Source organism: Stylophora pistillata, chromosome 2 (assembly GCF_964205215.1).
Source record: "Stylophora pistillata chromosome 2, jaStyPist1.2, whole genome shotgun sequence".
Lineage (NCBI taxonomy): Eukaryota > Metazoa > Cnidaria > Anthozoa > Scleractinia > Pocilloporidae > Stylophora > Stylophora pistillata.
In genome coordinates this window covers 11973231-12117409 of record NC_142520.1, presented here as the reverse complement: position 1 = coordinate 12117409, position 144179 = coordinate 11973231, and the positions used below count along the sequence as shown (strand labels likewise).

Here is a 144179-nt window from a genome sequence, read left to right as displayed (position 1 = left end):
CCACAACGAAACTGGACCGGATATATCAAGGAGCTGAAGCTTCGAGAGGAGTAGCCTGTGTGGAACCTTATCAAATGCCTTTGACAGGTCAAAATGGATTACGTCCACTTCATGGCCATTGGCTAGTTTGTCTAAAATATCGTGATACACCTCAAGTAGTTGCGTTTCTGTGGATTTTCCTGGCTGGAAGCCATGCTGGAGTTGGTAAACAAAAGACGATAAATGAGGGTAGCAGTGATTAGACAAGCATCGTTCCATAGCTTTGGAGACAATGCATAAAAGAGAAATTGGCGTGTAATTCTCCGTTAGGGTAGGATCGCCCTTTTTAAAGACGGGTGCAATGTTCGCGCGCTTCCAATTTGCTGGAAAAGAGCCCGTAGACAGCGACATATTAAAGAGCCTGTAGAATGAAGGGGAAATTTCAGCAGCAGTATGTTTTAGAAGTGAACCGGGGATGTCATCTGGTCCACCGGCCTTACTTGGATCAATATTCGACAAAGCCTCCATCACTTCAGCAACTGTAAGCGTAACATATTTTGGAATGTCGTTTAGAAAAAGAACTAAACGCGAATTTGGCTGTAGATTTTCATGATGACGCGTTTGTAAAGAACTGTTCATTTATGACACCTTTTATTGATAACTTACCAACGTTTTACGACACCGGAAGTATTTCCAAACCGGAAGTCAGCTCTGTCGCTAGCCAGTTTTACTTGCGAATAGAAGTTAAAAGACTTACATAAATGTATTTTTGGGATTATGAAAAATTTTATTCGTTTCGTGCCTCGTGACCAAAAGCCAAATATTTTCCCTTCCAGCCCGACCAAACTTGATTAACAAGCATCTTATCATACGACCACTTCGAAAATTTGGTTTCAACGTAAATAGGACGCGGTGCAAGAGCGCACGCTGAACAATCACAATAAAAATACTAGAGGAAAAACTTTCCCTTTGTTTTTTCGTGTCAGAACAAGAAATTCACCGTTCTTTAACTCGTCCGACCTTACACACGTCAGCTTTCACTTTGACGGTTTTTAATGGGATTACGCGCGTGGGGCCGTACGGGTCAAACTATCATCAGGCATGAACCTGCAATTTAGCATTAGGTAACGCGTTAAATCAACTCATAGTATCTTGGACAGGGGAGGTAAGACAAAACAGTTTATACAACTAGGTATTACAGGTGCTATATACAAATATTTGTTGAGGCGTGAGTAGTCCAGTGGTCAGTGCGCTGGACTCTAGGTCAGATGGCCCGGGTTCAAGTCCTGGCTGGGGCTTGACGTTGTGTCCTTAAGCAAGACGCTTCACTCACATTGCTTCGTCTTCTCGGATAGGACGTAAAGCCGGAGGTCCCGTCTCCTGCACCTATCAATTAATTAATTTCGGCAAGGGACGTTAAAGAACCCACATCACGAGATTACTGTGATGTGGTCTGGCCTGTTTACTGGGAAGGGGGGGAGGGGGCATCTGTAAAAATTTCTCCTTTATTAATTGTAAACTGCCGCCGGCAGTCTGGAAAAGTCCCCCGCACAGTGTTGTAAAGCGCATTAGAGCATTTACATGGAAATGCGCTATAGAAATTGATCTATATTATTATTATATTATTTATTAAACCTCATGGATAGCGGCTCAATTAAAATGCATTACCTAAGGTCTGGCCGAACTGATATTGGTTTACTGAAGCGTTTTACAATGCTAGTAAAAAATTCCAAAAATCGAATGGGTTAGCATCCCATTTAAATATAATTTCGCTTCTGTTTACGAAAATCTTAAAATATATTCATTGTATTTCAGGTGGTGGTGGTGGCGGGTTTTACTCCAGTGGAAGAAGTGGAACGAATTTTAATGGGAGCAAAGGATGGGGTGGAGAAGGTGGTAAGGGATTTAATCAGGGAGGGGTGGGTGGAAGAGCCAGGTATAACGATGTCGATGGTGGGTTTGGTGGAGGTGGTGGAGCTTATGGAGGAAAAAGAGTAGGAAATAAAGAAGTAGGAGGAGGAGGAGGAGGAGGAGGAGGAGGAGGAGGAGGAGGAGGATACTCTGGAGGAAGCAGTGGTAAAGGGATTCCTGATTCCTGTGGGGGTGGGGGAGGCTCTTACAACAATGGAAACAACCAGGACAATGAATGTTGTTTCAACAACGCTGGTCATGGTCAAGTAACTATTACGTTCCTGGAGTAAAAAAAACGTTTATCTAATATGATAATGGCACTTAGAATTTAGCTTTTATTGATGGGCATTCTAATTGACTGACAGCACTCAGTTGAAATGCCAAATAAAGTGTAACTATTTAAGTTTTTAACTTTTTCTGTAACACAAAAGTTACCCATTTTATTCTTCATTTGGTTTACGTTTAGCCATCATTTCTTTCGGTCATCTATTACATTAACTGGGCTCAGCGCTTTTTTGTAGTTGAAAAGTCAAATAGGGTTCTAAAACTTGAGATAATTAAGAAATTTTTTTTCAGAAATCGAGTCTCACTCCCTATACTTTTTCACCAGGGTCTTAAGGAAAGATCAGAATATCGCACAGACCAATCAACACATTGTGCAACCTAAAACGATGAGAGACAATTCCATATGATTATATCTTCTGGAAGCTTAGGATTGAGTTTTTCCTGTTATTTCATATCAATCCTTTGATGCGAATCTTCACTGACCTTCTTTTACTGATGTTCAGTGAGATCAGTGAAGATTTTGAGATTAATTAGTAAAGACGCCTGTTACACTGTAACCTTCTGAAATCAGTATGGCTTTTCCAACGTAACACTAATCTTAACATTGAGAAAGTATTGTTAAACGACGAAGACTAACACGAGGGGATAATGACACGCACGGTTTTGTCAAAGTTAAGATCCCTCCCGGGCTCTTTGACGAAGGAAGTCATTTGCAAATTGTTATAACAACCGGATAACCAAGTGAAGTTGTCACGGCAGCTTTGTAAATTTACGTGTGAAATTGTAAACTATGGACCAGATTAAATAGGAACTATTCTAGAGTAATTCATTTAACGAAAGCTAGTAAAAAGTATTGCTAGTCTTGCAAAAATTGGTCCTTCTTCATCTACAAGTAATACAAATGAATAAAGGCTAATAGTTTCGAAAGAAACTGTTTGGGGCTGCGTCGGGGGGAGTAACGAAATAATTTGGATATATCAACATAGTTGTAAATGGTAAATTGGCCACCGTAACGATTGCAAAAGCTGACGTTTCGCTCCAACGAAGGGCTAACGCTCGAAACGTCAGCTTTTGTATTCGTTACGGTGGCCAATTTACCATTTCAACTTTGTTGATATATCCAAATTATATAAGTTATACATATTGCTTAAGCATTTGAATAACAAGACATTATTACACGACTCGGGCAGTCAGAGGGTCAATAACTAACATCAACCAATCAAAATGCTCTATTGCCGGTTCTCTCAGTATTGGACCGGGCAATGTCCCGAATGGTCCCGAATGATACCGCACTTGTGTCCCTTTGAACTTCAGTCGTATAATAAGTCTCTCATTAACCAAGCTTGCTCGGGACCGTACGGGAAGAATATCGGCCATCGGTCTTTTTTGTACGGACCGAACTTTCGCTCGGTCCGTACTGTCAAGACCTCGGGCCGATATTCTCCCAGTGCGACCCTCGCGCTTGGTTAATAAGATATAAATATATATAATATATATAATAATATAATATATATTTAATATATAATATATATATATAATATATATAAGATATATATATAATTATACCTCAAGAATTAGGTTACTTGAACTTTTACTGCAACTCTGAGTTTCATGCCTCTTGTGAAGCAATCGTCAGGCAACTGCCAGAAATAACCGTTATTTCTGGCAGTTGCCTGACGATTGCTTCACAAGAGGCATGAAACTCAGAGTTGCAGTAAAAGTTCAAGTAACCTAATTCTTGAAGTATAATTATCCATAGCTCTAGCCCTGCTATTGAGCACTTTTTAGTAGATGATGATCTCATTCCGCTATTTTGGTTAAGATATATATATATATATATATATACATATAACTAACTGCAGACAGTACTGTTTCGGCCTTCTGGGCCTCATCAGTGCAGTGCTAATGCTAGGATGGGGGAGAACCGAGACGGTCACCCCAAACGACCCAACCTTTGTGGTATCGTCTAAGCCATGCCAGAGTGCTCAAACTAGAGTAAACCAGCGAGCATGCGCAATTGCAACGGCAATGACTCATCCTAGATAGAGTGCTCAATTTGGACATGAAAGCAAAGCTTTGCTCTGAGTAAAGCTTTGTATGCCAAAGAGCTATATCTAAATAAGCCATGCCAGAGTGCTCAAACTAGAGTAAACCAGCGAGCATGCGCAATTGCAACGGCAATGACTCATCCTAGATAGAGTGCTCAATTTGGACATGAAAGCAAAGCTTTATATGCCAAAGAGCTATATGTTAGTTATATATATAACTAACATATGTTATAACTGTTAGTTATATATATATATATATATATAACTAACTGCAGACAGTACTGTTTCGGCCTTCTGGGCCTCATCAGTGCAGTGTATATATATATGTATATATGTATATATGTACATATATGTACATATATGTATATATGCCAAAGAGCTATATCTAACTGCAGACAGTACTGTTTCGGCCTTCTGGGCCTCATCAGTGCAGTGCTAATGCTAGGATGGAGGAGAACCAATATGGTCACCCCAAACGATCCAACCTTTGCGGTATCGTCTAAGCCATGCCAGAGTGCTCAAACTAGAGTACACTAGCGAGCATGCGCAATTGCAGAGCAATGACTCATCCTAGTTAGAGTGCTCAATTTGGACATGAAAGCAAAGCTTTGTATGCCAAAGAGCTATATATATATATATTCCTTTTATTTCTTATCTAAAAAAACACGCTATGTATTTGGTAGAAATAGTTGTGATAAACAGAAATATGTCGTTGCCATCGGCGAAAAAGGTATCTGTTCGACCTATGATCTTTCCGTTGAATTCTAAATTGTCTTAGTCACCGATCAAGCAATTTTAAAAAGACCACGGGCTCTTACAATGAAATAGTAGCATTTGGAATAGAAACATTTTCTTATAAAGATCTTGAAATGGACCATAAGTATAACAGGGGCTTTATGAAGTGGCAGCAAAATCGATCTATGGTGGGACATCACTTACATTCATTATTAAGAAATATGTTTTAAATACACAAACATGAGGTTATTACGGCCTATTACCAAGCAAACTTTCATTCAAAGCTGTTGCTAGTAGTAGTTAATACTGGAAACATGATGCAAAGCTATCAATAAAAAAGTTCTCCAGCATATTGTTTGTGAATTTCATGATCTCGTAATGGAATATTTCAAATTTCCTTACAAGTGCGGGCAAATAGTGTGACGTTTTAGATTAAAAAACACGGTAAGGGAAGAAAAATAGCAAAGGAACAAACGAAGAAAGAAACCTTGACGAAATGACAGACTTAATTGCATGGAGAGGGGAGGGTGGGGGCGAAGAGGGTTCCCTATATTTGGAGACACCTCGCTAAGTTTCAACTCATCTCCTCCCTCCTACCACCCAGCCTTGTCTGTGAGAAAAGGTGGGGGAAGGGGTAGGGGGGAGGGTTTATAGAATTAAACATACATTTGTGATGACAACAACGATGTGGAAAATGACTTGCACATGAGCGAGACAGACACTTTGCCCTGTGGAAATCTAAAATAACTAAGAACTGTAATGCTTCACAGATGTTATATCAGGAATAAATTTCAAATATTGAAATCTTAGTATGGAGTTCCAAATCAGGAAAAGTAAGTTACCATGACGGTAAGCTTTCATAGCCTATGGCTGGCCCATTTATCGGAAGCATTAAATCCAAGTTGGGCATACCATCAATTGCCGAGGATAGTGTGTCACGGAGTTTTTCTCACCTCTAATTACAGAACCAGAACGCACAAAATGATCCTTAAATTAAAAAGCCAGAAATCGAGTAAAAACGAAGGTTACATAAAGAAGATTTTTTTTTCGCCAACCTACGCGAGACGTTTTTGAGGCCTAACAAAAACTTTTCTCTAACGTCTGATTCATAGATAGCTGTCGGCGTCTAAAGTTCTTGCAACAGAAAGATGGATATGGATTAGCGCCAGCAGGTTGTCCTGCGGTGTTTGTTTAGTTTTATGCGCGCGCTCATGCGAGTGACACCTGACTGTTTTCTCTCCATTGTGTGTCATCCATCTTGTTTCGCCGTGTATAAATAAAGCGTACTCGTTGTGTAGTTCGCGTTACTTACTGGCGTGGTGGCAGCGGTTCAAAAACCCACCTACACTTTGAACACTAAGTCATCGAACTACTGGCAAAGGTCCAACAACGAGCCGGCCTTCGCTACGACCGGAAAAAGAGCTAAGTACAGTGTTCTCCTTCGAGATAATCATACATAGCCTGCAAGAATGGCAACTACACGTGCACCAAAGCAATGGTCTCTCACGAAATCAGAAACAATTACTTCATTTGAAGCCTGGCGACAGAATCTTCAATATATCCTGTCCCTCGACGCTAATTTTGCTTCCTTCTTAAGCGATGGTGTCTCTTGCCAAAAGAAAACTTCTGCAAACCCCACAAGAGGTCTACAAAACGACGGCGAAAATGTTCCTCTAGCACGACGACGAACAGCATACCAAAAGGCTGCCCATCTCGACCTGATGCTAGGCCAAATAGCCAACTATTGTCCTGTTATATCAAGAAACTCTATCGTGAAATCTGCGACTTCGGTGAACGGAATATGGCAAATGATTAGGATGCATTATGGCTTTCAGTCCACTGGCGCCCACTTTATCGACTTCAACAACATAAAACTCGAACCCAATGAACGACCTGAAGATTTGTTTCAGCGACTCATGTCTTTTGTAGAGGATAACCTCCTAGTCGCCAATGGCCCCATCACCCATTATGGTGAAACCGTGACCTCCGACGAAGAGTTGTCCCCATCCCTTGAAAACCTAGTGATCCTAACCTGGCTTCGCCTCGTTCATTCCGACCTACCAATCCTCGTGAAACAACGTTATAGTACGGAACTGCGCTCCAGGACTCTAGCATCACTGAAACCGGAGATATCACAGGCTCTGGACTCACTCCTAGAAGAGATCCGGTCCGCCGCTGACTCCAAAATATTACGGGCTTCCACATCAACATCTACATCTAGTCCAAGACCCCTTCAACGGCCACCCTATCGTCTACCCAGCCCACGTAACTCAGTGGTCACTAGACGTCCCATGGTTTGTCCGCTATGCAAAGAAGCTCGTCGTCATAACACCCATCACTATCTTAGCACATGCCCATATCTTCCACGCGAAGACTGCCTCTTCATGTCCAAATCACGCGCCACCTTCAACGCCGAAGATGAAGAGCCACCTTACGACCTCGCTGTCGACGCCCTTGAGCTCGATGACGACGAATGTGAACATCCCCCGTCAGCACGGGCCGTCTCCCGTAGGGTCAGTTCCAACTATTCACCCTCACTCGGTGCTTTCTACATGCAGCACCCCGTGCGTCTGACCCTTGACACTGGCGCTGAGACAAGCATGATTAAGGCAAGCCTCGCACGCAAGCTCAACCTCAACATCGTCAAGTCCAACCAAAAGCCCTATTGGCCGATGGGACGACCCCCTTGAATGTTATCGGTGAAGTCCACATTACACCGTCACGCACCAAGATAAAGTTAACACTCGAAGCGCTCGTCGTAGAGGATCTAGATGTCGACATCCTAGCAGGTATTCCGTTCCTCATTGCCAATGACATCACCATACGTCCCGCAACTCAAGAAGTAACAATCCATGGGCAGGAAACAACCAAGTACCTCTCCGAAGCTCCAGTCAAGAGCCACCGATCCTATTCCGTGAGACAAACATCCTCCTACGTCCTTCGGTCATCGGCCCCCGCCACCGTCTTCTGGCCCGGTGATTTCGTCAAAGTCACAGTACCTCCAGAGCTACGAGCCGAATCCACAATTGCCGTAGAGCCTACCCCCACCTCCTGGCTCCAACCACAACTAGTAGTCACCATAGACGGTAAAGCCCGCATAACGAACGACACCGATGAACCACAGGCCATTAGACGCCACGAACACATCTGCTTCGCCCGCCACACTACTCAAGATGTTCCAGTTATCAATCCTTCCCAAGTCCCTTCTCTCCCCTCGCAGCCAAAGGTCAACACTCCATACTCCCACGGCGTTCAGCTAGACCCCAACAACATTCTTGAAGACACAATTCGTGATCAGTTCCAACAAGCCTTGCTCAAGCATGACCGTGTATTTGGTCCGGACCTACCTGGCTACAATGGCGCCGCAGGTTCCATCGAAGCCCACGTGAACATGGGCCCCGTGGAACCCCCTCAACGCAAAGGTCGTCTCCCTTTGTACCCCCGCGATAAGTTGATCGAGCTACAGGAAAAGTTCGACGAGCTTGAAAAAGATCACGTTTTCTCCAAACCCGAGGAGGTCGACGTCCACGTAGAGTACTTGAATCCCTCATTTCTGGTTAAGAAGCCCTCCGGTGGCCATCGCCTCGTTACCGCCTTTGCCGACGTCGGTCGGTACAGCAAACCCCAACCTTCATTGATGCCAGACGTAGACTCTACCCTGCGTACTATTGCTCCTTGGAAGTTCATAATCAAAACCGACCTTAGCCGAGCATTCTATCAGATTCCACTGGCTAAAGAATCTCGCAAATACTGCGGCGTCGCTACCCCTTTCCGGGGTATACGTGTCTATTGCCAATAAGCTATGGGTATGCCTGGCTCTGAAACCGCACTGGAGGAGATGATGTGCCGCGTCCTCGTCGACTTCATACAGGAGGGACACGTCGCTAAAATAGCCGACGACCTATATTGTGGCTCCTCTTCACCCGAAGAGCTCTTACTTATCTGGACCCGCGTCCTCGACCAACTCGACAGATGTAATTTGCGGCTCTCCCCCTCAAAGACCGTCATTTGCCCTAACTCAACGACAGTCCTCGGATGGGTATGGTCACAAGGAACCCTATCTGCCAGTCCTCATCGTATCTCTGTCCTGTCTTCATGCCCTCTGCCTACAACTGTTAAGGACATGCGTTCATTCATTGGTTCCTACAAGGTCCTCGGGCGAGTTCTACCTGACTGTGCCTCAATAATCGACCCTCTGGAAAGCGCGATCTCGGGAATGCAATCGCCAGACTCCCTTAGCTTGGACGAAAACCTGACCAAGGTCTTTCGTTCTGCACAACAAGCTTTGTCAGGGTCAAGACCCATCACACTCCCGCGCCCCACTGATACATTGTGGATTGTCACGGACGGTTCCGTCAAATAACGTGGTCTCGGTGCTACATTATACATCACTCGCGACAATGGCCTACACCTTGCAGGTTTCTTCAGCGCCAAACTTCGCAAAAATCAGATTCAATGGTTACCGTGCGAAGTCGAGGCATTAAGCATTGCAGCAGCTGTCAAGCACTTCAGCCCCTACATCACCCAATCTAGAAACCGCGCACACGTACACGACAGCAAACCGTGTATTCAAGCCGTGGAAAAACTCTGCAGAGGGGAGTTTTCCGCCAGCCCAAGAGTAACATCGTTCTTTACTACAGTTAGCCGCTTTCAAGTCCCCCTGCAACACCTAGCAGGTTCTGCAAACCTCCCGTCAGACTTTGCCAGTCGAAACGCCCCAGATTGCTCGGAAACAAACTGTCAAATATGCTCTTTCATCAGTACGACCCAAGACTCTGTTGTCCGTGATGTGACCGTGCAAGACATAATTGATAACAACAAGCCTCTCCCCTACACTACCCGCTCCACATGGCAGGAAGTCCAAAATGGCTTCCCCGACCTACGACGCGTGCATGCACACTTAAAACAAGGCACCCGACCCTCCAAAAAACTCACCAACCTCAAAGACGTCAAGAGGTACGTGAATGTCGCCTCCATTTATCGGGACGGCCTCCTCGTCGTGAAACGTGAGCATCCCTTTGCCGCCACTTCCGAGGCCATAGTCGTCCCCAGATCCGTTTTCGACGGCCTGCTAACCGCCCTTCATGTGCGTCTCAACCACCCATCTCGAAACCAACTTCAAATGGTCGTGCAACGCCACTTTTACGCCCTAGACATGGGCCCTGCCTTGACATGTGTTTCATCACCCTGCCACACGTGCGCCTCACTACAGAAGTTTCCAAGTACTCTCTTCGGCCAGACCTCAGAGGATCCCCCAGATGTTATCGGGATTGTTTTCGCTGCCGACGTCATCAAACGTGAGCGTCAGTTAATCCTCGTTCTTAGAGAGTGTGCCACGTCTTACACCGCTGCTTGCCTCATCGCAGACGAGAAATACGAGACATTGCGGAACGCCCTAACGTGTCTAGTTGTAGATTTGCACCCCATCGATGGCCCACGTGCCGTTATCCGTGTCGACCCCGCCCCTGCCTTCGTCTCGTTAAGCAACAATGACGGCCTCAAACACCTAAACGTTTGGCTTGACATTCGCCGCATCAAAAACAAGAACAAGAACCCTGTTGCAGAAAGGGCAGTACAAGAGCTCGAGGACGAACTACTAAAGCAGGAACCTGGTGGTGGTCCTATCGACCAAGTGAGCCTTGCTATTGCTGTTGCTTGCCTCAACGCTCGTCTACGTCGTCAGGGACTTTCTTCACGCGAGCTGTGGACTCAAAGAAGCCAATTCACCGGTAACCAGCTTCCCGTAGCATATTACAACACTATACTTGCTAAGTACCAACAGTGTCTGAACAACCACTCATCCAGTGAGCATGCCAAGAATCCCAGAGGCCTCGCACCACCCGAACCCCAGATCAAAGTTGGCGATCTGGTCTATCTAGTGTCAGATCGGAACAAGCTCCACGCCCGAAACCGCTACCTCGTTACAGAGATAAACGACCCATGGTGTTTTGTCAAGAAGTTCTCCGGCTGTCAGTTGAGAGCTTGTTCTTACAAGGTCAAGCTGTCCGAATGCTACGTCGTCCCACACAAGTCAACTCCCCCTCTTCTTGCGTAAATCAAGCAGATGATGAAGTCCACGATGAACAAGCGTCCGTTCCCGACCCCCCTCAACCACCGTTGGACATCACTCATCCGTTCGATGCCAACCCTGAATCCCTGGACACCTCCATCCCACTCCCTCAAGGCGACGGTGGAGAAACCCTGTCCGATCCTAAGGAACCTGAAGTTCCCAGAGCCCCGGTCGAACCCGACGTGCCCTACTCTAACCCTAACGAAAGCCGTGCGCAACCAGCCCCTCCAAAGCCCCAGCGGTCCCGTAAACCGCCATCGTACTTGAAAGACTATGTCATGTATTAGGGTCCTACCACTTTCAGCATTTATACTTTTGCAGAATTCCTGAGCCGTTGTTATTATAGTTTGTTCTCGTTAAGGAACGAAAAAGACGTTGCGCCAGCAGGTTGTCCTGCGGTGTTTGTTTAGTTTTATGCGCGCGCTCATACGAGTGACGCCTGACTGTTTTCTCTCCATTGTGTGTCATCCATCTTGTTTCGCCGTGTATAAATAAAGCGTATTCGTTGTGTAGTTCGCGTTATTTACTGGCGTAGTGGGCCACATCTTTAAAAACATTTTATTACCAGTCGGGATGCATATGTATAGTCACTGCAGAAATTGGAGTACTATGGAAGACAGATGTAAATCGATCAAGGGACTCGCAGGAGAAAAAGATAAAGTTTTGAGTCAATTGAGTGACTCGGACCACTTACAACACCTAAATGATTTGAAACCGATGGCAGGTTTTGTGTATAGGGGCATGGAGGTAAGACTTTTGTTTTTGTTTTGTTTTGTTTTGTTTTTTTGTTTATGAGTTTGCTGCTAAGACCACACGAGTAAGCCTCGTGTACCGTTTAATAGAGTTTCCTTGGTCTTCCGTGAGTCTTCAGCAACTCAGATGAGGAAGTTTTATCTCAAAACCTTTTTGAGTGAGGCCTGAGAACACCTGAATCGGCTAAAAATGAAAAAAAGATGAATGAATTTTAAAAATAAAGTTCCTGTATAACCCGCGTTCTGTTTGGTTGAGACAGCATGTCTTATCAGAGTATCAAGAAGTTTCTCCCCCTTCACTTCTTTTGTTCTCTAGCCGCTTACGTCGTCCTTTACAACAGAACAGAGCAAAGTCGAGGCTTTTTTTTATTTGTTACACAAAAAGTGAAAGACTCCAGGCATGCCCCTTATGGATAGAAAGTATAAATCGCTCGCATGAATAGCATCTCCGTTATTTTATGAAAAAATAAGGCTCAATATTTTTCCCCATTAGAACAAGTGTAGTTTCAACATGTGCTACAACAATGCAACTTGCTTAGTTGGATTTACTGACAAGGGATACAAGTGTGTGTGTCCACCTGGTTACACGGGAGACCAGTGTGAAAAAGGCAAGAGTTACTTTGCACGTGCATTCTAATAATCATGTTAGCTACTACATTATGCTTCTTTTTTGCATCCATTTTAGCATGGTCTCGTATGCTTCGACATGTGTTCTGATTACTTACGAGTCATTTATTATCCAACTGTGCTTCTTAGAATACAAATAACGCTCAAGACAGGTTTTCTTGCATTTCGCAAGCGACTACTTGGATTGAGGTTACAAACAAAAATGGTGAAAAACTCAAATTATCCTTCTAACGATAAAGAGTTGGAATGGATGTCGAATATTGATCCATTCTTATTAAATAAAGCAAAGGAAGAAAAGGAGTTAGACGACATTGAAATTTCATCATCTATTGAAGAAATACAGAGCTTATAAAGAGGATTTTGGTCGGTATTTCAGGAAGGGTGATTAAGTTTTATCGAGTTGCTGGTGTGCAGTCGGTTGTTATGAATGAATTTTCGCGCGCTTGTTTTCTCTTGTCATGGAAGACTACACGAATATTTTTTTGCGATGTAGCTCAATAAAAGAACTTCTGTTCTTCCAATGTATCAATGTTATGTTATAAAACAAATGGTGAATGCCATAGCGTGCGCTATTGAGTTATGGATACACTTGGGATGTTTGCTAAGCACTTAGGAAGATAGAGTCGCACGAGGCGACAGCCGAGTGCGACTCTTACGCTTCTTTCGTGCTTAGCAACCTCCCGCGTGCATCCATAACTCAACAGTACACGCTATGGCGTTCACCATTTGTTAAATAAATAATTTAATGCTCAAATTAGTGTATAAGTAACTTTAAGGATCAATTTACTTGTTAATCAATTTTCAACATCTCTTTTTGTAAATGCAATGTACCGCCAATAAAAGGTTACGTTTATGTTTATATTGATAGAGATAGCTTAACTATTCCCTTTCAGTATTCAATGCCGTTTTTACAAATCTCAACGCCAGAGGAAGATTTGGTCCGACAACGTTACGCAGTCACTACACAGGTCAGGATCATGACGGACAAGTTACACTGTCCAGCGGTATTCAACAGTGGACTGTGCCGTACACTGGCGAATACAGAATAGAAGCAATAGGAGCAGCAGGAGGGTACGATAAACTCAACAACAGTGCTCAGTATCGAGGAAGAGGAGCACGAATGATTGGAAAATTCAGTTTAAACAAGAGTGAATTCATTCAGATACTTATTCGTCAAGAAGGAGGAATAAACAAGGTTAATTATTCTTTTGGCGGTGGTGGAGGTACATTTGTAGTGAGAGGAGCCAACAAATCTTTGATCATAGCTGGGGGCGGAGGAGGTATACAGAAATTAAAGTCAAGGCATTCAGGATGTGATGTTAGTTCTAATTCATCGGGAAATCTTGGGTACAAATCATGGTCAGCGGGGAGCAATCGACATGGTGCACAGATCGCTGACACTGTCGGTTCCGGTAAGTCGGTTGTTTTGATATGTCACCATCTGTTTTCGAAACAAAAACCCCATGTCTCTTATCCACATATCAATTAGTTGTCAGGAAAACGTAAAAGGTACAAGTTATTGAAATCAAAATGAATGAATTTGACGTGGGACTGCAAGGCAGAAAGGTTAGGTATTTATCATCGCTAAATTCTTAAAAACGTTTTCGTTTTTCTTTTGTTTGTTTTGTTTTGTTTTGTTTTTTTTTTTTTTGTACCTTGAGAATTGAACTCTTCTAAAGAGAATCTAAAACAGGACGATTTCTTGGATTCTTCTAGCTCTCCTTGAAAATGTGTTTTATCTTAAAATCATTTACATTTTAATTTCTTCTTTTAATTTTCGCCCGTGGGAATCGCTATTTTTCAAATTCTTACCCCATTTTTCCTTTAAATAAACACTGATTCAGTTGTTACGACATTAGTCTTAAATTGACCTTTCTTTAATAAATGAGTAACTACCGTATCATCGATCTCCGTTAATCTCTATCGCACGAAAGGAACTTCTAGTCTCATCAGTAGTAGAATGAAGTATTTCACTTATTTCTAAACCTAAATGTAAAGATTACAAATCGACTGTATACAACTACTTATTGTCATTATCACCGATAGGTGGCGGCGGAGGAGGTTTCTACTCCAGCGGCAGAAGCTCAGTGAAGTTTGGTGGTACCATAGGAAGTGGTGGTGAGGGCGGTAAAGGATTTCTTCAGGGAGGAGTGGGAGATAGAGCTCTGTTTAACAATATTGTGGGTGGATTTGGCGGAGGTGGAGGAGCTTTTGGAAAGGGGCAGGCGGTGGAGGAGGAAGGGGGTACTCTGGAGGAGGCAGTGGAGATAATAGAGCTGATTCCTGTGGAGGCGGCGGAGGATCTTACTATGCTGGTAAAAGTCAACATAATGAATGTTGCTATCGATCATTTGGCCATGGTCAGGTGATCATAACCAAAATTTAAAAACAAAACAAAAATTTTATGGAGATCGAAAAACTCTCAGCGCTTACTGATTAAATAGGTCGAACAGTAGTGTTTGCAATTATTATCGAATCCAATAAAAATATTGGACATACTGTCATAAAGCGGTTTTGAATGTAAACATTAGTGTTAGTGTCTTTTGAGCATACGCACTTTTATGTCTTTAAAAGGTTGATCCCGAGGGAAACTGTCTTTTTTCCAGGTTGGACCCAAGGGGAAAAATCTTGTTTCTTGAATAAAGAGCCGTTGAGTGATTTGCTGTATAGCACAACCAGGAAAGGCAAGGTTATATTGTAAAAAAAAAATAAATAAAATAAAATAACAAACAAACAAACAATAGAAACTCGAGGTTGATTTATATGTAACCTCATAGGAGAGCAAAATACTGTCAGATTAATCTCGTGCTATTCTTATGTCACCCGAAATCACGATATGTTCACGTGCAAAGGTAGGTTTAGGTCAACATTCACGGATAAAATTGGACTGTTAGTCTTAAATCGTCATGGATTTTCACAATAATGCCCGCTCGAAAACTTTTGACGGAAAACATTTTATATTAGATGTCATGTGACATCAAAACTAACCAATGAGAGCGCGCACCAGTAAAGATAGAATGCAGCCCTATGACAATTTATCTCATTTTAATCTATTGCATTTTCTTAAGGGTAGGGTAAGGGTTAATGAGGCTGCATTTAAGTTTTTTTAAATTTTTTCCTCAAAAATTTCGGTCAATTTTTGAGATAAGATAACAATACAGTGCAAGTGTTCGCCACCCAATGATCTTATAAAATTTAAAATATTGTAGAGATCGTGGGGCCAAATTGAAATTACTTTGCCTTGTTGATATTTTTACTTAATCGCGTTTTATTTCAAGAGTTTTTTCGTTCAACAGTTCGTATGATATTTTGGATATATCAACAAAGTTGAAATGGTAAATTGGCCACCGTAGCGTATGATATTTGTTGTGAAGATGATCCGAACTCTTTTCAACATGGGCGCACCGCTTATAGCGGGCCAAGCGAGAAACTTTGAGGAATTAAAAGAAAAACATTTAAAGCTTAGAAGTGGTGTTTATTATGATTCGTAAATTTGTATGGCGGATCTTTGCATAGCCCTTAAAATAAGTCGTGACAACCATTGAACGGTTTGCATTGCATTTTTGTCATTTTAACGCGAACTCTCTTCAAGCTGGACGCGCTGCTTAAAGCGGGCAAAGGTGGAGAATTGGAGGAATTTAAATACAAGGATACAGCTTTAAGGTGGTGTTTATCATGATTTGGAAATAAATATGACAGACCTCTTCATGAGCCTCTGAGGTTGACCTTTATTTTACCTCTGCGAAAAAGACGTGAAATACTATAGTTCAACGGGTCTCTATTCAAGCTTATACGTAACTACATAACAAGAAATTTCTATGTTCAAAGAGATTAATACGGTGCCCATAGAGGACAAACCACATTTTTTTATCTAGCGATAAAATCAAAACTAGTGAGCAGCACTTGCGCGGACAGTAATTGTAAAACTTCTTCATTCTCCGACGCTTTTCTACAAAACAAGGAAAATAAAAAAATGCACCAAACTGTATGATTATTCAAGTCACTATTTCTGATGAAGTAAGTGACTACACAGCAATTTAGGCGGGTGCTGTGACATGATTTCAAAAACAGTGGAGGGTCTAAAATCTCCTTCTTTTGATTAAAATAAATCAAATATGAGATATATCATTACAGGCTTGTTTTCAGGCTAGGCCAAATGAAGCTGAAGAAGCAATGAATGTTTTCATTTCGAATCCATCACGTAACTACTGCTTTTTGGTCCTCTACAGTTTTTTGTGCGTCCCTCCAATTTCTTGATGAAATTTTTCAAAGGAGAACGGAATATTTTCTTCGAGGTGTGAAAATGAACCTGACTTAGATTATTAAGCGCAGGTAGCATTACTGTTGATAATTGTAATAGCTAGGCACCACGGGGAATGAATGATAACAAAATCAAATCTCAGAGAAACACTCTTTACATTTAGAATGAAAATGGCATAAAAAAGAGAGAGTGTGGTTATAGAATTATTTAAGTTCTGAAGGTATGTTAAAATAGCTGCCTTTGCATCACCTGAATTCTCAAAATTATTCATTTAGTCTGTTTTCAAGGACACTGCAAAATATTTCACCTAGTGAGGTCTGATAGAATGGTAATGAATAATATACGTCCAAGTGGGAATGTTATTGGAATCGAAATTAAAGGATAGCGACAGACCAGGGGGTAAAGTGGGGAGGGGGCAGAGGGGGGAGCGAGGTAGAGGGGGGAGGGGCCCAAATGTGTTTTTCAATTGTCCGATGCAAGCTAGATTAGAAGTTTTAGTCGCAATCAAGTAAAAAAGCGACTAAAAGCTCTAGAAACGGTTACAGAACAGGGCGCTTAAGATAGAAACATTGATGGTTCATGACCCCAAAACGTAAATATAAAGGACAACGACGGTAGGTAGAACTTCTGTGCATCAAAAATGAAATACTGCTGTGGAAATGAAAGGGTACATACAAATGTTGTTCCGCACAGCACTTTGAACACAAATAATGGAACAGAGAATTAGCTCTGAGGCGTAAAATAAAGTGCTAAGTGAAACCCATGAAAAACTCACTGGACGTTTTCCCTAGTAAAGGGTATAAGGGAACCACAAGAGGTAAAGAAAAATTTAAATTCTTATGATCTCGGTGGGAATCGATCCCACGACCTCCGGATTAGATTGACCGTTGCTCCACCGACTAAGCTACCAGGTCGGAAAAAGAAAGTCGGGGTCGATTAAGGTGGTGAATCGCGGCGAAGAGAAAGTAAGGGTACATATAAATGTTGTGCCGCGTAGCACTATAAACACAGATGGTGGAACAGAGGATTAACTCTGAAGCGTAAATTAAAGTGCTTTAATTTACGCTTCAGAGTTAATTCCGTGTTCCACCTTACAGTGGAAATGCTTTGCGTGAGGTGACAAAGTGGAAGTGTATCTGAGAGCACATATGAATTGATGTACAGCCAGAGAGGAAGTTTTCAAATGGAGATAGCAGAAGTTCTTTCCATTCTTGCTTGAGAAACATTCTGAAGCGCTTCAGCTGACTCGTACATAACTTATTACTTTCGACATTGGAAAGCTCCTAAACAATTCAATATTCATTTCAATGATATCAATTTCTATAGCGCATTTCCATGCAATGTTCTAATGTGCTTTCCATACAGTGCGGGGGACTTTTTCCAGACTGCCAGCGGCAGTTTGCAATTAATAAAGAAGAAATTTTACAGAGCTCCCTCCCCCCAATTCCTAATAAACAAATATATCTGGTACATGATTATCTGTTCCTAATGAACAAATATATCTGGTACATGATTTCTTTCGAACTTCCAAGGATTGACTGTTTAGTCATTCCACACTAGATGCTAATGAAATGATAGTTGTGACTCCCAAATACCAAGTGTGGGCACGAAAAACAAAACATGTTACTCATTTAATGCTTTTTTATCAATTCGGTTTATAAAAAATATGGAACTGTTTAGACTTAAGCCTAGAATGCAAAAGAGTCAACTTATACGAAATGAGCCTATGTCGAGAGTTAAGCCAAAAAGAGAAGCCAATTAGTGAACAGTTCCATGCCTAAAGGGCGTGGGAGGCACTCTGTAAACAGGAAGATTGACTGGAATTCCTTTTAATAATTAACCATGAGAAGAAATATTTGAATAATGGTGAAACTTCCTTTTCCACAAGCCTCTGAAGATGAGGCGTCGTCGTTGCGCGATGCTTTCTTTCCTATTTCTTTTTCTTTTGTTCGGAGGCTGGTTTTATGCCTTTACATTTGCAAACCATGGTAAGTTTACTTTAACATTTTACAGTGTTAGTTAGATGAAGGATTTTAGTAGTTCTTCATGGCAGTTTTAATCTAACATGGTTAAAAGTTTCTTGGTTGCCTCTTTGGTTTCTTTTGGCGGGAGATGCGGCTGCACTTTGGTAATTTTTTTCGATTTCAGATCTAAAGCTCAGCCTTTCTCTATCCAAGATTTAAAATGGGCGCTGGTACGATCAATCTGAACTCAGTTGGTTCTTGTGTTATGATTTTTATTCATACATCTACAGAAAAGTTGAAGACTTTCCGCTTTCAAATCAGTTCTTAAGGACAACTCGTTTCACGCAGTATCTGAAGATGCCCCAATCGGCCAATGAGGAAAGGTCATTCAACATTTTAAATATCACATTTCAGCTCATCAGTAGAGCTTAGAATTAAACTCTACGTGAACATTTAACGCGAACTTAACTAGGACGAAATTTGATTTTTTTTCGGCCAGTCAAAATTGAAATTTGAAATAAAGCGAACCCTATTCTTAGAAGAAGTTTACTCGTTTTGAAACTTTCTAGACGAGTTATAATAAAAACAGGCAGGGCCACCATCATGCAGCAGTTCAAATTTCTTAGATCAATTAATCAATATCAACTCCATCATGAAACATCCGCAAACATTGATTTCCAGATAAAGTTTGTGCTACTAAATTTGGTTTTGAAACACAGCCTAAAAACAATTTGTTATCTAGTAACCCTTCAGAAAAAGTAACTCAAGAAGTTAAAACGAGAGCTAGTTGCAGTTAAAAATAACGTTAATGAAAGTGACTCTCCTTCGTCAATATCAGAATTCTTCAACAAAATTTGTTCTTTTGTGAAACGTTGAGAAAAGTGTTCAGTTTTTCTATAAATATACTTTCGCCTTTTCTTTGCAAATTCCTTGAATTTAGACATTTCTCCGCTAAATTTCATAACAGAAACCGAAGGAATTCGATGAATAAAAGTCGCATTTGATCCCCTTGTGTCAAGCTGGAAAGAGTTTCATTGACAATTTGTGATATGCATCTTGATATGCTTCAATGTGCATCTTGATATGCTTCAGTGTGACAGCGTGATGCTGTTAGTGAGTTTCACAGGCGCTTGCCAATACTAATACTAATAGCACGGAAAGCCGTAAAAATCTTGAATAAAAGCTCATCTTTCATACCAGCAGTCTAAATCCCACAGGGATGAACGAACGCTTTTCATTCCACCAATTTATTCTTGTTTTTCTCGTTGCCATGTTCCCACCAATAACGTAGCTCCATTTTCTGCCTTTAAAAGCACACACAACCCACAATTGCGCTATTCGCTCCGACGAAGGGCTAACGCTCGAAACATCGGCTTTTGTAATCGTTGCGGTGTCTAATTTACCATTCAACTTTGTTGATATATCCAAATTACTAGATTTTGATAGACAGATGGTTAAACAGCCTGCAGAGCGAGCTTAATTTTGGCGAGTGAGTGCTCAGTATTTTCTCAGCGAAAACTGACCACCATCTCAGACTTTAATGGCAGCGGAAGGCTGGGGTGAGAAAGTAATTTGGATTAAAGGTGCAGGTGACAGTCAAAAATAAAGAGAGGGGCTGGGGTGGGGAAGTGAGTATTATGCCTGTCCGAACTCATCTTTGTTTTGCAATTTTGCTAATCGGTGCAATTTTGCTCTATCTGTCAATCACAAGCCAAATAAGTCATTCCGACATTTCGCTCTCGCAGTAAAGAGAGGACATGATCATAGACTCTACAGATGACGTTGTAATTTTCGATTCTGCTCTCAAGGAAGCATTTAATCTTTCGGAAATTAGCATGTAGTGCGCATTAAGATCGGAATGAGAAGCAATTTATACACTGGTATCCTGAAAGGACCTAGGGGCCGTGTTGTCAACTGCCGTTGGGAAAAGCTTGATATTTGAGGTCTTGGTTTGCATTAAGGTACATGAAAACTATTGAAATGGGTATCAGTTATTTCGTGTTAAAACTTATATGTTCATATTGCTTCCCTTTGAGTTTTCTAGATATAGACGAGTGTATCAGTGACACACACCGTTGTCACAAAAGACAAATTTGCAATAACACTGATGGCTCCTACTCGTTCGAATGCAAAAGCGAGTTCAACTGCAGTAAGTGCGAAAAATGTTACACCTTTAAATTGGAGGAAGCCCTATCCATCATTGAGTTATTTAAAAATAAATAAATAAATAAATAACTTTATGCCAGCGAAAAAAATGGTATGCCACTCGTACCAATCAGACTGCGGCATTTCTCATGTATCACAAGCCAATCATATTGCTGCAATATCGTAGATATTGCGTACCAATCAGATTACCCTATTTTTCATTTATCACAAACCAATCAGATTGCCGCATCAGGTATGTATCACGTACCAATCAAATCACAGCATCGGGGTACGCTTGCACCAATCAGAATGCTGCCCCTAATGCTAATCAGGGCCGTAAGTTAGGGTACCACGATACGTTGCGATTGAATCAACCCAACATTGACACACACCAAGAACGACACAAACAAGAATATTTTTTCTCAGTTCGTGAGCGGGCGGTATTCTACAACAGGGGCGTAGCCAGGATTTTTCAAAGGCGGGGTCACAGAGTCTACTTACCATTTACACTGCTGCTCTCTCGCGTGTATCAGCGGGCTCAGTCATATTATCGCGCCGTGAAGGCCCACATTAACTAAATACAAGAGCCGTTGAGGAAAATACTTTGCAAAAACAACAAATTTTAAAAAAGTGGGCTTTTCAACAATGGCTTTTGCGGCCAAGATATTGTCATGGCGTCTTCGTTACCTGAATATTGTAGGTTGTTTGCTATAAAGAAAACCCACCGAGAAGGGGTCACGGGCACCCTAGGATCCCCCGTGGCTACGCCCTTGTACAAATCCTGCAATCTGATTAGTTCCGAGAGCGGGCAGTATTCTCGCCATCCGGCCCGCTCACAGCGGGCGGTATCCGTTTCGTTGGAGTCACTTTGCAGAACATCTCAAGCTTCGTTACAGGTTTTCACATATATATCTCATTCTGCCGGCCGGTCAGAATTTTTGAGCAAAGACTTCGGTCACGACCTTTTGGCGATGAATAATATTCATTCTTTCTTCTCTCTCGCTCTCAAATCACAATGGTTTTTCTGCAGAAATTGATTTCGAAATAAATTTGGTAGTATTAACTTGTCTTTAAAACGATTGAAACGCGGCCTAAAAACAATATTTTTGTTTAATAATCCTTCACTAACAAAAGTAACTCAGAAAGTTACAACGAGAGGTGGTTGCAGCTAACAACTACGTTAATCAATGCGACTCTCATTCGTTAAGATCTCAATTCTTCAACACAATTTGTTCGTTTGTGAAACGTTGAGCGAAGTATTTGACTTGTTCTCTAAATACAATTTCGCCTATTCTTGCAAATCCTTTGGGGGGAGTTTGGACATTTCTACCGTAAATTTCTCATCAGAAACCGGAGGAATTTGATGAATAACAGTCGCATTAAATCCCATATGTCTAGCTGGAAAGAGTCTCACTGACTTTAGCTTTTTAGTCGAAGAAAGACAGATTTAAACACACCCTTGCAGATCAAAGGCTCTGTGAGCCAAATCGTGAATTGGATAAGCCAGTGTAGTTTGTGTCGTCAATAGAAATGGGTGTTTGATTTCAATACTAGGGTATGAATCGTTAGACTTGTAAATGAGCATTATGAGGAATATGATGTGAAACTAAATTAGGCCTCAAAGACAGGAAATATGGCCTGATTAGGATTTAGTGCAAGACCATCACTGTTCCAGATTTTACTGTAAAGGTTTGTGGAATGAAAGTTCCGAAAGGGTGCTGTTTTGCTTATCATAAAACTATTGTTCCAATATTGAGCTCAGTATTTACTTGCGATGCAAGCATAGGGATAGGCATGTAAAAGCTTATGCGCTGGATGGAAAGCACGGACATATGGATAAGCATATATGCATAAGATTATCAAAACGTTGCCTTCTTTTTATGCTTATACTGTCTAGTCAAGACTTATGTTCGGAAGCGAAACGGGAAATCCAAACAAACACTTTAATTCCAACACGGTAAACTGTAGACTATGCCTATCCTTATGCTACAACTTAAACTGTAAACTACAAATTAAAATTGCTACTCGATAAACTAAAAAATTTTCAACACGTCATAAACTGAAAAATCGCACACGTCAAAATTAAAGGGTCCGCGTGATTTGCTTACGACATTATTAGCCTACGTAGTCCCAAAGCACGCGCACGCGAATCGCACGCGCACGCGAATCGCACGCGCACAAGTTCATTAACGTCTTCTAAACAACTTGGTTGGCATAAGCGTAAGGATTAACATAAGTGAAAGACTATCAGGCAATCAGCAAGCACTATACTGCTTATACCAACCATATCCCTATTTAACATAACATCGACTGAGCGCTTGTGCTCATCTTTATGTTGCAGCTGTGCCCACCTGCACATTAGCTTGTTATGTTTATGCCTATGCTTGTGTTGCAATTGAGTACCGCACTGGAAGCCTGAGATAATTATTAGCACGAGGATGAAAACAACTGCAAGGATATTCACACCACTATAAAGTTTATGTTTTTCGGAATTCTTATTTTAAGTCAATGGTTACCCAAAACAAGGGTTTTTTCCTTAATTTGAGAGTCAATTCCTTGAAAAGTAAGGATCAAGACTTCTGCTTTTAAGAATTTTATCCTCTCAAATGAAAGTTCGTCAGTTTAAGAATAGCACCATTAAAAATAAGATTTACGTTCCTTGTTTTAAGAATTATGACTTTAAATTCTCATTTTAAGGGTATTTCCACTAGTGAATAAATATATCAAATCCTTGCCTTTAGGAAGTATTCATTCTATGTAGAAAGGTTCTTCTTCCACATAGACTTATGATAAATGCTTGCCAAAATTATAGAGATATCTTTGGAATTGTGCTTGTCAAACTCCCAAGGAAATATAACAAATAGCGCTCTCTACTGCGAGGATCGTGCATCATACGTATCTAGAACCGCAGTTCAAAATATATGAACTTCATATATTCATTGCATCTGATTTATCATCACGGATTTATTACGAATCAACTTAACGGCCTGCTCCCAGTTGTTAGCCTGGTAGAGCGTTGCACTAGTATCGCAGAGATCAGCGGGTCGAATCCGGTACAGGCCTGGATTATTTTCAGGTCTGATTTTCACTATTGCATAAATAGCGCTCTCGTCTGCGAGGATCGCGCATCATACGTAACTCGTGTGTTTTTGTCACACCAGTACTGTTGTTTATTCAAAAGCATACCCCTTTTTTTATTCTTCAATTGACAGGTGTCACATGGTGACAGTTACTTGTCAAAAAATGTTTCAAAGTTTGCTCTTAAGCCTTTTCAGTTACAGTTACAAATTTAAAATATTTCGGTGAAAGCTTTGTCTTCAATTTGAATAACTTCTGTATTCTTTCTCATTCACTCACTAACAAGTTGATAAGATTATGGAGGATTTTCCGTAATTAAACTCGTAATTGTAGCCCTAAATCATTCGGGTTCTTTTGGCAATCATTTTGTTATGTGTTAGAAAAAAACAAAACTGTTGCTCACCCGCATAGGTCGGTCCGTATTGGGAAAAACTGTGCCCTCTATCTTGAGTACCTTTAAAAGCACACACAACCCATAATTTCTCTATTCGCTCCGACGAGGGGCTAACGCTCGAAACGTCAGCATTTGTAATCATTAGGGTGGCCAATTTACCATTTCAACTTTGTTGATATATCCTAAAAATTATATAGAATGATAAAGTCTTATTCTATGAGCAGATTTCACAGTCCACACAGGTGTCTTTTAACAATTCGGTCAGGTTTCCTTTCTTTATGCTTTGTATAAAATCGTTTAAAGATGTTTTCTCCCAATCACTGACGCTGAACTTCCTCCATAAGTACGGTCCGAGGTAACGAAGTGAGTGTTTACCGTAACGGGACGTTCTGACCCTCGGGATATTAAAATCAGCGTTCCTGAGCTCATAGCCTTTCTAGGCAGACTGAAATAATTGTGTAATATACAGTGGCATTAATCCGTTTTTAACTTTAAACATGAGTTTAGCAATGCTTTGTAATCTCCTTTCATATAGAGTTAATAGGAAGGTTCTGTTTAATAAAGCACTGTACGTGTCCACCTTAGATTTAAAAATTGCTCTCAGTGCTCGTTCTTGAATACGTTCGAGCTCACGTCTATCGGCCGTTTTGCAGAAATGCCACACAATGTCACAGTACGTCAGGTGCAGTAAAATAGCAGATTTGTAGAGTTGAAGTTTGGCTGAGTAGGGTATAGTTTTGCGTAGCCTCATTAGCACTCCTACTTTTTGGCTTGTTTTCTTACAGATGGCACTTATGTGCTCGCATGCTGAATGACAGATTTTTATCAGTGGTCACTCCGAGGATTGATACACGATCTGAAGATGTTACTACAACTTGTTTTTCAATTTCTAGCGCTATTTTCTCTGCTGGCTCTTTTGCTGAGGACTTTGAATCGATGACAAGTATCTGGTATTTACTGGGGTTCGCCCTGAGAAGGTTATCTATGTACCACTGTGTCACTTTTTCCGTTTCGCTCTTGAGTTTTTGTAAAGCTATCTGGACCGAGTCCACACAGGTATATATTTGGTGGTCATCTGCATACATGAAGAGATTCTCTGTTCCTGTGTGTAACGGAAGGTCGTCCTGAAACAAGTTCCATAGTAGAGGTCCAAAGGGCGAACCCTGTAGATATCCTCTTGTTTGGTCTCTCCATACACTAAACTGGTCTTGTAATTTTACTCTGTTTTTTCGTGAGCCAAAGAAAGATTGCATAAGATTTAGGGATGTTCCTGAGAAACCATACGCCTTGAGCTTCTGAACCATTAGTGCAGGGTGCAAGGAGTCAAACGTTTTACTCATATCGGTGGATAAGGCAGTTAAACACTTCCTCTTATTGGCAGCCATTCTCCAATCCTCTGTTAACCTTAATAGAGTTGTCTCGTAGCTATGTTGTGTTCTATATGCCGCCATTTTTCCGTGCAGGTGTGAATCCATGGCTGCAGTTATTTGTTGGCAAAGCAATGACTCGAACAACTTGTCTATTGAGTTTAAGACAGTTATCGGTCGATAATTAGAACGGACTGTTCTTTCTCCTTTTTTGAACAATCGTGTCCATTGTCCCATCTTCCATGTGCTCGGCCACTCTCCTTTTCTTATTATTGTGTTGAAGAGTCTAGTCAGTGATGGTGCTATCCCTTTGGCTGACAGCCTTAAGATCTTGGGAGCAATTCCATCCCATCGAGTGGCCTTAGAGCTGTTAATCTTTTGAAGTTCTATTTATACTGCACCGACCTTAATTTCGTTAAAGCAGAATGCATGTTTTGATAGGTTTGCCGGATCCTGGCAACACTAGGATGTCTCTCAAAGTCTTTCCCCAATTGATCACTCCCGATTTTATTTGCAATTGTTTAAAAATAGTCGCACAGCTCGTCCGCCGCTGCGATCTGATTTGTGACTGTTTTCCCGTTAATCTCAATGGGTATTTTCTCAAACTCTTTACTCTTCTTACTTAGGAACGGTTGGAAGGTTTTTTCCGACTCCTTTGGCTTTTGTGTAAAGTCGTCAGATTTCCTGCTCCGGTATGCCTTGATGGCTCGTCGCCTCTCTTTTGTGGCACGGTTCCTCCAATTTCTTTTGAGCTCCCAGTTTTCAGGTGTGCGATTACGAGCAAACTTTGCGCATACTTTCTCCTTTGTTTTATCGCCCTTTTCCATTCTTCGCTTATATACGGTATGTCCTTTTCTCTAATTCTCATCTTCTTTTTCGGCATGTGTTGATCTATTACACCTTCGAAAGCTGCATTCCACTTGTCGTACTGATCATCAGCAGACTTACAAATCTCTAAAACATTCCAAGGAGCTCGAAGTAGGTCCTCGTTTAATCGGTCGCCATCAACGTTTTGAGGATTTTTTTGCTACAATCTCTCCGGATTAGAAAGGTCGTCATGGAAAATTGTCAACCCTTTGCAAGTATCCCTCATTTAATTACGACGTACACAATGTCAGCTGAAGGCCTAATACGAATTTATCACTAGCGCTCTTTATTTGGGTAGGACCACTTCTTGCGGCTCAGGTAAAACTTATGCAAAGTATATGCATAAAAAATATTTAATTATCTTGTTTTTGCCTTGTGGTTACTCATTTTGCAAAGGTTGAAAACACCACCAAGTTATATTCACCTTCTGTGTAGACTCAAAAATGTGTTTGCCTGACTACTGCCCCTGTCACTTTTGAATGGGATGAAAAAAATCCGGACCGCCTGTGATTGTGACGCGCCTATAAGCTATCCCTGACGAGTACGACGAAGGAAGCAATTAAACATTTAGCTAACTACTAGTTTATTATCGCTTTTTAGAAAATCACTATTGCTAAAACAATAAAAGTGCACTCTAATCGAGATATCAATGCTAATTATATCACTTTTTCATGTGTTACAAAATTGTTCTCTTCTACTGCACTTTGCCTTCCGTTTCATGGAAAAGTGGGGGGAGGGGGGTAGTAGGAGGGGAGGAAGAAATTAAATAATTCTTGTTGGGTAAGTGCCGCTGGCCTCTTAAAATTCTCACCTTTTTAGAGTCTATTTTGTGACCAACTATGGACCCCATCACTTTTACTCATACGTGCAAAAATTTAAAATTTAAACTGCACATTTTCCAATTTTTTAATCCCAATTATCACAAGTTTCGTAAACCCAATGTCCCAAGAATGTTTCTCTTATTAATGGAAGCTAATAGCTGCTGTCAAACAAACACAACAAAAAAGTATTGTTCCTTTGATGAGTAACATACGCACTTGCATCGTACATAACCTCTTCCACGAGGAAAGAAAAGGTGTACAGCTAGCTGTTTACAAAAAGGTTGTCGGAAAAACCGCAAGCCATGTTAAAGTATCCGTTTCTTTGCCTCTAAAAGTTCTTCATTGATTAATTATTTATGTTTAAACGGTACTTTGCCGCTACAATTTGGTGTTTACTTTTTACTCACAACTATGGACTAGACTTTCTTAGATGAAATGCCGTTAACAAAGTAAATTTTATGACAATCCTACCTCAATAAAGAAAAAAATTTCGCAAGGAACGTTATGCTTCTGTTGGTCAATTTTCTATGCAATTCTCGCGTGCTTGGACGTTTTTTTACAAATAAATTTCGCTTTTTGCTACCTTAGACTTCACCTTATCACGTGTCAATTCCTTTCAAATAACCTGCATTTTATCATGTATTTCACACGCTCAGGGAAAAGGCCAGATAGGCAACAACCAAATAAGGAGCCTACGTTGTTACGCCTTGAAACATGATAGTTGTCTCTTCATTCAATCTATTTTCACCTGTTTGAAGAAGGGAGACCGAAAAGTATCTTTGTTCAGTGATTGTTAGAGATGAAATAGAGTCTTTGGTTTGCTTTCCTTTGTAAAATTACTTTGAAAATACTTTTTGGGGCAACTAGCTGTAACTGAGTAATTAAGACTGTCTCTGATGGAGAGGAACAGCAGTAAGGATCGTCGTAGCCTATGAGCAATCGTTGTTTAGTCTTGTCACGCAACGTGGGAGAGAGGGCGTTGCGTGACGAGACCAAATTAGGGCTGTGGAGGAGACTGCAGGAGGCGTGGTACCTATCCAAGTTATTTTTGCCAACAATGCTTATGTTTTATACCTAGAGGGGAAAATAAGATCAAGTTTGTAAAATGCCCACACCGAGTGAAACTCATTGTACACGGTACAAGATAAGGATAAGTTACGTCATAATAATCCTTATATTGTGAGGACGTCGACAATTAAACTTTAAGTCTCAAGTTCCTTTCATAGCATAAAACAAAATATCAATCAAACACAAAAACAAAAAATAAACACGCAGTCAATTTTCAATCAACTGTGCTAGATAACTACCGTGAGGATTCGATTTAGTGCCCTCCTTAAAGTAAGCGCCCCCTCTCTCAGAAGCGCCCCGTCACATTAGACTTTTTTAATGAGCGCTCCTATTCTAATAAGCGCTCGTATTGAAAAGGCACTCGCGTTCCATTAAGCCCCCCACACAAATAAGCGCCCCTATTCTGAATCACTAATAGGATTGTTTACATTGAGATCAACCGTGGTCCAACTTCCATTAATTGCTCACGTAAAGCCTCAAAACAAAATCAATGGTCTATATGTCCGTCTTTCAACTGTTATTTACAGTCCATTCATCGCGTGACGATTGCAGCTCAGCTGATCGTTCTAGCCAGGACCAGTCCATGGAAATAATCCGTCATTTTTTAGTCTTTTTAATCCTTCTGAAATAGATAGGTTAGTCTCGCGCATTTTACTGTTTCTCAAGATGGATATAAGCGCTGTGTACCCATCCCCAGGTTTCACTCTCCCACCATCATCAAAAAAACTTTCAAAACAAATAAAGGCAAGAATCAAAGGGATAAAACAAGATGAATATTCGAGCACTCTCGCCAAGATTCAGGTCTGTGCAATGTTTTGTGCGGGCAGTATTCGAAAAAAGGTTTCTGCTGTACAAAACCTGTAGTCGTCTTCTGAGGGCTCATAAACATCTAAATGACTACAAATTCTCACACAAGGACTGTTCAGATTGCGAAATCTCAACAGATAAGTGAAGGTATCGATTCCATAGCTAGTGCCAAGGGACAGTCCCCCTAAGTCTATGGTGGAAGACCTAAGACCTATAACCCCAACTGGCCAGCTATCTAAAGTCATGGAAGGTTTCACAAGAGACTCATTACTTAACCAGGTTAGGAATAGGCTTGACTGTAAACAATTTTCTATTGCTGGAAAATCAACAATCCATGCATTAGTCTATTTTTTGCACTTAATACTGATGTTTCTTGATTGTCCTGGAAATTGTATTGGACTTTTTATTTGCAGACTTAAGTAAAGGATTTTATCCTGTTGATCATAGTAAGTTACAACTTGAGCTTAAACATCTGGGTATGAGCAATGTCTTAATTAGTCAAATGGATTTATGCTTTCCTTACCAGCAGATTTCAGATTGTTAGAATCAAAGGGGCCTTATCTGCCCCCGTCTATCCTCATGGCCGGGTATCCCCCAAGGGATAAAGCTAGCCCCTATCCTTTTTGTTGCCTTGGTTGACAAGCTGGCTGACAATTGGCATCTGCGCACTAAGTATGTGGATGACACAACTGTGATTGAGTGAATTTCCAGATTTAGCCCAAGGTATCTCTTGTTTGTTGTTCAGGACATTGTGGTTATGCTACTAGCCGAGGTATACAATTAAATCCCAAGAAATGCAAAGGAATGGTTGTCAACTTTCTTGAATACCAAGCTATGGTTCCAGATACCCTTAAGATACTAGGTAATGACATACGGAAAGATTCTCAAGCTCCAAGGGACATATATATCTAATGACCTAAAGTGGAATTAGCATGCTGAGTATATTGTTTGAAGTGCTAATAAGAGGGCGCATGCCTCAAGATTACTTAAGAAGTCAGAGCCCCATTATACTGACCTAGTGTAGATACATTGTTCATTAATCAGATCTCTTGTTGAATACGCATCACCTGGGTGGGCCGCTCTGCCTCACTATCTCTCGGATGTTATCGAAGCCGTTCAGAGGAGGGCATTTAAGATTATCTTTCCAGATAATGGTTATGAGGAATCATTTGTTTTGTCTGCCCTCCCAACCCTAAGTAAGCGCAGGGATCTTGCCTGCATCAGGTTTTTTAAGGACCTTCCTAATACTGAACCTTAAGGGTCTCTCTATATGGTGGAAGTAGTTCCTCATGGTAACAATCTTCGGTCAGGGGATTGCCTCCTTGTAGAGAGACCCAGAGTTAGGACAGATAGATTTGCAGCTTTCTGTACCATTGAAGTTTTTCCCCATAAGAGGTAACCCTTGAGGGCATATATATGATAACTTTTTTAATGTAATGAGATTTTCGTGCATGCTGTTGAAATATGATTTATTAAGGGTTATTTATTACATCGCACGCAGTGTCCGTGGGTAAGAGGAGGCAAATCCTGTGTTCTGATTGGCTACCCGAGAAGGCAAGATGGGCTATCTTGCCCACTCAAGATTGTCCGCATTGATCCCGCAAATGAAAAAATAGAACAAGAACTACATTCATAATTATTGGAAAATTTCGGCGACGGAAAGGCAAAATGCGGCAGAAGATATTCAAAACAAAGAAAATAGAAACGACTCTCGTGAGTTTGTTGTGCAACAAACACAGTTGGCTTTCTTTCCCAGCTCTCACAGGAAAAAAGTCGTTCTCAACTCTTAATATAGGGCTGTGTCTCAGGAGGACTGGGAACTACCGAACTACCGCCTCCCGGTTAGCTCAATGGATAGAGCGCTGGACTGTAGTGCGGGAGGTTGAGGGTTCGAGCCCCGGCCGGACCAACACTCAAGGTCTTAAAATAATTGAGAAGGATTTGGTACCTTTCTATAACATCAAGAAATGGTTAGATATTCTTGTCTTCTCGGATAGGGACGAATAAATGGAGGTCCCGTCACCTGCAGGGTTGGGGCAGGAGACGTTAATTTCCCACACACGAGATTACTTTGTTATGGATGTCCTCCCCTGGGGTGGGATGGGTGGGTTAGGACAGCAGGTCCACATCAGCTATTACAGCTGCCAAATTAATCAATCTGCTAAAACAAATAAATGAACATAATTCATAAATTTGATTGGCTGAAATCAATATTGAAAGCGGTCTATATTATCCCATCTAGACCGGCAACTAGACCGGTCTAGAAAATAAAAAAAGTACACAGAATATAAAAAAACTGCCATATAAGACACAGCCATATAATAAACCTCTTATTAACCGAGCTAGGTCGGTCTGCATGGGAGAATCTTGACCTCGATCGCCGGTACAGACCTCACTGCGTTCTGTCTGTACTGGCAACCTCGGTCAAGATTCTCCCATACAGACCTCCCGCTCGGTTAATAAGAGCTAATTAATTAAGCGAAATCTTTTTCAATATAGTAAATCTTTTATCAACCAAGCTTGTTCGGTCAAAATGGTTGAATATTAGTCTCGATCTCTGCCGATAAAAGAGTTGATTAAACGTATCTATCTATCTATCTATCTATCTATTTATGTGAGGAGGTAGCCGATACTGTTGAATAGTGCTCAATACACATGTGAAGAGCTCAATACAGTAGGTAGCGATTAAACAAGACGACACATGGTTTCTGTTACTCAGAGTTTCGTGCTTACGCACTCATCAGACTATCTATCTATCTATCTATCTATCTTTCATTCCACTAATTTATTCGCGTTATTCTCGTTGCCATGTTCCCATCAATAACGTAGCTCCATTTTCTGCCTTTAAAAGCACGCACAACCCACAATTCCTCTATTCGCTCCGACCAAGGGCTAGCGCTCGAAACGTCAGGTTTTGTAATCGTTACGGTGGCCAATTTACGATTTCAACTTTGTTGATATATCCAAGTTATATCTATCTATCTCTCTATCTATCTGTCTATCTGTCTATCTTTTCTTCAAACTACCTGCTAGTATGTTAATATCGTGTCAAGAAAAACCCGATCAAGCTGAAAATTTGTAAAAAGATAAGAATTCAACTGTTCTATTAAGTCTCATATAGATTGATAATTCCTTATTTCTAAATTTGATGACGTCACGTGAAAACCAAGAATTAAATCCCCTGGTTCAAAAAAGTGCCCTCCCTTGATGTGTCGAAAGTATACTAGCGCCCCGGACGCTAAATCAAAATTTTCCGGTTTGCTCAATTCTCGACTTTTGTCACGCAGAATGGCTGGACATCATCAGTTATTCGTCTATAACTCAAACTTAAGAAGGGAAAGTTCAAAGAAGTATAAAGACTTCCGTAACCTTTAAAAATGACGAAAAAAACGAACAGTTTTAGTTAACGGCCTATTTCAAAAGCGATCTGTTTTCACATCGAACTTAAGGGACCCACACAATAATTTAACCACAGTCATATGTGATGCTTGATATTCTTTCGGGAAAAAATATTTCGTGACGAGTGGGTACACGTCCATTGAGAGACAATGAATTGAATAAAAAAAATTAATATTAAATAACTTAATAATTGCATTAATGGTGAGTAATTTTAAGGATCAATCTACAAGATTTTAACTTTTCCATGTCCTTTTTGTAGATGCAAATTTACCTCCAATGAAAGGAAAAAATTATAACAATTATGGTTATAGCAATGTAGATAACTTAACTCTTCCCTTTCAGCTTTCAAAGCCGTTTTTACAAACCTGATAGGCAGTGGAAGAATTGGTCCAACAAGGCTGGGCAGTCACTACACAGGACAGGATCATGACGGACAAGTTACGCTGTCCAGCGGTGTTCAACAGTGGACTGTACCGTACACTGGTGATTACAGAATAAAAGCAATAGCAGCTGCAGGAGGGTACGACCAACGCACTAACAGTGCTCGGTACCGAGGAAGAGGAGCAAAAATGATTGGAACATTCCGCTTAAAGAAGGGTGAAGTCATTCAGATACTCGTTGGTCAAGAAGGAGGAATAAAGACGAAACAATATTCTTCTGGAGGTGGTGGAGGAACCTTTGTGGTAAGAGGAGCCAACACACCTTTGATAATAGCTGGGGGCGGAGGAGGGGTTGATAGAGCTTGGTCAAGACATAAAGGATGCGACGCCAGAAAAAATAGAGCAGGGAATCCTGGATACAAATCATGGTCAGGGGGTAGCAATGGACATGGTGCACACACTGCTGATGATGGATTGTCAGGTAAGGGTATATCGTGATGATTCCTTACATCTCAGCTGTTCCTTTAATGTTATATCATAATCAAATGATAACGTGCGCTCTAATTGGCTTATAATTTAATGGATGGCTGATAGAGATGGCTCAGACTGACCTCATTGTTGGCGAAAATTTCCCATCGAGTTTACCCGCGAAGTTTCAAAACTTTCAAGATTGTTTTCCCTTTAACCTTTTGGAGCTCTATTTGAAAAGGAGATATGCTAAAATGATAATCGTTTCTAAGAACATTTAGCATCATGTAACTCTTCAAAGCGACGGAATTAGTTTTGGAGTCGACGATACCTTATATGCCAAACGCGATGCGTGAATGTGGCTGAAAACAAAACTGAGCTTTTTTACTTCGACTGAGGCTTCGCGACGCTGGGGTGAATGTTATTCCGAAGAGCTGCTGCATGTATGTCCCAAAAGTGTTGTTTATTAAATGATTTTCCTTTGAAATCGTACATTTTTTTAAATTTTCAACACAATGCGACGTCATTTCTGATCGTCAATTCTAGTAACCAACAATTCAAGGAGGTAAATCTATCCCACGGGACTCGTAAATTTAGGAAATTTCCTCTTAGTTTTCTGAACAGTCGGTATTATATTTAGTGTTGTATTGATAACTCCGAACGCTCCCGGCTGCACTTCGAGCAACTCCTCTCTTGTGCTCTCCAAACTTTTCGCGTGCACCATAGCTCGAAATATGCATCGGCGTCACATAAATCTTTAATAAATCTCGGATAAAATATGAATATCCAGAGATAAATAAAAACATGTGCGGTTTGCTGAAATATACATAGGTGAAAGTAGAACTTGCTGCGTATTTATAAAAGATCATGTCTAAAAATTAAACTATGTAGTTTTAATCTATAAACAATCAACAACATCTAGGTTACTTCTCACATAAACAGCAATTCCGCCTTTTTCCCTCAAAACCACTCTTGACCAGCTCCTGTCCTGTCTGAATATGTTTTAGATCTGTATGCTGACAATAGATTCAGGTGTATCTGGCTCAAGGTGTATTTCGGAGACGACGCAAACATCAATATCGTTCTTCTTTAAATGATCTTGAGTGTACAGCCGCTCTAAACCGGTTCTTTGTTTTAGTTGGGCTACAAATGTTCGTAAATAAAAGTTTTGAAATAGCAAACTTGCATTTCGGGCTTTGCTGACTTGTCGATGAGGTCGATTATCTGGTGTTTAAAATAAGGCAGCGGTCTCGCTGTAAATGCTTAGCCGGGGTGTTTGGATGTCTCTGAGTGATGACAACTGGTATCCGACAAGCTTTTGTGCTTTAAGAAATTAATGTGTCGTTATCCTCCTCAGTTTCTCGAGATCTTAAGAATGCCGTGTAGTTTCAGAAAATATAACGTGTCGTAATTTGGTCGGCAAGCTCGAGCTCGTGATCGAGAGTCGTCTGGGAGAGTCTTAATAGGGGGGGGGGGGGGAGAGGGTGATGTTGACGGTTGACGGTTAAATTTTAAGTCATTTGACGGTTGATGATTAATTTTTTGGAATGTTGTTTATCAAACGAACTAAACAAACGAATTTGGCTGTAAATTTTCATAATGACCCGTTTGTAAAGAACTGTTAATTCATGGCACCTTTTATTGATAAATGACTAACATTTTACGACACCGGAAGTGTTTCCAAACCGGGCGGAGTATAAAGCGTGAGCTTTTCTGTATAAAACCGCTTCACTAAGGCTTTAAAGTTATGTAAAGAGCTCGCTTGCTTAATGTTGCTCGGTAAATCGTTCCATAGTTTAATTGTGCGAGGAAAGAAAGAGTTTGTAAAATACCGCTGAGTATGAGTAAATAAAGGGCGGATGTTTGCAGGATGATAACGTCGGGTTGCGTATATATGGTTGGCAGGAAGCAGAAGATTGTCAAAACTAGCGTTCATAAGAGCTGACCTAATTTTGCATAAAATGCTAAGATCATGGACTTCTCTTCTGAATTCGAGCGGCAGTAGGCTAAGAGTTCTCAGTCTCGCAGTGTAGCTGGTTTTCCTATCTGGGTGGTTAAGTATGAATTTAGTAGCCCGTCGTTGTATATTTTCGATTAGCCTAGATGCTTTGCTGTGTAAGGAGACCATACAGAGGATACGTACTCGACGATTGGGCGAACTAACGCAGTGTACATCATTTTCATAGTTGATACGTTAACACTGTCTCTACCGCAGACACGCTATACAAGACCAAGAACTTTGTTACACTTGACTCATATCTCTTCGATGTGCGTCGTCCATGATAGTAGAGTAGTGACAATCACGCCTAACTCCTTGGTGTCAGGAGGCGAGTCCAAGGTCTGGCCGTCTAAATGGTATATATGCTTCTCTCTTTGGCGCGAGGAACTCATTGACATGTGTAGAACTTTAAATTTTTTGTGCTGAAAGACATGCCGTTGTCGTCACACCAAGTTTTGGAGTTATCCAAGTTAGCTTGCAGCAGGGACACACATCCATTGGAAACAATAGGGTGATAGAGCTTGCTATCGTCCGCAAAGAGGCCAAGTTTACTTCCGTAAGTAATGGGGCACGACGTGTCATTAATGAAGACCAGAAATAAAAGCGGACCCAGGATGGAGCCCTGGGGTACTCCTGATGTGACTGGGAGCCAGTCTGAGGATATGCCGTCAACAGCAACTCGTTGGTATCTGTCAGAAAGATAACTTGAGAACCACAACAAAACTGGACCGGATATACCACAGAGCTGAGGCTTCGAGAGGTGTAGCCTGTGTGGAACCTTATCAAATGCCTTTCACAGGTCAAAATGGATTACATCCACTTCATGGCCATTGGCTAGTTTGTCTAAAATATCGTGATACACCTCAAGTAGTTGCATTTCTGTGGATTTTCGTGGCTGGAAGCCATGCTGGAGTTGGTGAAGAAAAGACGATAAATGAGTGTAGCAGTGATTAAACACGCATCGTTCCATAACTTTGGAGACAATGCATAAAAGAAAAATTGGCATGTAATTCTCCGTTAGGGTAGGATCGCCCTTTTTAAAGACGGGTGCAATGTTCGCGCGCTTCCAATTTGCTGGAAAAGAGCCCGTAGACAGCGACATATTAAAGAGCCTGTATCATGAAGGAGCAATTTCAGCAGCAGTATGTTTTAGGAGTGAACCGGGCATGTCATCTGGTCCACCGGCCTTACTTGGATCAATATTCGACAAAGCCTCTATCACTTCAGCAACTGTAAGCACAGCATTTTTTGGAATGTCGTTTAGAAAAAAGAACTAAACGCGAATTTGGCTGTAGATTTTCATGATGACGCGTTTGTAAAGAACTGTTTATTTATGACACCTTTTATTGATAACTTATCAACGTTTTACGACACCGGAAGTGTTTCCAAACTGGAAGTCAGCTCTGTCGCTAGCCAGTTTTACTTGCGAATAGAAGTTAAAGGACTTATATGAATGTATTTTTAGGATTATCAAAAATTTTATTCATAAAAAATGGAACTTGATCCTAATTAAGGCAATCGTGATAATGATTCTTATTTAAGGATATCTGAGACATTTTACGGCTAATATTGGCTTGCTTATTTGACGCTTGACGGGAAAATATTGCAATTTTGACAGTTGACGGTTAATATTTTTGCCATTTGACGGTTGACGGTTAACCCAACTGAGATCCTCGTATAGGTATTATCTACTGTAAAGACGAGTCAAGGTAGCGATACCGATGTTGGCGGGAGAACAGAAATTATTTGGCTCGAGGTCGTGACGTACGACCTAAACGACCTAATGTAGCACGTTCCATGCCTCGTGACCGAGAGCCAAATATTTTCCCGTCCAGCCCGATCAAACTTGATTAACAAGCATCTTATCATATAACCACTTCGAAAATTTGGTTTCAACGCCAAATAGGATTTGGTTTCAAATACGACGTAGTGCAAGAGCGCACGCTCAACAATCACAATAAAGATCCTATAGGAATTAATTTCCTTTGTTTTTTCGTGTCAGAACAAGAAACTCGCCGTTCATTAACTCTGCAATTTAGCAGTTTGGTAACGCGGTAAATCAACTCATAGTATCTTGGACAGGGGAAGTAAGACAAAACAGTTTATACATCTAATTATTACAGGTGCTATATACAAATATTAAACCTCATGGATAGCGGCTCAATTAAAATGCATTATGTAAGGTTTGGCCGAACTGATATGGGTTTACTGAAGCGTTTTACAATACTAGTAAAAAATTCCAAAATTCGAATGGGTTAGCATCCCATTTAAATTTAGTTTCGCTTCTGTTTACGAAAATCGTAAAATGTATTCATTGTATTTCAGGTGGTGGTGGTGGCGGGTTTTACTCCAATGGAAGAAGTGGAAAGAATTTTAATGGAACCAAAGGACGGGGTGGAGAAGGTGGTAAGGGATTTATTCAGGGAGGGGTGGGTGGAAGAGCCAGGTATAACGATGTCGATGGTGGGTTTGGTGGAGGTGGTGGAGCTTATGGATGGGGAAAAGGAGGAGGAGGAGGATACTCTGGGGGAAGCAGTGGAAATAATGGTGGTAACACCTGTGGTGGTGGGGGAGGCTCTTACAACAATGGAAACAACCAGAACAATGAATGTTGTTACAACAACGCTGGTCATGGTCAAGTAACTATTACGTTCCTGGAGTAAAAAAAACCTTTATCTAATATGATAATGGCACTTAGAATTGAGCTTTCAGTGTTTGGCATTCTAATGGACTGATAGCACTCAGTTAAAGTGCCAAATAAAGTGTAACTGTTAAATTTTTTAACCTTCTGTGAAACCCAAAAGTCACGCATCTTATTTTTCGTTTAGTTTACTTTTAGCCATCATTTCTTTCGGTCATCTGTTACATTAACTGAGCTCGGTGCTTTTTTATGATTGAAAAGTACAAATAGGGTTTTAAAACTTGAGATAATGAAGAAATATTTTTTTCAGAAGTCGAATCTCATTCGTTATACTTTTTCACCAGGGTCTTAAGGAAAGGTCACAACATCGCACAAACCAATTATCACACTGTACAACCAAAAACGATGAGAAATAATTCCAGATGATTATATCTCCTGGAAGTCAAGGATTAAGTTTTTCCTGTACTTTCAAATCAATCCTTTGATACGAATTTTCACTGACCTTCTTTTACCGATGTTCAGTGAGATCAGTGAAGATTTTAAGATCAACCAGTAAAGACGCGTATTACAATGTAACAGTCTGGAATCAGTATGGCTTTTCAAACGTAGCACTAATCTTAACATTGAAAACGTGTTGTCAAATGATGAAGACTAGCATGAAGGGATAATGACACGCACGATTTTGTCAAAGTTCAGATCTCTCCCGGGCCCTTTGAGGAATGAAATTATTTGCAAATTGGTATAACAACCGGAAAACCCAATGAGTTGCTACGGCAACTTTGTAAATTTGCGTGTAAAATTGTAAATTATGGACCAGAATTAAGTAGGAAGTATTCACAAGTACTTCATTTAACGACAGTTGTTTAAAAGTATTGCTAGTTTCGTAAAAAAAAGTTCTTTTAATGTGTGAGGTATACATAATTTTTTCAACAACGGAATAATATTCCCTATCTCTCTGCAATAATAATTTATATCATACGCTTTGACACTCTGTTCTGAATTTAAGAAAAACATACAATGTCTTTCGTAGAAGTACTTGTTACAAACAGAAATATGTCGTTGTCATCGGCGAAAAAGGTATCTGTTTGACCTATAACTTTTCCGTTGAATACTGAACTGTTTTAGCCAACTATCAAGCAATTGCAAAAAAGGCCATGAGCTCTTACAGGGAGCTAGCAACATTTGGAAAAGAAACATTTTCTTATAAAAATGTTGAAATAGAAGATAAGTGTCAAAAGGGTTTTATGAAATGGCAGCAGTGTCTGTGGTGGCCGGGGACATTACCTGCATTTACTATTAAGAAATATGTTGTTAAATAAACAAACGCGAGGTTAAAACTTTCATTCAAAGCTGTTGCTAATAGTTAATACTGGAAACTTAGTGCAAAGCTATTAATAAAAAAAAAGTTCTCTAGTATATCGTTTGTGAACTTTATGATCTTGTAATGGAAATATTTCAAATTTCCTTACAACTGCGGGCAATTAACGTGACATTTTAGATTTAAAAACACGAATAAAGAAGAATAATAGCAAAGGGACAAACGAAGAGTCAAGGGTAAAGATGACATCCTCACAGGTTGTCGAAAAGTAAATCACCACCACCGACAACAGTCCTTCTCAGGACTACACTCACCCGGACGATCACATGATACTTTCACTTGTTACCCCCGAGCTCAAGCCATTTACTGAAGAAACAAACCTTGACAAAATGACAGACTTAAGGGGATGGGGGGAGGGGTGGGAGAAGGGAGGTACCCTATATTTCGAGACACTTCGCTAAGTTACAACTCATCCCTTCCTTCCTACCACCAAACCTTGTCTGTGAGAAAAAAGGATGGGGGAGGAGGGAGGGCGTCTAGAACAAAAACATACAATTGTGATGACAATGTCGAAAAGGAATATGACTTGTACGTGTGCGAGACAGACACTTTACCCTGTGGGAATCTAAGCCAATGACAATATAACTAATATTTGTAACTAATATTTGTAATGTAATATTTGTAATGTAATATTTGTAATGTAATATTTGTAATGTAATATTTGTAATGTAATATTTGTAATGTAATATTTGTAATGTAATATTTGTAATGCAATATTTGTAATGTAATATTTGTAATGTTGATGTTATATCAAGGAAAAAAAAAATTATGCAAGTCTGATTATGGAGTTCCAGATCATGAAAGTGAGTTACCATGAAAGTAAGCTTTCATAGTTTAGGGCTGACTCATTTATCGGAAGCGTTAAATCAAAGTTCGGCATACCATCAATTCCCGAGGATAGCCGGCTGCTATGAAGATATAAGAAAAGGAGGGGAATTGGAATGTAAAAATACGACCCCTTATGATCTTCTGAAAAATATGCTGAAAAATTTGGGTAATATTTCTAATTGTAATACAGGTTGGATACATCGAGCGCTATCATTGGTCAAAAGAGCGTGCTTTATCAGAGTTTATAGTTCAGCACTAAATTTTCTCCGATTCTTATTGGTTTAAATTGATCACGTGACGCGATACTATCCATCCGTGGAGAGACACTATAAGCCCTTATAGTTCACCACTAAATTTTCTCCGGTTCTTACTGGTTTAAATCGATCACGTGACGCGATAGTGTTCATCCATGGTGAGACCCTATCAGCTCATAGTGCCCGCCCGCGGAAAATACCCGGATGGATAGTGCTCGTCCGCGGAAAATACCTGGATTGGTAGTACTCATCCGTGGAAAGTTTTGAATAGTTTGACGGCCGCGAAGTTTGGCAGATCGGAAAAACAGTAGCTTTTCAATTCTGACAAGTATAACGTATTACTTAGCCAATGTGCGGTTGCGAGTTATTGAAATTTTTGACAGGCTGTAAACATGAGAAAATGTTTGATTGACCTGCATTTAGTGGGTTTTGACTGTTTTTCAACTGGTGCGCGGAAACATATAGAAAATAGAGTGTTTATGTCCCGAAAGTATCGGACTGATAGTTGCCCCATGGAAATTTGATGTCCTTAAAACTAGCATATTTGCCCTCGAAGTTTGGCATCTCTGGCAATCATTTGTTTTAAGAACATCACATTTTCGCGAGGCAACTACCACCCAATAGTTTCTCGACAGAAATACTCTATTGTGCCTCGCGTTTGTTCGTTAATTAATTAAGAGTGAAATTTTGGAATAAGTGAGCGGGCAGAAGAACCAATCAAAGGTTTGTAGGCACGCCAAGTGCCGGGATTTGCAATATTAGTAGTATTGGGGGCCTGTATGGCACATCCCGCGCGGCTTGGGTCCGACTGCCTCGGTCGAGGTTATTATATTCATGTGGCGTAGGTGTACGAGGGGTTTAAATAGGGTTAAATATTCCGTAGGCGTATAAATGGGGTTAGGGTCAGGGTTTGGTGTAGGTGTACGAGGAGTTATTAGGGTTAGGGTTAATTTTCGTATAGGTTCATGAGTAGGGTTTTTAAAAAGTAACGGTACAAAAAAGTACAAAGATAACAAAAGAATCCAAGATGGCGGTGTGATGAACTATGTTTATTTGTTCACTCTGCACGATATTTGAGATGTAAATAGGTAACATAAGCAAGAAAAGCTGTCATCATGTCTTTGTATAATTGATGAAATGTAGAATGTTCTCCCACTTGTGCATCATAGGTTTCAATCTCGTCAATGTATTTAGTCACTTGTCTGCGTATTTCACAAAGATCTTGCGTGGTAGCTTTTTCTTTTACAATGGCAAATAATTCGTCTAGCATGCTTCGGGCCCATTGAGGGTTCTGTTCAATCTCTTCGTCCAAACAGTTGTTTTTCAGATGACATGGTGTATGAAATGAATGTTGAAATGTAGGAAGAGGTTACACATTAACGTAAAAAAATGTCACTCTGTTTGACAAGCTGTCATCATGTCTCTGTACAATTGATGGAAAGTAGATTGTTCTCCCACGTTGGAATCATAGGTTTATGGCAACTTCCGCGCGGTCTGGATCCGAGTGATTCGGCCGAGTGGGTTCTAATTAAATATTCATACGGCGTAGGTGCCGAAGAGGGGGTTTTAGGGTTTATTCATGTGTCTAGCATTTGTTCGTTAATGAATTAAAGTGAAATTTCGGAATAAGCGAGCAGGCAGGTAGTAAAAGAAGAACCAACCAAAGGTTTGCAGGCATGCTAAGCGCCGTAATTTGCAATATCATAACACGTGCAAGGACGAAAATCTTAAAAGAGAAAAGGAATGGACCATTTGAGTTCCGAAGGCTGTTCTTGGTGAATTAACCACATGTGGCGAAGCCCCGCCGGCTGTTGAGCGCAAGCGGGTGAAGCCAGAACCGAAGGAAAATTTCCAAAACTAGCGAACCAAATACGTGTGCTAATCAGTGATGTTATCATGTACAACTCAGCGCTAGCCTGTTTATTCATAGAGCCTGTTTTCATTGTGTCGTCGTTATGCCCACGGATTTACACCACACATTTTAACAACAAAATAACCCTCTTATGTCGTTAACGTTTATTCTACAAGTTCTTATCATTAGCGTGAATCAGAATTGGGATATTGCGTCGCAAAAAAGGGCTAAATCTTAGTTTTTTATTGTTTGCATTAATAACATCTGATGTTGGATTAAATGTTATTACTTTTGTTTTTGCCATGCGTTGAAAAATGAAAATTGTCTCGAGATTACATTGATTATTTACAAGAAGTGCCTCAAACTGTCTGACAAAATAATATAGCCGGAATGGGATCGTATTTTATAACACTAGTGGCATTACGGGATTTTACAGCTGTCAAACTCTTCTCTTCTAAAATTTTTTTTTCCGTCGTTTTCCATCCCCAGAAACGGATAGTGATCCATCCCCTGATTCGAGATGAAGTAATTTAGAAAAGAAACGTTTGTGAACTTAAGTTGATGGCCTTCTGGCATGTAAGGTTGTTCTTTCTTCGCTTAGCCAATGGTTTATTCGTCCACAAAACTTGCAAACTTGCGTAAGAACTTAATAGAAAACTATGAATTAAAAGGCAACAGCATATGGCAAGTGGAAACTTCGTGCGAAAGAGTCGTTTCAAGCAGCAAAAAAAAACACGCTTTTTTGATGAGTTTGTGTACACTTCATTATGATAATAATCGTGACGAATATTCTAAAAGCTTGGCTGACATGACAGTAATTTGTTTTTTAACTGTTACGCACCCCTATCGTTTAAACAGACTTATTTTCGCCTGTTAAAATCAATATAACTTTTTTTTCTTTATTGGCGATAAAAAAAAGCTTGGAAAAAGATCCAAAAAGAACGCTTTTGGGACCTAATTTACATTGCGTGACGTGCAGAACTTTTTCTTTATTGAATGTTTAAATAATCATTCTACCCCCAAACGCCAAGTCATTGAATGGAAAAACACCAAATCCGGTAGTCGCTTATGTGTTTTTATTTAAGGAGTTTTTTTAATTGTGGAATTGTTTTGACATAGAATACAAAAGACTTACATTAGTCAAAATGGCTCCAATGGCTAAGAATATACGTACCCCATGTAAAGTTAATGAATAACATTAGAAATGATCATCCTCAGTTAGTATCTGGATTTTTCTCTTCTTTTTGTTTACTTTTTCCGTCATTCTTTCATTTCGTTTTGATCAATGTTTCAGAGAAATTACTCTTTTAAAATTCCACAAAACAAGAGGCTTGTAATGGGCACATTTCATGCACAAATGATGTTTGAAGAAGATAGTAAACATGAAACGGTTATGAATCTTATTATCCCGCCTAATTTTGATTAATAATAAATGACGGTAAGAATAAAACTTCGCTGTTCAAGAACCTAGCAGTGCCAGAGATGGGCAACTGATGGTTGCTACATTTTACTCACTTTATTAAAAATATTTTTAAAAAGCAAACTACCGTGATAGTGGGTTAAGAAGGTTTTTTTTTTCTTTTTTTTTTTTTTTAACAATACTCTGAAGATGGTCCGCCGTCGCTGCCCGATGCTCGCTTTCATATTTCTTCTTTTTTTTTGTTTGGAGGTTGGTTCTACACCTTAAGAGTTGCAAACCATGGTGAGTTAAGTTTGACATTCTTTTGTGTGGGTTGGATAAAAATGTATACTTTGGCTACTCCGAAGCCTGCAAATCTGGAGTTGCAGGAAAGCAAGGGCCCGAAGCTTAAGTGAAAAAAAATTTGCTATTGTCAATAAGAGTAACTAATTAGAAATGATGAAGAGGGAAACCACGGTTTTACGAGGCGTTGAAAAATTTAGAAACTTTCAAAACGAGTCGGAACAAACTCGATCGTGTGCGGGAACTTCATTTGGGGTATTTTGGTTGAAACTTTTCCGCGACGTTTCCTAAGTTTTGAATTGTTACAATATTTATTCAGATCAATTTCATCATTAAACAATCAGAAATACGCGAATTTCCTTCATTTACGTTAGAGTCTTCAACTTTCAAGAGAACTAAGCCATACATACATACATACATACATATATTTTATTTAATCTTGAATTTGGAGTAGCTAAAGGATAAGCTAGTATCTTCGAGTTACAAGTATAAGTCTAAATACTACTAAAATGTAAAATGTAAAATTGTAACAGTCTAAAATTTAACAATGAGAAAGAGTCATACTGTAGAATCTTGCGCTTGAAATCAGAAAAGTCAGACGTTCGAAAAGAGTCCGGAAGAGAGTTGCATAGTTTTGAAGCCATATATGAAAAGGAGTGAAGACCATAAGTAGTAGTTTTTGTAGACGGTAGAGACAAAATATAATTTCCACGTGGATTAAAGGATACAGACCGGAAACTAAACATATTCTTTAGATAGCCTGGATAGCAGTTAAAAAACAAGCTCTTGTACAATATAATTAGGAAAGTCTGAAGACGTCTTTTAGACAGAGATTTGGAGTTAACTTTGCTAAGTAGAGAGTCATAGGGAGAATTATAATCCTGCAAGATAACTCTAAGAATTCGCTTGTTTAAAGTATCTATCTTCTCAGTACTACGCGCACCACAAAAGTGCCATACAGACGAACATCATCAAGCTAGTATGAGAATTATTTATTTCCGTTATCGTTTCCTTCATTTGAGAAATACCCTATACCTAAGCAATAACTTTGCTTTTCGAAACTCCAGGAAGCTGTTTCAAACAGATTACTTTGAAAATTTTGAAAATGGGTTTTAGTCTACGGCGAATAACTATTTAGCAAACAAAAACTTCATCAGTTATATTGTAGAGACGTTTGTCTCAGTATCATGCCCCCTGGGCAGTATTACGAAAACTTAGACGCAATTTATTGATATGCCATTATATACTCAGCCTGTGTAAGGAAATAAAAGAACTCCTGAAGGGTAAGGTAGGTCCGTGAGAGCACCTTTAGAAGCAAAAAATTGCCTGAACTAACTCACACAGGACGAAATCCCACGTTTCCGCATCGCCATTTTTACGATGAGAGATGTGTGGCCTACCATCTTACGGAAGGTATTTGCGCTAGCTGGGTGCGTTGCGAGCTGTGTTGCAAAGAATACACGCCTTCTGACGACCCGCATGAATGTTATACCGGGCGATGTCGCGCATGCAGAGAAGATGTAGGTTTGACATCGCATCAGTGTTACATCCAACGCGTGGAAGCAGAGGAAGACGAGCCCGTGAAAAAAACCCAAAGACCTGTACAAAAAACAGAAGCGACAAAATCCCGATGTCAGCCCTTACATAGACCCACCCACTTTTGTCTACGCCGATTTTGAAGCGATGATCGAGTCTGACGGTACCCATGTCTCCATCTTGGTGCGCGCCGAAACGGGGGACTCGGACGAGTGCCACACCTTTTACGGTCCAGAATGCACTGGGGAATTTTTGGAATTTTTAGATACCCTGATCTACAGCACGGACACCCACCCGATTCCTAAAGAAGATAGCCGTGACGTCATATGCATATTTCACAACCTCAAAGGATACGATAGTGTTTTTTTTTTACAAGTACAACTCTTAAAAGAACACCGGAGATTTGAATTCATGATCCCTAACGGAACGACACAGTTGTCTCTATCATATGGAAGAGTGCAATTTAAAGATTCTTTCTGTTTCATTCCACCTTCGCTCGCCTAATTTTCCAGCACGTTCGGAATCTAAGAATTAAAGAAAGGGTTTTTCCCACACGCTTTTCACACTCCCGACAGTGCGGAATATCTTGGTGCCTTACCGGAACGCATTTATTTCGACCCGCGTCCATGTCAGAGAAAAAAATGACCGAGTTTGAGGAGTGGTACAGAGAAGAATCTGCCCGTTGTCAACCGTCTGCCGTGTACGATCTAAAACGTGAGTTGATCGAATATTGCGGTTCGGATGTTAAATTATTGAAAGCCGGATGTCAAAAATTTGTGGCCGAATTTCGCGCGGTCGCTGGCTTTAACCCGCTCGAAAAATGCGTGACCATCGCTCAAGCGTGCAATCACTACTGGCGCAAACGAGTCATGGAGGAAGATAGCATCGCCTTAGAACCGTGTAGTGGTTGGCATGGGGCTCGTCCACCGCATTCTTTGAAATCTTTAGAGTGGTTGTTGTGGGAAGAGAGGCGGCGTGGAATTCGCATACGTCACGCAATAAATGGCGGTGAAGTAGGCTTACATTTGGCTGGTCAAACCTATCAGGTGGACGGATATCACAAAGAATGGCGCACCTTTTTCGAGTTTCAAGGGTGTTTGTATCACGGATGCCGTACCTGCTTTCCCGATAGAAAACAAGTCTCCCGCTGTACCATGGATTTAAACGTGGAAGCGTTAAGGCGTCAGACGGTTTAAAAAGTGAAAGCGTTGCGTGACGCCGGGTACACGGTCGTGGAAATGTGGGAATGCGAGTTTTCCGATCTCAAAAGGCAAGTTGGGGAGTGCCGTGACTTTGACGCAGATTTACATCTGGTGGAACCGTTAGAACCGCGCGAGGCATTTTTTGGTTGGCGTACTGGTGCCGTTTCGCTCTATCATCGGGTCACAGGCGATGACCAGATACGATACGCCGACTTGACAAGCGAATACCCGTGGGTATACAAGAATGGCGTGTACCCTGTAGGGCACCCCGTCATCCTGTACTAGCCCGAAAATCAAGATCCCTCAGCCTATGTTGGTCCATTGAAAGTGGAGGTGTCACGTCCCGCTCAGTTGTTTCACACCGTGTTACCGCAGAGACACAATATGGGCTCTGGTTCGTACAAGCTGACGTTTTCCTTATGCACCAGGTGCGTTGAAGAAGAGAGTGGTAAACCGCTGCTGGAAAAATCTTACGAGTGCGCTCACACGGACGCCGAACGCACCTTGCGAGGTACTTGGTGTTCGCCAGAACTGGAAAAAGCTGTGTCTCTGGGGTATCGCGTGCTTCGCATTCACGAAGTGTGGCACTTTAAAGAATCTCAGGAAGGATTGTTTGCGCCGTACGTCGACACTTGGCTCAAAATAAAACAAGAGAGCGCCGGTTACCCTTCCTGGTGCCGAGACGAAAATGATCGCATGTGATATGTGAGTCAATACAAGAGAAAAGAGGGAGTTTGTTTAGACGCGGCCAAGATCACGAAAAGCCCAAGGCGTAAAGCAGTCGCCAAACTGATGTTAAATTCGTTTTGGTGAAAATTCGGAAAGGAGACCAACAAGTCGCGAACCTGCCAAATGACCGAAGCCTGCGGACGGCTTGACATGTTGGACGACCCGTTAGAGCACGTACAAGAAGTAAGAATTTTATCGCCTCAAATTGTAAAAGTAGTGCATCAGCGAGATTCAAAGGATCCTCTCAAAGGTATGACAACAAATATTTTCATCGCAGCGTTCACCACGGCGTTAGCGCATTTAAAACTATTCGAATCGCTATAAAGAGTACAACAGCAAGAGTACAACAGCAAGTTGGAAACCCGGTTTGGCCGAAATTCCGCTAGGCGATCATTTAGGCGATATGACAAATGAATTGGACGAGGGGGACTGGATCGAGGAATTTGTGAGTGCAGGTGGCAAAAATCACGGGTATCGCACGCGACTCGGACATGTGTGTACCAAAGTGAAAGGGTTTTCATTAAATATGATGGGTAGGCAACAACTTAATTTTCAAGTTCTAAACGACAACGTGTTGCAAGAGCTCATAGATCATCATCACGCAGTCACCCACGTGTACAACCCGGTGCGTTATGCAAGAGATCCCGTAGAAAAGAAAATTCGCACGGAACCGCAAATAAAAACTTACCAACTAGTATTCGATAAAAGGGTGACGGAGCCTGGAAGTTACGTGAGTTTTCCTTACGGATACCAAAGAATAGTGTAAACCATTTTTAGATATATTAGAGCGGAAAGTGACGCAAGTTTTCCTTACGGATACCAAAGAATAGTGTAAAGTATTTGTAGATATATTAGAGCGGAAATTGCCATGCGGATACCAAAGAAACGTGTAAACCATACATATTAAACAACTTTTATTTTAAAACCTGCCCATTTCTTGTTTTTTTACAAGTATCGCCACGGACATTTTGATGGCTTCCAATGTCGCCTCGGTTTCTCGAAGTTTTTCGACCAAAAACTTGACGATGCGAATCTTGGCTTCTTCCTCTTCCGCTTGTTGTTTGGCTGGCTGCTTTCGTCAACACCTTGTAGACGTGTGCTTCAAATTCCCCCATTGGACATGTCTTCATAGATTTTCACTTTTTCGTCAATTTCCCTTCTTCTTTGCCTCTCCTTTTGCTGCTCCTCTCCCGGTTCCTGTTCCGGTTAACTGCATCGTTGTAGGAGTACATGTTCCAAAAACTCCCATTTTGTAGCAGGCATCATTAGTACTGCTATTATTATTATTATTATTATAATCGTGAACGTTTTGCCATTTAAGCCGTTAAAAGGGCGATGGTGTCACTAGGTAAAGGAGCAAATGAGATATTTTATATTCTTCCTGTCTAATTTCTTTTTTCGTTTTTCATTATGATGATGATGATTATTATTATTATCATTATAATTGAATTTATTTTGTTATCCTCCAAGATTTTGACGAGTGCTGAGCTTCTATTGGCATGTGCAGCAATATCAATGCCGAATGCCGCTCTCGTCGCTGTTCCTGTAAAACTGGTTTTATTGGAAATGGAAACACATGCACAATTAAAAGTCATAAAACCCTGTTGTTATCGTAGACTGGATTTGCATCTCATGACAGAACTGGCACACTTGATCTCTTTACAAACGCACACGATTTCTTATCGTGATTCTGAAACTACAGAATAAAATGCTGATGGAAAAATAGCTACACTCGTATCCAAGAAATATTGACGAGAACCAAGTATTTAACATGTCATATATTTGCTTTCAACAAACATTACACCTGGAGCACTTTGACGGGGCGATAAAAAGAATCAGCATATCAAAAATTGTGCCAGGCGTCCTATTACACCAGAAATTTCGATGACGAAATACCTTTTGTCACTGTTTATCATAATTTTCAACAACCTACCCATTTGTACGGACAGATATTGAAGAGTACGCCAGCCGTAATCATGATAATCTCTTTCACAATTAAGCCTACTGCGTCGATACTCTCAAAACGTCTTTAGGGCATGGATGGCCCTTGCGTGGTCGATTTAATGTCGAGATGATGCTTTTGGGAAAAGAGAAAAATATGCGCTTAGATAGCGGAGGGAGAGGGGAATGGGGGGAGGGGGCTTAGATCCAACCCAAACATGGTGCTAGATACTACAAATAAATTTTAACTGAAAGAGCCCAGTCTAGCAAACTGCTGAATTAACTGCTGACGATTCTTGAGAAGTTGAGGAAGGGTACTCCACAATACATTGTTACGCAAGTCTTTGCTATTCTAAGTGTTATTTTAAGGTGATAGAAGGTCGCGTAGGAGAGATGTCCTTTTGAAGTTATCAAATTAGTTGGGAAGGAAGCAAGAAAAATCGCTTTTCTTTGAGGAATGAGCCCTGATCAGAAGTTCTTAGAAGAGTCTGAGAAAAAATCGGTTAAAGAAATTTTCTTTTTCACCGATATCGACGAGTGCACCGCTTCTCCATCCGTATGTGACACTAAAGCTCATTGTCAGAACACCGTAGGCTCTTATCGCTGTGCCTGCAAAACTGGATTTTTCGGAAATGGAAAAACTTATGAACGTAAGAGTCTTTGGATTCTAAGGGAGACCACATCTCTCTGGAAAAAAGGAAAAACAAAAAAAAAAATCCAGACGGACAGGTAGATAAGCAAAAGGACTAAGCCGCAGACTGAAGTTAATCCACATTTCCATTGGCTTTTGTCACTTATATTAGCAGATTAAAGTCCCTTTTATTTTTTTTATAGCTGGATTTGGGGTTGGTGCATATAGAGGACGCTCTGCACTATACAAAAGTTTACTGTTCCTATTGCACCAACTTAACTGGTTGTCACTGAGCCAGACACTTCACCTTAGAGATAAAGTTATGGCCCATAAGTGTGCCAATAATTTAGCACCCGACTACTTAGGTAACAAGTTACAAAAACGCACCACCATACATGATCGAGCCACGCAGCATAGCAACAAACTTCACATCCCTTCGCAAACGGTTAACGAACCTTTTCCTATAGAGCAGTTTCACTATTAAATTCCCTGAGTAGTGACCTAGTGAACTTATCTTAAGTAAGGTCACTGAAACATTCTGTGAAGGACTCCCTAAGAGGGGCACATTAATAGTCTTTGTATGATACCCACTGGATATATATATATATAGTTTTTATTTTTTTTTTATTTTTATTACTCTATTTTAAGTTGTTCAGTTGTGATTGTAAATTGTCTACCATTGTAAATAGTTTCTGAAAATCCTGTACAGGAGTAATTATTAAAGTTTATTCATTTATTCGTGTCAGCTTTTTAAACTCTTTAGAGTGGCCAATTTACTATTTCAACTTAGTTGACATTACCAAATTATCTAGAAAAAGAGAGATCAGTTAGACGAACACACATACAAAAAAAGAAAATGTGTGTACGAATTTTCCTGGTCATGGACAGTGTCTTTACAAAGATATCCGACAGTGGCTGAGTCGATTGAAGGTAGCTCATTCTGAAAGAAACTTATCACCTTTCGTAAAAACACTTGCAACTCGGAAGCGGTAAAGAAGTATCTGGTCCCGTCGAAACGTAACTAGAAACAAATCTGGCAAAACACTATCGATAATACAGTTGTTTACCTCTTTTCAGGAAAAGACTGCACTTGTTTTGGTACTGTTACGAGATTTAGACCGCGACGTCTTCTCTCAGATTCCCTCGCACCCATGGCGAAGGTGTGTGGGACAGATGGTGATATTTTTGTACATCGCTTTACCGTTTCGAAAGACCTCTGACTTTCACTGAAGGAACTAAAATTTTTGAAGCGTCTTTCATGGCAAAAATTTTTCAGTTGACATAATAAATATTCTCAGTTGACATCATTCGCTTCGAAGCGCTTCACGTAGAGTTTGTTTTTATTGTCGTGAAGCTACACTCGCCAGTGGACTAAGTAGGGATAAATTCCTACTTATCTGCCCACCCTCCCCCCCCCCCCTTCTCATTCAAACCGCTGATTTTTAATCTACTAAGATCTGGAAGACACGTCACCAGCCTAAACCAGGGTCTTTCTTCTCTCCCTCAGAGACCCTGTGAACGAGGTTCGAGTAATAAAAGAAAGAAGACAAAGCCAGTTCGAGAGTCGTCACGTAGTCTCCCTTGCAGCTCTTTCCGTCGTCGTCACGTAAGCGAAAACTCCCCCACCAACGGCTGCTCACATTCGAACAGCATTCCTTTGCCATTGTAATGTGTTATCCAATCAAAATAAAGTTTTTGTCTGACAAACAACCAATGAACACGCGATATATTTATTCCCGCGAATTCATAGGAAGCGCGTTAACGTTAGTTTCCAAAGATGGAATCTGATGTCATCGAAACTCCGAAGAAAATATCAGATAATGATCGCTGTTTTGTTTGCCCAAATTCTGTGGGCAAATTTATAAAAACATCTCTTCTCTCTTCTATAATTACTGTTATGGCTTCTCTCTGAAGGGAATTCAAGCTCTCAATACCGAAAGTATCTCGCACTAAGTCGAAAGCGTCTTCATTTTGTCAGTTTCAACGCTCGGATAATACGAACTCTGTGATTGGTTTGATTATTGAGGCGCAAACGCTTTCCAGAATATGGTAAGTAAATGCTGATTGGCCAATTTCCGGAAAGGAATGTTGTTCGAATGTGAGCAGCCGTTGGTGGGGGAGTTTTCGCTTGCGTGACGATGTCGGAGAGGGCTGCAGATCGTGGCGCGCTCGAAAGCCACCTCCCCCTCCCCCTCCATCCGACCTACCGTTAGGGCTACTGGAGATTCCTAAGCTTGGGAAATTATTCTAACTGTCCCGGATTAAAAACACACTTCAGACCTCATTAATTCCATGTGCTCACAACACAACCTTTTTTAATCTCGATCCAGTCCCCCACACGGGGTGGCGCCTGGCGCTTAAAAAAGACAACAAACAAATGAAATCGCGTGTCCAGCTACTAATGATAATCTTCATTACTGCAGTGCGATTGGTATGATTAACAAAAGTAAACATATATTTTCTATATCCATGAACAGGATAATGTATCTAATGTTTGTTAATTAATGATAGGCTCATCTGAATGTCTTTAAAACAAATAAATTCCCAATAAATATCTTCTCAGCGTTCCAAGGACGCGCAGAACCATTAATAGAGGCAGTCTATATACCTCAGCCTTTCTTTTTTTGCTATTCCACGTAAGTAATTAACTGGTGGACGTTTCTCTTCCAATGAATAAGGCATAATAACTAAAGATTATTTTATATAATGAGAACTTCATTAGTGAACTTGGGAGTTAACAACTTTTTTTCGAGAAGACGGAGAGGGTGGGGGGGGGGGGGAGGGAGGGAAAGAGAGGAGAAGTGGTAGGGTAAGACCTACTCCCCGATGTTCCGAGAAAGGTCTTGCTCACAAAAACTCTACATACTGCACGCCCGTTCTTATCTTATTCTTATTACTAAATACAGTTATCATTATCATATTTATTATTATCATTATGATTATTAGTACCTAGTTCCTCTTTCCATTGCTGATATTTAATCCGTGAGCTACGTGTTTTGGTTTAGAGCGATTCTCTTACTCGCTTCTGTCGATGGAAGGCGCATTTTTTTCAACGAATGATGCAGCGACCACAGTGGGTGACTTAAAGGTTTGCCTGGATTTACTGTCACCGAAAGGGGTTCCTAATTGCTTGAGTAGGTGTCAAAAGAAAAATAAGGTATAATTTGATAGCAAAAGGTCGTCACGTTATAAATTAAGAAGTGAAGTGTGTTGTAAGTGGAGAGTTGCCTTTTTTAATTTGAGAGGATAACGGTGGTTTTTAAACCAGAACAAGAAACAGCTCTGATAAGTCTACCAAGGGGAGATGTCCTTTCAATTTCCTCAACAGGCTGTGGAAAAAGCATGAACAGACTAGTCATTTATTTTCTTAACAGGTTGTGGAAAAAGCATGAACAGACTAGTTATTTATTTTCTTAACAGACTGTGGAAAAAGCATGAACAGACTAGTCATTTATTTCCTTAACATGCTGTGGAAAAAGCATGAACAGACTAGTTATTTACTTCTTTAACAGGCTGTGGAAAAATCATGAACAGACTAGTCATTTATTTCCTTAACAGGCTGTGGAAAAAGCATGAACAGACTAGTCATTTATTTCCTTAACAGGCCGTTGAAAAAGTATGAACAGACTAGTCATTTATTTCCTTAACAGGCTGTGGAAAAAGCATGAATAGACTAGTCAATTACTTCCTTAACAGGCTGTGGAAAAATCATGAATATACTAGTTAATTATTTCCTTAACAGGCTGTGGAAAAATCATGAACAGACTAGTTATTTATTTCCTTAATAGGCTGTGGAAAAAGCATGAACAGACTAGTCGTTTATTTCGTTATTAAGAGCAGATCCGTGTAAGAATCAAACAGAATGGCAAATCTTCGGCAAGTCTGAAAAAAATCAATTCACTTGTCTTTTGCATATAGATAGCCTTTAGTAAGTACATGAGTGCCATGTAGTTTTTTCCTTGAATTGAAATATCTATTCATTTCTGAGAAAAACGATGGAAGCCGTTTTCAATTTAGGCACAATTTGACGATCCCAATCATGTACAAACGGGGTTGAAATTAGTCATGATTTACTTCACTCGCTTGTCAAAACTGTTGCGTTGGAAAAAGCTCTCCTACTTCCAGTCTTTTGGATAACTTGCCATGGTCTAAATACCACGGTTTCATAAACATTAGGTATATCTGAGTAGTCAAGAGAAGTATAGAAGTCATGGCTCTCCCATGCTTCGTAAAACCGTAGGCGAAAAATAGCGATAATTTTGAGCGTGTCCATTTGTTTAGAATTTCGTAAGATTAAGAGTGACAATATCCGAGGTAACGATCTTTCAAATTATGTAAAGTTTGTTTTGGGGAAATAAATGTGGAATTTTATCGGGCTGTGACCAGAAGTAGGACGGGGACTCGGGGAAGTGGAACTCAGGGACGTGGAACTCAGGGAAGTGGGAATCAGGGACTCGGAGACTTGGAGACTCGGAGACTAAGAGACCCAGGGACGCCGGGACTCTGGGACGTGGGGCGCGAGGAAGTCGGGACTCAGCGACGCGCGGGGACTCGGAGACGTAATAAACAAACAGCACCTGACTTTTGCATTGATTTGTAAAGTGTAATTTTTGATGGTCTCGAGAAAGGTTTTATACTACCGAAACAGGCACACTGTTTTGTTTTTTTTCTGGAGACGTGCGTAACAGTTGTCGTTAGTAACAAAGGACAAAACTGAGGTGTCTACCTTAGATAATATGATGCGATTCGTAGGGAATAAATTAGAGCGTCTACAATTAATTCGTGATCAATTTATTTTACTTTTTTTTTCTGGAAGATTGATGCGAGCTTATAACAACGGAAGCAAGTTGCGATTACTTCGTTACGAAAGTATCCTCATCGTCCTTGTACTGAATCCGCAATTCTTTCTCAGGAATGAATTGTAAATACTCTCACTTATAATTATTCCTTACGATTCGCATCAGATCATGCAAGGTAGACACCTCAGTTTCGTCTGTTGTAATTAGTTCGCATTGATTTTCCGGAAAAGAAATATTACGAAACAGGTTGTATCACTAAACGAAAGCGGATAAATTACAACAGGCAACAAAAGCGCGGGCAAACAAATGCGAAAGAATGTTGAGTCACTTGACCAAAAAAGAACCCCTTTTGTCGTTAACATTACGCACGTCTCTGGAAAAGAAGTCTACCTGTTTCGGAAGTGTAATACCTTTCTCGAGGCCACCGAAAATTATACTTTACAGAATCAGGAGTTGTTTGTTTATCACGTCACTGAGTCCCTGAGCGTCCCCGAGTCCCCGAGTCCCAGAGTCCCAGAGTCCCCGAGTCCCCGAGTCCCTGAGTCCTCGATTGCCAAGATTGGGTTTTTTTGCCATATGTCTCGTCTCTTTTGTTTTTGACGATCGTTGTCCAGAAGTTTTCAATCAATGAGTTCAAAACAGGAAGGAGGTCACGATGGTTTTAATTGACAGAACTACCCTCGTAATTTGCATAGCGCGACAATATAATATGATAGATTTACGAACATGGACTGCCGACTATACTCCGGAAAGAGCAAAAAACTTCCCTCATTTCCTCAGGGGCAGGAACACCGAAAGTATTGTCTTTCTTAAATCTATAATCTTTATTTAGTTCTCGTTGGAAATAAACATGCACTATATGAGAACGATCCTTCGCAGTAAAGCACTATTTGAGCAATAGTGAAAATCAGACCTGAAAAAAATTTCAGGCCTGTACGGGAAAAAAAAATTTCAGGCCCGTACAGGCCTGAAATTGTTTTCAGGTCTGATTTTCACTATGGCTCAAATAGTGCTTTACTGCGAAGGATCGTTCTCATATACGTCTCGTAACCGCAGTTCACACATATGTTTCATATGTTTGTTGTTGTTTGATTTATCATCCACGGGTTTATATCGAATTAATTTGATGGCCTGCTCCCAGTTGGCTTGTTAGCTCAATTGGTAGAGTGCTGCACTAGTATCGCAGAGGTCAGTGGTTCGAATCCCGTACAGGCCTGAAATTTTTTTCAGGTCTGATTTTCACTATTGCTCAAATAGTGCTTTACTGCGAAGGATCGTTCTCATATACGTCTCATAACCGCAGTTCACACATATGTTTCATATGTTTGTTGTTGTTTAAACATGCACTAGTTAGATTAATTCAATTACATAAAATCGACGTGATCGATTCTTTAGAAGTAAGTAACGAGAACGATAAACTCGTGGTAAAATAGTTATTCGCGATCTAAAGAGAAATCTCCTGCCTCAAAGTAACGAATTATAGGGAGAGATCGCATACTTCCCCCCCCCCCCCCCACCATGAACAAATTCAGCGAAACAAATTTCCATACAGTCTGTTAAACAACGGATAAATGATGAACAGGGTCGAAGATAGAAACCTCTGAACGTAAGCTTTAATTACATAGTCGGCTCGATCAGTGTTTTAATGAATGTTGTCGCTAAGAACACCGACACGTCGTATCAAGCGCACGAGGAACACAAATTGCAAAGTCTAGACGTTTTCAGGAGCGGCTGTTTTGATCGAGGCGCGACATAAAGAGACGGTGCCGATGTCAAACTTACAGAGACCGCAGAATGGAGAAAACGACAAAACAGAAAAAAACTTTGGATTGTTGCGAACAGCTAAGAATATAATAATTGAGCTAAGGTTATTATATTTACTTTGCTATCGGAGTCGTGGCAATTTTTACTCTATCAATGTCTTGATGATCACATGTACACAACAGGATGGCGTGATTTTATGTCTTTCTTCACGATTTTCAAACAAATTTTAAAAATCCCAAACTTATTTCCCCAAACTCAACTTTACATATTTTGAAAGATCATCAACTCTAGTATAATTGCAATTTGCAATCTTACGAAACTCTGAACAAAGGCTCATACTCAAAATTAGCATTGTTTTTCGTCTACCCTTTTACGCAACACGGGAGAGCCATAAGCTTTTGACTACATTATTAAAATAAAACAAGTTTTATTTTAATAATTAAAGACTACATTATCAAAATAAAAGAAGATAAACTTAAGTTATGAGGTTTCATGAGCAACAACACTCGATTAGGTCTGTACGTAGGTTTTTCGAAGTTCTTATCACAACTGTAGTATGATTACAAAAGGTTTTTACTGCCGTGAAATTATAAGTTTCGTTTTATGTCTTTCACAATACTGATTCATTAACGATCTGCTGATAAAAACTTTGTCGGTTGCAAAATTTGGAGAAATAAGACTCAAGACGTAGATGATTTGCATAGAAAAACATAAGCAATGTTTAGCAAACTTACAAAGTGAAGGATGCATCATCCGGCAAAAAGTACATTAAATTATGAGATCTCAAAAAGTAGCCTATTCTTTCGAAAATTGTCTTCATATGGGCTTGAGGCTCCCATTCTTACTGTTTCTTGGCAACCTGACAGATCACCTGACAAGTTCTACTAAACCTTTTATCTTTTACACAAGTTGAGTTTTTGTGGTAGATATTATTTTATAAACCAGATTTCGGTTTGGCAATGTATGCCACTCTCTCTATCGGCGATCCTCTCGAATTCTCGTCGAAAGAAAGTTTTCCTTTTTTAGTTTGGTTGTTCTCCAATCCTACTTTTTCGTGTCTATGCAAGCTAAAATTGATTTCTGGCTAGACCAGCCGTGAGGACAGCGATCTAAAGTGTCGAGCGCGCTCATGAAATTCTCTCTTGCTACAAGTTAAAAGATGCACTTAGTCATTTCACAGACAAATTATGGAAACTTCACTTGGAATTAGGGGAAAACCTTCTCTTCGAATTTAATTTAAATATCAAAAACTCACTTAATTGTAGGAAAGAATACTTAGAATGCAGGTGAAAATCAGGCTAAAAATAACTCAGTGCGAATGACACTCTACAAAAGGGTCTACCTCATTGAAGCCATGATCTCTAAAATTGTCTTTTAAAATCCCTCTCTGGTCAAAATACCACAGAGGTATCAATTTGAATCTTAAAAAGAAAAAAAAAAAAAAAACCTTTTCATGAGCTTGCATTTTCCAAAATTTTTGTCAATTGATGCTGCTTATAATTATTAAAACAGTTATAAGAAGATAAGAAGCCTCCCTAGAGAGAAGAAAACTAACCAAAATAACTGTTTCAGTAGACATTAATAATTAATCTCACAGCCTCTCTGTAACGGGCGGTGAAACATCTTTCATATATCACGGCCAAATGTTATTGGCTAACACGTTTCGAGGGTAGCGTGGCCTTAAATTGGTGGTACATCTCTGTCAACAAACTGCTGTTAAGCTCCTCAGTTTGCTTAACAGCTTCAAAACATCGAAAGGATTTCTTTACTGCTGTTTTTTGGCAGACATGAGAGTTTTCCCCCACTTGTTCCTAATCTCTGTGCTGCTTCCCTTCGGACAATTTCAGTTCTGCCCAGATGGTATGTTTTAAAACTTGCATTTGTTTACAAGAAACGTTTGTTTTTCTGCTCTTAATTCTTCAACTATGCAATTTATTAAAAAAAAAAAAAAAAAAAAAAAAATGGAAACGCACATTTTCCAGGACTAAAATTCTCGTATATAGAGGCTTAACTGACAAGATGGCTACATTGCATAAGTAGTAGAGAGTACTACTTATGCAGTGTACTCTCTCGCAGTAGAGAGCACATTGCATAATGTACAATGTACACTCTCGCAGTAGAGAGCACATTAGTACTCTCTCGCAGTAGAGAGCGCTATTGCATAAATAGCGCTTTCTACTGCTAGGATCGTGCATCATACGTATCTAATACCGCAGTTCAAAATATATGAACTTCATATATACATTGTATCTGATTTATCATCACGGGTTTGTTACGAATCAACTTAACGGCCTGCTCCCAGTTGGCTTGTTAGCTCAATTGGTAGAGCGCTGCACTAGTATCGCAGAGGTCAGTGGTTCGAATCCCGTACAGGCCTGATTTTTTTCAGGTCTGATTTTCGCTATTGCATAAATAGCGCTTTCTACTGCGAGGATCGTGCATCATACGTATCTATAACCGCAGTTCAAAATATATGAACTTCATATATACATTGTATAAGATGGCTACTGAAACTCATCTTCCATTTGAGTGCGCTGTCACCTTCTGTTCGCTCAAAAATGTTCTAGATTCTTTTTTTTACAATATGCGAACGTGAGTCTGCAAAGTTTTTAGTTATGACCGAACAATGTCTGCAGTTACCAAATTGGTTATCTTTTTTACAGCTTATGCCCTCGAATTCTTTTGAGACACTCTAAGGTCCACTTAAGTTTTATGAAGGCTCTCCAAAACTAATGAACATATTTTCGAAAATTCCGTATATTTGTTTGGATGCCTGCACGAACCCAAGGAAGAGCCTATAGTTAGCCTCGCACTCAGGGAAATAAAAATTGTTATATTAACTAGTTGGAAAGGAAATTTTTTCAATTCGAAAAATTCCTCCCTTCTTTTTACATTCTCCAGTGGAATGACGACCTCTCTTTGGTACATAATTATTCGCTGTCGTCATATTCAGTTGACATCATTTGTTTTTATTTGAAGAAAACTTTTGTAATAAAATTTATACACTTCATAAACATATTTCCGACATGTGTTAAACATATATCAATCGGCATTCGAGGCATATTGTTTTCAGTGGTCGTAGCAACCTTCCTGCGTTAGGTATCACGTAGTCTTTGGAAGCCTAATGAGTAAGTTGTTTTTTTCAAAGGTAACAAAAACAGAGAGAAAATTGTTAAACACAGACAGAGCAATTATGTTCCAATAATGCAAACGGAACTAAGTGCGAATAGGCGGAAATATGAGAACTCCGGATCCTCACTTGACAGGTGGCTATACCAAGAGATGAACGACGTGGATGTCTAACCATGAACACATTGAAATTGGTTATATTTCACAATTCTTTATTAGTGCATTTTCATAATTGAATTAAAACCGATGCACAATGAAGCAACGGGAAGATTTTTACTTCAATAGCGGTTTCCAAGGGTTGTTTTGGCTATTAATCCACCGTAAACAAGTTTTATCGAAATGAGGTTTAATTAATATGGACAATGAGAAAACCAAAACAGGACTAAAAAGGAATAAAGATCTTAACGTAAAATTGAGAATTTGATCGTGCTTGGCGCGTGTATATCGTCCAATGGATGCATGCAAGAGGAAGTTCTCAGTGCACGAGGGTAGCATAAGCGCTGCTTGAGGTGAGGGAAGGAGATATTTCAAGACCAAGGCTTTTCCCAAACAAGTGCTAAATTTTCTGCTCGGAAGCGAAAAAACAGCGAATTTCCCGCATTTACGACGCCTGCGTAGTACATTTAGCATGCTTGAATCTTTTTGTTTTTTGTTTTTTTGGCTATAATTTGCTACGAGAATGTGTGGCTTTATGTTGAAAATCATAAGGTTTTATGACAGAATAATCAATTCAACAAAACTCAATAATTCTTACTATTTCAGGGAAGAGTAAAGAAAGTTTAGTTTCCTCGTTACGGCCTTAACTCGTCCCGCGTTTATGAATAAAATACTGTTCACTCCAAACATATTTTCGTCCGTTTACAGAGCTAAAATATCATTGTTTTTTTTATGCAAATATTTACTTTTGAAATTGAGCTTCAAAAGGATGTATCTCAATCGGGATGAAAGATAGAAAAAATTCTTGAGAGCTTTGAAACCACTCGGCTAAGCCAGATAGGAACTTGCCAGCTGAGGAGCAATTACCGCGCGCATAATAACATTTAAGATGAGCGAGGGAAATAACATGATTTGTCATAATGCATACAAGTTGGGAGTTCAAGACTGAAACTTCTTGCCTCTTTTATTATTTAGCATTGATGGAAGTTATTAAAGTTTTCCGGATCAAATTTTCTTCGGAGTTTGGGTTCGTTAAAACTACACTTTGTCGATATGATTTTTAACGACTGTGAAGCTATTTGTGTGAGGTGTCCCGCAGAAAGTGACCGAGATGAGAAAAACAAAAAAACACACAAAAAAAGATATGTACTTTGTTTAATGTAAGCTGGTTCAGCAGAGGTCATCGTGAAAATTATTTGCATTTATATAAAGGAAAGAAAAAAAAAACTTTTTTGGCTTTTGGAGATCATACAATGGTTTCGTGATAAACATTGAAATGAATTGTCTTCGCTAACTCCTTTATTTCCTTCATCTTTTTCTCTTCTATTTCTTCTTTTTCCTCTAAAACACAACAACCTACAGCACCTTCTTATATAGTTGCTTACAATCTTTCTAGAAGATTCTACAGGTCGACAACACGACTATTTTAAGTAAAATTACATCATAGAATTTTATAGAATTTACGTTAAACAACTCGGGTTTCTATGATTAGAAGTCACGTGCTCATGTCGAAACCACTAGAACTTTCCTAAAGGACTAATCAAGAATGTTCTGGAAATCATAGGATAATAGACAAACATGCCAAATAACATGTCTTCTGTCCATACAATCCTTTTCTAAAGATCTTTTCTCTCGCAAAAAACTAAAGGATATATATAATTTGATCTTGGTATCTTACTGAATATGTCATAATTATCAAGGCAAGACCCAAGCGCTCGGAAAACGAGTTTAACAGCAACCTAGACCTTTAGAATCCATGACGCTATTTGACTTTTAATTATTTGAATTTTTAGATCAATGCCGTATATTAGCCTTTCCATCGACCCTGTTCTTCGTGGGAGAACGTCTTATTAACCGCACCATAACAAATATCAGCGTGATTGACAGGGACACCTGTGAATACCATTGCTACCTGAACTATAACTGCGTCAGTGTTAACTATTATTTTGGAGAAAATGGGGCACAAGCACACAACTGTGAACTGAATAACTCAACTGCTAAGGAGTATGATGAGGATCTGGTACAAGCATCGAATTATGTGTACCATGGAACTAAGGTACATAGACGAGCTGTTAATTAAATGTCAATTGCACCTCTCTCTTTTTAGCCATTCATGAGAGCTAAGGGATCCTTTCATCCATTATTTGTTATTTTTACATCATTTTAACCACCTGCTAGCGTCGTTACGGATTTTTTGCACATAAGAAATTACCAAAAACAAAAATCCTTTGAGCGCCTTGAAGACAGACACCCAACACCGTTAACATGAGCGAGTACTTTGTCGTATTCATTTTAGAGCCATGCTCACCTGCCTTGAGTAAACAATTGATCGCTGTTCTATTAAAGAAAGCACAACCACGCTTCTAATAAGAAAATTCTCGAGAGAAAAGATAACTGGAGTGGTCACTTTAAGGCATTTCTGCAAAAGGCAGTTTTATTCCATTGGTTCGAAGCTTAAAAACAGTCGCAATAATTAGATCAATTTCATGGCCCGGGAGATGCTAAGAACAGGTAGAAAGATACAATTGAGCTATTGTTGTAGAGCGTTTTCAAGGATTGATATTTCAAGTATTTTTAGGTTTACCTTTTGTTTTATTAAGTCTTGCCTTTTCGCCCCTACGTGCTATTTTGATGAATCTATAGTTTTGATCATTTATTTTTAGTGTGTGCTTGAAGTTGGCTCAGCACTTACCGTGCTAGGCATTTTAATCCCTTGTTGTGGTTGAAGATAACTAGTTTGCTAGGTGGTCATGTTTGAGTTGGTAAAACTGACCTTGAGTCTTACCCACACTGAACATCCTGTTTTGGAAATTCCCACGGTTAGCTAACCCAAACATGTCTGTAATTTTTGTATTTAATACTGGAGCACTCCTTGCTGAAAGTAGTATAAATAAGTAGTAGAAAATAAGCAGTGGAACAAGAGAGAGAAAGTTAGCTGTAGTAGAAGCAGCAGTTTAGGAGAATAAAGAAGAAAATTACAGTCTCAGTACCTCTCGTTAATTCGCCAAGCGAGTGGTAAATTCCCAACAACACTATGACTGGGGTTCCAAGATGTTCTTAGGAACGTCACTATACTCTTTAAATCCTATCTACAGGCACCCCTTCCCGATTTTTTTTTTCTTTTTGTACTCAAGTTCTCGGGGAGATATCAGAGAATGTTGTTAAGGTATTGAATAATTGCTTGTGACATCCCATTTCTTTTTTTTTTTTTTTCTTTTTCTTTTAAAGAATTTCTGTGCTCAATCTCCATGCGAAAACCACGGCACTTGTCAGTCGGGATTCACAAGAAAACGATATCGATGCTTATGTGCGTCTGGGTTTACTGGCCACGATTGTGAAAAAGGCAAGACTTAAAATAATTAAAATTAATTTTGTATTTCATTGTAACACGGGGACCTATTCCCTCGGATGGTTTATAATTCAAAATTGGCTCTAGTTATGACGCGTAAATTCAAATTTCTTGCTTTTTCTTTAGAAAGGATCTCAAGCCAGCCCCATTATGTGTTTTCAAGCTGTAGTGTCACCCCAGCCTATTACAGGCATTCCGTGCCGGGAAAAGTGGAGCGAAGAATGTTCCTCTCCAAAGCCTCGCATTTTTTGTTATAACTTGCTTCTTCACACACCACTGGCGACAAATAGCATTGCATTGCACGTCATACCTCCTCTCCACCCCCCCCCCCATTCCCCCCACTTCCTGCGACCTCTGTAATTCAGTATTTTGACCAAAGGTCTATTGACTTTATTTTAGACATCGACGAGTGTGCTACAGATACCCACAACTGCAGCAATGAAAACGTCGTTTGCCAAAACACCAAGGGATCATTCAAGTGCATTTTTAAACGTGGATTCACCGGGGATATACATAACTGCACAGGTAATGAACATTGTAGAAATACAAGTTTTATAATCCTAATTATAACGTACTCCGACTATCACATCTAAGACACAAACTTTTCCACTAACACGACTTGATTTACAAGCCGTAGATCTGGTTTTGTATTGCACAGCTCCTCGTTCCCCTTCCCTCCTTCCTAGAGACAACAATAATGATGGGTACAATCCATTGATTTTATCTAAACGGACCACTGACCAGCCTCTGAGTAAAAACAGAACAGCGCAGGGTGGGGTGAGTGGGGCTATCGTCATAAGTTATTCGAATACATGCTTTAAAAACTTTAGGACTCTCCGTCTTAACAGTGAAGGCATGTTTCGTTCATCGTTCATCGTTCATCGTTCATCGCTTTGCTGACTCTAACATATGATTTTCCGAAACAGTAACCAATGTCATTTACGTATGGTGTTAATAAGACTAGCCATGTACAATTTTTAGTGTTTTCCACTTAGAAGCTCGACATACAATTGTCAAGTGAGCCATGTTAGTTTCAGCTCTGACCTATTATCACTAAACTCTTTTCTTTTCATTTTCAATTTTACTGTACATTTTTTTTTTATACACAGACATGAAAAAGGCCGGCTAAATAAGCTCCCCCCCAGCTTCTAATTTGTTTGTTGCTTTCACCTCACGCCTCTGTACGACTCCCTGTTGGCTAAATTAAAAAAGGAAATTTGAAAGACTGCTACGCTGGACACCTTTTCTTTATCATTTCAGTTACCTTTCACAATTATATATAAGTATGTAAAGATATAGAAAGCACCAAGGTTTTTACAACTAAACCGATTTTTGTGTGTGTGTGTGTGTACTACGCTATATGTATATATATATAACTGCATATATATATATATATATATATATATATATATATATATATATATAACTAACTGCAGACAGTACTGTTTCGGCCTTCTGGGCCTCATCAGTGCAGTGCTAATGCTAGGATGGAGGAGAACCATTATGGTCACCCCAAACGATCCAACCTTTGTGGTATCGTCTAAGCCATGCCAGAGTGCTCAAACTAGAGTACACTAGCGAGCATGCGCAATTGCAGAGCAATGACTCATCCTAGTTAGAGTGCTCAATTTGGACATGAAAGCAAAGCTTTGTATGCCAAAGAGCTATATATATATATATAAATATACCATGTTCTAACAAAATGGTGGCTATTATGGACAGCAACAAAGTCCATTGCATCATTGCTTGATGGTGTAACCATCCTTTCACTGAGCACTGGCATTCATAGGTCATTTCAGTCCTTAATTTTTGACAGTAGAATAGCTTTCGAATCTCTAGACTCAAATTGGAGCTTGTAGAAATTACAGATTTCCTACAGCATGGAAACAGTGAAATAGTGATGTCTCACTTTCTTTATTTACCGATCACTTAGCTTCTCGAAAGGCTCTCAAGGATTCCTTAGCTCTTTAAGTTCAGAACATACAGGCTAATAATTTGAGTTTTTAGATTCTTTGTCGGTATATTCTTTGTATGCAGTTGTTAATGTAAGTATGTCGTGTGAACTCCGTTGCTCTGTTGCCGTTACTAGTGCCTCGTACAGCTTGTCCAGATCATTTGGAGCGATTAGACCCCATGCCAACCGATAAGACATCTCGGCTGTTTTGGGACACTTTTCTTTCTCATTAGACGCTTCAACTTCTCAACGTTTTATTACGGGGCCATCAATGGCTGGAATTTTCCTTAGGACATTTTCTCCATGGTTTCGTTGTCATAGTGTTTGTGAAGCCATGAAAGGTTACAAGGAAAGAGCTTTAATCTTGAGGGAAAATTATAAACATCTTTGCAACTATATTGTTGGGCAATACTTTAAGGGTAGTGGTGATGTCAAATCGGTTACCATGGCAGGACGTAAGGTCTACAAACAGACTCTCAAATTTTCAGTTATTGTAAATCATTTGAAAATCTAAGTCTGTTACCTACCATTTCTATTCATTTGTAGGAAAGCTACCGAAATTCTTTAACTTCCCAGAAAGCATAACAAAAATTTATCTAGCAGATTTTAAGACCTCTTCTTTTACTTGTAATTGTTTTTAAACGCGATACGTACAAGTTCGGGAGATCTAAAGGAACTCACTTTAACTTTGTATACTCGATACGATTTCAATTTCCGCGCCAAGGGTGCAATTCGTGAGTGGTCAGTGTTACACTTGTGAGGTAAAGAGTGGCTTTGTGACTTTTTCACTCAATTGAAGAGACTTGCGCCACTCCTATGAAATGGTTAAACAGAATACAGACTGTAAGCAGTGTAATGTTTTGATTGAAATCCTACCGGAAGTTGTCCTAGCCGAAGTTCTGAGACATTGCAAAGGATTATGGATATTTGTATGGGCCATGCTTTCCGGTTGTCATGGTGGATGAATAAAGACTGGTTTCGTTTTATAGTTTAATCTGGGTTACTGTGCGGCCATCCAAGTGACATCGTTACATTGGCGACGAGGATTCAACTCGTTTTGTGAGGTAGGGGATATTTTTGAAAGTCATTTGTGCGGAAAGCCTTGCCATTTTCTCAGAAGATGGTGGACAGTGGAACCAGTTTAAGTGCAACTTCAAGTTCACAGGCTTCGCCAGCTGCAGCGTTTGTTCCTCTTCTTGATGTGGCCAGCCTTCCTCCATTCAATCCAAAGGAAGATCCGACAACACTTAAAGTTCGCTGGAAGTTGTAGAAACGCTCGTTTAATCTTTTTTTGGTGGCAAAAAGGTATTACGAAGGATGAACAGAAAACTGTATTGCTGTTGCATACTGAAGGGTTGAATTTACAGGAGCTTTATCACATGTTATTGACCGGTGCGGATATCAAGCCGTTTGCTGAGAGTATGGAGTTATTGGATAACTATTTCGCACCACAGTTGAATGTTCCATTCAAAAGGCATCAGTTTAGGCAAATGGAGCAGGCGTCAGGAGAGTCGGTGGATCAGCTTGTTTGTCGGTTGAGGCAGAAAGAGATCTCCTGCGAGTTTGAAAATGTCGACGAGGCGATAAGAGATCAGCTAATTGAGAAATGAAAGGATCCAAGTCTTCGCCGTAAGTTCCTTGAGAAAGCAGATGTTACTCTAAAAGATTTAAGAGATTTGCCCCATGTGCAGGAAGCGGTGAACATGCAGGTCAAGGCTATGGATTAGTCATCCGGTCAGGTAAATGCTGTTTCCGGCCGATCTCATTGCAAAGGAAAAGAAAAAGGGACAACACAAGGTAGGGGCAGAGGATATAGGCCCGGTAAACCGTCCGGGGGGTCTCAGGAGACAAAAGTGAGAGGCTGTTTTAGCTGTAATTACACTGACCATATGGAACGCGACCCGATCTGTCCTGCCCGTGGCAAGAAATGTAATGCATGCGGCGAGATCGGACATTTTGCAGTCTGTTGCAAAACAATTTTAGTGTAAGTATTCGTCAGTATGGAAAATGCGACAAGTCACTCCGCTACCAAAAAATACCGAGGAGGATATGAATAAGCAGTGATTTCGACCTTTCACTTTTCTCCCAGCCTTAAACAACATCTATGAGAGGCTCCTTTCGTCGCAGTTACTCCATCATTTCCAGGGCCTTCTCTCTGATTTTCTCTCAGCCTACATACAGTTTTATAGCTGCAATACGACGCTGTTACGCCTTGTTGAGGACTGGAAGGAATGTCTAGATCGCGGGCAGCTTATAGCTGTTGTAATAATGGACTTATCAAAGGCTTTTGATAGCCTCCCCCACGATCTACTTATTGCTAAATTGCGAGCGTACGGATTAGATACACAGGGTTGTGCTTTATTTAATGACTGCCTTCAGCATAGGCAGCAGAGGGTAAAAATTGGCGATGAGTTTTTCACGTAAGAGCATAATTACAGAGGTGCGCCACAGGGATGTGTCGTAGGACCCTTACTTTTTAACATATTATTAAATGATATTTTCTATTTTATTACAAAGGTTAAGCTTAATGCATACGCTGATGATCAGAAATTATATAGCTCGGATACGGATAACCTTGCCCTGTATGATAGGATGAATAGTGAACTATCGATTGCTGTCGATTGGTTTAGGAATAACGGTCTTATGGCCAATCCAAGTAAAAATTATTCTCTCATACTCGGAGAAACTGATCTTAATTTTTCAGTTATAATTATAGTTGATGGGGTGAGAATCGAGCAGCATGATGATATAGATCTTCTAGGAATTAACATTGACTCAAAACTTAGTTTTTGGAAGCATGTATCCGATATATGCGATATGCGATAGGGTCAATAACCAGTCTAGGGTCATTGGGCGTTTTGGAAAGCTTCTCTCTGGATCCATGCGGTTACGTTTATACAAGGCATTTATACAACCTATCTTTCAGTACTGTAGTGCTGTATGGCATTATTGTGGAGTACGGAATTCTAATAAGCTAGAGATAGTTAATAAGCGAGTGCTTCGCCTAGTCCTCGGAGACAGATAAAGTTCGTATTCAGCTTTACTGAACAGGCTTGATATGGTATCACTAAAAGATAAAATAGTCCGGGACATATTAACTATGGTTTACAAAGGCTTTTACAACATGGCTCCTGGGTATATCACATCACTTCTCAAAGAGCGCAGTCAAAGTGCGTATGATTTAAGGGGTAAAAGGAAATTACAGATACCAACGGTGAAGATCACAACTTTTGGACTTCACTCTTTCAGGTATCTCGCTGCCTCTGCATGGAATAGCTTATCAGATGAACTAAGAGTGTCGGACACTCTAGCCGCTTTTAAACGTACCATTAGGAGTTATATATGTAGTGAGGATTAGTATATAATTATTAGCATTTTTATATGGGGTTTTATATGTCTTTCTATTTTAAACTTATTGTCATTTGTTTTGTAGTTACATGTTCGGAGATACTAGCACATTTAGTGCTAAGCATTTATCCGAATGGAAATAAAGTTTATGTCTGTATGTATGTATGTATGTATGTATGTATGTATGTATGTATGTATGTATGTATATATCGTCATTTACATCGATGATTACCAACTTGAGTACGCCAGAGGTCATGTCAGTTGTTCACCTGACCTAGAATAAAAGGTTACTGGGGAATCAAAAGATTGTCTCGTCCTTGACTTCCGTAAAAGCCCGCTTGAAGAGATCACCCGTGACGAGTTCCCGTTCTCGCTGCAGAGTCGCTCTACAAAGCAAGTTACCCCCGTTATTGTTATAAGTCCAGTTCGGGTGCGAAAGCTTTCGTCACAAGGGAAAATAAAACTATTATCATAATGTTTATATCGATGTAGAGAATTTAACTTTTTCCTTTCAGCACTCAATGCCGTTTTTACAAACCTCAACGCCAAGGGAAGATCTGGTCCAACAACGTTGGGCAGTCATTACACAGGACAAGATCATGACGGACAAGTTACACTGTCCAGCGGTATTCAACAGTGGACTGTGCCGTGCACTGGTGACTACAGAATAGAAGCAATAGGAGCAGCAGGAGGATACGATAAACTCAGCAACAGTGCTCAGTATCGAGGAAGAGGAGCAAGAATGATTGGAACGTTCTGCTTAAAAAAGGGTGAAGTCATTCAGATACTTGTTGGTCAAGAAGGAGGAATAAACACGCACTACTACTCTTCTGGAGGTGGTGGAGGAACGTTTGTGGTGAGAGGAGCCAACACACCTTTGATAATAGCTGGAGGCGGAGGAGGGGTAAATGGAGCTGACACGAGACACGAAGGATGTGACGCCAGCACAAACACAACAGGGAATCCTGGATACAAATCATGGTCAGGGGGGAGCAATGGACAAGGTGCACAGACTGCTGATGATGGATTCTCAGGTAAGGGTATATCGTGATGATTCCTTGCATTTCAGCCTTTCAGTTAATAATATATCATAGCTACATGATAATGCGCACTGTGATTGGCTTATAATTTATGAAAAAGAAATAGATGGTTCATCGAGTTGGTTCAGGCTGACGTCATTGTCAAAGAAAAGTTCCCATCGAGTTTAGCCGTGAGGTTTCAAAACTTTCAAAATTGTTTTTTCGTTCTCTCCCAAATGAGAAAGACCTTTTGGAGCTCTATTTGAAAAGAAAATTTGCTAAATGATCATCGTTTCGAAAAACAATGAGCATGTAGCTCTTCAAAGCGGCGGAATTAGTTTTGGAGTCGAGGATACTTTATTTCCCAAACGCGACGCACGAATACGATGAAACAAAACTGAGCTTTTTTGGCTGCAACTGAGGCATCGCGACGTTGGGAAAAATGTTATTTTGAAGTGTTGATACATGTATGTCCTAAAAGTGTTGTTTAATAGATGATTCTCCTTTGAAATCGTATACTGAATTTTTTTAAGATTTTCGACAGAAAGCAACACAGTTTCTGATTGTCAATTCTAATAACAAGCAATTTAAGGAGGTAAATGTACCACACGGGACTCATAAATTCAGGAAATTTGTAGGTTTTTCCCTTATTTTTTTGAACGGTTGATATTATTTTTATTGTTGCATTGTGTTACGAAAAATTGTATTGCGTGACTAGCATGACCTTCTGACAGCTTCGCGAGAGTTCATAGTTCGTTTGCGTGAGCGTTCCTTAAGCAGTATGTTTTGTAATATTTCTATAATTAGACCATTTAGAAAGTTTTGGAATTTTTTTGTGTAAGTATATAAGAAGGCGAGTCCAAGCGAAGTTTTTAACAAGTTCTCACAAGCGATCGCGAAGAGAGTTTGACGTTGGTCGTGTTTAGTCAACTGCGGATGGAAGCAGCGTTTTTTGAAGTTGGCGGAGGCCGTGTAAGTTTATTGAGCTGTTGTAGAGCTGTTGTAGAGCTGTTGTAGAGTTTTACTTCGTGGAAACTAGGTTAATTTTTGGAATAAATCTTCTTGTTGCTGTTCCGACAACCCTGAGTTCAGTCTGGTCTGCGAGCTACCCGTCCTCTAAAAGATTACCCGCGTGACACATTGATCATGTAACTCCGGAAGCTAGAGTTGCTTCCGGCTGCCCTTCGAGCAACTCCTCCCTTCTGCTCTTCAAACTTCCCGCGCGTATCCATAACTCGATATACGCATCGGAGGCACATAACTCTTTAATACATCTCGGATAAAATATACTTATATGGAAAATAGAACTTGCTGCGTGTTTATAAAAGATCATATCTAAAAATTAAGCTATGTAGTTTTGATCTGCAAATATCGACAACATCTAGGTTACTGCTCACATAAACAGCAGTTCCTCCTTTTACCCTCAAAACCAATCTTGACCAGTTCCTGTCCTGTCTGAACATGTTGTAGTTAGGTATGCTGACAACTGGGCCAGGTTTATCTGGCTAAAGGTGTGTTTCGGACACGACGAAGACATCAATATCGTTCTTATTTAAATGATCTTCGAGTGTACGGCCACTCTAACCCGGTTCCTTGTTTTAGTCAGGCTACAAACGTTCGTAAATAAAAATTTTGGGACAGCAAACTCAGTTTTCGGGCTTTGCTGACTTGTTACAGATGAGGTCGATTGTCTTGTGTTCGGGATCAAGCAGCGTTCTCGCGGTACTTGCCTAGCCTTAGTGTTTGGTTGTCTCTGAGTGATGACCATTTATATCCGATAAGCTTTCGTGTTGTTAAAATAAAAACGTCTTTTTCCTCCTCGGCTTCCTCGAGATTTGAGAATGCCATGTACTTTCAGTGAATGTAACGTGTCATAATTTGGCCAGCAAGCTCGTGATCGAAGGCCGTATAGGTCATATTTACTGTAAAGACGAGTCGCGGTAGCGCTGTTGGCCGGAGAATGGAAAATAGTTGGCTCGAGCTCATGGCGTACCGACCGAGTGCAGCGCGGTCCGTGCTTGACGACCGAGAGTCAAATATTTTCCCGTCCAGCCCGATCAAACTAATCAACAGGCATCTTATCATAGGACCACTTCCAAAATTTGGTTCAACCTAAATAGGACGCGGCGCACGAGCGCACGCTGAACAATCACGATAAAGATCCTGCAGGAAAATTTTTCCTTCGTTTTTTGGGGTAGAACAAGAAACATATAGTTCCTTAACCCGTCCGCCCCTACACACGTCAGCTTTCACTATGTTTTTTAATAAGATTACGCGCGCGGAGCCGTATGGGTCAAATAATCATCATCTAAATTAAACTTTAGGTAATGTGTTAAATCAACTCACAGTATCTTGGACAGGAAAAGGAAGATAAGAAAAAAAGAAAATTAATCGAAATTCCTGAAACTGAAAACTCCTATGTCGACATAGATACTCTAATTAATAAGATGAAAGATTAATTACAAACTGCAGTAAATGGTTTGAACCCGGGGGTAACATGTGAAGGTTTAGTCTGATCGTCCGGGTGAGTGTAGTCCTGAGAAGGACTGTTGTCGGTGGCAGTGACTGACGTTTCGACAACCTGTGCGGAAGTCATCATCAGAGTCAAGTGAGTGATTGTTGTCAGTAGAATGTTCTTATTCCAGTTCGTGTGAAATGATCGGTTGGTTTTGCCGTGATGTTATTGGCTGTAAGACTCAAGTGACGTAAGTCGTTCGTGATTGGTCTGTTTCGGTCTGTCGGTAAAGCTAGGTTGTTCTTTTTCTGTCATTTGTGATGTTTATGTCGTGAATGAGTCGTTTGTATGGGGCGGGTAGTTGTTGACATCTGTTTAGGGGAGTCTGTTCTAAGTTAGTAAACCAGCTTTCCAGAGTCAGTCGTTGAAAATAGTCAGTGCTGTAGGTTAGGCATTGCGCAGAGTCCCAGTCAATGTTGTGGTTGGTAAGTCGATGGTGTTCAGCAATGTGATTGCTGACATCACCTTTCCTCGTCGCCCGTCTGTGTTCAGTCAGTCTTGTTGTGAGGTTTCTGCCAGTCTCACCGATGTAAGAGGCTTGGCAGTCGGAACAATTGATCTTATAAATCGTTCCCTGTCTGTTCCTCGGTTCGTCTTTGTCTTTAACGTTGGTTAGTAACTGACGTAGTGTGGTGATGGGTTTGTGGGCGACGCGGATATTGAAGGGTAGTAAGATGCGCGAGATGTTTTCAGACATACCTTTTATGTACGGTATGGTTGCTGTAGTCGTAGGGGTTGCGGTGTCCTTTGTTTCGGTAGTGGTAGTGGGTCGGTGAGTGTTTCGTCGGATGAAGTCGTTGTTGTAGTTGTTCTTCGTAAAAACACGGTGAAGGTATTTGTTCTCGTCGGATAAGCTGTCTGTCGAGTCACATACTAGTTGTGCGCGTCGTGTTAGAGCTCTGATAGTTGTGGCTTTGTGTGATGTAGGGTTGTAGGATGACTCGTCTAGTAATCTGTCGGTGTGTGTCGGTTTCCTGTAAACTGTCGTTCGTAATGAGTTGTCGTTGTGGCTTACCAGGCAGTCTAGAAAAGGAAGTTTGCCATTTTCTTCGACTTCTCTGGTAAACTGTATGTCAGTGTTTTGTTCGTTAAGGTGGTTGTGGAATGCGTCAATTTCGTCGTGTCGAACGGCGGTGAATGTGTCGTCAACGTAACGTAACCAAAGCGGTATCGTTTGTCGGCAAGTCGAAAGGGCGCGTTCCTCGATGTTCTGCATCACAATTTCTGCTATAACAACAGAAACTGGAGACCCCATGGCAGTGCCGTGTAACTGTTTGTAGTGTTTACCGTTGTACTGAAAGTAAGTAGACGTTAGGCAAATGTTTAGCAAGTCCATGATGTCTTCTGTCGGTAGCGGTAGTGGTTCGGTAGATTTTCGGATTGCAGTTTCAGTGCATTGTAATGCTAATTGAAGTGGAATACTTGTGAACAGTGATTTCACATCAAATGACACTAGTTTGTAGTCGTCAGGTATCTGAACAGTCTTGGTAGCGTTAATGAAGTCTTCAGTGGATTGTAGTTTATGTCTGGATTTGTCGGTTAGCGGTTGTAGTATTGTCGTCAGGTACTTGGATAGTTGGTATGTGGGAGAGCCACAGAAAGAAACAATAGGTCGCATCGGGAAACCAGGTTTGTGTAGTTTCGGCAAACCGTAGAGTTTCGGTGGCTGTGGTACCGAGCACCTCAGTCGATAGTACCGTTGGTTGTCAAAGGCGTTCGTTTTCTTGAGTGTCAGTAGTTTACTGTTGAGTTTACGTTGAAGGGCAGGAGTTGGGTCACGTTTGAGTTCTTCGTAGGTTCGTTTGTCGTTAACTAGTGCGTCCATTTTGTCGTGATAGTCAGTTTTGTCCATAACAACAGTAACTCGTCCTTTGTCGGCTGGTAGGATAACTATGTTCTCGTCGTTTCTCAGTCGTTTCAGTGCGCGTTGTTCGTCTTTAGTCAAGTTGCTGTCATGTAGTGACGTTGATTGTATAGTGGAGGCAATTCTGCTTCTGATGTTATCCTTGGTCGGCTCAGATAGTTCTCGTTGCCGAGACAGGGCCGCCTCAACACTAGATACAATAGCCTCAGTCGGTATGCGTTTAGGTGTTACTGAGTGTTTTAGTCCGAATGATAGTACCCGAGTTTCAGTCTTGTCTAAGGAACGAGAAGAAATGTTACTTACCCAGTTGTCGTCCGGTTTGCTTCGTCTCTCTTCTTTGTCTCGTAGCAGTCGTGTCAATTTTTGTTGATGTCCAGTGCGGGCGCGTTCAGTCGTCTTGTTGGCTCGTTTGTCGGCAATTGTCGTAACGGTGTCAAGTAGGTCAGTTGGTATCAGTTGTTTCAGTTGGTCGTGTAGTTGTCGTAATTTGTTTCTGTGGTGTTTGAGTCTTCTGTGGCAATCATTTATCCGCGCTTTGACCAGTCGTCTGCAGGTGGCTTTGACGATCTGGATGGCTTCCTGTGTGTTCAACGGGGGCTTAAGTTTGAAAAAAACTGTAAATATGTGTAGTCTGTAGTTTTCCTCTTTACATATATATTATCCTAATACCTAGATGTTTGTAAGCACGAAGATTAATGTCTACATGTTGTTATTGTATGTGAGTATTTATTTATAAAATATGTCAACTGTCTGGCTTGCCGCGATTAGCTCTTTGCTATTTGCAAGCCGGCGTAGTAATGACCATCTGATGTGAACAAATAATAACAATAAAGGTTAAAAAAAAAAACCGTTTATAAAGTTAGGTCTTACAGAAGCTAAATACAAATATCAAAGCTCACGAATAGCGGCTCAATTAAAAAGCATTGTATTAAGGTTTGGCCGAGCCGGTTACGGTTTTATTGGAGCGTTTTAAAATACGAGTAAAAAAATTCCAAAAATCGAAGGGGTTAACATCCTATTAAAAACAAAATTTCGCTTTTGTTTACTAAAAAAATCTTAATATATTCATTGTATTTCAGGTGGTGGTGGTGGCGGATTTTACTCCAGTGGAAGAAGTGGAGAAAACTTTAATGGAACCAAAGGATTTGGTGGAGAAGGTGGTATGGGGTTTATTCAGGGAGGGGTGGGTGGAAGAGCCTGGGTTTATGATGTCGATGGTGGGTTTGGTGGAGGTGGTGGAGGTTATGGATATGGAAGAGGAGGAGTAGGAGGAGGAGGAGGAGGAGGAGGGTACTCTGGGGGAAGCAGTGGAAATGGTGGTCATGATACCTGTGGGGGTGGGGGAGGCTCTTACAACGATGGAAACAACCAGGACAATGAATGTTGTTACAACAACGCTGGTCATGGTCAAGTGACTATTACGTTCCTGGAGTAAAAAAAGTTTATCTACTGTGGTGATAATAGCATTACCATTTAGCTTTTATTGATTGGCATTCTAACCGACTGATAGCATTCAGTTAAAAGGCCAAATAAAGTTTAACTGTTTAATTATTTAACCCTTTGTGAAACACAAACGTCACCCATTTTATTTTTCACTTGGTTTACTTTCAGCCATTATTTCTTTCGGTCATTTATTCATTGGGGTCGACGATGTGGGAGGGGAGGGCGAAGGGAAAGTGGTGCAAATAGCCAACAATCTAATCGGTACTTTATATCAGTAAATGCATATCTTAATTAGAAAATTATCTTTCAAAAGTATTTTATGACCAGAGTTTTTATGTTTGATCAACAACCAACCAATAAGGCTTTTCTATTTAAATACGACTTGACAATGATGATAATATAGAGAGTGTTCAATTACTAAGTATCTCCCAGGGGATATAACTGTCACTATCAGTCCTACTCGGCCAAACAGATTCTTAATTGTGTCTGATCAAAAATTGGGCGCTATTTTTTTTCGTTTGATCATAAACTGAATCTTAGTTGTTACTTTTTAATGTGGATTGAAATCAAGATCGGTCTGATATAAAAAATCAAAAGGTGAACGTTGTTCTTTTTTTTTTTTTGTTTCCTTTCTGTATGGGACTGTATGCCTCCATGATGTTTAGAGAAATTGTCAGTTAAATGTCGAAAGTATTTCGGGATTGCATTAGCTTTGCTTTACTTCGCTCTGTGATCTGTCCAGAAAACTCGTGTCACTCTCTCAACCAATCAGATGCAAAACTAAAACCAATCACGACTTGGTCAACAGCGTTTTCCCGCGCTTTAGGCAGCTCGGCTGTTTTTACTTTTTCATTAAGTGTTAAAGGTATAGTTTCTCTTATTTCTGGTTGACCATTGTGATCTCTTTGGTTTTTCTTCTACGGTACTCACTCGAATAGCGCTCTAAACCTTGAAAAAAAAGGGTCTTATCTATAGTTCAAAAGTCAAATACGGAGATTTTTTTTTCAGAAATCGAGTCTCACTTGTTATACCTTTTCACCCTAACCATGTAGAAAGATCCCACTGTCGCACAGACCGATCATCACATTGTGCAACTTAAAATTTTGGAAACAATTCCAGATGATTATATGTTCTGGAAGCTTCGGTTTGAGTATTGCCTGTTCGTTCATATCAATCCTTCGATAAGAGTCTTCACTGACCTTCTTTCACCGATGTTCAATGAGATCAGCGAAGATTTGAGGTCAAGCAGTAAAGACGCCTTTTTTTTAACAGTCTGGAATTAGACTGGTATAACAACAAATTGGTATAACAACAGCAAAATCAAATGAATCGCCACGGCAACTTTGTAAATTTACTTGTGAAATTGTAAAGTATGGACCAGAATTATTAGGAAGTATTTACAGGTATTTCATTTTACGACAGTTGTTAAAAGGTACTGCTTGTTTTGTATTAAATGGTCCTGTTTAATGTATGAGTTATAGGTATTTCTTAATCATTTGAAGAACGGACTACTATTCCCTTTGTTTCTGTAATAATAATCTATATCATATGCTTTGACAGTCTGTTCTGAATCTAAACAAAAACACGCTATGTATTTCGTAGAGGTACCGCTTGTGATACACAGAAAGATATCGTTGCCATCAGCCTAAAAGGTGTCTGGTTGACCTATGGCCTTTCCGTTGAGTTCTGATTTCTTTTAGACACTAACTAACGAAGAGACCACGGGCTCTTACAGTGAGCTAATAACATGAGGAAAAAAACATTTTCTCATAAAGATCTTGAAAGTGTCAAAGGGTTTCATGAAATGGCAGCGATGTCGATCTGTGGTGGGACATCACTTACGTTCATTATTAAAGAATATGTTGTTAAATACACAAATACGAGGTTATTACGTCATATTACCAAGTAAACTTTCATTCAAAGCTGTTGCTACATCGTAGTAAATACTGGAAACTTAGTGCAAAGCTATTAATAAAAAAAGGTTCTCCAGTGTATTGTTTGTGAATTTCATGATATTGTAATGAGAATATTTCAAATTTCCTCATATGTGCGGGCTAATAAAGCGATGTTTTCGATTTAAAAACACGAAAAAATAAAGAATAATAGCAAAGGGACGAATAAAGAAACGAAACCTTGACAAACTGATACATTTAATTCGATGCGGGAGGGCGGGGGAGAAGAGGGTAAGGCGAGGGGGAGGGTGGGGGGGAAGAGGGGAGGGCGGGGGAAAGAGGGAGGGTGGGGAGAGAGGGAAGGGCGGGGGAAAGAGGGGAGGGCAAGGGAGAGGGGGGGCTGGAAAAGGAAGGGAGGGCGGGGGAGGGCGGGGGGAGAGCGGGGAGAGGGGGGAGGGCGGGGGAGAGAGGGGAGGGGGGAGAGGGGGCAGGGCGGGGAGGGGGGAGGGCGGGGAGAGGGGGAGGGGTGAGGCTGGGGGAAGGGGGAGGGGATTACCTATATTTTGAAGCAACCGCTCTAAGTTATAACTGTGAGAAAAGCGGGGGACTGATAGAATCAAAACATACACTTGTGATGACAACATCGACAAGGAAAATGACTTGACATGTGCGAGACAGACTGTGGTTGTATCGGACATGTACTCGATAAACGGTCGTTGTCGCACTCATTTACTTCATTCTCTAATGTCCTTGGATAGAAAAAAGTCAACTGAAAAAAGATCACAAAACGCTAACTGATTCGACGTATTTAGCTTTAGAAACGTAACAGGATACTGGAAAGCGAAACATCATAAAATGAATATACTTAACAATATTTGCGGCTCTAGTTCTCAAGAAGATATCCAAACACGTGTGTTCACTAACTCGACTGATCTGTTAACTAATCACGTTTCATATACTGTAATATGATAAAGATTATGACGTCATGGTAACACAGACACTATCCGGTGGAAAACTAAGCCCATGAAAATATAAGTGTTAACTCTAATGCTTATAACTCGTGGAAGGACGAAAATCCTTAAGGAGAAAACGAAATGGAAAATCAGAGTTTTGGAGGATTGCAGGCTCAGTTAGACTGTAAACGAATCATCCGGTAATACAACTTGAACACAACTAACACTCTTCTAGTATATGTAGTTTCGTGTTTAAAAACAAAAAAGAACAAAACAGGTTTGATGAAATTAAACTTAAAAATGCATCCAACGTGACATTACTATTAAAATTCATACAAATCCTGACGATGTCAGAGCGACTGCGATCACGCTGAGGTACATCGCGGTTCAGCTCATCATGGTGATCTCCGGTCCTTGCAATGAAGCAAGCCTCAGAAATAACATCGGCCTTCCTTTGGGTAAACTGAAATATAGACTAGAATAATTGATGTGGACAACAAAAGAGTAGAATGCTCTACTTCTGTACAACTTGGCCTGCTAAGGCGTACACGTTTGTAGATTTCGAGTGTGTCGTTAGAACACCTGATCATAGATTCTAGAACTTAGGAAAAAGTTCTACAAGTTGTGTAAATTTTTGAAGCTTCGGGACTAATTGGGTTTAAAGAACAGAGAAAAAAATCGGTGTTTTTGTAAAACAAAATTGTAAAAGTACTAAGAAGTCGTTTTTTCAGTATCATAGAATTATAGAACCACAATTATTGTTCGCCCGAGGTCCGAGGTCGTGGCAGTACGGGCCGAGCGAAGCGACCTTGGGCCAATATTCCCCAGCACGACTCAAGCAAGCGAGGTTACCAAACTTTTTTTATGTTCTGTGTATGTTTATATTTTGAGTCTGCCGGTTTTCGCGAACAAAAATACGCAGCTTATGACCATTTCAGTGGAAACAGTCTGTATAGCTGCATCCCGACGGTCAGAGATTTACCTCTGGACTACCTTGCCATATGAAAATATTGCATAAACTAAAACCATGTCAGAGAAAATGTTGTTCTTCATCGTGGATTTGTTGATAAATGAACGTTTAATCATTTGTCTCATAATGTAATATAAGGCTATCGATTATATTGACCGCGACGTCCTGACCGCCACACTGCTAGGAGGGTCTGGATGGGGAGGGGGGGTGGGTACGAATGTCCGGTTGTCAGTTAAAATTTCCGCCATTTGTCAGTTGTCAGTTAAATGACTGTTAATGATTAACTTGGCAAGTTAATTATTACTTTCCGACCCTATAATTTTAGCTGAAAAGCACATATATATAGCGTACACTCGAAAATTTAGTCGAAAACTGATACAATGAGGACTACCTTTCCTTAGTACTGGAATGAAATAAGATCTTTCAAATGACTTTCAGTCATTGTTTAAGTCAGTCACGACTCTTCTGAAAACAAACTTCCGTTTTCCCGTGCAATCATCAGAAAGAAAACAAAACTTGTGAAGAGTCCTCTAGCATAATATATTGGATTTATGTTTTGTTTTACAAAGCTTCGGTTGCGGTTCGCTCCGATGAAATGATTGGAAAGGAACGTTCTTTTGTGTACTTTTCAACTAGGTTATTAGAGAAAGCGTAACTAAGAAACCCAGGCGAAAATGGGCGCGAACTGGCCGCCCAGATCTAGAAACCGTAATTGGGGTAATATCTTCATCCTCTTGGTCAGAAACGGTCGTTTTCTGAGTCTGTGTCATATTCGTCTGCGTGTGTTCGCACCATCAGCAGCTGACACTTCGACGATACAGTTGTAAACAAATGTGATATCTGTTACATTCCCACCTTTCGCAGTAGCTTGAACAGCTCCTTTGTTGCTGCTGAACCGTACTGACTGATCTCCCGAGTTGAAATCGTTACCTATTCCCGCCAACAAGTCCACTTTCGTGGAATCTTGTTGCTCCGTGTAAACGGCCGGTGGTAAAGCCCCTGCCCTGCCCTTGGTGGTTTCCTCCCGAACTGTCCTTTGCCTTAAGGGACGATATTTCTCCAAAAATTCTTTCATAGCACTTTCAATCTCGGGGTCGATCTCTACTTAAGGTAGAGGTCGCATAAAGTTTACATTTGCAAACTCCGGGCTGGTCTGAGGGTCAGGATAGTAGGATTTTTCATGAATACTTGGCTGCCCATTTCGTTACTCTCTTCAACGACTCCTTGGTAATTAATCCAAAGTCTTGGAAATACTGTAATGAGGTGAAGGTCTCATGCTTAAAATGTGAAACTGCATGTAGATTCTCCACAACTGTTGTGAGTAATGTGCTCAATTCAATATCTTGGAGATAATCGTTGTTAATTGAAGCTATGCTGTTGTGCAGGCGGTGCATTCCTTCTTCGAGAAGTTTAAGTGAGACTTGAGTTTTATGAGACACATAAGATTTTACTTTAGCCATTAGGACTGAATAGACTTTATATGCTGTTACTTCAGTTTTAAGTTTATTTACTTTAATTAACTTTAATTTTGAATTTCCTCTCACTTTGTTAAGCGCCTAGATCTATCATTGGATAGGCGCTATATAGATATCATTATTTTTATTATTATTATTATTATTATTATTAAATTTTTCACAGTCACTTTAGCTATGTCATTATAATCTACAGAAAGCATAATTTACATGAATTCAAGAATGAGAAAATTCTGACGGTGCTTATAAGTCGACATCTAATGGGCGTTTTATGATAAAGAGTAGGCTATTAACTGATATAAATCTACCAATACCAACCACTCCAATACATACTGTTTAATTCGCTTCCTGTTCCAGCCAGCATGGTAGGAAGCTCCAAATTCCATTGCTCGTCGGTAGTTAGCGCAAAATCATATCGCATTTGCCGCTTGATTTCGGAGCCATGTGATAAAGATTTACATCCAAATCTCCGAGGCCATATTTACTAGACAAGTCCTTTAGACCAAGAAACGAAGTAGGGTGCTTTATCAGCGCCAGTGCGGTTTTAACATCTTTGATAGGAATGCGGCTTCTTTGACGCTCCAATGTCGTTTCCGACTTAATTCAGTAAAAGCTTACAACAGCTCTTAAAATACCAGCATTCACGGCCATCGCGTAAGTTGACGATCGAGTTGGGTATCAAAGACCATATAACTGATATGTGACACATGACCTTCATGTGGATGGCACATGCGGTAATTATTAACGAAATAGGACACTCTGGCGTACTCCTACTGATATGTAATGGAAAATGTACTTTCTTTGAACACAATAGATCAACTGTCCTTACCTTACATCCAGTTTTTAGGATACCAAGGGCGATCCGGGCTTTTGTCAGTTGTAAGTAAAAGCCCACCACAAATGTCAGTTGTCAGTTAGTTTTTCAGCGATTTGTCAGTTGTCAGTTAAAATGTTGCCATTTGTCAGTGGTCAGTTAACCCCATCCAGACCCTCTGCTAGTCTTCGGAAGTTAAGCAATTAAGAAACAATTTTCAAATTTCTTTGAAGAGTTCTCTTCTTTTCTTAGTAACAAATTATGGTAGCCACTGACACGACATAAGAAATGTCAAGTTTATGTCATTTTCACGTCAATGTCATGGACTTGGGTAGTGAATCGCAAAAAAGTCATTTCTTGCAATGATGTCATAATGGGGTGAATTTAATTCTACTATTTTTTAGTCAATCACTTCTTACTCACAAATTTTGGCCGAAACTGCCCCAGCATTTCTTACTTTACCCTCCATTACCTTTCTTTTTATGATAACACTTCGTTACATCGAAACAATGGAAACAACTTGTCGTAAGGCGTACGGTATGTCACGAGTTTTGTCACCTGTTTTATTGTTTGAGATCCTCGCAATTTTGGCGACAACAGGTAAGTCAAAATGTTTGTTTGTTTGTTGGTTTTTTTCCGTAAACACTCTTATGCTTAATCAGGAAATAATTTCGTCTTTTAGAAAATATTGTGGGTTAATTGTGATGATATCTCAGGTCAGGTACACAGAGGAGGTGGCAAGATTTACCGAACTAAACTGATTCTGCGAGTTACTCTCAGGGAAGTAGCGAATCCCTCTCTTGACTTACTTCTTCGTTTCCTTTTCGTTTCTTTTGCGCTTCCCGTAACTTCTTATTGGAATGCTTGAGTCATAGGAGGCCAACATTAAACGACAAAGTAGCTTTAACGGGAGTAGGTTGGAATTCGCATAGAATGGCTCTGTTTGGAACTCTGTGGCGTGCTGTTGGGGCTAGACTTTCTACTTTTACGGTTCTTCTCTTCTCACAGGGCCCAGTTGTTTGAGGGCTCATTAGCACTCAGCCAGGATTTAATTTTAATCCGGTTTCTTTATCCTTTTGTTCAAAGCCTTTCTCGGATAATTTTCTCTATTCTTTTAAGAGCATCCAATCGTCAAATTTCCGACAAAAATAACTGTACTGAATTTTTCATGTAAAAGCTTTGATATCTTAAATCAGATTTTAATATTATGATTTTGTTTTACAGTTAGCTGTAAGCAGTATTTTGAGGATGGCTTTGAACGTGATGGAGTTTACCGGCTGCATTTGGATGGACCCTGCACAAAGCCAGTCAAAACAATTTGTGATCAATCCAGAAGGTTTGGCGGGGGATGGACTTTATTGGTAAATCTGCCATTCCAATCCGTATCATTTGATTGTACAGAAAGGCTGCTCCGATTCTTACAACGTTACGGGTCACTTTTTTGTTGATCTGGTTAACCAGATCTCACAAATTGACCACTTAATGTTTTACTAAGGGGAACACGACACAAAGTTAATCGCAATTGTAAATGAGTCGGACGAGAAATTACCTTTCATTTCTCTACGTTTTCAACTGCTTTAATACGCTCTATTTGAGTGAATTTGAAAGATAAAAAGCAAAACGATTTTTTAATCTAAAACCGTACGTACGATACACAGATACAAGCACTCACCAACAAGGGTTGGAATGAAAGAACAGTCCTCCAGCGAAATGCGTACGCACTGGCAGGTAAGCTCAGATGGGCAGACTTTTCCATTTTAGGAAAAGCTGACATCATCAAGGATGATTCGACCAATAACAGCCCGTTCCTGTATCGACTCGATGCAATTCAGCCAGGATGCTGGGGTGGAATTTGGCAAGCTCCGACTCACTACACCTTCACTGGAAACTTTCCTAATCAAACAGACGTTATGATGGTTAAACGATTTAACGACTGGTCGAGTGGAGAGTTTGCCATAAGCAATCGAATGCCTTGGTTCCCAAGGCGAAATCGATTGGCATTACTTACAACGAGTGATTCGTCTGTGGGACATATACCCTGGGGGACCTTTGTGGCACCACAAAAATGGCCCTTTCTTCCTTCTCCATGGATTTCTGGCAAAATGGCCTTTCCCAGGAGAAAATGGTATTGGCTAAAGGAGCTAAGACAAGGCAGGTTTATTGTTTGAGTTTTTTAGTGCACTAAGGATGTGGTATACCAAGTAGAGACGCAGTTTACATCTTACTTCTATGCCGAACTAAGCTTTGATTTTATATCTCTCAGATTACAAGGAACCAGACCTCATTTGCCCAATAGAGACACCACTGCCAGGTAAAGATAAGATAAGAACTTGGGTATCAGTTTGTGTCTTGCTCTCTTCGGAAGATTCACTGTAGAGGTAAACTGTTTCAAACTCCACACATGTATAAGTGTTAGCGCCCTGGAGAAGTGGGGGGGGAGGGGAGGGGGTGGGAGGACTTAGAGGATCACATGATTCTCAGAGAAACTGAGGGGGGTCAGTCGTCAACAGAGTATAAAGGGGGGGGGACTAGAGAAAATTGACTACCGATGGGAGATCATTAGAATAATACAGGGAGGAGAGAGGAGGGGGGTTAATTATAACACAACCACAAAACATCTGTCTCCCCACCCTCGAGTGATAGATACTGACCGGTCTATTTCAGATGTAAGTTATTAAAAGTTCTCTGTTTTCTGACCCAATACTTATGGATAATATCATATGACTACTTGAGTCAACGGTGGTTACAGCTTTTGGTCAGCGTGGAGCGTTTGTAGCAAGACCTGTTCAACCGGTTACAAAGTCAAAGCGAGGTACTGCAACAATCCACGACCTGCGAACGGTGGAAAAGACTGCTCAGAGCTGGGACCCTCGCGTGAAACTCTCTTGTGCAAGCCATGGCCCCCTTGCGGTGGTAGGCTTATTATTCGCTGTCTTACTAGCGAGTTTTCTCTGCGTGAATCAAAATTACCCTCGCTGGTTACATATCCTTTGCATGCAGTCTGTCACTAATTCTGTGTGACGCAGATGAAAGAGCCCATGTTCATGACTGTTCTGAACTAGCATCGACATCTCACGTTTCCTGGTTATCACTTAAAGGCAACTTGAAGCAGTTAATTTTTTTCAGCTTCGTAACTGAGTGATGGTGTTTGGTAAATTATACCAAGAGCTCGAAATTTGCATTTAATGTGATAGTTGACGAGGAAGGCACCCGAATAAACTTTGAGCATATAAATCGAGAACGAATGATCAATCGCAATCGAGCAAAACTGAACAGCATGAGTCTTGTTTTTTTCCTTTTTCATTTTGTAACAGCACACTAATCGGGCTGTTTATTTGATTCCCATCTACTAAAGGAGTAGATATCCAAGAGCTTAGCCAATCAGATCACAGCAACTGTGACAAAAGGCATATAGATTTAGATAGACTCAAAGACAGACAGACGATACACAGACCAGATGACGGGAGGTTGGAGGAGGGAGGAAGGGCTGGAAACGATGTGTGGTAGGCTAGTCGGATAGACGAAAAGATGGATGAAAAGAAGATTTTTTCCTTTTGTTCAGGTTTTCCAAAGCACAGTCCACTAAGAAGCCCGAATGGACTATGTATCAGCCCCAAATCCCACTCATGTGTTGTCAATGAATCAGAAACTCTAGTATTTGACACAGACTGTTTAAGTGACTCGTCATGGTTTCTTCTACTCAAGGATGGCTCCCTTCAGCACGCATGCTCTGAAATGTGCGTCAAGCCAATGATTAATGACAGCGTACCAACTGAGGGGACCCCTGTCGGGTTGTCGTTTAGTGCTTGCGATGATAAAACACACAGGTGAAGATTGACGCTCAAAGAGTTTCTCTTCAACTTTTACAACCTAACCTCAGTATGCATATTCTCCATACTGGTACAATGAATTTATGAAAGTTCATATATTTTGAACTGCGGTTATAGATACGTATGATGCACGATCCTCGCAGTAGAGAGCGCTATATATGCAGTAGCGAAAATAAGACCTGAATTTCATATATTCATTGTATCTGATTTATCATCACGGGTTTATTACGAATCAACTTAACGGCCTGCTCCCAGTTGGCTTGTTAGCTCAATTGGTAGAGCGCTGAATTAGTTTCGCAGAGGTCAGTGGTTCGAATCCCGTACAGGCCTGATTTTTTTCAGGTCTGATTTTCGCTATTGCATAAATAGCGCTCTCTACTGCGAGGATCGTGCATCATACGTAGTCTCCATACTGTTGTCTACATTTTCTAAGGTGCTGGCAAGGAGAGTTAGTTTAGCAATCCGAGCCTCTGGTTGGTGATCATTTCCTTTATTTTCGTGAACTTACTGAGTGATTCAGGGGTGATATTGTAAGGAAAAATAAGATTTTGACTCTTAGGGATCCAAGGGTTTAATTCAAGTTTGAAAAACTGATGCATAATTATATTTAACTAAAAAGCAGGAAAACAAAAACCTCATCAGATATCGATAAAGGGGGCAAGTTTCTGATTAAAAACTGTGGTGCTGCGCGCGTCGGTGGGGGTAAGAAGGTAATTTATGTTTTATCATCTAAGTTGATAATGTAAGTTGGCCACCGTGAAGAGTTTAAAAGCTAACATTTCGAGCGTTAGCCCTTCGTGAGAGCGAAACTCTTAACGATAGCTAATTTACATTATCCGACTCAGTTGATAAAAATTACTGTGTTACTCCCACTGAAGCAGCACCACAGTTTCTTCAGAATCTTGCCACCCTTATCAGATATGGTCATATTCCACCATCAGTAAGCAGTGTTTTCAGTGCACTGTCAAAAGCCAACCAGATGTGTTTTTTCTCTCTTCTTAACCATGTATTTTATTGAGATTTTTTAGCTCATCCTCGGTGTAAAAACCTGTGAAGTTCACGAGTGACGTAAAACAAAGACAACAAATCATCATAAACAATAGCGTACAGCCAAACAATACCTCATGAAACAAAGAAAACCTCGTCAGGTTTTTACACCGAGGATGACCCGATTTTTTCTCCTTAATGGTGAAGAATTTCTTGACACTGCTCCCCAGGGAGAGGCTTGTGTGTTTCTTCTCAAAGTTTCAATGCATTATCCAGCAAACAGCTAAAAAAAAATACACCCAACCAAACAGAAAGGGTGGAAAATTTCCTTTTTGTTATCGCCGTCTCACCCTCTGGAAGTCGCTCTTAGTAAAATGTACTACTAATTCCATTTCCCTAAAACTACTGGCAAGCTTAAACAACAGTTTTCGCAGAGCCGAGAGAAAATAGTATCATTTAAGTTTTAATTTTGAATTAGATTTCAAAAGACCAGTGGAATGGCTTATGGGAAGGCAATCAAGTACAGCCCTGGTGGATTGTGCCTGCAGTCTGTCAGTGGTAATATTCCAGAGAAAGGAGACGTGGTAGCATTAGGCAGGAAATGTGTCGAGGGATCTGACGCTTTTAAACGAGTTTACACATTTCCAAATCCAGGTAAAAATGTGTTTATTTTTTCTTGCATCATCTTTTAATGTCTTGTTATAGAAGGTTTCGGATCTTTCCTCTATGAAATTTTTATACACCAATATTGAAAGGTTTTGTTTTGCAGTGTGCAAATTAGCGCTATCAAAAATATTACTTGTCGGTTTTCACTCTGATTGCAAGATAATTTGGTTTTCAACAGAGTTAAGACAGTAATCTAAATTGGCAGCGGTAAAGAGTCTCTAATGCTTGCAGTCAAGCTCTAGCCCTTCGTTACAGCGACTGATTGTTCAAGTTGCCGACTTTTTCTCTTTATTGACTATTTTTTCTCTTCAACGCTGCGAGAGATGGAAAAAGCTCGGCGCTATTCATGGTTAATAAGAATTCACTTTATCATTCATGTCTTAGTTTTGTCTTGAACCTTCAGACTGCAGTTATGGTTTACAGACCGGTTTACTGAGTGACTCTCAACTTTACAGCAGCTCTGCATTAGGCGAGAGTTATACGGCATCCTACGGAAGGCTTCGAAACAGAACAAGTGCTTGGTGTCCAAATGGGTATGATTAAAGCTCTCTCTTCCGAAAGGCATAGAAATGCAAATACTGTATACTGAAAAACTTCGGTATTATAAAAGGATTTCCAGCCCTGAGAAAGCCGACACAACGCAAGGGTAAAATGACGGCATTTTTCACGTGTTTCATATCGCCAGTCAACTGCTAACACGTCACTCACCCTTCGCGCCACTTTGTCAGGTTGACGAATGAATGGCACACCGTTTACAATTTTCAATCCAAGGTCGATTATCCAAAATTTCTCGGATTGTGGCCTATGGTCTTAATACGATAAAAAAAAAAAAAAATCACACAAGGTTACTCGTAGATATAGGATTTCTCTTCTTGTGTTCAACTCGATATCTCAGTCATTCGCTATACTATTTCATGAGATACTTTGTATATACCGAGTTGAACGCTCGACGAAAAATTCCCTACTACCTTGTACTCAGGTACTACTTTTTTGTTAACTTATGTCGATCTTACAACCATCTCCACTAAGCCAATGCAGACTTTCATTTCGTCTGTCAATCCATGCACATAACGCAGAAAAATATTCTTAAAGATCGTTCAAATTCCTCTATGCCCTGACTGCTTTCCTTATGGAAAAAAATGCATGTAATCAACATGCAAACTCCCTTATCTTTCAGCGATAATGCCGAACCATATTTTCAAGTAGACTTGGGTTACGCTGATGAAATAAAAGGCATGGCCATTCAAGGTCAGGAGACTAAATATTGGCTCGTGCGCAAATTTACTCTGAGTTTCAGCATGGATGGTAGCACGTGGTTTAACTACACCGAAAACGGACTGGGAACTAAGGTAGAAGGAATGATGTAATCTTAACTATTCTGTGATCAGTGTCTGTATTTAACGCCTCGCTTCAAACCTTTGCCGTTTTTTGTTTCTGTTCAAATGGAGCAGTTTTCAGTCGCGTTTCGAGAACCCAAAACCAAAACAGGCAATCGGAGGGAACCTCGATGTCATCATTTGGCAGTTAAAGCTCCAAGTAGAAACAAGAAGACTTCACGAAAGGCAAGAGAACGCTTGCCATGACGAAACCATGATTGGTTTTGTTTGCTATATATCAGAACTGTGCCACGCTACTACTTTAATGTCCGCTGAGAGAAATACCCTTCTTTAGGCGAGATGCTGTTCAAATTGTAACACGATCTTTTGCAGCTGAAATGAAATGAATTATGTCGAAATGTTTCTTTGCAAACTTTTTTTTTTTTTTTATAGATAAAAAAGGTAACTGGAAAGGCTTCCCCATCATAGAAATGAAAAATAACAGAATCGTACGCTCTGTTCTATTCTCTCATTTGATCACATTTCAGGTGTTCAGTGGGTCCTCTCACCCATTGCTTGTAAAGCCCAATACAATAGAACCGTCTGTGACAGCTCGATTTGTACGAATCAACCCAGTTCAGTGGTACGGTAAGCCCTGTCTTAGAGTGGAGTTGTACAGATGTTCACTTCGAAATGGTAAGAACGCTTATCCTGAAGACAATTTCTGTTCCACGAAACGACTTGCTGATTAGAAGTCGTTCTTTTCGCTGATAGAATAGCTTAGGCGAGAGTAAAATCAGTTTAGGAGGGGAAAGAATAAACGCCTACAGTGACTGAGCATTAGGCTAAAATAATTATTCACCTCAAAGTCGTTAAAAAGCAGGGGACGCTTAACTTCACTTTGATGAGTAAGATAGATTCAGCGATATCCTACAAACCCCACAACGCTCATATCACGACATTATTTGGTGATCAGCAAATTGGACAGCAAATGACAGCAAAAAGGCAGTGGCATGAACTCCTCACTCCATTCTAACCTAACAAACAAACAAATAAACACAAAGAACTGGAGAAAATAAAAAAAAAAAAAAAAAAAAAAAAAAAAGATAAACAAACAAATGGAGAAGCGAACAAACCAACAATCAACAGAGCTAAAACAAAAACAGAAAAAAGAAAAAAAAAAAACGGAAAAACGCAGAAACAAACAAAAACAAAACAAACTACAGGTTAACGCTGTTGTTTACTTTAATTTTGTCCGTTAAATTTCAGCTGATCCTTACGAATTATAAAGACCGAGGGGTTGGACTAAATCAGAGAAACTACGGTGTATGAATTTTTGTTCCTGGTTATCCATCATGATTCTCGACACAAAACATGGATAATATCACGTTCTACGAGTTCTCTCACGTGCTTAAACGTTACGAATTCAAAAAATATAACATAAGCTGTCACAAGCATAAAAATGGAATTTTCCATACTGTGCGCTTACACCCCCTCAGGCTTGTCTGCGCTCGAGTTTTATAATCTCTTGGACAGAGTTAACCCTTTACAACCTAATATCGGCATGCATATTCTCCATACTGTTCTCTATACATTTCCTAAGGTGCTGACAAGGAGAATTTGTTTAACAATCAAGAGCTTCTTTAGTTCGTGTGATCATTTCCTCCATTCTCCTGACCTTAATGTGTGATTCAGAGGGGAAATTGTAAGGAGAAAGTAGATGTTAGTCACTCTTAGAGTTCGCACAAAGCTGAAACAGGACACGACGGAGGACTGTAAAGTACATAAAGTGGCTAAACAATTTTTTTTTTTTTTTTTTTTTAAGAAATAAAATGTTACACCAACAGAACAACGTTGTTTACGAGTCAAAGTTTTATAAAAGAAAAAAGAAATGTATGGTAGTGGTGCATGTAAAATTCATAACACCATCAAAGGTGAAAGTTGGTGTCAAGACAATAGTTATACGGTTATAAAATTCAGCCATGTTATTTTCGCGTGAGTGCTACAAAGTATTTGATGCCTCATCGCTTCGTCTTGTTTTTTTATATTTGTTGTTGTCGTTATTTTTTTAATTTTATTTTGACATTTCGAGCAGCTTTGCTCTCATCTATTTCATCCATTCAGAACTATTCAGCTGACAAAAAGAGAGAAGCGGACGCGTGAGACGGCAAAAAAAAGAAAACGAAAATTAAAAAAATTTTTGCTCCGCAAACAGAGTCAAAAGAGGGTAAAGTTAGTTAACAATTATACAGCCACCTATGTAAGTCCTGGGCGACACAAGTATGCCTCCTTGATCCCCATCACACGTGTAATTCAGGTATTTGAGTTAAAAGCGATGGTAGATTTAGACCATGGATAATGAAATCGTTTCACAAACGTCTTGCAGCTCAAATCTGAAATCACAGAAACGTACGTTTCTAAGTGGAATAGTTTTGAATAGGAATTCCCTCTCGGCATGATGCGTCGCTGTAATTTTAGCATCGGGTCTACTTTTTCATTGCTCGTGTTTTATAGTGTGCGTTGTATGTTTCGGATGACAGAGACCTCAAGCAGTCAGGAAGGCAACGCTAAGGAAGACCTGGATTAAAGAATCATACTTCTTGGTTAGAATTTCGCGGATGGCTGGATGTACACATCTTTCCAAGCAGTCAAATCGCAGAAAACAATGAAAGACACGCCTCGGCTTCCTTGAAATTTTTCACTTTTGTCATCCGCTCTAAAGCTATTATTCCATTGCTATACATTTTAAAATCGATCCTTGTCCTCCCAGTCGATTATTTTCCCAGTGAAGGTGCTCCTCCCCGCACAAACCTATCATTTTCTATTTTTTCCTCGTCCTTTTCCCTTTGATGTAGGCGCTTGTTTCTTAGCACCCTCCTTTGATTTTCCGCCTTTTGCCCCACCCCTTGCTGCTGCTTTGGCTGGTTTCTTTGACGCCTTGATCATGGGGTTATTCTCCAGATCATCGTCGTCGTCCTGTTGTTCAACCACATCTCCTTCTCCTTCTTCCTCCATCATTTGTCCGTCCTCTGCTCCGCCTTTCCGTCCCTTCTTTGGCGCCGCGCGAATGGCGTAAGGTGTCTTAAAACTTTCTTTGTTGTAGGTTCGTGTGAACGCTGCTTTCACCTAAAGAGAAATGTCATAAAAATTTCAAAGCGATTATAAATGACATTTTCCCAAGTTACTCATAAAGAACATAGAGTAATGTAGCTGGCGAGCAAGCTGCAGGGCAATTTTAAACTTGGGATTTATCACGGGAAGCTCAGAAAAAAAAAGGCAATCAGTCGTCACTGCCCCAAATACACCACGGATGACTCCACCACTGAAATCTAAACACCACGCATTTTCATGTCTTAGCGGCCAACAGGAATGCACAAACCTTTGAAGGAATCGACGCGACTGGATCTCTCTGTCCTTCAAATTGACCAACCTCAATGATAGAATCCCAGTCTTCTTTGGTTAAATCATAGTTCTCCATGACTTGAATGACACTGGACACACCAGAATTAATCTGGTCTGATTCCTAAGTGTAGAAACGGGATCAAGACAATGAGAATGAAAGAAATGATCACCAAACTAAGAATCCACGATTGTCTAACGAATTCTCCTTCTTAGTGCCAAAGAAAATGCGGAGAGTATGGAAAAAAAATTATATATTATATATATATTTTCCTCCCACAATATATACTTCGCTCTACTTCTATGTATTGAGCACTGTTCTACGAAAATCAAGTCACACTTTATATATATATTTATATATATAGATTAGGATGTAAATGGTTAGTAAACAGTAATGAGATGACAGTTCCAAGAACGTGTTAAAATAAATCAGACTAATTGCTTGGTCAATCCATTAATGAATAGTCCATTTTACAGTTAAATGCTTGGCTGCCAAGCCTTTGAAAAGAATTGAGGCCAAGGGTGACCTGGTTATAATAAAAACGTTGGTGATTTTCTAATGTAAATTACTTTGTTATCCTGCTAGCCAGATACTGATCTCTATCAAAACAAGGTCATCTCCGGCCTCACTCCAAATCAAAGGCTTGGCAACTAAGTACACAACTGTCAATTGGCCTATTAGTTGATTGTTTGATAAATTGATTGATTGATTGATTTTCAAGTGAGCAAGTTCACACCAGAAACGAGTTTCCGTCGAACATACCTGAGTCATAAGCGGCCTGGTGAGGACTTTTCTGAGATAAGGAATGTAGTCCATGTTCATTGACAACTTGCTTCCGGATGTGCTAAAAAATATCAATAAACATTAAAATACGAAAAAATACAAAAAAGAAAAAAAAATGAATAAATAAATAAAATCAAATGCAATGATAACAATAACAATACGTATTACTACTACTAGTAATAATAATGACAACGAATAATGATACTGATAATGATAACAATGATAATACGAATTTAGGAGTGAGAAAGGCTTTGGTTTTGCTTTGATGCTTAATGCAGACTGCTAAAAAAGCAAACACACAACACAAACAAAAAACAACGACCACAACAATAACAGCCAAAACCTTTTGTACCGAATACACGTACAACGCGTCTTAATTATTTGCGTTTTCTCGCACTTCAGGAAATTTTCCAGTTTCTACTTCCGCGTCTAATTGGCTACCTTTGATTACTCTCTTTGATTCTGAGAGTTTACTACGATAACCCGATGGAAATGCTCTTTATTACACTGGTCACATTCCACAAATACCCTTACCTCAATCGCATGTGACCCTTCAATTCTTGAAGCATGCGGTCTAGCCTGCCATATTTGGAATTTTTTCCCAGCCACTGAGGAAACTCGATCCTCTGACCCATTCCCCCGCTTATAAAGGTTGACGGGATCACACACGAAAACATGGCCTGAAAAAAATCCAGCAGCGCTAAATCAACACTAAGGTCAAACTGGAATGTTACTTGGCTGCTACTTTTAATTCTTATGGGCATTTATTGAGCGAGTATAAGCATGACAGAGAGGTTCGCGCTATTCCTCTCTGCCTTAACCATTTAACCTCTTAAGAGCGACTTACATCTAATTTCTCATTACAATATCGCCCCTGAATCACACATTAAGGTCAGGAGAATAAAGGAAATGATCACCAATTAAAAACGTTCTAGATTGCTGGACCAATTCTCCTTAGCACCTTGTATGGGAACATATCCTACTAATGTTAGGGGAAAAAAGGGTTAAGCGGGCAACACGAACCAAGGAATTTATACTTCTCGGTATGTTGCGAATTTATGCCTAGTGTGTGTGTGTGTGTGTGTGTGTGTGTGTGTGTGTGTGTGGGGGGGGGGGGGGGTGGCATTTCTCCTACGCCAGCTACGCGGGTTAGTTCCCTGTGGATGAACGACAAGAGCGACAGGGATTGTAATAAAAACCCAAATCACGAAGGCAAAATTTTGTCAAGCGCCATCTCGTACCTGCATGGGTAACATGGACCAGTTGCCTCCTTGCCTGATGAGTTTTTCGACCAAATCTCCATCACAAATGGAGTCGGCTGTCTGACTAACGAGTGACAGCGTTTTCTTTATATCACCACTAGATAAGGCAATCACGCATGGAAAAAAAAAAAAAAAAAAAAAAAAAAAAAAAACATAAGAATAACATCGAAATTACGAATCAATCCACTTTCGTAAGTACTCTTTAACGAGGATGTGTCTTTTCCCTAAATGAACTTATTAGTTAACCTAAAAAGTTTCAATGAATGGTTGGTAAATGACTGACTTGCTTCAAACATTCAGTTCGTAAAACAGAACGAAGTAGTAAAGGCGCCATAGAAGTGGCCGAGCGAAAACGAGGGAGGTTTGGGTCGTTCTCGACCAGACCTAATCCAATCCCTCCTGCTTTCTTTACTCTTCAAAGCTCAAAGCGCGGAAAAACGCAGTCGCGGTGGGTTTAAGTTTTGAATCTGACTGGTTGAGAGGATAACGTGAGTTTTCTGGACCAATAATTATAATTATTGGTCCAGAAACTTTATTTAAGGAGGGTAACACATAACAGTAATTCGACTGATGAACTTGTAGCCCTCAAATAAATCAAACAAAGATTTTAAATAAACATGAAGTGCATGAAAAATCCCCACTGGAAGGAGGCAGACCAGTAGGCTATTTACGCAGCCGAGGAGTTAAACTCGGGGCAACCGAGAACAAATCCAGCGGGTAGAGGGTGGAGGACTCGAACCCGGGCCGCCGGATTACAAGTCCAAAATACCCTAACCACTCGGCCACGCCGCTCCTTAATTCAATCACAAAGCGGAGTGGAGCAATACCATAAAAATCCCGAATTACTTTCGGAAGTGAATTGAAAATTGCTCTAATAACTTGAAGCGAATAACAAAAGTACTGAGATCTCAACTCACCGGCCCTGGCCTGGTTCAACCATGAGGTAATTTTCTTGCATAAAGAGAGGCATCATGGAGTAATCACAAAAGAACATGTCCGATTTTTCAATCAAGTTCATCTTCGAACTTTCAGCTCCAGAGAGAAGTCTCCTCACGGCATCAAATGCACCCTGACGATCAAAAGGCCTCCTGTCACTTTTTTTCTAAACCATGCAACTGTTATATATGACTTTAAACCAACCTGTAATCCAACAAGCTGCTACCGTTTGGGCCGCAATGGTCACCGGTAAAAAATAAAGGCGACTAGATCTGCAGGGTAAGTCGTGAGGCTTGAGTCGTGGATTGTCTTCTGCGAATCGACTTCCGATGAGACGAATCGACTCAACTTATCGAGTAGACCCGTGCGAATCGTGTCGATTCGTCAACATTTTCTACCCCTGCATTTTTTATAATTTTCTGACGATGGACTTTCAGTCGTTTCACGCCTTAAGAATGTGAAAGGTTCATGTTATCATTTTCTCATATATGACACTCATTTTCACTCATTACTCACGCCCCTCGACTTCCGTTAACACACGGTTCAACTTCCGTCGAACCATGGTACTCATTTTCACATATTACTTATGCCTCTCGACTTCCGGTGTGACGATTCGTCAACGACCGTAGACGAATCGCAACGGTTTAGACATGGACAGAATGTTATCTTAAACAAATACAATAAATAATTTATCACCATTCGATGATAAACTTCTTACCATTTTGATGTCTTTTTGCGCTTTAGCAGCCTCTTCCTTTGCCTGGTCATAGTTAAGCGACTTTTCTTTAGCTGTCCACATTGATAAGTTATGAAGAACCTGCGGCAAAAACCATTTTCAATCTAATTGAATCCTGTATATCCTGAACTCCCCTAATTCGTTAACTTTTCCCTCCCTGTTATTACTTCTTTAGTATTTTTTTTCATTTTCTCGCATTTGAAGAAAGTTTAGCTCAGCACAAAGGCAAACATACAAACATACAAACAAACCAGAAGGAAAAAACAAAACCAAAACAAAACAACACCAAAACATCCACAGCAACAACAAAAACAACAACAAAAAACAAAAAACAAAAAACGCGAGCAAACAATCACGAGATCACTATTTTAAGTCTTGAGCAACGGTGAACACTTTGGAACCCCCATACTAACCACTATAGAAATCTCCCTCTTAAACAATCCCTCCCCCCCCTCTTGTTTGCCTAGAACTTCAGGTTTTCAACACACACCTTTCTTCTTCAATATGCTATTTTCTCACCCGCTTCCATATCAAAAGCTCTACAATGGAAGTTCCATTGTTCTTTGTTTAGGCTATGTCACTATGTAGCATAAAAATATACTACTTTGAAACACAGTATCAACTTACTTTTGATCGGTGCTCGGGTGGGAGAGAGTCTCGCTAAATTGTGCTTGGTAGTTGAATGCAAAAAAGCAGCTCTATCCATATGTCAGTGGAGTTAATTTTGTCAATTTACCTGTCGAACATCCTGGTTTGCGCCCACGATAATTTGCTCCATGGCCTGGGGTGGTATCTTGAGTCCTTCCTTAAATGCTATGCTCATCATGGCTCCCTGAAAAACAAACACATCTTTGATTCTCCATTTATATGTAAGATCAGACTTGAAGGCCGACACTTTCAAAACGAACATGTATCCCGCAGTAGGAGACTTTGTAGTTTAGTTTATCAACAGAGTTGACATTGCAAACTGCCCACCGAAGAGACCTTCTGGTGCTCACGTTTAGAGCGTTAGCCTTTCGTCAGAGTTTCATTATAGCTTCATATTTCGCTTTGACGAAGGCTTTGAGACATGTGTTTGAAATCGTTAAGTCTAAATACAAACTCCCACAGCGATCGCATTCGTGTGAGAGTACACGCATTTCCGCGCAGTCAACTACAAAAGACGAATCAAAATACAGGCGTGTAAACCACTACACGCACATAACTACACGCACTGGAAGCACGTGTAATTCCCACGAATTACACACGCGCGTGGGGGTGTTGTAATACACGAGAGCAGTACTGTTTATTCCTAACTTCAAATTCTTTACTGAGAAAGACGATATAATAATATGAATTCTGCATGCAGGCGTACACCAAACAAACAACCAAACAGACAAAAAAAAACGGCACGCTTGGTATTACCTTGATCTGTTCAACCCGAGGTCTCTGAAATCTCAAATCAAAACAGTAATTTGCCAAGCTGCGTATTTTTGAACTGTTCCTTTCATTACACATGCAGATGACGGGTATCTTTGAGTTCTTTATCAGCGATATGAGTTCCTGTTCAATAAATGGAATTAACAGTAATTTTTTTGTCAAAGGTTGCTTTTTTCCAAAGTGAAGAACAAGAAGACAAATCAAAGTTTGAAACAATGACTTCAATAGCCCATTTCCGAAATACCCTTGGCCTCTTTTTCAAAGCGGTCCTGGTACTCATCCTTTCCCTGTAAGTTTTCATTTGCATGAATATTAAACTCACTTCCGCATGAATAGTTGAGTACCAGGCCTCGTTTTGAAAATGAGGCCAAAGGTAATTCGGACAAAAATAATACAGCAACAGCAAAATAGCAACAACAAAAAGCAAAGAGAAACATACAAAAAAAAATCAAGTAAGAACAAATCTGAAAACAAACACACAAACAAAAACCAAATACAAGGAAAAAGCACAAACACACAAACAAAAAGCAAAAACAAGGAAAAAGCACAAACACAGAAACAAACAAAACAGGTAAAAATCATGATATTTTCCCCCCATACCTGCATGCCTCCCCTATCCTCGTTGCCAGCCATTCCATCAACTTCATCCATAAGGAGAACATGTTTACTGGGGTCTGCTTTATGACCTGACGCAACAAAAAAAAAAAAAAGAAGCCGCATGTTAAGCACTTCGTCCTTCACTATTGCTCTGCGTGCAATAATAAAATAGCTTTATTGACACTGCGGATCGACCCTCGATTCGTGACCTTCGACTCTCGACACTCGATATCTCGAACCTGGACTCTCGATACCCGATACTCGACACTCGATATCTCGAACCTGGACTCTCGATACCCGATACTCGACACTCGATATCTCGAACCTGGACTCTCGATACCCGATACTCGACACTCGATATCTCGAACCTGGACTCTCCATACCCGATACTCGACACTCGATATCTCGAACCTGGACTCTCCATACCCGATACTCGATACCCGATACTCGACACTCGATATCTCGATCCTCGATTCTCGATAGTTTCGAGTATCAGAGATCGAGTTTCTAGTCGAGACTGTCAACTTACTTTTGAGAGGAACTGTACAATAGTGCAGTGTACAGTTGAGAACAAAACAATTGACACGCACATACAAAGCATGCTAAAATAAAGATAGTTTGCATGTGTTTATTAGAATGATACATTTTAGGTTACCATAATAACTCATTCATGTACAGTGCAGCAAAAAGGTGAAATTAAGAAAATGATGCAGTGAAGTCAGTTTAGTAAGAAAAGGTAATTTGGTTTTATCAACTTAGTTAATAATGTAAATTGGCCACCGTAAAGAGTTTAAAAGCTGACGTTTCGAGCGTTCGCCCTTCGTCATTCCAAATCTTACAGAAATTTTGCTACCTGTTAGAAAACCATCCATGGTTTTATTGCTTAATGACTGAGATATATGTTCCTCCAAAGTCTTTTTGTTCCGTGTGTCACTGGCATTCATTTCAATGTAAGAAAAACCAAGCTCCTCACAAACCAGTGTTGCTGTTGTTGTTTTACCAACTCCTGGAGAACCAGACAGAAGAGCTGCCTTAAAGGACGATCCATCTTGATCTTTCTTGAAAAACGAAGCTGTAGAAGAAAAAAAAGGAACTGAATTAAAACTGTTATCCATTTACTATATTGTGCTTGTAATTTGAGCAAATGCCCCTTCTTAGAATGTTTAACATAAATTATGCGGGCCTATTTTGCGAGTGATAAGCAACATCATTGAACAAGGGATTTAGTATTCCACTATTGCTTCTGTTTCTAATATCATAACTTCTCGTTTATGAAACACTTTTTAGTTCTAAGGCCTGATCTCAGCATCTTATCGATCGCATAAGGTGAGCGGAAAGACGAAACTTAGAAAAAAACAAACAAAAAAACAAAAAGCAATAGCGTGTTCTTTGTGAGCAAGGGAAAATCTTGATACTCTTAAAAAGTTTATTCCTTAAAGGGTTAAGCCAAAAAAAAAAAAAAAATTGTAAGGAGAAATTCAGTCTTGATCACTGATGGGAGTTGAAGGGTAAAGAGACAGAAAGCCAATCTGTTTGAAGCTTATCCAAGTTCAAGTAGCATCAGGTATGTTACAGTATATCTATACTTCCCTCTAGACAAGGTTGCTCTTTCCGCATCAAGTTACCTTCCAGGGCTCGACACCAAAGGTAGCCCACTAGCCACAGACAATAGTAGAAATTCAGTTTTGGCTACTGGTTTTCAATTTCCATTAGCCAGTTTGGCAAGTAAACAAACTGAAATTGTCGTAACATCTAAAAACATCTAAGATGTCACTGGCCACTTGGCTAGTAAGTTGAAAAGAAGTTAGTGTCAAGCCCTGCCATCCCTAACATTTCATCTGCTTCCTCTGAGTTTTTGCCTGAACCACTTCCATTCTTTGCGAAAGAGAGGCATTTTGAGAGTGAAGCACCTTACCCAAGAATACATCACAATCACGTGGGTTGGGCTTGGAGTACAACCTTTTGATCCTTCGTTGAGCAAGTTACATGACACAGGATGTTGTACACAGAACGCCTAGAATTAGATGCACACTCACATTTAGAGGCTGGTTTCTTTCTGTTCTTTTCCCAGTCTCTCAGCCAGTTCATCAGCTTTCTCATGTTGCTCTTATCACCCTGCTGACCTATAATCTGCTTTACAGCACGAGGCCGATACTTGTCCACCCACAGCAAACTTGGTTCTCCTGGATAAAGCAAACAGACAAGTAAACAAACAATAAAAGGAAACAAATGACCTTTACTATCAAAAATTTCAAAACAAACAAACAAACAGGAAAACAAACTAAACTTTGTTTAAAAAAGTGTGCAAAGATGGAAGGACAGACAATTATATGGACAGACAGCTGGACTAAGAAGTGAACTGATAGGTAAAGTGGGTGGGTGGGTGAGCTAATAAGAAAGTGGGTGAGTGACCTGAAAAAATTAATAGTTGATTAAACTGATTGGTTGGCGCTGCTGTAAGGGAACGGATGGGGATGCTGGCTAGTAAACAGACTGATAAACATTGATTGGAAGGATGAACAAGCACACACAAGAACAGACAGACAGACAGACAAACTTATAGACAGACAGACAGATAGACAGACAGAGAGAGAGATAGAAAGACAGACAGATAGACAGACATACAGATAGACAGATAGACAAACAGACAAACAAACAGACGGATAGACAAACATACAGATAGACAGATAGACAAACAGACAGACAGATAGAAAGACAGACAGACAGACAAACACAGACCCATAGATGGTAGGATGGAAAAATGAGCAAACTGATACATAAATGAAAAGATAAAGAGAAGGATGAATAAATGAATGATTAGCATATGTAATCAGTCATCATAGACTAGCCTATGGCTTATGTGCCACTGTTTTGGTACAGCACATACTTAAAAGTCATTAGCAACTTACACCTGAACACACACAAGAAAGAGCCTAGAAAGTATTTGCTAAATGTAACTACCATACAATAGGATATTAATTTTTACTGGTGAGGAAATTTCCATTGAAATTATGCCCCTGTTGTAATTGTTGAAAGAATTCGCAGCACCCACCTTTCAGCGCAGGTGATGATGATGGTGTTTGTGTCGCTGGAGAAGTCACAGATCTTTCACTCAGTTGTGACAAATCACCTTCAGAGTGATCTTTTCCTTGGCTGAGTGCCTCCATTGGTTCAGCTTTCTCCTTCTTCTTAGACTTCTTCTCCACTCTAGGTGGTTCATAGCTGGTCGCATTACCCGGTTTTGTTCTGACAAGCTCAAACAGACCATCTTCATCTATTTGTGATGTTCCACATTGCTTAGCCTAAGAGTGAAGTACCAGAGACAAAAAAAAAACAGTGAAACCAAAGTCACAAGCTACCAATAATTCCTCAAGCTACTTCATTCAATATAAGTAAAAGTAAGTAAAGTCTGTTTACAAACCTAGTGGCCCATTAGGCCGGTGCTTAACTCCGGTTTCTGTAGCATGAAGTGACTAGGATTATTTCTACTCCCCCCTGGATGGGATGCTAGTCCATCGCAGGGTTACCTCCCAGCATTAAATTGCAGGTACCCATTTACACACCTGGGTGAAGAGAGGCACTGTGAGAGTAAAGTGTCTTGCCTAAGAACACAACACAGTGTCCCAGCCAGGGCTCAAACCCAGACCACTTGATCCGGAGTAGAGCGCACTAACCATGAGGCCACCACGCCTCCACACTTCACTTGTAGACTGTTTTAATATTCCCGAATATCTGCTTGTAAACTATAATCACCAATTTTCATGTGGTGGTGGCACAGAATTTTACATAAACTCAAAATATAATGTTCAATTGAAGGCCAATGACTTAAGGAAAAAAATTATTGAAAGTAAAAGTGTTGGGATAAAAAAAAGAGAATTTTACAAGCTACCCAATTTATCAAATGGTGAATTCCTACATAAGTTTCTGCAAAACCAACACTTTTCAAACTACTTATCAATCCTTTCTGCATGTAGCACTCAACTTCAACACACAACCTTTGGATGTCCACCGCCATAACAAATGACCTCCTTTACATTTCAATTTTGTTTCTAAAGCTCTATTTGTTTCTTTGTTTTGAACTGTCCATTACCTTAGAAAGTTTACTTTCTCCTGCATCCCGTCCCACAACGACATAGCTTGTTTTCTTGCTCACTGATTGGGTAACTTTCCCACCATATCTCTGAATCAGATCAATTGCTTCATCTCTCTCGATACTTTCTAAGACTCCAGTAATAACAAACGTCAGTCCTTCCAAACAGTTTTCTTCTCCCTAAACATTAAATCAACAAGAGTATGCATGACTCGAGGAGACATACAAAGCAAAATGAATAATTCTTTCCTTGAAGGCCTCTTAATACCTTTCAAATTGAAAAGTTAGAAGGGACAAAAAAAAATAGTACCATCTGTTGGGAAGCACCATAAACATTTGGTATCCGAGTAAAGGCACACCTACATGTACCCCACCCATGTCAGTGCATGATTTCTCAGACACTGACATTGATCCAACATTTGAAAAGAAAAACTGAGAGTAAAAGAATAAAATACATTTAATTTTTTTCCTAAATAAAACTACGAGTTTAAAACATTTTTCTGTGACATTTATTGGCAGATTTTCTAAACCAGCTTTAATTAAAATAATCTTCTTTTTCCTTTGTTGCACATCTCTGACTGGAATACAAAAGGATGGAAAACAAACCATTAGCAGGGCTCGACACTAATGGTAACCCACTAGCCACAGACTAGTAGAAATTCAGTTTTGGCTAGTGGTTTTCAATTTTCACTAGCCAGTTTGGCTAGTCAACAAACTGAAATTGTCGTAATATCTATAAACATCTAAGATGTCATTAGCCACTTGGCTAGTAAGTTGAAAAGTTAGTGTCGAGCCCTGCATTAGGAGCTTTGAGAAATGGTTGTTCAACTACCAGATGTGATTAACAGGTAACCTCTCCCTTGAATATACATACATTATCCAGCAAACTGGTTATAAGAATACTCAATAATCAAGTAGAAGTTGTCATCTTGATCTACATGACAGTGTAACACCAAAATTCTTATCACTGAGTTAAAGTAAAATGAGTGACAGCTAGAAAAGAGAATTAACAATTAGATCATGGACTTTCTAACCCACCTGAGGAATTTCCTTTGATCCAAGGGCCCTTGGACCATCTCTTGCCATAAAACTACGGTAGCCAGATTTCTTCTTTTCCAAAGAAGGAGGTACTTCATCTACCTCCTCTGCTCGTGACAACTTTGGCATTCCCTTGGTTGGAGTTTTCTTACTGTCACCTTTTTCATTCTTTGTGGAAGTAACAGTTTTCCTTGGACTTGGTTTTGAGTCTCTAACTGGAGTTTCCGGAACTGTGGTTGTTGGTTTTGCTGGTGATGCAGATGCGGTAGCTTTGGAGGCCAGTTTGCTAGCAGGAGTTGTCTTTGGTAATTCCTGAAAAGTCCATACTTAGATGAAATTTGGAACTGGACAAAGGGTAACCCTTTACACCCTAAATTCAGCAGTCAAATTCTCCATACTCTTCTCTATACATTTTTTTTCAGTGCCGACTGGGAGAATTGTTTAACAATCAAAGCTTTTGAGGTTGGTGATCATTTCCTTTATTCTTGTGATCCTAATGAATAACTCAGCTGTATTACTCTTAAGGGGAATTAGCTGCTAGTCACTCTTCAAGGTTTAGAAGGTTACATGCATATCATAGATGAATATCACACATGTGAATCATACAGGTCTGCCTATTATACATGTTCCATAAGTCCTCTAAAAAGCCCCCTGGGGGGGAGGGGGGCTTATTTAATTCAGGTACTTTGGGGGGAGTGGGTTATTAGAGGTGGGGGGCTTATTAATTTAGCCTGAAGTTCACTACCAGGATACAATATAGGACATGACAAATTAAAATTGCAGTCCTTGAATAAACTGATTGTATTTACTAACAAGGAGTGTGACTTTGAATTTTTGTTTTTTTCAGGGGAAGGGGGGGGGGGGGCAGGGGGGCTTAATGAATTTCTTCTTCTATAGAGGGGAGCCTTATTAGTGGGGGGGGGGGCTTAATAGAGGATTTACAGTATATCATACATGTACGTCATACATTTCAACAGCTGAGCATTGTCCTGGCAGGGCAAGAGCTGTTCTCAATAGGATTGTTGACAGTGAAGTACATGTATTCTGTATCTGAGAAAAAACCATCTATTGTCAAAGTAGAACAGCTTCACAGATGCAAACAATTTGTCCTGGCAGGGCAAGAGCTGTTCTCAATAGTATTGTTGACAGTGAAGTACATGTATTCTGTATCTAAGAAAAAACCATCTATTGTCAAAGTAGAACAGCTTCACAGATGCAAACAATTTGAGTAACCTTCAGGATAGTAGGTTTAAGCATTAATTAATAAAAATGGCTAAATTTTCAACTTTTAAACGAGTGTGATCATCAAAAAGTTTACATTTACCTTTTTCTTCTCAGAGGAGGGCTTTTTCACATCAAGCTTTGTCTCTGAGAAGTCTTCCTTTCTTTTCTTTGATGGTTGCTCTGTTGTCTGACCATTCACATTCCCATTTTCTCCTCCTCCTTTCTCTCTCCCGTTTTTAGATTCTTCTTTCCTATTTTTCAGCGTATCTTCACTTTCCTCAGACTCGTAAGATCTCTGCAGGAGTATTAAAACATTTTCTAGATGGTTCTGCATGGAACTAAGGGATGAAGCAGACTGGGTTCTAGACTGAGCTCAACACCCTTAAGAATCATCCTCTAATTTCTCATAACAATAACGACTCCACATCAAGCGGCAATTATGTGATGAGAAGAAACTATTCAAACAAGAAAAATATTGATTGATTCAATGCCATATTCTCAGAGTACAAATCATATGACATATGTAAAGGCAGTACCAAGAATTTAATTTCAGATCTCGGAAGTAGAGGAGGGTGTAATCCCGTGTACATGTAATTATAAGGCCTCTGGTGTTGGCGTCATTGTATCCCCAACAATTAGTAATTAGAATTTGTTAGGTGACGTCATGGACATGAATATGCAACTTGAGTCATTTGCTAGTATGAGAAATTACGAGAAACTGCGAGATACCACTGGGTAAATATCTTTGTTTGATTGTAAGGGATAACTGTTTATTATATCACTATCACAATTTGGTGTAATTTAGATTTTGAAGCATATTCAACCTCCTTTGTGAAAAGTACAGTGACTGACAGAAAGCTGGTGTAATAAATGGAATCGTTTAAAACCAGGGTTAGTTAATCCTTGCTAGAAGAACAGTATTCTTGGCTACAACTTTTCTCCAACATCTCCTCTCTCCATGCCCTAAAATAAATTCTTAAAATCAATAATTTGATTATACGATATGTGACTCAGGCATTGGCCATTATCCATTGGTTTTGCAAAATGGTACACTGAAAATGTTAACTGTAGTCCAAGCTGACATACAATTTACTATGAGAGAGTGTCTGATTCATACATGATACCTGAATTTTACAGAAAGACATAGTATAGTGAGGTTTAATGTTTTCCTTGTTACATTTTGTGATGCGTGAAATAATGTTTAAACTACACATGATGCCTGAATTTTTTCTCAAAATTATTTTGTGGGTGAACCAGGAACGGCTCCTCACACCAATCCTTGCTACCTCCCCTCCGCCCCATAAGAAAGGAATGACACAGAAGTGCAGTTAGTCACTGACCTGTTTTCTTTTATTAGCAAATGTTTTCCTGGATTCCCTTTCCACTGAAGTTGAACCAAAGAAATCAAAAGCAGAGGTCACTTTTTTCTCTTTAAGTTTGACTGGACTGAAACAGAAATAATATTAATAAAAAAAATGATTATTTGATAACTACAAAAATCCATGAATTAGTATTTCAATCATGTCAAGAATGTTGTGTTAAAATTCTCTCTTGATGACTGTTTTACACTGTCTCCCTCACGTTGTTGTTGGTGGTGTTTTTTTTTTTCACCTTAACATCAGTATGCATATTCTCCATACCATTCTCTATACATTTCCTATGATGCTGGAAAGGAGAATTTATTTAACAATCAAGAGCTTCTTTCATTCTCAGGATGTCACTGCGTGATTCAGGGGTGATAATAATTATTATTGTAACGAAAAATTAAATGCTGGTCACTCCTAAGGATCAAAGGGCGAAATGTGTTAGCACTAAAGCAGTGTCCAAAGGCAAGTCTAACATTCTCTGCCTCTGATGACATAGAGTGAAAAAAGAAAAAAAAAAAAACTTGTACAATTAAAATTTAGCTAGAGAATTCTGTAAAGAATCCAGAGGAATCCCTAGCCAGGGCTCAAAACTAAATTTTCAACTTATTAGCCAAGTGGCTAGCGACATCTTAGATTTTGATGACACTTTCAGTTTATTTACCAGCCAAACTGGCAAGTGGAAATTGAAAACAACTGGCCAAAACTGAATTTCTACTATAGTCTGTGGCTAGTGGGCTACCGTTAGTGTCGAGCCCTGCTAGCTAGACTAATATCCAATGTTCTAAATGAACACAAGGGTTTGGTACTAAAATATATCAAATATAATGAAAAAGAGTGCTGAATGTTACCTCTCTTTAACTTGCTGGACCTCTTTAGTTGCTTTTGTTTCTGTCTGTTTGGCAGAGGGTTTTAATTTCTTAGGCACAACTTCTTCCTCATCTGTAGGATACCACATAAAAATACAACCCAAGTGTTATAATATTCAAATCTTATTAAAGGCAGAAAGGTGTAATGGTAAGTGTGCTCAATCCTAAATGAAGAGATCTACCTTCTGCGCAGAAAGGCTTTCTTGCCATTCCCAAAACAATAAGATCAAAATCACGATTCATGATACTCCAGTGGTATCTTAAGTATGGAAAAGCTTGTCTACAGCTTGCTGAGCATCTCCTTCAAAGATTGCCAAAATCAGATAGCCACCACACTATTTGCCAAGATGTCATTAAGATGAGCTCAAGTCCTATGATTCAAGTTGAAATCAAGTTTTTGTTTGAATTCCTTGACAAGTTCATCATTCCATCTCTGAACACATCCCAAGCTAGTGATACAGAACTTGGTTTTTCCAGTGGTTACCTTGCCTGGTTATGGCCAGCAACTGTTTTGAAGCACCATGAAACTTTAATTAGTGAAATGTCGAAGTCTCCATCAGAACATTTTCCTGTAACATCACAACAGGTAAAGATGTCATTGAGAGACCCAGCAGCTATTGACCATTTTCACAAACAAGTGCAGAGGCCGATGTTACAAGAAGCACTTAAAGTAATGAAAGATCATGGAGCAGAGTGGTTAACTTTTACTAAGTTGTTTGGAATGGGAGCTGATCAGAGATACCAAGGTCATTTCTGGCATTCAGTTTTAAAGCTTCTTGGAATTCCAGTCAGATCTGAAAATCAAAAAGAAAAGTTAGTGAACATTCCCTTTCATGCTTATGGACAGAACATTCTCACATTGGTCTCTAAGGACATCGTTGGATTAATTAAATGGGCCACTCATTGGAAATTAAAGGAACCCCAGTTGCTATGTGAGATCAAAGAAATGGCTTTATCCCAAATGAGCTCACTCATAAGTAAAGAAGCCACTCCAAACCTGTTTGAGTTCTACGCTAAGCACATTTTCAGTCTTCCAGTTAACAATGTTCTTGCAGAAAGACAGTTCAACCTTTCGCAACTGTATCTTAGTGATAACATGTCAGAGTTATCAAACAGGCTTCAATCACATTTGTTGAGAACATTCTGCACAGTGGAAAAACCAAGACCAGGACAACAGAAGCCGCACGTGAAGTTCATGAAGAAAGAATGAAAGAATATGCCCAAATGCTCACCACAGACCTCTTGCAAGAGGCAAGAAAGAACTTAAACAAGATTAGAGAAAACAGCACACATGGGCCACTTACAGCAAAGGATGTTTACCCTAAAGCTTGGATAGAAAAGAAAGTAAACAATGACTTACCAGATATGATTCAGTCACTAAAAGTTGATGGTCACAAACTTAAACTTCACTGGAAAGCTTCTGCCAAGGGAACATCTGCACTGGAGGGACAAAGGTCATTCAGCCCAACAGTAATTGAGGGAGTTACCAGTACACCTGATGGACAAGTTCCAAGACTCATGCAGCTAGCAGCGCTAAAGGTGTGGAACTATGGGGAGGAGCTACCAATTTATGATCTACCAAGAAAATGCCAGTTGTGTTTACAAAACCTTCCAAATGTCTTCCCACCTCCAACTACTTGTCTTTCCAGGTCCAACATGACGGTGTATATTACGCCATTGCCTACACATGAAGAATAAAGTAGTCATGGGGGTGGCTCAGTAATTTTTAAACATTTTAGATTTGTACATAAGAACTGATTTCACTGACCCACACTGCATGAAGTAAATGTACCTCAACATGAATGCATTTTTACACAAAGAGACACATCTAAAAATTAATAAATGTTTCAATGCAACGTGTTAGAACTCACCTGATAAAAGCATGTTGTATATGCCACTTTAGTTAAATGAACAGAGCTCAATATCAGTTTTAGTGTATGTAGTATGTTAGCTTTGCAACATTGTAACTGGTTTTGCAGGGTATAAGTACAGTGCATGGAGCCAAAGCTGAGACATGCATGTATTTAATCATGTTGTATTGGATCTTGAATTAAATGAATTGAACATTACATTCAAAATGAACAGTAGGTAAATGAAGCTGTAATATATCTGATTTTAAATTGTTATGCATGACTGTAGCTTAGTAGAATATTACAAACATTGAAATGCTGTCACTTCACTACAGCAGTTTAAGACCACAATAAATGTACTATTTAACTACACGTAGATTATATCATTTTAATGTTGCACATGTATAATTAAACATATCATTAGCAGTAGGTAACTTTTAATGTGACAAGTACATGACTTGTGTATAAGTGTTCTTGTCATTAAGTGAATCATTTTGTACAGGAAGGGCAATTAAAGCTAAGTGATGCAGCCAATGTTATGTTACATACAGTTAGTGTACAATGCATAACAGTAATAAATTAGATTTAAACACTGGAACTGTTAAAAATGTGCCAAGTTCATTATCCTGTTTTTCCTTACTCCGTGTAAAAGATAAGTAGTACAAATCTGACCCGTAATGAATCGTCTCTCCTCTTTAAACGTTTTTCTTCGCTCCTATTGTAAATATCTACACCGATGGAATTTTTTTTCACATACAGGCAACTTGTCAGAGCCTCTAAATCTGGACCAACACAAATATGAATATGCAGTGTGGTCGAAAAAGAAACAGTGTATTGGTCGATCCTCCACATTCAAAGCGCCCAAAAGAAATAAGCATTGATTTAACAATCGATATCAGTCAACCATCATCAATAGTACCACCGAGAACTCAAGAAGTGATTGATAATTAACTGCTCTTGGTTCCTGTTGACGAATAAACCGGAGTTCACTCTCGATCTCGGGTGGGCGATATTGAATGTAAGCTAATCGACCCATTACCACCAACACCCCCAAGATAGGGACAAGATAACCTAGTTTATAATCTTACCTCGAGCATCGAGTGCTTGCTTTACTCAGTCGATATATTTCAATCCTCCATTACATCTCGAGCGCGCGTTAAAAACATGAAAATAACTTTAATACGAACAACAGTGGACTACAAACCTCAATTTGCCTTGAAATTACGATGCCAATTCTTGAACTTGACCGTTTCGAAATTCCAAATAATAAATAAACACCACGCGCAATGAATGACAAAACAGTACGAAAAAATAGCATTTCTAACACTAAGTCGATGAAAAGAAAAAAAAAGAAAACGGTGGAATCCTTAACTCCGTTGCAGTCTTCGCAGTTTAAGTATTAAACTATCAGAGACTTTGTGTTTTGATAAGATATTCAACGGTAAAGTTTTAAAAGCGTACAGGGAGAAGTAAACACAACAAGGGACGTCATCTGCGCATGTCTGAAATTTTCCTTAACTCACGTGCTTACGCTGTTCCTTGAGGCCTAAATTTGACTCTAACAATTCAGGCATCGTTAGGCTCCCAATATTGCAGTGGAATTGTGAAGAAAGTTTGCTTTGAAATGGTGAGTGAGGTCATGGACTTCATCCTTAATCCAAAAGCACAGACCTTTTTAGCCATGGAGACATTTTTAATACTACAAACTTCAGAGGGGGAGAGGCGATTAAAGTCCTGGGTCCAGATGTTCAAAGGGCGTATAACTCACTTCAAAGGATAAATCGCTATCCAGAGGATAACTGTTGACAGGAAAGTACCACGCTATCGACCGGATGGAGATTTATCCACGTTATCTACCTTTCTGAGACAACCGGGCCTGTTCTTTTTTTTTCATTTGGATGACACATCGTATTTATTCAGAACAAACACTTCGTGTTTGTTGAAGGTTGCATGTTGCATAGAAAGAAAAGAAATCTACAGGTTTATAATTTTTCTTTCCTTATTTCTTTAATTTCTTTTTAATCTTTTCATTTCTGCAACGTCCTTCTCAGTCTATATATAAAACGAAGGGCTAACGCTCGAAACGTCAGCTTTTGTAATCGTTACGGTGGCCAATTTACCACTTCAACTTTGTTGATATATCCAAATTATTTCGTTACTCCCACCGACGCAGCCCCAAACAGTTTCTTTCCAAACTATCAGCCTTCATATATAAAACACTCGACAAACCATCCAATCGATGAATGATATAAGCGTAAAATTTAAATCATGTGAAATCCTACACCTAAGCGAAAGAAATTCGAATAGTGCCCTTGTTTTAATGCATCATTATTCATCGAGTACGATTAAATATAACTTTTAATATTTTTCTGCTTCAAAAGCTGGCTGTAAAGGGATCTGAACCGGAAAGAGCTATATATCTTCGTTTCTAGACTAGCAATGACGAAATTCGTTGGAAACTATATACATCCTTACAAAGGAATTAATTTGGAAAGCATCAATTATATGTGTGCTTCATTTTGACTGGTTACCAGTCGTTTAGTACCCCCGAGCGTTTTCTACCCAGTCGACTGCTACCCATTGAGTTGAGCCGTTTCGTTCTTTACCTATACGTATATTTATGATGGTGGTGATAAGAAAATATCAAATTGAATTTATTTTAATCATCAGGCATTTCCAGTACATTACGACTATGACAAGATTTATATCCTTCCCATCGATCCACCGATCACAACTCGCTTTGTCCGGATAAACCCAAATGCTTGGATAAATCAGAAAAATATGAAGTTTGACCTGTATGGATATATAATTGATAATGCCAGAACAAAAAGCCCTCTTGGTAGGTTAATTGTAAATATTTTTCGTTATGTTGGAGACACCAGATAATACTGTCGAGTCTCGATTAACTAGACCTCGATTATTCCGAGTTCGGATTATAAACAATTATTGGATGAGGTTTTTGTGATGTCCAGAATAATCAAGGTCGAGGTAAGTGTTATCAGCCGATGCCCAAGGCTGAGGCTGATAACACTAACCGAGACCTTGATTATTCCGGATATCACAAAAACCGAATCTAATAATCGTTTTATTATACATTGCTTTAATGGAAATAACGCTAAACGCATTATCGCAGCGAACACAGTTTATTTTCGAACACTTAAAAATGTACAACTGTGTGGTGAACAAATTTTCTTTGTGTCAAATTTTCTTTCCTTTTTGTAGTGTGGCTCCTGAATATTTCTCTCTTTAAGGCCGATGATTCGTAGAAAAGTTCCTTCGCCACTTTTGTCGATCTTTTAGCATTTTCCGAATCTTTATCTTCAGGTAATCTCTCAATTTCTCGCTGGGTCGATGAAGCGAATCGAGAAGCCATTCTTACTTCGCTGTCCGTGAACTTGACATTGCTTCACTGGAAATCATGCATTGCGCTCAAACTGCAGATTATTCACTAATCTGTAGGTACAGATTAGTGAATAATCTTTAGGTTGCACTGTTTCCCAGAATTAACTGTAAGTGTTTAGCCAATGAGAAGACAGATGGTGACTACGATGTATAATAATTCAGGTAGTTAGTGATTTTGATCACTAATAGCCGTTTTGGCATTTTGTCCACCCTTGGCGGTTTTGGTATTTTGTGCACAAGTTGCCGTTTGGCATTTTGGCCACTAGTGGCCGTTTTTGGCATTTTGTCCACTAGTGGCCGTTCTGGCGTTTTGTCCACTAGTGGCCGTTTTGGCATTTTGTCCCCTACTTGCTATTTTGGCATTTTGTCCACCAGTGGCCGTTTTGGCATTTTGGCCACAAGTGGCTGTTTTGGCATTTTGTCCACTACTGGCCGTTTGGGTACTTTGTAGACTAGTGGCCGCTTTGGCATTTTGTCTACTTGTGGCCGTTTTGGTATTTTGTGCACAAGTGGCCATTTTGACATTTTGTCTACTAGTGGCTTTTTCGCATTTTGGCCTCGAGTGGGCGTTGTGGGATTTTGTCCACTACTGGCCGTTTTGGTACTTTGTACACTAGTGACCGTTTTGGCATTTTCTCCGCCAGTGACCGTTTTGGCATGTTGTCCACTAATGGCCGTTTTGGTATTTTGTCCACTAGAGGGCCTTTTGGCATTTTCGCCAGTAGTGGCTGTTTTAGCATTTTGTCTAGTACTGGTCGTTTTGGTATTTTTTCCACTAGTTGGTCATTTTGGCATTTTGTTCACTAGGGGCCGTTTTAGAATTTTGTCCACTAGTGGCTGTTTCGCGTTTTGTCCACTAGTGGCCGTTTTGGCATTTTGCCCACTAGGAACCGCTTTAGCATTTTTTCCACTATTGGCCGTTTTCGCATTTTGCCTACTAGGGGACCTCAGTAGACTTACTGGTTTCTGCCACTCCAGTGAGTGGCAGAAACCAGAAACGCGATGAGCGAGGGGAGGATGCGGGAGAGGGGAAGGAGAGACGAGGTATAAAAGGAGACAAGAAGAAAAACTATCATCGATGAATTACTAGGGAGGTAAATATTCCAAGACATTGTCACAAAATTCAAACAAAAAGACAAACAAAAACAAATTCACAAATCCACAGTGACTCAGCGTGGTCTGTACTCCTATCAACAATGCTATTCGTTGTCACAGAGGTCAAAATGTTGCGGACTCACGAGGCGTAGCCAATCAGATTGCGACATTACTTCTAATTATGGTAAAAACAAAAGCTAAAACCGAAAAGATGTTCCACTTTGGAGTTTAGAATGGTGTGGAAGGGGGTGGGGGGAGGAGGAGGACAGGTCTTATGCCAAAGTTTGCCCCAAAGAAACCATTCACTGAAAAGAACAAATAGAAATAAATAGCCATTAAAATAACAATGTTTTAGGTGCGAATATTCCAATTTTCATAATAGTTGGGAATTCATAGAAATCAGTTTTAACATGGGTGGAGAAAAATGATCATTCAAAAAGGTACAAAAAAATCCAAAACTTCTCATTCTTCCTCCCAACTTATTTCCCTCAATATTTCCCCTCAAACACCTCGAACCAAACCCTTAGTTGGTCTGCTTTTTGTTCTTAAAAGGTCTTGGTGCAAAAATGCTAAGCATTCTGGGCTATGACTAAAGTACAATTACGGTTGATGGAGTTGGGGCTAGTAGGCAAGCTTATGTCAAGAGTCCGCTGGATCTCAAGAATTAGGTTCGTCCTCTGCAGAATAGATTCATATACGGAATAACAGAGGAGGAGTGGATACGAGCCAGGACAGTGATTCGACCATACTTGCCACAGAGATTCCGTTCATACCATTTCATGAGAGGGTAAAGTTTCCCTCTGGATCATTACAGCATCTGACCATCAAGGATAAAGAGAACAACAAATGGGGCGGTGAGCTATTCAAAAGACTATATAATTAGGTTTATCACATATCACATATTACGTATTATGCACATAGCTTTGTGTTGACGGCAGATTGCATTCTATTGCATTCAGATTGCATTGTGATTCCTCTTTCAGTCAGTTCAGCAGGATTGCATTTAAATTGCACCCTAATTGCGTCACGGAATAGTCAGGGTATGGTTAGCTTTCACTACGTTTAACTGAGTTCTTTTCAAGTCACTATCATCATTTATATTAAGTCTGTCTTAAAAAAGTATTCTCGCGAGTTATCGCCCTTGCCTTGCCCTTGCCCTTGGTAGGAGATGGACTTAGAACTTTAAGGTCCAGCCCTTTCCATTAAGCATCTTTTGTCTAGGAAAAGTAAAACTTGTCAATAAATGATTATGGAATAAGAAAGATGATGAGTTTTGACCTCCGTGAGGACATAAAGAAAGATATATTTCGTCTAGTCCCTCGCGTGGAGCAAAGAAAAATTGCACAAAATGGCTTCATACACAACAACATCTTTCTCACTTTTTTACTGAGCTAGAAATTAGCCATCTTTCTTATTCTACTTACAAACATGACGCTATGACATTGCTGCTCGTAGCAGTATGCAGGGCTCGTATCACTTCGAAATGGCTAGCCCACCATTGCCCCTATAGCTCAGTGAGGGAGCATTTGAACGCGGAATCCAAAAAATCTTCCTAGGGACTCAGAATTGAATGTTTTCGTTGTCCAGCGCTCGTGACAAGACAAAAAACACCTTTATGTTACTTATGAAAATATATCACCGCGCTTAAACTTTGCTACTTCATTTATACCATCATTGTCCAGAAGCAGTCAGTCCTTTCGACATTCGTATACTAGTAGTATGCATAGACCTAGCTAAACAGCCTAGCCCACTACGAGTCCGAAGTACTAATCGGAATTAATCAAGTATCTAATTGATCTGCAATCATTATCCACATATTGATACATCATTAAACAAGAAAAGAAAAAAAATACAAATGAAATAATTACTCCCTTTTACAGCAGAAGTAACGTCACAGGAAGTACACTCCAACATTTCGATTGTGACCGGAGAAAGAAGAGTGGCGACCAGTATTTACTCGCAATGAACGATGGAAGATATACAGTATATATATATCATATTAACCGAGCGTACTGGATGACGACTACATCTCCAATAGCAAAGGTACACTTCTTGTCACCGTGTTTAAGACGATGGCGCTCACGTAAAATTCGGCCGTCCACCAAAGCCACATTGCATCTTTAGTTCTCAACAAGAACTTGGTACGCTTAAGTAAATCTTTGTCATCCAGCTGGTGTGGCTGTAATCAGGCAGGATATTGGCATTGGGGAAGAGTAACGTGTTTAGTGTCAATGTAAGAAGTTGTTTGGATATATCAACAAAGTTGAAATGGTAAATTGGCCACCGTAATGATTACTAAAGCTGACGTTTCGAACTGACGTTTCGCTCCGACGAAGGGCTAACGCTCGAAACGTCAGCTTTTGTAATCATTACGGTGGCCAATTTACCATTTCAACTTTGCTGATATATCCAAATTATTTCGTTACTCCCACCGACGCAGCCCCAAACAGTTTCTTTCGAAACTATCAGCCTTTATTCAATGTAAGAAGTTGGACATCTTCCTCTTGGTAGCACAGCGTACGATTATTAAGGGTCACTTCGACGTCCGGATTACTTTGCCTAACTCCTCCCAGCTGAGCGGTCCTTGACCAACTGTCTTATAGAACGCTGACACATTAACCCGATCAGTCGCTCGAATTGCCCGCCCCACCAGGGTGCTCGGCTGAGGTTGAACTGCTAGATGGTGGACTGATCACTTAGATACGAGTGGAATCTTTCATCTTTCCGTACATTCTTTAGCCACTTGCCTGCAGCGACAAACGTCTGGCTGTCGTCTGAATAGATCTTCGATGGTCGTCTTCTTCTGGCAATTAACCGTTTCATGCTCTTGATGAACTCTGTACTCTCCAAACTGGGCAGCACATCCAGAAACACTCCTCGTGTTAGACTGCAGGAGTACAACACCACATAGGCCTTTTTCTCTTCCTTGCGCTTGTCACGGTATTTCACAGGCCCGGAAAAGTACACGCCTATCACGTTGAAAGGTGTGTTACCTTCTGTTGTTTCTATTGGCATGGGTGCTGGTGGTGGATTTTGCAAACGCCACGGCTTGAAAGCGTTTGCTCCCGTTGCATTTTTTCACGATTCTCTTCGTCAATTTCCGAAGACGTGGTATCCAGAACTTCACTCTCGCCATGGTTAGACCAACTCCCCCATGGAGTGTAGTGACGTGAGCCCGTTGCACTATCTTCGATACTAGTAGAGCTGAGTCAGGCAGGTGTATTAAGTACTCACCTTAGATCCGTCCTCGACATTCCAACACACCTTCACTAGGCTGCAGGTTCAGTTGTTCTTGGTCTTGGTCAAATCTGGCGTGTATAATCCCCTGTAGCTGTGCTCTCTTGACTAGAAACATCTGACATTTCTCAACCTCAGCTGTAGTCAGTGGTCCCTTCGTCTTGCTGGAGAAGCTACGTGAATTATGCAGGAATCGCATGACCCAAGTACCAATCCTCATGGCCTTACGCAGTTCGAACTTCCTTAGGACCAAATCCAAGGTATCACGGGTCTCGAATCCAACCGCGATCTCTTCTTGCTGGAGCTTTCGTTCTGCCATACTTTCAGGGCTTGGTTCTGGCATGATGTCGTCTGGCCACTTAGCAGGTTCTGAGAGCCAAGCAGGTCCATCCCACCACAGGTCTGCGCCTACCACACTACCACCACGGCTTCCTAGATAGGAGGGGTTTTCAGTTGACGGAACTTGACGCCACAGCACGTTTGGATGAGACTGGATTCTATTAACATGTTTCTGCACAAACTGACAGTACTCCCCTTTATCGGCAATCCAGTGTAGGGCAACAGAACTGTCCAACCAGCAACGGTCTTTAGTCGCAAGAGTTAGTCCCTCTAGCGCTTGGCGTACATTGGTGATTAGATTTACGGTCATGTGACCTGACAAGAGCTCCAACCTAGGAATCGTAAGACCTTGTTTCGCTAGACGGGACTTTGCAGTAACTAGCCCTTGTGATGTACCTGAAGCTTGCTTTACTACGGCTCTCGGTTTCTCGGATTCGCACTTGCAGGAATGCACGACGACAAACGTCGCCAGCCACTACCTTAGGATGGAATCGGTTTCGAACAATTACACTCCACAGCTTGTTTTGTAATTGAGGTCCAGCATGGAGGCAACCGTTCAACGACGGGGCTTTCTCTTGTGCACGCGCAGACGCGTCGTACACCACTCGCAGTTTCGTTGTCTCAGCATTTCTTCTCACAACTGCACGATGAGATAGAATGAACTCTCTTCCAGTAACTTCAACTGGTGCTCGCTCCACTATGCCTTCTTCCAGGTGTTCTCTGATCACAGCGTCATACTCATCTAGCAGGTCAGTCTTCCTCAGCTTCCGTGCAAGAGTGTTTAATCTGCGCAAACTTCCTTCCCGGTTATTTGGTAAAGGAGGGCAGTTTCCCTTCCAAGGTAGCCCAGTTTCGTACCATCCTTCCGGAGAACGAACTAACTGTTCCTTGAACTCTTCATAAACAGCATTCTGATCTCCGGTTGCAGAGTCCGCCAGTCTTAATACGTCAAGAGCGCACAACTTCTCATAGCCAGCATTAGAGTTTACAGCTAACAGCGCAGGCGATAAGCCACTATCAGCCCCAGGAGATAAGCCACTATCAGCCCCAGGCGACATAATTTTCCATCCAAATCTGGTAGACTTAGCAACAGGATCTCCCCGGCGTCCTACTCGCAGCCGCTCCCCAGTGCGTATTTTAGCGAAGTCATTGGCTCCCAATATGATGTAAACGGGTAACATTTGCTTCGTGTCTTCATCATCCATTCGTACTCTCTCGAGGTGTGGATTTGCTTCAATTAAGTGCTTGTAGCTAGGATTCTCCAGGACCAATAACTCTCTCTTGTTTACTTTCGTAATGTCCACGTCGAGCTTAAAATAACCGGCGACGGAACTTAAGACCACATCAAATACTTGCATGGCTCTTGTTGTGATTCCTGTCAACATGGCGACTTGTCGTAACCCCGTAGACTTAGGGCGTACCTTTATTAACTCAATTGCGGTTGATGAAATGTACGAAGGGCTTGCCTGTGCTCAAAGATGGCGGCTTCATGTTTAGATTTCCGATGGATCAGCTCTATTTTGCTTGCCAATTGTCGCATGCATTTATCCGCCTCGTCAACCGATTCTTCAAATTCTTCCGCCCATTCGTGAACGGCTTGTTCGTCTTCACCTTCAGCAAACTTCTTCTCCTCTATAGACTCTTTCAGCGTCGTAACTGCAGTCACCACACTCTGAAGAGAAGTTCTGTGTCTCTCCAACGCCACTCGATCATCCTTTTGGAGGATTTCGTCTGTCTTCTTGACTCTAAACCTTAACGTTTTAATTTTCGCGTTTAACTCTGCCTCTTCCTTTTCCATACTCGTTCAGCCGCCCCCTCGTGGTCGCCAGTTTGTCGAAAACGCACCAACACCTTTCCTAATTATTCAGCTCCTTTATTCTAAGAATCACTTCGTTTAAACTCCAGGCTTAACTACAGCATCAACCGACACGAGCGCAGGCAGGATCGCTCTATTTAACTAAGCAGCTACGTGATACCTAAGAGTACAAAGTACATTTTGGGAAATTGAGTGAAGTCATCTCCGGTCATACACAACAAAGAACAATAACAACTAAACGAAATAATGCATTGTTCACGGTTCCCGACATTTTTAAGCATTTCAACAGATCTCCTTCTTGTAAGAACAAATACTCCCTTTCGTGCTTTAGTATTCTGGATTCTGCTAACAACTCAATTGATTTAAAACTCAAAGAAGCTTTTTTTATATAAATGAGACCAAACCTGAACTTAACAAACAATTACAGCATTATAACACTTTTCTAGCGTTTTAGTTCACACCTTTGAGGTTTGTTATCACGTTGTAACTAGTACCCGCTTTTGTATTACATCATACTGTAAATATTTTATTCATCTACTTGTATGCTATATAATTACTCACGTTCAGTTACTCATTGATTGAAGATGGCATAAGCATGCCAAAACATGTCTCTCAAATAAGTTGTCTATTTCTTACAATAATAACAATAATGTAAGCGAGTTTCACGGAACATTTCACATTCAGAATTTGCGTAAGACAAGTTAGAGCTTCATGCAATAGTGTTAAATTCGGCCTGCCGAACTATTTCCTTTTTTTTGTGAACTATTGCAAATCGTGAACGAACTTTGATGGTGAATGAACTTTGATGGCTCGACATTTTTGACAGCTTTAGTCTCGTTCAACCAATCAGATTACTTGAACCATTCTAGTAGGGATTCTGATTGGCTTATTTTAGCCTGCTTTATGAGAGTATACAACATGTTGACGACACTGTTGTTCGCACTGGAAATAAAGCTTGATTTGAATATTGAAAGCAATGCGTGGGGAGGTTAACGGATTCTTCATTATAAAACAAATAGAAGAGCCATGACTGTACTCTGCTCTATTGTTAGGGACTTGGAAAGCGGCTAGAGCACTCACGAAGTGGATAAAAAAGCTAGACTACATCTCGTGTTTCCCCCTACACTTCTTTCGTGCTCAATCCGCTTCCGCTGTGCCTTGGAACAGAACAGAGCACAAAGGAGGCTCGTCTATTTGTTGATTAAAATGTTTATTCACACCTGTCATATAAACAGACTTGCTTTCGCACGTTCAAATTTATAGCATTTTTCATTCCTTTTAATTTTTTTTTTTTTGGTGTTAAAGATATATATGGGAAAAGTTCCAAGAAGAAAACTTTTGGCAAATCATTTCACGTTGTGTGACGTGTCGGGACTTCTTTATTGACTGTATAATCATTTTGACTGACAGTCTTCACTCTCACTTACCCAATTGAATGGAAAACACCAAACCCAGTGGTTATTTGATTTCTTTTTATTCAAGGAGTTAATGAAACTGTGGAATTGTTTTGATTCCAACATAGTCAAGAATACAAAAGGCTTAGATCTGTCAAAATTGGCTCGCAGGGTTAGGAATTTACTTACCCCAAGGGAAGTCAATGAATGATACTACTAAAAATCATCATAACAATTAGTATCTCTAGATTTATCTTCTCCTCTTTTATTTTTGTTTTCTTTTTCATCGTTCGTTCGATTCGTTTTGATTAATGCTTCAGAGTTATTTTCTTTTAAAATTCCACAAAACAAGAGGCCTGGTGATTAGCATTTTTTTATGCACAAGTGATGTTTGAATAAAATAGTGAAGAGGAACAGTTAAGAAACCTATTGTCCGCCCAGTTTTGATTAATAATGAATGACGATAACTGTAAAACTTCGCAGTTTTGGCTCTACAAGAACCTAAAAGCGCTAGAGATGGGAAATTGACGATTCCTGCTTTTGTCTAACTTTACTAAAAATATTTTTAAAAAGTAAACTGCCGTGATAGTGGATTAGAAACTTCCTTTTTTGACATATTACATGAAGATGGCCCGCCTGATGCTCTCTTTCATATTTCTTCTTTCTTTGTTTGGAGGCTGGTTCTACACCTTAACAGTTGCAAACCATGGTAAGTTAACTTTGACATTCTTTTGTGTGGGTCGGATGAAAATGTAGACTATGGCAACTCCTAAAGTAATAAAAGTCTGGAGTTCAAGAAAAGCAAGGGCCCGAAACTTGAGTGCAAAGAAATTTGCTATTTTATCAATAAATTTTTTCAACTAATTGAAAATGATGAAGAAGGAAACTACGATTGTACAAAGCACCGACAAATTTAGAAACTTTCTAAACGAGTTGCAACAAAATCGATCGTGTGCGGGAACTTCATTCGGGGTATTTTGGTTTTAACTTTTGGCAACGTTTTCTAAGTTTTAAATTTTTACAAAATTTATTCAGATCAATTTCATCATTAAAAAATCATAAATACGCAATAAAAGCTATTTTTCGGTAGGGAAAGAAATATTTTTACTGTTTGTTGTTAACTAGAAAATTTAGTTTCCAGAGAAACACTATCACATGAAGCTTTTGTCTCAACACAAATTCTGAACGTGAAATGTTCAGTGAAACCCGGCAGAATTGTGGCTCATAAAAACGCGCAAGTTTTTTTTTTTACATGACAAGAAGGACAAAACAGGAACAAGAAGATTAATCGGGATGATTAATAATTCTGATGGCAATGAATAAGAGACACTCAGACCTTTGTAACTCAAGGAGAAAAAAACCAAAGGGGGGAATTTAATTTAGTCTCTAAAGCAATTAGACTAGAAAAAATACTCATTATGTTAGCTATAGCAAACGCAGTGAGTATGAAAACTCTGAGAAGCACTTCATATCGTCGTAGCGTTTAACTACAGGTGATTCAAGACTGTTTGACTTTAGTTCTGTCTCCATGTACTAAAATAACCGAGTATTCATTCAAATTATTTTATAACGGAAGAAACAAATGTATCTCTAAAAATACGGAACATAAGGAAAAAAGTCTCGATTATTATAATTTTTACATGGAAACATCTTCATTTACGCTGAGTCTTCAACCTTCAAGAGAACGAAGTCATCATCAAGCGGATATGAGAGTTCTTTATTTCCGTTACCGTATAAATTTTACATGGAAACACCTTCATTTACACAGTTGAGCCTTCAACTTTTAAGAGAACGAAGTCATCATTAAGCGGGTTTGAGAATTCTTTATTTCCGTTACCCTACACCTAAGCAATGTCTCTGCTTGTTAAAACTCCAGGAAACTGTTTTAAACAATCTGAAAATTGAAAATTTGAAAATGTTAAAAATGGATTTAGTCCACAGCGAAAAATTGAATATAGCAAACAAAAACTTCATCAATTTTATTGTAGAGACGTGTGTCTCAGTATTTTGTCTCCAGGATGGTATTGCGAAAACTTAGACGCACTTTATTGACATGCTATTACTACTTAGCGTGGGTAAGGAAACAAAAAAAACTCCTGTAGCGTTTATAAACAAAGAATTGCCTAACTAACTCAGCATACAATTTCTCTTTTGAAAATAACTAACCAGATCTAGAAAGCCAAGAACACAAGATGTGCGGAATTTAAATAGAGATCTTCTGAAGAAAGAAAAAAAAAATGTCGTCCACACCAGGTTACAATTAATTTCAACAAAACAGTTTCTCTCTTGCTACGAAAACACTTTCTGTGGCAGGAATTTTACGTCAGTATTTCACGTAAGTCCACGCGATTCCATCACAAGAATTGCAAGAATCTAATCAAGTTAATTTTTTTTGCAGAGACTCTTATGTTTTTCATAGAGAAAAAACCCAACTCATAACATTTCCTAGTAATGTCGATGGAAAAACATATTGATTATTTATGATTTTCGATTAGTTTTAAGCAGACACCTGGTCATGTTTTTCGATCCTAAGAAACTAAAAGTGGGTGAAACATCCTAATGTCGCTGTCGTCCTTAATTTTTATCATCTTAATCATCTTCGTGCTCTTAGAACATTAAGAAAACCAATAAAAAATTAATTTTTCACCCTCTTTACGATGGCCTCTCTTGAAGCAGAGGGACCTTTCTTACATGAAATCTAAGCAATAGCTTGCGAATAGGACATTTCAAACATTTCTTGAGCTGTGTTAGCCTGTGAAGGAAATTAAGTAGGGAAACAAAGTTTTTATAGTCGATGTGAATTAATCCTTTATTATTCCCTGTATGTCTGTATATAACAAATAAGTTTTGAACAATGGTTCATTAATAATTTATTCAGTGCGAGTGCCACAGGAGCAGTTTTGTTTAGTAAGCTGAAAAGTGAGAGATGAATGATCCATAAGAATAAAATTAGCAAATCGACAGTGGTTTAGCGTGGTCTCTACGACAACGATATTCGTCATCACAAAATGTTATGGATTCTTTGGATGCGTGACATTTTGCGTGACACGTTGACGCTGCAGCGCTGTCTGAACTCTTATCAACAACGGCGAAGTGGCCAATCAGATTGCGAAATTACTGCCAATTGTGGTAAAATTCAGTATCTAATATTCCTGTGAACTTATCTTTTTCTCTAAGGGCTAACCTCTTTTCATTCGGGTATGTTTGAATTTGGAAACATTGTTAATATTAAGAAATGGGAATTATTCGTGCTTGTTTTTTTCTCATCTTTCAAGCCTCTCATATGCACTTTAGCTCGAGTCGGTAAATTGACGAGAGCCATATTTTTCACAAGAAGTTTTATTCAGCAAATAAAAGCTGTTCTCTCTCGCTGTTTAAACTTGGTTTGAAAAAGAAAATGCAAAGAAAGGTTCAAATGGGGAAAGAATGCCTTTCATGTATGTATCATCTTTTCAAGTCTAGTTGAGGAGGATTACGATAAACGAGGTATGAGCTCATAAGTAGCGCAAAAGGAGATGATTTTCTAAAATTCCATCTATCTTGACATTATTATTTACATTTATTGTTTTGGTTTTCAACTTGGGATAAAGCTTCAGAGATCATCAAAATAAGCACATTTAGGGGCATAACATTATATATTATTCGCTATGATCGATTGCAAAAATTCAAATTTTGACAATTTAATAACTAATTAAAGTACGTGGGGAAATATTTACAGAAAGAAAGAGACCACTTCGGGGGACTAACATATTTTTTAAAGCATTGTGATGAATGGAAGTATACTAATGATAAAAATTCTTAAATTAAATGCAAAAACCTCGCTCAGCTTAGCTTGTGGAAAGCTATCTTTTTCCACTTTTTTTTTTTTTTCTGTACCCTACCACTCAAATTCATTTTTGTTCGAAACATTCTACTTATAAAATTTGTGGTGAAAACAATAGCAATGATAAAAGTTTTAAATCAGAAAAAAAGTTTGTTTATCTAAGGTTCTGCGGTCTTCTCCTTTATTATTTTTTTTCTGAGCCACATCAGCTGGGATTCGTTTTTCTCCGAAAGTATTTTACATTTTGAAACTTTTAATCCATCGAAAAACGCATGAAAATGGAAACGAAATAAAACATTACAACCAATTTTTTTTTTTTACCTTAAAAAAAAGATAACCTTCGGTGCTTATATGGCGGAATTGTCAGAATTTTATTTTGCTGGTGTTAAAGGAAAAAGAATATCGCAGAAGGGTTATGAAATAAATAGCCTGGCTAACAAGCGGTTCAATATATGTCGACCGAACACTAACCATGGGAAGACGATGCGATTAACAATCCAATTTTTGGGCAGGTGGATCTCAAAATCCGAATGGAAAGAGGTTTTAGCCCGTGAATTGGTGTCCGTGAAAATCGTCAAATCCCTAAGAACTCACGGTTTTCTCAAAATAATGGTTCTATTCAAGTTACTCAATTATATTCTATTCTGTTCGTGTGTTTTATGAGATTTTCTTCGCCCGCCTACGTGAAACGTTCTGCAGGCCTAAAAAAGCTATCCTCTAATGTCTGATTGATAGATAGCTGTCGGCGTCTCAAGTTCTTGCAACAGAGAGACGGATATGCATTGTTGGGCCACGTCTTTAAAAACATTTCATTACCAGTCGGAATGCATCTATATAGTCACTGCAGAAATTGGTGTACTATGGAAGACAGATGTAAATCGATCAACATGGGACCCTCAGGAGAAAAAGACAAAGTTTTATGTCAATTGAGTGACTCGGACCACTTACAACACCTAAATGATCTGAAATCGATGGCTGGCTTTATGTATAGGGGTACGGAGGTAAGAGTTTTATTTATACTTAATTTTTTGTTTTTGAGTTTGCTGCTTTTCGTAAGCCTTGTGTACCGTTTGATAGAGTTTCCTCGCTCCTCTGTGAGTCCTCGGCAACTCAGATGAGGCAAATTTCATTTCAAAACCTTTCAAAATGAGTCTAAAAACACCTGAATCGGTTAAAAAGGAAAAACGATATATTAATTGAAAAAATAAAGTTCTTATAGGAAGCGCGTTCTGATTGGCTGAGACAGCATGTTTTATCAGTGTATCAAGAATGGAGAACGACTCATTCCCCCCCCCCCCTCACTTCTTTTGTTCTTTAGCTGCTTACTCCGTACTTTGCAACACAACAGAGCAAAGTCGAGGCTTCTTTATTTGTTGCACAAAATATGAAAAAGTGTAAGTATGCCCTGTAGAGATGAAAACTATAAATCGCTCGCAATAAAATAAAGCTTAGTATCTTTTCCCATCAGAACAAGTGTTGTTTCAACGTGTGCTACAACCATGCAACTTGCCTGGTTGGATTTACGAACAAGGGATACAAGTGTTTGTGTCCACCTGGTTACACGGGAGAACACTGTGAAAAAGGCAAGAGTTATTTTGCACGTGCGCTCTAATAATCATGTTAGCTACTACAATTATTCGTCTCTTTTGCATTCATATTACCATGGTCTCGTATGCCTCGACATGTCTTCCGATGACTTACGAGTCATTTATTATCCAACTGTGCTTCTTAGAGTAGAAATAAGGCCCATGACGAGTACAAATGTCTCGCGGTATTTGTACTTCACACAACCGCTTAGGCAGGTTTTCTCACATCGCGCAAGTAACGAATTGGACTGAAGTTACAAACAAAACTGGCGGAAAAGTTAAATTTTTTTTTTCTGACGACGAAGAGTCGGAATGGCTGGCGAATATTGATCCAAATTTATTAGATAAAGCGAAGGAAGAAAAACAGTTAGACGACATTGAAATTTCATCATTTATTAAAGAAAATAGAAACAGCAACAAGACAACGCGCTGATTCCGCACCGCTTTGCACTCCCCGTAAGTAGATATCCGCGAAATTCGCCCGCACTGGAAACACAGTTTGATGCGTTGGATAATAAATCTCTTATTAAACATTTTGCTGCGTAGTATCTCTGAATATTTTTACTTGTTGTTTGTATTTTGGCGCCCTACGAGCTCGTCAAAATACAGCTTAACTCTTAAAAATACTCAGCGATACTACACAATAAAACGTCTATTAACATAAATGTAACACACTTTGCATCCGTTCCCCCTGAGAACCATGTGATCTTTTTAAAGCCCCCCCCCCCCCTCCCTCCGCCAGATAGAAAATGACTGGTCCCCAAACATTATTCTACGTGCTGTCGAATGTCACAGGTCATCAACCAGAAAATACCTGTTAAGGGAAAGAACTTGTTTCTACAGATGTAGACGAGTGTACCACCAATACCCCAAACTGTGACGTCAATGCTGAGCGCAGCAATACCGAAGGTTCTTTTAACTGCAGCTGCAAGGTTGGGTTTAATGGCGATGGCAAGAAATGCACAGATAACTATGAAATCTGTTCATCGACATTGTTCCAAGCATCGAAATCAGTTTGATATATTTGCCTAAACTTGACGAGCGTATCAAGAACATCAACAATTTTTATAAGAGAGCTTTGAATAGTAATTTGAGGGATCAGATGGCTGCTAATTTTGTCATTTATCACGCTTTGCATCCGTCGCGGTATCCATTTCTTTAAGCGTTTCGTGTCTAGAGTGCTACTTCCTGTCGTCAAACGAATTAGGAGTCGTGGACGACAAATTGTGTCTTTGTTGTTTTGGTTGCATTACATTATTTGTGTTTGGAGTTTAGTCAAGTTTACAATTAATGTTTTTTCAGCACAGTTCTATTTTTATTCTGCAATCATTGTTAGCATCACGACACGCACGTCTAGGGCCCTCTTTCGCCTTAGAGGGCTTGTATCCTTTCTTGATGACGCGTCTGTTAATTAATTTGATTTCAGACTGTTTACTTTTGGATTATTTGTATACGTGATATTTCAGTCTTGTAAAAAGTCGCATATCACAGGTTAAACAATACGACTAATTCTTGAATATGCGTTCATCATTTGTCATTATTTATTTTCAACGGAAAGCATTTGCTTCTTCAGATGTAAGCGAATGTGCCACCGATACCCACAACTTTGGTGTCCATGCTCACTGCAACAATATCGAAGATTCCTTCAACTGCAGCTGCAAAGAAGGGTTTAATGGCGATGGCAAGAACTGCGCAGGAGATAATGACATTCGTCCATCTAGAGTTTACCCAGCATTGAAAACAAGAGATTCATAGCTCTTTTTTTTGTTTGTATTTGCCTAAACATGAGGAGAGCCTCTCTTTTGCTCTCAAAACATCTTGCGTGTATCCATATTGCGATACTTTGCAATAACACAGACGAATCCTAGTCATTAAATGCAAAACCGAGTTCAGCTGCAGTAAATATGAAAATGTTCCGCCTTTTCATTGAAGAAAGTCCATCCATTATTGAGTTATTTTAAAAAAAAATTAACTAATGAATAACTCGATGCCAGCGTTAAGAGTGGTAGGTCGCTCATACCAATCAGATTGCTGCTTTTTTCATGCATCACAAACCAGTCATATTGCTGCACTATGGTAGGTATCACCTACCAATCTGATTGCCTCATTCATCATTTATCACAAACCAATAAGATTGCCACTTTAGGTATTTATCACGTTCCAATTAAATCATAGTATTAGGGCATTCTTCCACCAATCAGAATGCTGTTTCTAATGCCAATCATTAGGGTTCCATTGTACGTTGTAATGGAATCAACCCAACACTGACACACGCCAAGAATAACATTTTTACTCGTTGTATGCATTTTGACTCGCCCGAAGGGCTCGTCATAATACGGCACAACTCGTAAAAATACTAAGCGATACTACACAACCAAAAGTTTATCAAGATATATGTATCACTCTTTGTATCTATTTTCCCTGAAAACCATGTGATCCTCCCAAACTCCTCTTCCCCCATCCGATAGAAAATGACTGTTCCCCAGACATCATTCCACGCGTTGCACTTTCAGTGAGCTTTTAGTCCTGTCGAGTATCACGGGTCATCTAATCAGAACATGCATGCAAAAGCTTATACCAATTTTTTTTTTAATTGCATTATTAACGGAAAGGATTTGTTTCTACAGATGTAGACGAGTGTACCACCGATGCGCACAACTGTGATACCAATGCTGAGTGCAACAATACCGAAGGTTCCTTTAACTGCACCTGCAAGGCTGGGTTTGATGGCGATGGCAAAAAATGCACAGGTAACGACGAAATCTGTCCACTTAAATTGTTCCAAGCATCAAAATCAGTTTGTTAATTTTGCCTAAATTTGACGAGCGTATAGGAACATGAACGATTTTCATAAGAAAGCTGTGTATAGTAATGTAGAGGGATCAGTCAGCTGCTAATGTGTCATTAATCATGCTTTGCATCGATTGCAGTGTTCATTTCATTACGCGTTTCATATCTAGAGTACGAGTCGTGGAAGACAAATTGTGTTGGCTCAGTTTTGGCTACATTATACTATTTGTGTTTGGAGTTTAGTCAAGTTTACAATGTTTTTAAGCACAGTTCTATTTTCATTCTGCAATCATTGTAAGCATCACGTCACGCACGTCTCGCGTTCTCTTTTGCCTTAGAAGACTTGTGTCCTTTCTTGATGATGTATCTGTTAATTTGATTTCAGACTGTTTATTTTTGGATTGGTTGTTTATGTAGATTAAATGATAAAAATTATTTGACGCGGGCGCTTTCAGTGATATTTTGAGTATTGTAAAAAGTCGCCTCTCACAGGTTAAACGATCAGAATAACTCTTGAATATGCTTTTATCATTTGTTATTATTTCTTTTCAACGGAAGCATTTGTTTCTTCAGATGTAAACGAATGTGCCACCGATACCCACAACTGTGGTGTCCATTCTCACTGTCATAATACCGAAGGTTCCTTCAACTGCAGCTGCAAAGAAGGGTTTAATGGCGATGGCAAGAACTGTACAGGTAACTATGACATTCAACCATCTTCAAAAACCATCATCATTTGAATTTGTTTAATTTAGAGTTTATTTGCATTTACACACGACCCCACAAGCTGTTCAGCTTTAAACATTATCGTGTCTAAATAAAGGTGTTATTATTATTATTATTATTATTATTATAATTATTACCATCCAAAGTTAATCGAAAACAATAGATTCATAAACCTTGTTTGTTTGTATTTACCTTAACATGACGATAACTTCTCGAGTGTTCTCCAAACATCTTGCGTGTATCAATATCATCCAAATGCGGAAAAATGCAACTCGTAAAAATACTCAGCGATTCTACACAACAAGACCTTTATTAAGATAAATGTATCACACTTTGTATCCGTTCCCCCTGAAAACCATGTGATCATCCTCTGTAGAAAATGACTGGTCCTCAAACATCATTTTACGTGGTGTTCTTTCAGGGAACTTTCAGTGTTGTCGAGTATCTCAGGTCATCCAATCAGAACATACCTGCAAAAGCCTGTATCCAATTTTTAGTTCTTAAAAAAAAATTTCTATTTTAGCGTATAGAGGGGTGTGTTTTTTGTATATCTCTAAGCAGTGTGATTGGCGTATTTTTTAGTGGTGTATCTCAAAACAATGTGATTAGCGCTTTTTTTTTGTGTATCACAAACCAATCAGGTTATAGTATTTTGTATGTTGCACTAATCAGAGCGTTCGTGCTAATTTGGGGTTTTACAGATCTTTAAATTTCAGCGAATCAATGCGTGACTCGGAGAGAGCGGTTCGCGTCTTCGTTGTATGACTATGGAGGAGACTAAGTGAAACATGAGAAAAAACATTGAATCAAGTATTGCTTGAGATGTTGATGGGAACAACTTCAGAATACCCGGCCACTTTTGGCCGGTATGAATGGATTGCTCCAACAGTCCCGATATCAAAAAATGATATTAAAAGAAAGGACGTGTAACCATTGGTTCTGCATTCCAGCTTTCTCGAAGTCGAAGAATGACGAAATGATAGGGCCGTTAAACTAGTGCTCCCGTATTCCCGCGCTCCCGAAGTCGAAGAATGATTAAAAGAGAGGGCAGTTGAACTAGTGCTTCCCTAATTGCGCGCCTTCGAAGTGGAAGAATAATTGAAAGAAAGGGACAGTTTAACTATTGTTGACGCAGTCCCATGCTTACTTTATTTCGTTTTCTCGACTGAGGGATAATTTATTGCTATATAGGAGTTAATCAGCGATTCCATTTTGAATTTCGGGTAAAGAACTAGGTAAGAATGACATGCACAAGAATTGTGAGCTCATCTACTCAGTGTAACAGTTCATGTCCTCTGTGAGACCTTTTTCGCTATGATCTGTTGGGATTAGAAAGGTCGTCAGGAAATTTTCTTCTACCATTTTCAAGTCAAAATGTGCATGTTTTTGTGTACCACTCACAACGCACGTATCGTCAGCTAAAGGCCTAACACGAATTTAGCACGAGAGTGAGTTGTTGGTAAGGGCTAGGTTTCCTGACTCAGGTAAAACTAGCGAAATCATTTGCATAAATCATATTTGATTGATTATCTTGTTTTTGCCCTGTGGTTCCTCTTTCTGCAAAGGTTGAAAACATCACCAAGTTATACTTACTTTCTACTTCGACTGGCGTCTTAAATATCCGTTTCTTTTCTCTCTACAATTACGTGTTTACTTTTTACTCACCAGTATGGACTAGACTTCCTGAGATAAAATGCCATTTTCCATGAAAAACAACGTAGCTTTTATGACATATTTCTACCTCAATGAAAAATATTCCACAAGGAACAAAATGGTACAGTGAGTCACTTTTCCATGCAAGTTTCACGTGCTTAGACGTTTTCTACCAACACAACGTACCTTTAGCTACCTTGGACTTTACCCCAAACGATGAATCATGTCTGAATAGCGACATGGATACGAGAAGCGCTTCAGAAGCATACTAAGCCCTTCAGTTCGGTCACACGTTGTTCTTTGTGGACAGCGTATAGTGTCTGGTAATTGAAGGACATTTGCCAATAACGCTATGTCCTATTTTCGCAATCTGAACTCCGCTAAACACTCTGATTCATCCATCTGGTCGAAATCAAACTTAGGGTAGGAGCTGTAAGGGAATTCTGGATTCTTGGAACTGTAACTTTCGTAAAAGGTCAAAAATTCTTCGACACTGATAATTTTACTATCGCACAAAAAAAGAAGCAGGTTTCTCATCTCACTGAAGGATGACATGCTCTCATACAGCTTATCTTCAAAGCGAACAGAGTTTGCTACCCACGTCGCCGCCGCAATCCTCGTCTAGCTGCTTAACGTTTATATTTTGGCGGGAACGACGTTGTTCTCTTCCCAGGCTCTTTCGGTCGCTAAAGATGCCGTTGCCTCTAAAATGACCGGTGCTTAAGTTCCGTAATGTTTTCTCTGCAACGCAAATTATGTCGGTGACAATCTTCGCTCAGGGGATTGCCTCCTTGTAGAGATCTAGAGACCCAGAGTTAGGATAGATAGATTCCCCGCTTTCTTTACCAATGAACTTTTCCCCATAAGGGGTAACCCTTGAGGGTTTATTTATGATAACTTTTTGAATGTAATGAAGTTGTAGTGCATGCCGTTGAAATATGACTCATTCAAGTGCCCCTGAGATGAGAATTGACCATTTTATTTTGGCCTAAATTGTTTACACAATGTTGAATTGGGTCAAGTTAAGACCCTTTTTGCCATTGAAGAATCAAAACAAACCTTCGATGACCAATTTTTACCGCTTCAAAGTCGTCCGAAAATCGTCCGCCATTGCTGAAAACATGTTCCAGCCGAGCCCGCAAAAACGTCATCATGACGTCAAAGGCTCAACAAACTGATGCTTTGCTTTGTCACAACTCTCTTTGTTCGCTGCACAGAGAATCACACATATTACTTTTTTGAGAACTGTTTCGTTGTCAGTCGGGAAATGTTGACTTTTTCAGACGATGAATTGTCCCAGAAATCATCTGAAGCTTCTGTGGATAGTTTTGCGCCAACAAACGATAAAATTTTGCCATGCGAATAAAGATAAACACAGAACGGCGCGAACTCCCCATATGGCTTTTGTGGTCACATCACTTTATCGCCTTCAAACTGTATTTTTGCTTGTCGTAAGAGATTTTCCTTTTTTGTAAGAAATGATCGGGTGATTAGTAAAATAGTTTTCGGCAATGGCTAATTGTGTATCCGAAGGCGGATATTGGGAGTTTGTGAAAGCCATTTCTAAGCCATCAATGTGTCTTCCCCGATGCATTTGGTCAGTGATCTCATTAACCCTTTCCTGAAGTGAACTCTCTTGTTGAGTTGCACTTTGGCCTCTGTTGTTTTTTCTGTCTTATTCATGATGACTATTGTTGTGATGCTTAATCGGTGAGGTTTGAAGCAAAGTCTGTTTCAACTCTTTTAGAACCCTGACCTCATTGCGTTACAAAGTATATTTTGGCTTAGATGCAGTCCGCAAGTAGCGTTATGATAATTTTCCAAGTAGCCATGAAGGGCGATGGAAGACTGAACCGGTGGCATTCAGTTTGATATGAAATAGAAGTAGTTCTTTGTTTTGTCCGTGAAAGGTGTAATGGAGGCACATTCGTCTTGCGAATAAATCTCGCAAAAGTTGGCCTGATTTTAATTCGTTTGTCGCGGGCGTTGTGATGAATTTGAGACCCTTTGATAGCACCCTGACTTGGCTGTCAGATGGTTGATAAATTGACAGGTTTTTACAGAAATTTTAATTTTCTCGGTTGCTTGGCTGCAAGCCTACATTTTAAAGTGTTTTTACGCTCTGTGTCTTAAGCTGTTTGTTCTGCTTTCGCTGATATTAAAGCCAGCTTTTTTTAGAATCAGAGCACACAATGATATTTTTCATCTCTTTTGTATAAAAGTGAGCTCTTTGAGGTCAGAAATTTCAATCCTCAATTGGGCTATTTTATCATTCAATGTTCACCGAGTACTTTCCTTAGTGTAAGGTATTCTTCCTGAGTGTTGTTAAAGGTGGATATTGATCAGGTCATATGTAAAGGTGACAAAATCCGTGGAGGTTCGTAGACTTCGCTTTCCGACGTCGAGATCGCACTGAGGACGGTTTTTCTCGTCCTTTCTCTTCTTGAACGGAAGGCATTGAACCCGCCATAATTCTTCGCCTAGATCCTTCAAAGTACACAGATCTCTCGAAACAGTCCTCCGAGAAGTGTTCGGAGTAGATCACAAATATTTCTGTAGGATTGAAGTTTACTCGACGAGGTCGCACAAATCGCATCCGTTTTTCCCGCTCTGATCTTTTGGCAAGGCTCTGATGCAGAGAAATACCTGCAGCGTGGTCTGTACGATTACTTCAGCTTTGTATTACGCATCGATGCCCAGTCATTTTTGTTTAGTTTTCGTAAGAATAGAGTAAAGCACTCTGTTATGACTGCTTGACATTTTGCCATGTGAAATTTTCGCGTTGAGCCTTTGACGTCACTTCCTCTGAGTCCTGTGATCAACATCCGGAACGTGATCAAATAATGGCGGACGCGAACTCGTGAATTTAACGGCCCCAAATTAGATATTTGTGGTGCTCGGTCTAAACTGATATTTGGCAGAGTAGGTGAAGGAGACACCTTAAACACGAAAATGGAAAAAAAATGATGTACGAAAATTTTGATCTCAGGGGCACTTTAAGGGTTATTCATCACATGGTTATCACAGGGTTATTCATGCCCGTGGGCAAGATGAAGCAAATCCTGCGTTCTGATTGGCTACTCGAGCAGGCAAGATGGGCCCATCTTGCCCCCTCAGGATTGCCCGCATTGATCCCGCGCATAAAAAAAAAAAAACAAAAAAAAAATAGTTTAAGAACTACTTTCGTAACTCTTGGAAAGTTTCGGCGACGGAAAGGCAAAAAGCGGCAGAAGATAGTCAAAAGAAAGAAAATAGAAACGGCTCTCGTGAGTTTGTTGTGCAACAAACACTGTTGGCTTTCTTTCCCAGCTCTGGAGGGAAAAAGGTCATTCTTAACTCGTAATAAAGCGAAATCTTTTGCAATGTAATAAATCCTTTATTAACCAACCTTGTCCGGTCAAGATGGCTGGATATTAGCCTTGTTCTTTTTTCACAATTTTATGCACTTCGACATCGTCTCGGTCCATAAAAATGCAAAGAAAGAACTCGGCCAATATCCAGCCGTTTTGACCTCGCGCTTGGTCAATAACGTATATTTAAATTATTCACACATGAGAAATTGCTCAAATATTATCAGTGGTATTTATATCATTGTTATATTGTGTACATACTGCACTGTAATTCAGCTCTGCCTAAAAAAGAGTTGATTAAACATATCTATCTGTCTATCTATCTATCTATCTATCTATCTATCTATCTATCTATCTATCTATCCATTTCTCTTTGTCTTTTTTTCTTCAACCTACTTACCAGTATGTTAATATCGTGTCAAGCAATAGCTTAGAAATTCAACCTTGCTTTACCACCAGAAGAAAGACCCGATCAAACTGAAAGTTTGTCAAAAGATAAGAATTCAACTGTTCTATTAACTTACTAAACTAAAATCTCACAGGGATCGATAATTCTTTTTTTCGAAATTTGATGACATCACGTGAAAACCAAGAATTAAATCCCCTGGTTCAATAGCCCCGGACGCTAAATCAAAATTTTACGATTTGCTCACTCTCGACTTTTTTCATGCAGAATGGCTGGATATCAACAGTTACTCGTCAGCACTGAAGCGGAAAATGTGAATTAATGCAATAGCGCATGGAAAAGCCCAAAAGGAAGGAGAGAGAGGGCTTAAACTAGCCCAGCAGCATTGATAAATCTCGCTTTCCCGATTTACAGAAGCAATCAGTTAAAAATCCAAGAGTGGCTTTTTAAGAGGATGGGTTTATCTATAATTCAAACTTAAGAAGGGAAAGTTCAAAGAGGTATAAAGACTTCCGTAACCTTTGGACTGAAATGAGGAAAAGAACGGAGAGTTTTAGTCGAAGGCCTATTTCAAAAGCGATCTATTTTAGCAAACAAGACCAACACAACATTTCAACCACAATCAGATGCGATGCTTGATAATTTTTCGGGAAAAATATTTCATGACGACCCGGTACACGTCCATTGAGAGACAAAGAATTGAATAAATGATCAAAAAAAATAACTTGAACATTAAATAACTTAATAACTACAATAACGGCGAGTAGTTTTAAGTATCGATCTACAGGATTTTAACTGTTCCATGTATTTTTTGTAGATGTAAGTTTACCTTTAATGAAAGTAAAAAGCTAAAACAATTATGGTTATAACGATGTAGATAACTTAACTCTTCCCTTTCAGCTTTCAAGGCTGCTTTTACAAACCTCAACACCAGTGGAAGAATTGGTCCAACAACGCTGGGCAGTCACTACACAGGACAGGATCATGACGGGCAAGTCACACTGTCCAGCGGAGTTCAACAGTGGACTGTGCCGTACACTGGTGACTACAGAATAAAAGCAATAGGAGCTGCAGGAGGGTACGATATACAAACTAACATTATTCAGTACCGAGGAAGAGGAGCGAGAATGATTGGAACGTTCCGCTTAAACAAGGGTGAGGTCATTCAGATACTTGTTGGTCAAGAAGGAGGAATAAACAAGCGCTATGACTCTTCTGGAGGTGGTGGAGGAACGTTCGTGGTGAGAGGAGCCAACACACCTTTGATAATAGCTGGAGGCGGAGGAGGGGTAGATAGAGCTCGGTCAAGACATGAAGGATGTGACGCCAGCACAAACACAACAGGGAATCCTGGATACAAATCATGGTCAGGGGGTAGCAATTGACATGGTGCACACACTGCTGATGATGGATGGTCAGGTAAGGGTATATCGTGATGATTCCTTACATCTCAGCTGTTTATTTAATGTTACATCATAATCATATTATAACGTGCGCTCTAAGTGGCTTATAATTTAATGGATGGCTGATAGAGATGGCTCAGACTGACTTCATTGTTGGCGAAAATCTCCCATCGAGTTTACCCGCGAAGTTTCAAAACTTTCACGACTGTTTTCCCTCTAACCTTTTGGAGCTCTATTTGAAAAGAAGATATGCTAACATGATAATCGTTTCTAAGAACATTGAGCATCATGTAACTCTTCAAAGCGACGGAATTAGTTCTGGAGTCGACGATACTTTATATGCCAAACGCGATGCGTGAATGTGGCTGAAAACAAAACTGAGCTTTTTTACTTCGACCGAGGCTTCGCGACGTTGGGGTGAATGTTATTCTGAAGAGCTGCTGCATGTATGTCCCAAAAGTGTTGTTCAATAGATGATTTTCCTTTGAAATCGTACAATTTTTAAGATTTTCAACACAATGCGACGTAATTTCTGATCGTCAATTCTAGTAACCAACAATTCAAGGAGGTAAATCTATCACACGGGACTCGTAAATTTAGGAAATTTCCTCTTGGTTTTCTGAACGGTCGGTATTATTTTTAGTGTTGTATTGATAACTCCGAACGCTCCCGGCTGCACTTCGAGCAACTCCTCTCTTGTGCTCTCCAAACTTTTCGCGTGCACCATAACTCGAAATATGCGTCGGCGTCACATAAATCTTTAATAAATCTCGGATAAAATATGAATATCCCGAGATAAAAAAAAAAAAAAAAAAAACATGTGCGGTGCGCTAAAATATACTTAGGTGAAAGTAGAACTTGCTGCGTATTTATAAAAGATCATGTCTAAAAATTAAACTATGTAGTTTTAATCTATAAACAATCAACAACATCTAGGTTACTTCTCACATAAACAGCAATTCCGCCTTTTTCCCTCAAAACCACTCTTGACCAGCTCCTGTCCCGTCTGAATATGTTTTAGATCTGTATGCTGACAATAGATTCAGGTTTATCTGGCTCAAGGTGTATTTCGGAGGCGACGCAAACATCAATATCGTTCTTCTTTAAATGATCTTGAGTGTACAGCCGCTCTAAACCGGTTCTTTCTTTTAGTTGGGCTACAAATGTTCGTAAATAAAAATTTGGAAATAGCAAACTCGCATTTCGGGCTTTGCTGACTTGTCGATGAGGTCGATTGTCTGGTGTTTAAAATAAGGCAGCGGTCTCGCTGTAAATGCTTAGCCGGAGTGTTTGGGTGTCTCTGAGTGATGACAACTGGTATCCGATAAGCTTTCGTGCCTTTAGAAATTAATGTGTCGTTATCCTCCTCAGTTTCTCGAGATTTTAAGAATGCCGTGTAGTTTCAGAAAATATAACGTGTCGTAATTTGGTCGGCAAGCTCGAGCTCGTGATCGAGGGTCGTCTGGGAGGATCTCAATGGGGGGGAGAAGGTGATGTTGACGGTTGACGGTTAAATTTTAAGTCATTTGACGGTTGATGATTAATTTTTTGGAATGTTGTTTATCAAACGAACTAAACAAACGAATTTGGCTGTAAATTTTCATAATGACGCGTTTGTAAAGAACTGTTAATTCATGACACCTTTTATTGATAAATGACTAACAATTTACGACACCGGAAGTGTTTCCAAACCGGGCGGAGTATAAAGCGTGAGCTTTTCTTTATAAAACCGCTTCACTAAGGCTTTAAAGTTACGTAAAGAGCTCGCTCGCTTAATGTTGCTCGGTAAATCGTTCCATAATTTAATTGTGCGAGGAAAGAAAGAGTTTTTAAAATACCGCTGAGTACGAGTAAATAAAGGGCGGATGTTTGCAGGATGATGACGTCGGGTTGCGTATATATGGTTGGCAGGAAGCAGAAGATTGTCAAAACTAGCGTTGATAAGACCTGACCTAATTTTGCATAAAATGACAAGATCATGGACTTCTCTTCTGAATTCAAGCGGCAGTAGGCTAAGAGTTCTCAGTCTCGCAGTGTAGCTGGTTTTCCAATCTGGGTGGTTAAGTATGAATTTAGTAGCCCGTCGTTGTATATTTTCGATTAGCCTACGATGCTTTGCTGTGTAAGGAGACCATACAGAGGATACGTACTCGACGATTGGGCGAACTAACGCAGTGTACATCATTTTTATAGTTGATACGTTAACAATGTCTCTACCGCAGACACGCTATACAAGACCAAGAACTTTGTTACACTTGACTCATATCTCTTCGATGTGCGTCGTCCATGATAGTAGAGTAGTGACAGTCACGCCTAAATCCTTGGTGTCAGGAGGCGAGTCCAAGGTCTGGCCGTCTAAATGGTATGTATGCTTCTCTCTTTGGCGCGAGGTTCTCTTTGACATGTGTAGAACTTTACATTTTTTTGTGCTGAAAGACATACCGTTGTCGTCACACCAAGTTTTGGAGTTGTCCAAGTTAGCTTGCAGCAGGGAGACACATCCATTGGAAACAATAGGGTGATATAGCTTGCTATCGTCCGCAAAGAGGCCAAGTTTACTTCCGTAAGTAATGGGGCACGACATGTCATTAATGAAGACCAGAAATAAAAGCGGACCCAGGATGGAGCCCTGGGGTACTCCTGATGTGACTGGGAGCCAGTCTGAGGATATGCCGTCAACAACAACTCGTTGGTATCTGGCAGAAAGATAGCTTGAGAACCACAACAAAACTGGACCGGATATACCACGGAGCTGAAGCTTCGAGAGGAGTAGCCTGTGTGGAACCTTATCAAATGCCTTTGACAGGTCAAAATGGATTACGTCCACTTCATGGCCATTGGCTAGTTTGTCTAAAATATCGTGATACACCTCAAGTAGTTGCGTTTCTGTGGATTTTCCTGGCTGGAAGCCATGCTGGAGTTGGTGAAGAAAAGACGATAAATGAGGGTAGCAGTGATTAAACACGCATCGTTCCATAACTTTGGAGACAATGCATAAAAGAGAAATTGGCGTATAATTCTCCGTTAGGGCAGGATCGCCCTTCTTAAAGACGGGTGCAATGTTCGCGCGCTTCCAATTTTCTGGAAAAGAGCCAGTAGAAAGCGACATATTAAAGAGCCTGTATAATGAAGGGGCAATTTCAGCAGCAGTATGTTTTAGGAGTGAACCGGGGATGTCATCTGGTCCACCGCCCTTACTTGGATCAATATTCGACAAAGCCTCCATCACTTCAACAACTGTAAGCATAACATTTTTTGGAATGTCGTTTAGAAAAAGAACTAAACGCGAATTTGGCTGTAGATTTTCCTGATGACGCGTTTGTAAAGAACTGTTCATTTATGACACCTTTTATTGATAACTTACCAATGTTTTACGACACCGGAAGTGTTTCCAAACCAGAAGTCAGCTCTGTCGCTAGCCAGTTTTACTTGCGAATAGAAGTTAAAGGACTTACATAAATGTATTTTTGGGATTATCAAAAATTTTATTCATAAAAAATGGAGCTTGATCCCATTTAAGGCAATCGTATGATTTTTATTTAAGGATATCTGAGACATTTTACGGCTAATTTTGGCTTGCTTATTTGACGGTTGACGGCAAAATATTGCGATTTTGACAGTTGACGGTTAATATTTTTGCCATTTGACGGTTGACGGTTAACCCAACTGAGATCCTCGTAGAGGTCATATTTACTGTAAAGACGAGTCAAGGTAGCGATACCGATGTTGGCGGGAGAACAGAAATTATTTTGCTCGCGGTCGTGACGTACGGACCGAATGTAGCACGTTCCGTGCCTCGTGACCGAGAGCCAAATATTTTCCCGTCCAGCCCGATCAAACTTGATTAACAAGCATCTTATCATATGACCACTTCGAAAATTTGGTTTCAACGCCAAATAGGATTTGGTTTCAAATAGGACGCGGTGCAAGAGCGCACGCTGAACAATCACGATAAAGATCCTAGAGGAAAAAAATTTCCTTTGTTTTTTCGTGTCAGAACAAGAAACTCACCGTTCATTAACTCTGCAATTTAGCATTTTGGTAACGCGGTAAATCAACACATAGTATCTTGGACAGGGGAAGTAAGACAAAACAGTTTATACAACTAGGTATTACTGGTGCTATATACAAATATTAAACCTCATGGATAGCGGCTCAATTAAAATGCATTATGTAAGGTTTGGCCGAACTGATATGGGTTTACTGAAGCGTTTTACAATACTAGTAAAAAATTCCAAAATTCGAATGGGTTAGCATCTCATTTAAATATAGTTTCGCTTGTATTTACGAAAATCTTAAAATATATTCATTGTATCTCAGGTGGTGGTGGTGGCGGGTTTTACTCCAGTGGAAGAAGTGGAAAGAATTTTAATGGAACCAAAGGACAGGGTGGAGAAGGTGGTAAGGGATTTATTCAGGGAGGGGTGGGTGGAAGATCCTGGTATAACGATGTCGATGGTGGGTTTGGTGGAGGTGGTGGAGCTAATGGAGGAAGATTAGAAGGAGGAGGCGGAGGAGGAGGAGGAGGAGGAGGATACACTGGAGGAAGCAGTGGAAATAATGCTGTTAACACCTGTGGTGGTGGGGGAGGTTCTTACAACGATGGAAACAACCAGGACAATGAATGTTGTTACAACAACGCTGGTCATGGTCAAGTGACTATTACGTTCCTGGAGTAAAAAAAAAAAAAACGTTTATCTAATATGATAATGGCACTTAGTTTTGAGCTTTCAGTGTTTGGCATTCTAATCGACTGATAGCACTCAGTTAAAGTGCCGAATAAAGTGTAACTGTTTAACTTTTTAACCTTCTGTGAAACCCAAAAGTCACGCATCTTATTTTTCATTTGGTTTACTTTTAGCCATCATTTCTTTCGGTCATCTATTACATTAACTGAGCTCAGTGCTTTTTTTATGGTTGAAAAGTACAAATAGGGTTCTAAAACTTGAGATAATGAAGAAATATTTTTTTTCAGAAGTCGAGTCTCACTCGTTATACTTTTTCACCAGGGTCTTAAGGAAAGGTCACAATATCGCACAGACCAATTATCACACTGTACAACCTAAAACGATGAGAAATAATTGCAGATGATTATATCTCCTGGAAGCCTAGTATTAAGTTTTGTCTGTTCTTTCAAATCAATCCTTTGATACGAATCTTCAGTGACCTTCTTTTACCGATTTTCAGTGAGATCAGTAAAGATTTTAAGATCAAACAGTAAAGACGCCTATTAAAATGTAACAGTCTGGAATCGGTATGGCTTTTCGAACGTAGCACTAATCTTAACATTGAAAACGTGTTGTCAAATGATGAAGACTAGCATGAGGGGATAATGACACGCACGATTTTGTCAAAGTTGAGATCCCTCCCGAGCCCTTTGAGGAAGGAAATCATTTGCAAATTGGTATAACAACCGGAAAACCCAACGAGTTGCTACGGCAACTTGCAAATTTGTGTGTGAAATTGTAAATTATGGACCAGAATTAAGTAGGAAGTATTCACAAGTACTTCATTTAACGACAGTTCTTTAAAAGTATTGCTAGTGTCGTAAAAAAAGTTCTTTTAATGTGTGAGGTATACATAATTTTTTGAATAACGGAATAATATTCCCTATCTCTCTGTAATAATAATTTATATCATACGCTTTGACACTCTGTTCTGAATTTAAGAAAAACATACTATGTATTTCGTAGAATTACTTGTTATAAACATAAATATGTCGTTTCCATCGGCGAAAAAGGTGTCTGTTTGACCTAAAACCTTTCCGTTGAATACTGAACTGTTTTAGCCACCTATCAAGCAATTGCAAAAAAGACCACGGGCTCTTACAGGGAGCTAGTAACATTTGGAAAAGAAACATTTTCTTAGAAAGATGTTGAAATAGAAGATAAGTGTCAAAAGGGTTTTATGAAATGGCAGCAGTGTCTGTGGTGGCCGGGGACATTACTTACATTTACTATTAAGAAATATATTGTTAAATAAACAAACGTGAGTTTAAACTTTCATTCAAAGCTGTTGCTAATAGTTAATACTGGAAACTTAGTGCAAAGCTATTAATAAAAAAAGAAGTTCTAGTATATCGTTTGTGAACTTCATAATCTTGTAATGGAAATATTTCAAATTTCCTTACAACTGCGGGCAAATAACGTGACGTTTTAGATTTAAAAACACGAGAAAAGAAGAATAATAGCAAAGGGACAAACGAAGAGTCAAGGGTCAAGATGACATCCCCACAGGTTGTGGAAAAGTAAGTCGCCACCATCGACAACAGTCCTTCTCAAGACTACACTCACCCGGACGATGACATGATACTTTCACATGTTACCCCCGAGTTCAAGCCATTTACTGAAGAAACAAACCTTGAAAAAATGACAGATTTAAGGGGATGGGGGGAGGGGTGGAGGAAGGGGGTACCCTATATTTCGAGACACCTCGCTAAGTTACAACTCATCGTTTCCTTTCTACCACCAAACCTTGTCTGTGAGAAAAAAAGGGTGGGGGAGGGGGGGAGGGCGTCTAGAACAAAAACATACATTTGTGATGACAATGTCGAAAAGGAATATGACTTGCACGTGTGCGAGACAGACACTTTACCCTGTGAGAACCTAAGCCAATGACAATATAACTAATATTTGTAACTAATATTTGTAATGTAATATTTGTAATGTAATATTTGTAATGTAATATTTGTAATGTAATATTTGTAATGTAATATTTGTAATGTAATATTTGTAATGTAATATTTGTAATGTAATATTTGTAATGTAATATTTGTAATGTAATATTTGTAATGTAATATTTGTAATGTAATATTTGTAATGTTGGTGTTATATCAAGGAAAAAAAAAGTGTATGCAGGTCTGATTATGGAGTTCCAGATCATGAAAGTGAGTTACCATGAAAGTAAGCTTTCATAGTTTATGGCTGACTCATTTATCGGAAGCGTTTAATCAAAGTTGGGCATACCATAAATTCCCAAGGATAGCCGGCTGCTATGAAGATACAAGAAAAGGAGGGGAATTGGAAAGTAAAAATACGACCCCTTATGTTTTCCGAAAAATATGCTGAAAAATTTGGGTAATATTTATAATTGTGATACAGGTTAGATACGACGAGCACTATCATTGGTTAAAAGGGCGTGCTTTATCAGAGTTTATAGTTCAGCACTAAATTTTCTCCGATTCTTATTGGTTTAAATTGATCACGTGACGCGAGAGTATCCATCCGTGGAGAGACACTATAAGCCCTTATAGTTCACCTCTAAATTTTGTCCGGTTCTTATTGGTTTAAATCGATCACGTGACGCGATAGTGTTCATCCATGGAGAGACACTATCAGCCCATAGTGCCCGCTCGCGGAAAATACCCGGATGGATAGTGCTCGTCCGCGGAAAATACCTGGATTGGTAGTAGTCATCCGTGGAAAGTTTTGAATAGTTTGACGGCCGCGAAGTTTGGCAGATCGGAAAAACAGTAACTTTTGAATTCTGACAGGTTTAACGTATTATCTAGCCAATGTGCGGTTGCGAGGTATTAAAATTTTTGACAGGCTGTAAGCGTGAAAAAATATGTGATTGACCTGCATTTAGTGGGTTTTGACTGTTTTTCAACAGGTGCGCGGAACAATATAGACAATAGAGCGTTTATGTCTCGGAAGTATCGGTCTGATAGTTGCCCCATGGAAATTTGATGTTCTTAAAACTAGCATATTTGCCCTCGAAGCTTCACTTCTCAGGCAAACATTTGTTTTAAGAACATCAGATTTTCGCGGGGCAACTACCAGCCAATAGTTCCTCGACAGAAATACTTTATTGTGTCTGGCGTTTGTTCGTTAATTAATTAAGAGTGAAATTTTGGAATAAGTGAGCGGGTAGAAGAACCAATCAAAGGTATGTAGGCACGCCAAGTGCCGGGATTTGCAATATTAGTAGTATTGGGGGCCTGTATGGCACACCCCGCGCGGCCTGGGTCCGAGTGCCTTGGTCGAGGTTAATATATTCATGTGGCGTAGGTGTACGAGGGGTTTGAATAGGGTTAAATATTCCGTAGGCGTATATAGGGGGCTAGGGTTAGGGTTTGGCGTAGGTGTACGAGGGGTTATTAAGGTTTGGGTTAATTTTCGTATAGGTTCGTGAGTAGGGTTTTTAAAAAGTAACGGTACAAAAAAGTACAAAGATAACAAAAGAATCTAAGATGGCGGTGGGATTAACTATGTTTATTTGTTCACTCTGCACGATATTTGAGATGTAAATAGGTAACATAAGCTAGAAAAGCTGTCATCATGTCTTTGTATAATCGATGAAATGTAGAATGTTCTCCCACTTGTGCATCATAGGTTTCAATCTCGTCACTGTATTTAGTCACTTGTCTGCGTATTTCACAAAGATCTTGCGTGGTTGCTTTTTTCTTTTATAATGGCAAATAATTCGTCTAGGATGGTTCGGGCCCATTGAGGGTTCTGTTCAATCTCTTCGTCCAAACAGTTGTTTTTCAGATGACATGGTGTATGCAATGAACGTTGAAATGGAGGAAGAGGTTATACATAAACGTAAAAAAATGTCACTCTGATTGACAAGCTGTCATCATGTCTCTGTACAATTGATGGAAAGTAGATTGTTCTCCCACGTTGGAATCATAGGTTTATGGCAACTTCCGTGCGGTCTGGGTCCGAGTGATTCGGCCGAGTGGGTTCTAATTAAATATTCATACGGCGTAGGGGCCGAAGAGGGGGTTTTAGAGTTTATTCATGCGGCGTAGGTGCACTAGGGGCTTAGGGTTGTTGGGGTTAGAGTTGTTGGGGCTAGGGTTGTTGGGGCTAGGGTTGTTGGGGTGGTTAGGGTAAGTTTTCACGTAGGTTCGTGTGTAGGGTTTTTTTGCATCTCATTTTAAAAAATCACGGTAAAAAAAGCACAACAGAATCTAAGATGGTGGAGGGGTTAACTCCAACACACAGTTTTCGCATACGTAATGTTTATCAAAGGCTGATAGTTTTGAAAGAAGCTGTTTGGGGCTGCGTCGGTGGGGTAACGAAAACATTTGGATATATCAACAAAGTTGAAGTGTTAAATTGGCCACCGTAACGATTACAAAAGCTGACGTTTCGAGCGTTACCCCTTCGTCGGAGTGAATAGAGGAATTGTGGGTTGTGTGTGCCTTTAAAGGAAAAGAATGGAGCTACGTTATTGGTGGAACATGGCAAGGAGAAAAACAAGAAAATTAGTGAAATGAAAAACG

General features: G+C 39.8%; 3 protein-coding genes, 1 long non-coding RNA gene and 2 pseudogenes across 5 annotated transcripts; 4 read left to right on the top strand and 2 right to left on the bottom strand.

Annotated features, from left to right (window-relative positions):
- The first annotated feature begins 6316 nt into the window (after positions 1-6316).
- LOC148737158 (uncharacterized) lies at positions 6317-11013 on the top strand (annotated as a pseudogene).
- A 22134-nt stretch (positions 11014-33147) lies between these two features.
- On the top strand, positions 33148-38088 carry LOC148737157 (uncharacterized). The gene is made up of 2 exons (XM_088749272.1): positions 33148-33439; positions 37751-38088. Exons 1-2 carry the CDS (start codon positions 33148-33150, stop codon positions 38086-38088), a joined length of 630 nt encoding a protein of 209 aa, XP_088605398.1.
- A 37090-nt stretch (positions 38089-75178) lies between these two features.
- On the top strand, positions 75179-90172 carry LOC148737156 (uncharacterized). Its single transcript, XM_088749271.1, has 10 exons — positions 75179-75353; positions 82785-82921; positions 83219-83711; positions 83824-83871; positions 84294-84473; positions 85123-85387; positions 86856-87031; positions 87447-87576; positions 88221-88392; positions 88908-90172. Exons 1-10 carry the CDS (start codon positions 75179-75181, stop codon positions 89109-89111), a joined length of 1980 nt encoding a protein of 659 aa, XP_088605397.1. The 3' UTR covers positions 89112-90172.
- Positions 90145-102764, bottom strand: LOC148737155 (replication factor C subunit 1-like). The gene is made up of 15 exons (XM_088747276.1): positions 102621-102764; positions 101583-101762; positions 100545-100794; positions 99529-99675; positions 98346-98564; positions 97496-97581; positions 96881-97018; positions 96213-96308; positions 95459-95557; positions 94722-94873; positions 93784-93901; positions 93077-93222; positions 92522-92603; positions 91739-91882; positions 90145-91485 (listed from the first exon to the last, which is right to left on the bottom strand). The coding sequence occupies exons 1-15, from the start codon at positions 102747-102749 to the stop codon at positions 91174-91176; spliced, it is 2298 nt and encodes a 765-aa protein (XP_088603402.1). The 5' UTR covers positions 102750-102764; the 3' UTR covers positions 90145-91173.
- Positions 102765-104146: 1382 nt separating this feature from the next.
- Positions 104147-109411, bottom strand: LOC148737154 (uncharacterized). Its single transcript, XR_015996128.1, has 6 exons — positions 109132-109411; positions 107438-107758; positions 106260-106871; positions 106060-106150; positions 105185-105290; positions 104147-104807 (listed from the first exon to the last, which is right to left on the bottom strand). It is a non-coding gene; the product is annotated as an uncharacterized LOC148737154 (long non-coding RNA).
- Positions 109412-119837: 10426 nt separating this feature from the next.
- Positions 119838-141016, top strand: LOC148737153 (uncharacterized; annotated as a pseudogene). The gene is made up of 8 exons (XR_015996774.1): positions 119838-119919; positions 123769-124034; positions 124502-124616; positions 125463-125600; positions 127253-127369; positions 127983-128105; positions 134445-134963; positions 139268-141016. The product of XR_015996774.1 is annotated as an uncharacterized LOC148737153 (transcript).
- Positions 141017-144179: the final 3163 nt, after the last annotated feature.

Bases quoted from the DNA above. Each gene is read 5' to 3' on its own strand.
- LOC148737156 (XM_088749271.1), top strand. From the start codon at position 75,179: ATGGGGTTTATTCAGGGAGGGGTGGGTGGAAGAGCCTGGGTTTATGAT. The intron at 82,922-83,218 runs GTAAATCTGCCA...TACGATACACAG, and splicing joins GCGGGGGATGGACTTTATTG to ATACAAGCACTCACCAACAA. The intron at 88,393-88,907 runs GTAGAAGGAATG...ATCACATTTCAG, and splicing joins AAAACGGACTGGGAACTAAG to GTGTTCAGTGGGTCCTCTCA.
- LOC148737155 (XM_088747276.1), bottom strand. From the start codon at position 102,749: ATGCCAAAGTTGTCACGAGCAGAGGAGGTAGATGAAGTACCTCCTTCT. The intron at 99,676-100,544 runs GTGGGTGCTGCG...TGCTTTATCCAG, and splicing joins ATCATCACCTGCGCTGAAAG to GAGAACCAAGTTTGCTGTGG. The intron at 95,558-96,212 runs GTAAATTGACAA...TTTTTGCCGCAG, and splicing joins CAAACCAGGATGTTCGACAG to GTTCTTCATAACTTATCAAT.
- LOC148737157 (XM_088749272.1), top strand. From the start codon at position 33,148: ATGATTGGAACATTCCGCTTAAAGAAGGGTGAAGTCATTCAGATACTC. The intron at 33,440-37,750 runs GTAAGGGTATAT...ATTGTATTTCAG, and splicing joins TGCTGATGATGGATTGTCAG to GTGGTGGTGGTGGCGGGTTT.